The 108,239-nt window shown below is 39.8% G+C and overlaps 5 protein-coding genes across 9 annotated transcripts; 1 reads left to right on the top strand and 4 right to left on the bottom strand.

Moving 5' to 3' along the window:
- The first annotated feature begins 2,764 nt into the window (after positions 1-2,764).
- Positions 2,765-27,315, top strand: cdr2l (cerebellar degeneration-related protein 2-like). 3 transcript variants are annotated; one of them, XM_079833072.1, is made up of 6 exons: positions 2,765-2,962; positions 3,210-3,328; positions 14,220-14,332; positions 19,148-19,296; positions 20,504-20,668; positions 26,003-27,315. In XM_079833072.1, exons 2-6 carry the CDS (start codon positions 3,250-3,252, stop codon positions 26,922-26,924), a joined length of 1,428 nt encoding a protein of 475 aa, XP_079689198.1. In that variant the 5' UTR covers positions 2,765-2,962; positions 3,210-3,249; the 3' UTR covers positions 26,925-27,315. The 3 variants fall into 3 exon arrangements, with proteins under 3 accessions (XP_079689198.1, XP_079689199.1, XP_079689200.1); XM_079833073.1 differs by having other exon boundaries at positions 2,772-3,139; positions 26,003-27,314; XM_079833074.1 differs by having other exon boundaries at positions 2,774-3,106; positions 26,003-27,314.
- Positions 27,316-29,624: 2,309 nt separating this feature from the next.
- On the bottom strand, positions 29,625-66,103 carry arhgdia (Rho GDP dissociation inhibitor (GDI) alpha). Of its 3 annotated transcripts, none has more exons than XM_079833452.1 (6): positions 65,713-66,103; positions 44,574-44,769; positions 37,208-37,291; positions 34,382-34,458; positions 33,992-34,055; positions 29,625-31,391 (listed from the first exon to the last, which is right to left on the bottom strand). In XM_079833452.1, exons 2-6 carry the CDS (start codon positions 44,758-44,760, stop codon positions 31,192-31,194), a joined length of 612 nt encoding a protein of 203 aa, XP_079689578.1. In that variant the 5' UTR covers positions 44,761-44,769; positions 65,713-66,103; the 3' UTR covers positions 29,625-31,191. The 3 variants fall into 3 exon arrangements, with proteins under 3 accessions (XP_079689578.1, XP_079689580.1, XP_079689579.1); XM_079833454.1 differs by lacking the exon at positions 65,713-66,103 and adding an exon at positions 65,131-65,313; XM_079833453.1 differs by lacking the exon at positions 65,713-66,103 and adding an exon at positions 48,607-48,937.
- Positions 66,104-67,666: 1,563 nt separating this feature from the next.
- alyref (Aly/REF export factor) lies at positions 67,667-72,535 on the bottom strand. Its single transcript, XM_079833348.1, has 6 exons — positions 72,002-72,535; positions 70,044-70,205; positions 69,815-69,962; positions 68,358-68,424; positions 68,072-68,273; positions 67,667-67,978 (listed from the first exon to the last, which is right to left on the bottom strand). The coding sequence occupies exons 1-6, from the start codon at positions 72,248-72,250 to the stop codon at positions 67,964-67,966; spliced, it is 843 nt and encodes a 280-aa protein (XP_079689474.1). The 5' UTR covers positions 72,251-72,535; the 3' UTR covers positions 67,667-67,963.
- A 1,047-nt stretch (positions 72,536-73,582) lies between these two features.
- mcrip1 (MAPK regulated corepressor interacting protein 1) lies at positions 73,583-80,525 on the bottom strand. Its single transcript, XM_079833544.1, has 5 exons — positions 80,431-80,525; positions 79,913-79,995; positions 78,175-78,290; positions 76,039-76,143; positions 73,583-75,487 (listed from the first exon to the last, which is right to left on the bottom strand). Exons 2-5 carry the CDS (start codon positions 79,918-79,920, stop codon positions 75,423-75,425), a joined length of 294 nt encoding a protein of 97 aa, XP_079689670.1. The 5' UTR covers positions 79,921-79,995; positions 80,431-80,525; the 3' UTR covers positions 73,583-75,422.
- Positions 80,526-88,435: 7,910 nt separating this feature from the next.
- On the bottom strand, positions 88,436-107,976 carry LOC307136204 (tripartite motif-containing protein 16-like). The gene is made up of 6 exons (XM_079833003.1): positions 107,306-107,976; positions 104,340-104,435; positions 104,011-104,244; positions 93,365-93,524; positions 89,881-89,928; positions 88,436-89,724 (listed from the first exon to the last, which is right to left on the bottom strand). Exons 1-6 carry the CDS (start codon positions 107,876-107,878, stop codon positions 89,189-89,191), a joined length of 1,647 nt encoding a protein of 548 aa, XP_079689129.1. The 5' UTR covers positions 107,879-107,976; the 3' UTR covers positions 88,436-89,188.
- Between the last annotated feature and the right edge of the window lie 263 nt (positions 107,977-108,239).

Here is a 108,239-nt window from a genome sequence, read left to right as displayed (position 1 = left end):
ATGTTATGCAGCAGGTTTGAGCTTCAGCAAGAACCAATGAGGTTCATTCTCATGTTACGCAGCAGGTTTGAGCTTCAGCAAGAACCAATGAGGTTCATTCTTGTGTTACGCAGAACGTTTGCGCTTCCTCGAGAACCAATGAGGTTCATTCTCATGTTATGCAGCAGGTTTGAGCTTCAGCAAGAACCAATGAGGTTCATTCTTGTGTTACGCAGAACGTTTGCGCTTCCTCGAGAACCAATGAGGTTCATTCTCGTGTTACGCAGAACGTTTGAGCTTCCTCGAGAACCAATGAGGTTCATTCTCGTGTTACGCAGAACGTTTGAGCTTCCTCGAGAACCAATGAGGTTCATTCTCGTGTTATGCAGCAGGTTTGAGCTTCAGCAAGAACCAATGAGGTTCATTCTTGTGTTACGCAGAACGTTTGCGCTTCCTCGAGAACCAATGAGGTTCATTCTCATGTTATGCAGCAGGTTTGAGCTTCAGCAAGAACCAATGAGGTTCATTCTTGTGTTACGCAGAACGTTTGCGCTTCCTCGAGAACCAATGAGGTTCATTCTCATGTTATGCAGCAGGTTTGAGCTTCAGCAAGAACCAATGAGGTTCATTCTTGTGTTACGCAGAACGTTTGCGCTTCCTCGAGAACCAATGAGGTTCATTCTCATGTTATGCAGCAGGTTTGAGCTTCAGCAAGAACCAATGAGGTTCATTCTTGTGTTACGCAGAACGTTTGAGCTTCAGCAAGAACCAATGAGGTTCATTCTCATGTTACGCAGCAAATAAAGTCAAGAAAAAAAGCAATATCAAAGTACTTTTATATGAATTTAAAATAAAAATGACCCCATGATTTACTCTCCCTCAAGTCATCCTAGGTGTATATGACTTTCTTCTTTCAGATGACTACAATTAGAGTTATATAGAAAATGTCCTGACTCTTCCAAGCTTTATAATTGCTGTGACTTGTCGGTTAGTCCATAAAAGTGCATCTATCGATCATATAACTGCTCCACACGGCTCCGGGGGGTTAATAAAGGCCTTCTGAAGTGAAGTGGCACATTTGTGTAAGAAAAATATCCATATTTAAAACTTTATAGACTAAAATAACTAGCTTCCGACGGTCAGCGGTACACAGGTTGACTTATGGCGAAAGAGTAACCCCTGACCCTTGAACCCTTGACGCATGCATATTGACGAATGCAGAAGTGCAGAGGATAGAGCAAAACAAAACACCGGTCATGAATTAGAGTCTAAAACGAGAATTTTTAAAGAGAAATGGCGGAGGATTTCAAATAAGGGAAGAGGGGCTTGAGTTTGTTGCCCTGCCCAATCCACGAGAGGTGTCAAAGCGTGCAATGCTCCATCGCATCAGGGGTTACTCTTTCGCCGTAAGTCGACCTGCGTACCAAGCATATAACGTTATGATGTCAAAATACTGATTTATGTGGTTTTAAATTAAACCATTGTAATCCTGAAAGTATTCCCATGTTTTAAAAAAATGTAACTTATTTTGATTACTTTGTTTTTTGACTTAACTGTAACGAATTACAGTTACCAATTTTTTGTATCCTGATGATGTAACGCCATTACATGTATTCCGTTACTCCCCAACCCTGCTTATAACACTAACAAAGAATTTTTTAAAAATCTATGGGAAAAATGAATGAAAAAAAATAATACTGAAATACAGAATCAACACCGCTGAGAAAGTGGGCGGGCACTAATGCACTGGATTGTAATGGTGAGTTCTCTGATTGGTAGATCTCTCTTCAGGATTATGGTTAGTGTAGTTCTTTCACTTGGAATTTTAACTATTAATCACTTGTGAATGTGAAGTTCACACTGACTTCTTCAGAAGGATATATCATCGCTTAACCTCAGAGGTCTGTCTTGAAGTGTGTTATTGAAAATCAATTGGAGAACATTAATGGGATTTTTTTACTGGGAGTTAGGAACCCTATTGCTCAGCTCTAGCTGTTACATTTATGACTGCATTATGGGTCGACTAGGTCTCTCATCATTCGTATTCAGTTTTATTGCTGCAAATAAGAAAACAAGTCCATTTTCATTAAATCTGGCTTCGTGCTATTATTAGGCACTTCTAAAATTACACCTTAATCACGCCATTGTCTTCCTCTCTGCGGGAAACCTGCTCGAAATAAACGAGTTTATCGCTTCACTGAGCCCACAGTAACTGCTGAATGGAGACCCTAATTATCCCTCTTCAGAGTAAAAACAGCCTCGGATTCCCGGACAAACGGATTATTGTGTTTGCCAGTTTCTCCCAGTGGAAGAGGAGAAATTACGATTCCTACTATGATGAAGGATTTGCGCGGTAAGTTATGAATATTAATAAACTGTGGTGACGTGTCAGTTCATTTTTCAGTGGCATGGGTTTATTTTGCTATAGAAGGTGAAGATGTTTTCATGTTTGTCCAAAGGTTGGATCAATCTGTTTTAGAACTAGTGTCAGACATAACTAGAAAATATAAGGTACCTTTTTATGTAACTGACTTAAAAAAAAGTTACGACCAGAAGTTTATCCAACTGGCCACAAGTCATATTCCATTTTGAAATCAAAAGTTAAAAAATAAATCGTAAAATGTTAGTTTTTGGAGTAAAAAATGACGAGCAGTTTTGACAGGACTCACGCGTTGCTGAATATTATTGAGGAATGTTGACGTGGCGCTGCAGCCGTCCAATGGCGAAGACTTGCTTATGAATATTAAGAGCCTGACCTTCCCAATAGTAGGATTTCGGGTACTTCATCTCTCGGGCGAAACCAACGGGATGTAGTTGGGAACTCGGATGAGGAGAGATATCTGCGCTTAGCACGGCCGGCAGTGGGAGGGGTTGAATGTGACAGGGCTAAATGGCAGCAGCGTGACATTTTCTTTATTTCGTAGGAAATTTCTCCTGGCATGCCGGAAACATTTGACGCTCCGTTCGCGTGTGTTTGTTTGCAGTAAGTAGCGCGCGCTGTCATTGTTGCGTTGTCGCGGCGTTGAGCGGATCGCTCCACCTCGGATGCTGCCACAAAAACACATTTATTTAGCGTAAAAATAGCTGGTTAAAGTGTTTTAACGCCCTTTTCTGGACATCTAGGACAGTGTGTTTTTTTGTGTGTTTTTTTTCTTCATTTGTAAGTATTCTGCATGCACGCCTTGACAAGTCAAATGTTGCAAGCTCATGTATTTTTATCGCTTTGATAGATCACCGCATCTTTGATCTCCCGTTTACTGCGACACACTGATGCTCCGAGCCGGCAGAATGGACGAGTTTGTGACGGAAGAGGATGAGCCGTGGTACGACCAGAGAGACCTGGAGCAAGGTGAGAAGAAACACCACAAACCGCATCAGTTTGACAACAAAGGCTGGTGTGTGTGTGTGGTCGAATGACAACCCGTGGACAAAGAAAGTGCTCATTGTGTGTAGAAACAATGGTTCCCTCTGTCTTATAGAGTCTTTATCGTGTCATATTTGTAAATGCATTGAGAAATAAGAGTTGAGGTTGAAGGTTAGAGACCATCTGTGATCACTGTAAATTGATGACGTCTTCCTCTGGATCTGTGTCAGTCCAGATGCTCAACATTAGCTTAGACTGGTTTAATCTCCTCATCACTAACCGTGTCTGCAGAGTCGAAGCATAAATGTGTTGTTTTGATTGTGGTAAGTAGAGATGCATCAGCCAGACAGATTAATCACTTGATATTTGCTTTTCTTAAAGTCCCCATGAAATCAAAATGATAGGGATTTTTGGCTTTTAGTATGAATATGTTAGCCTTACTGTTATTTATAAGAAAGTGTGCTCCAAAACAATGACAATTTGCATTTAGTAGAAAAACGCATTCAAAACTTAGTCCCTCACTTCCGCCAATATGGATCAATCATTTTGATGACATCACTGCACTTCAGCTTCTCGTCAGATTTTCTGTCCAATCAAATGCTCTCTAGACTCTGAAGCCCCGTATTATAAATAGACACTGAAGCTGTGGCTGAAATCGGTCACTTGTTCACACATTTACTATTTTCTACATGGTGAATGGCACATAGTGCACTATATAGGGGCTAGGGAACGATTCAGACAGTGTAAATATGATTTCCATTGGGCCAAATAAAGTCTGGTTTCACGATAGCACAGAGCAGATCATATGCACGAATCGACGCAGACCAGAAAAAATATCGGACCCATTTGAATTCTGCACAGAATGCTGTATTTTACAGTGATGATGGAGGAGATTAGGAGGAAACTGCGGCTTTATCGAGCTCAACGGCTGTGATATAAACTATTTTAAAAAAGGGGAGGAGCTGTTCGATATGTCCCGCCCTGTCTTCCTGTTTCAGTTGAAATAAAGTCTACACATTGTGAAAAGTGCATTGCATTTATAAATCGCTTGTATTCCTCGTTTGCAAGTCGCCTTGGATAAAAGTATAAATGTGATTTTTAATTATTTGTTTTTGTCTGCTAGTAGAAAATAGTTATTTGAGTTCTTAGTCAAATTATTTCTGAAGCTCCTTCCTATCCAGTCAACAGGAAAAACCGGAAAAGTAATGGGAACTCAACTTGGGAGCCATTTGATTTCTGGACTGAACGATGCAACAGCTGTTTCACATGTCAGATTGGATTATTTTCCAATCTCGAGTTTTCCGCTCGGATCATCTGACTTTTATATTCAAAGTCCAGTTATTTCAATATCATCACGCTGCGTTTGAATGAGAGGAGCGCCTCTCTCTTCCCGTCTCTCTTGGTTTAGGATGATGCCATTGCCCTCTCTCTGCCCTCTGGATTGAATCACGCTGAAAACGCTGAGCTGTAGAACAGCCTGTGACCGATCTTTATGAATTTCAGGACACTTTGTTATGCTGTGCTCTAGAACTGATGATGAGCCAGTAACTGAATGCTTAAATTAGATCCGAGGCACATATAGCTAGTCTAATAGCTGTGCAGTGGGAAGGGGAAGGAAGGAAGGAAGGCGAATGAAAAATTCTGACTATTTGAGGAATTTGGTTTGAAATGGAATCGGGAACAATGATCCTTTGGCTGAGGATGACTGTGCAGAGGCGATTCGTTGGGAACCAACAGTCAAGTTATTCCTCTCTCAAAGAGAGTTCACAGTCATATGCTGTACATATTTTTGGGTTTGTCATTTCATTTGGTAACGTTTGGCAGTTTTGATTTACATGCTGTTGCATGTTTGGTGATCACGTTAGCTTTTGGATCTGGCAATTCTGTACTCTTTCAGAAGATGCATAACAGTGCCTCCTACCATATAACAGTGAAAACATGGATTGCCAGAAATTTTTTTTAGCTTAGGCCTTGTCCACACTAATTGGTTTTTGTTTGAAAATGCATCTTCTTTTTCTCTCCGTTTTGGCCTTCCGTCCACACTGCGACTGCGTTTTTATTAACAAAATTAACGCTTTTTGAAAACGCTCTCCAAAGTGGATACATTTGAAAATGGTGTTTTCGTGTTGTGAAATGGTATTTGAAACCATTATGGATATTTAGTCAAGTATATTCATGTTTATACTGCTAATTTTCCTGTTATGTGCTATTAACTTTCACACGGCCGCTAAAATATGTTACTGTTTATATCACTGTTCTGCAACTATGAGAGAAAGTCTACTTGCATTTGCTGTCCTGCGGCAAAATGTGAGAGCAGTTGCGTTTTAGGACCAAATATTAATGGTGAGTGAGATATTTTGTGAGAGAAAATGATCCTGCCTGAAGAATTGCGTGATAACTTTATTATGTCTTGTTCCGTCTGTATCAAGTGAGTTTTTATGAGGTTTTATGCTTGTGCGGAGATGTGAATTTTGTGTTTTCCGACATTTCAGTGTGGACGGAGATCGTTTTGGAAACGCTATCTGGATAATTTTCAAATCTATCTGGATTAGTGTAGACGTAGCCTTAAGGCCCATTCACACCAACAATGATAACTATAAAGATAACTATATTAGCGTCAACACCAGCGGACCATGGGTGTCGGAACCATGGGACAAGACCCACCCACCTTTACCATCTCTAATTCAGCGCATGTCCATTAACCTACCCATAACCGATAAATACTTTATTAGTAAACAAACGTTAGGCACTTTATTTCCACATTTCGAATATTTTCTTAATTTTTATTGAAAATAAATGCCTTTCTGGTCTGACATGTGATGGGAAAAGGGAGTAGAGTGAGTTCGAACCTTGGGTTTCTACCATGTGCTTTATCCCTACACTATCGCCACTGTAATGAATTGAGTGTCTTCTATAAATTTGTCTGGACCAACCAGATGTTTAGTAAACAATGCGGCCTATTTGTACATAATGTAAATGGCATCTACTCCAGTAAAAATATTCTGGGGGAGGACACACCCACATTTATTTTGCTTCCGACACCCATGCAGCGGACGATATTGTTTGTTTATTCTAAGCGCGCGCTTGTCTGCCACTTTAAATGCTCGAGTTCATTACAGCAGGACGGATTCTGTTTGGCTGTCAATGTTTTTATCGCTCATCAGCTGGATACAATCGTTCAGAAAGTGATTCCAATGATATCGTTTCTCTGTGCCATTATCGTTGGCATAGCTGTGTATCTTTATAGTTATCGTCCTTGGTGTGAACAGGCCTTTCGGTATTATTGGATGTAGAGCTGCACGATTACTTGTTAAAAGTTTATAGTTCGGATATAAACACTGATGTCTATGGCTGTGATCAAAATAGAGTAAATCAGCTTTTGTAAGTACTTCAAATAATGATTGTATTGATTACATCGTTACACCAGTAACTGGTGTAAAAGTGACTGTTAAAAATGTATTTGTCATTGAATCATTCATTCAAGAGATTCGTTCAGAAACGCTGATTCATCCAGTCATGAAACATGTGAAGTCTTCATGAGGGAGTCATTGAATCATTCATTCAACCCTATTGTTTTTAAATAATTCAAATTAATACAAAAAAATTATTATTTTATAATTTTGTCAGAACCTCTAGGAAATTGCATGTTGTTTTGTTTAGTTGTCTATTCAGAATCATGGGAAAATCATGACTCTGTTTGAAACAACAACAACAACAACAACAGAAAATCATGATTCTCAATTTATCCAGAAGGATAATTGGATGTCTTCTTATCAACGGCATTGGCTCACTTGCACCATTATCGCATTAAGGTTGGTTTGCATGTGAGACGTGCTCCAGAAATGCACCGTCAGCGACAGGAAGACCTCTAATGATGCCATGTTTAGAGGCATATTTCTCCACAATCAAATTAGCTAAGTAATATTCATGCACTTTGTGCTAATGGAGGCCTAACACACATTCTCTAGCAGAGACTCCATATTGATCCATTTCAGGATCTCTAAGCAATCCATCACGAGAGGAAATGGCGTTTTAGGAAGTGCCCGCTCAGATCTGAAAAGAGTGAAATATCACCCATGCTCAGTTAGTGGCGTTTTGATAAATAACATGGTGGCACGTTGGTTTTGAAATCTGGACTAGTTTGTGGTTTCAGGGCCACTTCACCCTAAAGAGTGATTTCCCCTGCTGACCCAAAAGCACACGACTTTAGTGCGGATTCACTCTGCCGTGGCCGATTTCAGTATATGAGTGAACAGCATTAAGGCTGGGATGATCTGATTAGGACTCCAGACACCACTGTCTCTTTTGTAGGGGATGATACAGCTGGGCAGAATGAGGGTGAAAGATGACATCACTTAGCCATGAGACACTTCAGTTGAAAACAGCACTAAGCACACAGTACATGGAGATAATCAGCTTTTATGACAGCTCAAATGTCTACAATATGAGTTTTATCTCGGCACATTTGCATTTTATCATGCATTGTGTCTATTTTAGTCTACTCGCATTTGGTTCCATAACACATAATTACGTGATGAGCTGGATATTTAAACAGTGATGTTTGCTAAGGCAAACACTGTTATTGCTAATTCTTAAGGGATTTTTTTGAACAAACCTCTAATCATAACCATTCAACTTTAACTCATAACTCATCCTGCACATTTCTGCTGCAAATGTGCTAATGGTTTTATTTTTCAATAATCAAAAAAGATGTGTAAAAATCAATTGAATTCATGAAACTTTAACCAAATAATAATTCAATACAATTGTAGCCATAATAGTGCCATATGAAATGTTTTAAATTTTTCAGATATTTGTTCTTTATTTTCTTTTCTTTTTTAATACTTTAATCCTCATCCTTCCCTCTGGTCATTTTGATCTGAAACTAATAAAAAAATGAAAAATTGAGAGTTAATCTGAGTGGTCCAAGAGCCTATGACTTTTGTCGCACTTGGACCACGAATGCACACAAAAAAAAGTTTTGTGGTTGAAATTTAAAAAAGTAACAAATCCTTCCATCGTGGGTCAATTTGACCCCCATAGGAATTAATGGAATGCGAGGAACACATTGAAAAACCTAGAAATTCTCAAAATTCAAACTAAAAATGCTAAAACTTGACCCAATTTTTTTTTTTTAAATAATGAATGCGTGTTTGAACCTGTGCTATTCATTCACACAGAGACACGCAGAGAACCTGCTGATTTCATATTTCAATAGCAGTTTTTTTTGCACTTTTATCACAATTTGGTTAAGTTTACACCCCTACTTTCTATCTTTCCAATACTATCACTCCATATTTTGCCAAATTCAATGACATTCAGGAAATTATATACAGTACATTTTTATGACTTGAGCATTTTGGTGGCAAGCTCTACTCATGATAAAGTGAGTAGTAAATCTGGTTAAACCTCTGATGTGTGCTGGTAGAGGATCTAATGATTCAGCTTGAGCAGTAGTTGTAAAGGGCTTTGTGTTTGTTCTTGGTTTGCTGTCGTGTCATGTGTTGATATGAAACCACACGTGCAGAAATCATCAGTGCACATGATGAGGCCTGTGTATGTCCTCATGGCCTCGGGCGAGCGAGTGTGTCTGTAACGTGCATGTTAGCTTGGAAATGCTCTTCAGAGGAGCACATCCTCACTGGGAAAGTTAATTAAGAAAAATCCTTAATTAGGATGTGGGTCCTCGGAGAGCACCCCTGACCTTGTTTCAAGGCTGTTACTAAAAATGTCTGACTGTACAGAATATCATATTCTACTGTTGTTCCGAGTGCCAAGAATTCGCAGCGAGAGCAGTATTAACCTTACAGTAATGTAGTAGGGGCAGCACAATATAACCATGTTACGCTTAATATCATAAATTCTTTGTTTTGTTGAACTGGAAGCCTCACACATTCAAGTTACAAATGGACGCGCAGTTCTTATGTTAAAAATAAGGTGGATACTTCAAGCAATATCGAAGAACGAACTGTGTGACGGAATTTTGAACAAAATCAGGCCAAAATTAAGTCAGTTTTGGGAGTTTGGAACGGCTTGTCAAAGGGAACATTCCGGAAACTACCATTGGTCATCGTGATGGTCAATCTTCTGGAAAAATGGAAATTTCAGTTAATTTCTTGTTCAGTATGACTCAAGGTTGGACATCCGTGAGTAAAAACCTGAACACACTGGGGCACTGATTAATAGTAGAATCTGAAGACGGCAACACTGACACAGTTTTTCATGTTTAATACTGTAAAGCTGCTTGCGTTTAAGCATTGTATTGTTTAAAGTGCTGTATAAATATATAAACTTGACATGACTGTCAAGGTAATATTGTTTTCATACCCACTTACAGCATGTGTGTTATGTACATTGTTATTCGTGTTTCGCCCCCTCAACTCTCATGGGATCCGTTTCCACACACAGACACAGGAGGAAAGCGCTTGTATGATTTATGCGTGTGGTGCTCTGTGCTTCCTCACTATAGCATGTTTGCCTTGTCGCTTGCACCGTCTCATCTCATGATAAATCTCTGCATTCATATCAGTGTAATGGAGGTCAACGATTCTGCTCTTAATACTTCAGCACCTCCCACGATGTCACTTCCTCACTGTGTGTGACACTGTCTCCGTTAGCATGTTCCCTGCGTCTGCTGGGTATTAAAACGCCATCTGAGGAGACTGGAGGACTGTGTTTGTGTCTCTGGATAGGGGGTTTGGTGTCAAATCACACTGCGCTCTCTATGGAGATACGGCTGTGTAGGAAAAACGAGGAATGGGAGACAGAAACAAATCTGCTATCATAAAAGAATCAGAAGGACAACAGCCTCAAAGGGCCCTATTTTAATGATCTGAGCGCATGGTCTGGAAGTGCACTTTGGTCCGAATCCACTTTTGCTTGTTTAATGATGGAAAAAATGGTTAGCGCACCAGGCGCATGGTCCAAAAGGATTGTACCTAGTCTCTTAATGAGTCATGGGTGTGTTTTTGGCGTAACGTGCAATAAACCAATCAGAGTCTCATCTCCCATTCCCTTTAAAAGCCAGTTGCGCTCGCACCATGGCGGATTCGCTATTTACATGGAGGAATTTGCGAGAGGAAAGACTGAACGCTTCCCCAGAGAGGAATCCTTTTATTTTGAATATTTAAAAATGTGTGTGTGCTGCTGCGCGTCCCTGTGTGTGTAATAAGCAGAGTGTACACGCGTTGTGCACCCGCCTATAGGCGCATATTACTAACACACCCTTTCAATATAACACAAAAAATACTGTCGTTTTCAGTTCCTCAAAATAGCAGCGCCAACAATGCGCCTAAACACACCGTGTTCTCAGACCAGCACGCCCATGGGCGAACAGAAGGTTGCTATTTAAACAACGTGGCGCTGGACGTGAAAATTATAACTGTGTTGGGCTGAAACTAGCAAAAAACACTTGTGCCGCGCCTGGCGTCGCATTGCACCAGGTGTATGATAGGGCCCAATACAACCAAAAACAGCACCGCGAGTCATTAGCTATGTTTTCATCCAAATTTCTGAATTTAACTTATGCGCAAAAGAAATTTCACATTAAGAAATTTACGAATAAAGCATCAAATGTGTTCAAGAGAACAAAATCACTTCCTGGGAAATTTACTAAAATATCAGTAATACAAATTTAAGCTGCTATAATCAGGGGAAGAATCTTTTCTCCTCCATCATAAATGACTTGCGCTTTGAAATGGTGGTGCTAGTGTTTGTGAACGCAATCGTGTGAGAGGGAAGGGAAATAAACCAAATCATTCTGATGACAGACTTTGGCTCAGGCATTTCAGAACGGCCAAATTAACATTTGAGATGCTGCGATGCAATTGGTCCGCTGGTTAGTCCAGTTATTCAATCACATCCACGTTGGTTTTGTGTTGTGCATCGAGGGATGTATTCGGTACATGTGTTTCCATTGTAGTTTATGCGCATGTATTCTTATCGGATAAAAACTATCCACCTCAATTGAGTGCATGTGTTTTTTTATGTGCATTTTTAGAATTGATCCGCATCCTGCCATTTCCAACCACACTTTGTTATGCAATAACCCAAAATTTGCATTGTCAGTTGATTTTAAAAGGTTTCATCCCAGTTAAACATGCTACTATAAGAAAACCATTCATTGGAGATTCTGGTCTTTATCCATTCAAGTAGACAGGATCTTGAAATGTAGTTGAAATCCAGCTTGTGACCTTTCTAATTGTCTATCGTATTCTTTCTACTGTTTAAAAAAAAAAGGTCACATAAGGCCATTTGACTGTACTGACTATTACACAGATCCTGCCGCTCTTTCTCCTCGTCTTGATTTCTTCAGTCGTATCTTGGCTGACGTCACTCTGGCTCATGTTCATCAGAAAACACGAAGGATTAAATAAAATCACCTCCTTTAGGCGGAATTAAACGGCAGGATTTTCTCTGCCCTCGTTTCGCTCCTTTCTCAGGTTTTCACACTCTGAAGCCACTAATTCCTACAGCAGAGAAACACGCTCTGCTTTATTGAGATAGAGCTGCTTGACAATAACAAGAGAGCAGCGTGAACCATCTCTACACACAGTAAATGTTTTATTCAAGCTCAAAGAACTGCACAATTCAATAAAAAGATGAAAGAGATGCGTGTGGAATCTCACATTTGCATCACACTTACCTCATTTACAGACTTTAAGTAGTAAATGCAGAACCTCAATCATTTCAACTTTGTCAGGTGTTTTTCCTCTGCTGCTATATTATCAGTGTAATTCTGTATTTTATCTGGTAATCAAAATCACTGATATTAATGGATTTTGCTTCAGTTCAGATACATACATTAAGCAGAACATCATATACTGGTGTGGGGAAAAACAGTCCCATCAGACTGAATTTACATCCTTCCCTCACTTGGTTTTAATTATTTGTATTTTTTAAAATCAAGTGTTCATCGGAATAGTCCAAGACCCTAGGACTTTTGTCGTACTTGATACACAAAAATAATTGACTGGATTTGAGGAGTTTGTGGTTGAAATTTTAAAAAGTAACAAATCGTTCCCTCTCGGGTCAATTTGACCGCCTCAGGAATGAATGTAATGTGAAGAACGCTTCAGTATACATAGAAAAACCTAAAAAATGCTCAACAATCTAACTAAAAATGCTAAAACTTTACTAAAAAATATTTTATAATGTCTGCATGTGTATCTGAATCATAGACTGTAAAACAATATGGACGTAGTGTCCGTGACGTCACCCATAGGATTCTGAAGAGCAGTTCTGAAGCGTAAAGTATGGACAAGCTGGCCGTTGCCATCTTGGCAGCATGTCACTCCCGGATAACAGAAAATGGGCAAAGAGGCGGGACGTGGGTGGAGCTGAGGTGACGCGATGACTAACAGACAGCAGACAAACGGCAATCCATCTGTCACTCGAAGTGGCAACACCCTTAATTATGCAGAACTTTAATGCTTTATATAATGTAAACAAATAAGTTATAAAAAAAATTCACCCCCCTCATTGTTGTCATGAAGGGGAAAATTAGCCGTATAGACCAAAACCACAATTTGTACCAGGCTGTACACATGTTTTTTACTGCTGTAAAGTTGGGCATTTTAACATGGGGCTCAATGAGATTCTGCTCCCTTCTGAAGCCTGTCTCTAGCGGCCAGTCGATGAATTGCAGTTTAAGTCACTTCCATATTGGCTTCAAGAGAAACTGGAGGTTGCTGCTTGATCTGATTGATCTGAATGCATACTGACTGACTTTAGGACCCAGCAGAACAGCTCATTTGCTCCATATAGAGCTATAAGGCCATCTAGTGGCAAGAGTCATGAAATATCATGTTATATTATTATTTTCCATAAGACACCCAATGTAAGATATTTTGAGCTGAACTAAAAGGGTTATGCATGAAACTGTATGTGCTTAAATTATTATTTATTGATAAAATCTAGTAATTTAAATGTAAATAAAATTACAAAAAATCTCTAAAAATAGTCTCTAGAAATATAAAAATTAAATGAGCTTTCTGGAGAAACAAAAAATTAAGTATAATTTAGGGCTGCAAGTCATTTTGACCTGTGAGTGAAGGATTTATTACAAAGTGTGAGGGAGATATGAGGGTTAATGTTTATTTTACCTGTAATAAAATATGCGTGTTCAGATAAACACTACTGTTCAAAATGTTGAAGTTGCTAAAAAAATTGTTTTTGAAAAAAGTCTCTCATGACGGCATCATTTATTTGATTAAGAATACAGTAAAACAGTAATATTGTGAAATATTACTACATTTTAGAACGGTTTTCTATTCTAATATATTTTAAAATGTAATTTATTCCTGTGATCAAAGCTGTGTTTTCAGCATCATTACTCCACAGTCTTCAGTGTCACATGATCCTTCAGAAATCACTCAGATATGTTGATCAAGAAACGTTTATGATTATTATCAATGTTGAAAACGGTTCTGATTAATGTGTTTGGGGAAACCATATTTTTTCAGGATTCTTTGATTCGAAAGTTCAAATAACAGCATTTATTTGAAATGGAAATCTTTGGTAACATTACACGTCTTTAGCAATTTAACGTGTCCTTGCTGAATAAAAGTTTTTTGTGTTTTTTTTTATTTTTTTATCCCCAACGGTATGATTTCATATTTCTCATCCTGTTGCTAAATTGCATGTTCTCACTGCTGTCTTCTTTTAGCTGCTTTTTAAATTGCAGCTGTATTTTAAGGAAAAATGTGGTGGGTTCTCTTTAATTGCCCTATAGAAATGAATGGGAAACTATGGTAACCAGAATGTTTTCCCCAATGCTAAAACACCTGCAGTACACAATGTGCAGTTTAATGGAGAAAAAAAGAAACCAATCAGCTCCTTGCAGATCCCTTGATGCTGTGTTGTGTTTTTGTCTCAGATCTGCACTTGGCAGCGGAGCTGGGTAAAACCCTTCTGGAGCGCAACAAGGAGCTGGAGGACTCGCTGCAGCAGATGTACATCAACAATGAAGAGCAGGTGCAGGAAATCGAGGTACAGACCAGCCCAACATCTGCTCAAAAAGGGCTTGTGAATGCATTCTCTCATGATCCAGAACTGACGTTCACATAATTGGGCTTCTTTATGTACCACATATTTGTAGTTAGACATATACTTTAAAACAACATCACTGTTAAAGTGTTATTTGCCAGTAAACCAGATTAAAGGGACACTCCACCGTTTTTAGAAATAGGGCTTATTCTACTTTCCTACATTTAGATATGTGGGCAAGTGCATTTTTGTCTCAGTGCATGCAAGGCAAGGCAAGTTTATTTGTTTAGCACATTTCATATACAGTGGCAATTCAAAGTGCTTTACACAGAAATGAAATAAAAATATTCGTAAGAGAATTAAAACAGTTATAATGGGAACGAAAATAAATAAAAATAAAGATGAAAACCCCTATCTGTGGTGGAAGAAAATGGAGAGTCAGGTTTACTTTGGGACTTTCCCATATTGGCTGTCTGCTTCCGTGGTTTTTAACCGGCTCACAGCACGGCCTCCTCGCCCACGTGATATCTCAAACAAAATTGCATTGTTTTAGTTTGGCAGGGTCGCCGCTAGCTTAGCTTAGCATAATGAACGGAATTCTATTTTGCCAGCTAGCATGTCCCGTGTAAAAGTGATCAAAAAAAAAAAAAAACCCCACCTAATTACTTCGTGTGGCCTGCGTATTCACAATGAATACAAATAGCGATGCAGATTTAAGGCCTTTGCACACTGAGTCCGAAATTTTCGCATGCGTTTTTTCGTATTAGTGATCCAAAAAATGTATCACGCACAGAGACCTTTCACACTGAGTCCGATGCGTATTAATGAATGCGTTACGGAAAAAAACGCAACACAATACAAAATGCCGTCTTCAAGTAGTGAGGATTATTTTGTGTCCTCTCTCTTCTTAAAAAGAGAAAAAGAAAGAGGAAATAATGGGTCCATCATCCACTCCTGCGATCGCGTATAGAGGAAGGAGAGTTCCACCTCCTTATCAAGTAGCTGCGGGATTATCCAGACCGATTCAAAGTTTACTTTAGAATGTCAGTGACTCAGTTTGATGCTTTGCTAGCGATACTGGAGCCACATATTAAAAAGAAGACCACCAATTTCCGTGAATCAATTAATCCTAGGGATCCGCACACACACACACACACACACACAGACACACACACAGACACACACCCGGTTTACAGGGACTTGGTGTGCTATAATTATAGCTGTGATATAATAATATTAGTAGTATTTTTGATACAATAATATTTGTAGGCTATAGATAATTGTAGTTATCTGAGCACTGGTGATTCATTCACCACCATTGCCAGCAGTTTTAGGTTGGGCATCAGCACTGTAGATGGGAAAAACGGATGCGAAAAATGCAGAAAATCGAACCTGTTCCGAATTTTTTTTTGACAGACGAAAGTTTCGGAGGCAGTGTGAAAGCGTTACTGACAACGTGTGGTCGAATTTAATTTTTTGACGTGCGAAAATTTCGCATGCAAATATTGGACTCAGTGTGCAAAGGCCTTAAGACTAGGCGATTTCCTAGGCAGATATTGACTTGGGACTATATATTAGGAAGAAGCACAGGCGAAGCACTGGGCGCAGAGATATCACACAACACATGAAATCCCCGAACTTCCGTCAACATACCAGCGTGCAACGCGACAAAAAATGGGGGAAAAAAGTATAACATACCGGCGTGACCTGCACAGAGTGTCTTATCTTTGACTGACGCGTTGAGCCTGGTCATCGATGGCAGTAACTTGTCCCACTCGCCACAGCACAGACACTCTATTTCAGTCGGCATAGAGTGACATTTTCCACCACACTCACACCACCAGTTCGTGTTGGCTCTCATCCTCACGTCCTCCGGCTGTTGAGCGATCGCAACCTCCTCCTCCTGTCGTTCTATTTCCAAAGCACACAGGCATAGCTCCTCTTCTGAATACTCTTGATTCATAGAGGTATGGTTCTGTATCCTGACTGTCTAAGAAGTAACCCTCTTCATCTCTCACAAAATCCGCCATGTTCATCGCCATTCATGTACTGTATGAAAAATAGCCAGCTACTATTCACGCCAGTGTGTTGACGGAAGTTGTGGGATTTCATGTGTTGTGTGATATTTCTGCGCCCAAGTAGCAGTGCTTCCCCATAATATAGTCCCAAGTCAATATCTGCCTAGGAAATCGGCTAGTCTTGATCTGCATCGCTATTTGTACTCGTGAATACGCAGGCCACAAGAAGTAATTAGGTGGGGGGGGGGGTTTTGGATCACTTTCACTCGGGACATGCTAGCTGGCAACATAGGATTCCATTCATTATGCTAAGCTAAGCTAGCGGCAACCCTGCCAAACTAAAACAATGCATGCACTGAGACAAAAATGCATTTGCCCACATATCTAAATGTAGGAAAGATGTTGAATAAGCCCTATTTCTAAAAACGGTGGAGTGTTCCTTTAAGGGTGCTTTCACACTAGCCATTTTGGTGCGCACCCGGTGTCGAACACATTCGGCCACATGAGCGTTTACACTACGAAAGCAATATAACTACCTCTGAAAGTGCTCAAAACGTTTAGTCCCTGTTTACACCTGTATTTAGCATCATCAACTTGTGATCCGATCAACCAAAACGCATCTTAATATCAGGTGTAAACAGGGCCTAGGTGTGTTACTGGTCCCCGTTTTAATCTACTCCTGTCAAATACAAAACACATTTTTATGGACGTATTAGATTTTTTTGAGTGATGCACATAAAATGTCTTCTTTCCGATGTTTTCGACCATCAATATACTGCATTATAGTTAAAGGATTAGTTCACTTCAAAATGAAAATCCTGATAATTTACTCACCCCCATCTCAACCAAGATGTCCATGTCTTTCTTTCTTTCTTTCTTCAGTTGAGAAGAAATTACATTTTTTGAGGAAAACATTCCAGGATATTGATATTGATTTCATGTTATTAAAAACGAACAGAAGTTATTTGAATTCTGCTTCCTTAAAAAAGACAATTGCAACTAGAATTCTGCTGTGTGCGAAATTAAGGAAATGAATTGAATTCAAAAGGATTATATTCTGAATGGCGCACAACCCTGTCCTGACCTCTGACCCGCATGTCCTAGCGAAGAATCATTTTTCTAGATTTCCTGCCGATGAGCCAATTACACATCAGCACGATGCTAATGGAGCGCATGAAGCGTGTTTGTAGATGCGAGCACATGCGGTGGGAGGCGCACGTCGCCTGTCTGTGTGCCAGATCCACTGAACAAAGACTCTGTTACATATCTGAGAACAATGAGCTGCTGTTTCTTAGATATATTTGGAGACTGGCCTCATTCCGTATGGATTGCACAACATTTAGGTATCTCAGACCAGTAATGCTGAGACTGTTATGTTTTGACTGCAGCCGTATGAATTCAAGCACAGGAAAAAGAAAAGAAATGTAAGGGGTTTATCGTCTTAAGCTTAGTGAAGGAAAGTTCAGTGCAATATTTAACACAAAAACACATTTCACCAGAGATTACCTCAAGAATATGCCATTTTATAATAGCTTGAACACAGGTGCCATTTTTATTGTAGTTGTGAACATTTACTCCATCAAATGAAGGAGAAAAGCACAAGATACTGTGATATTTCTTCACATTCACATTCTTTTTGGCAGTTTTATGAACAGTTTCTAATTAGGTTTACATAATATCAGCATATTGAATTGATTCACTGAAACAGACTGATTCATTTAATGAAGCTTGTACCTAAAGGTTTTTAAAACATTCAATACTCTCAATAAAATCAATACTCTCATACTGTAAATCATAAGAACAATCACAAAACTACTCTTATACACTAATTGCCAAATAAAAGGCACATTCACTAATAGCACTGTTTACAATGAAAAATATATTCTTAACCTCATCATCCTAATATATATATATATATATTTATATTTATATATTAGGATGATGAGGTTAAGAATATATTATTCATTTTTAATTGTTGTAATCATTTGTTACTCATTGTCATGAATCACAAGATGTTACAGGCCATAACAATATTTTCTTATATAGCTGAAAATCATGATTTCCTGTTGTCCGAATTGGTGTTAGTGTATTTTTCCATCATGTATCATTGTGTAATCAAAATATTTTATGTTATTTTACTTTTCTTTTGGTAATATTTCATTTATTGAATTTATAATATTTATAAAAGCCCTAAATAGTAATTTTCCTAAGTCTACAACATTAAATAGTTTAAAAATAACTTTTATCTTATAAAAATGTCTATAAATCTTGCATCAATTCTGTTACCGTACCATACTTAGCCTTTAAATTGGTGGAATTCTCTCCCACAACTATGTAAGATACAGGAAATTATGTCACTTTCCCTCACTGATAAGATCTGAAGCACTGAAATTTCTCTCGGAGAAGATATTTTAATCTTAAATGTTTGTACAGGAGTTATATATAAGTGGAGTTTTTGGCTAAAAAGTTTAAAATTGTCAACTCTGTTACTGTCAAACTCTGTTTGGTAGCAGTGTTGAGAATACTATAAATACTATCAGTTCTGAGTTGACAAACAATGCTATACTATAAAGAAATCAGTTTTTTTTTTCATCAACAGTAAAAAAGAAAAGAAAAGGGTATCTTGTGTTTGGCAAGCACTAAATAATTGAAATTGATGTTGAAAATTGTAAATTATGTTTTCAATAAGAATACTGGAATGAATTTCTGTTAGTGAACAGTTTTTTTTTTTTACTTTTTGAAATGCAAAATGTACCTCCAATTAGAGAATCACTCGTCTGCATGTGTCTCTTTGTGTCAGTACTTGACCAAGCAGATGGAGATGTTACGCGAGATGAACGAGCAGCACGCTAAAGTCTACGAGCAGTTGGATGTGACTGCCCGAGAGCTGGAGATAACCAATGAGAAACTGGTGCTGGAAAGCAAAGCTTCTCAGCAGAAGATTGACAGGTGAGCCACCCTTTATCAGAGCATCATGGGAAATGCACTACACACCGGGAATGACACAAGTACTGCTACTTCAAGGTCAAATATGCAACAATACCAGTTATTCCATTGTACCTCTCTCTAAAACGGCTATATTCCTAAAATTATACAAGTCTAAAGGCCCGTTCACACATAAAGAACGATAACAATATTAGTGTCCACACTAGCTCACCATATCGTTCTGTTTATCATAAGCATGTGCTGCAGTTTTATCATCTTTAAAGGGATAGTTCACCCAAAAATGAAAATGAACCCAAGATTTACTCACCCTCAAGTCATCCTAGGTGTATATGACATTTTTCTTTCAGACGAATACAATCAGAGTTATGTTAAATAATGTCCTGGCTAATCCAAGCTTTATAATGGCAGTGAATGGAAGCCCAAAAAGTGCATCCATCCATTATAAAAGTGCTCCACACGGCTCCAGGGGTTAATAAAGGCCTTATGAAGCAAAGTCATGGGTTTATGTAAGAAAAATATCCATATTTAACATGTTATAAAGTAAAATATCTAGCTTCTGCCAGACCACCTTCGGCATTCAACTTACAAAAAGAAGAATGCCATATACACTTAGGATGGCTTGAGGATGAGTAAATCATGGGGTCATTTTCATTTTGGGGTGAACTATCCCTTTAAAGGGCTCTATAAAGCAGGATGTTTTCTGATTGGTTGCCAATGTTTGTATTGTTTATCAGCTAGAAAAAATCGTTGTGAAAGTGATTCCAACCATGTGTCATTACCATTGTGGTGTGGACTATCATAATTTTAAAACTATATTTTTAGTTATCGCCCTTGGTGTGAACAGGCCTTTACTCTGGCAAAGGCTCAGCTCATAAATATTAATTTGGTCATGCTGATATTCCTGGAGCCTCAATCTATTAATATTCATGAGCTAAACCGTCAGATTCATTATCTGACTAGTTCCCGCTTACCATTGTTTGCCTTCCATCAAATCAGGATTACTGTATTGACATGATAGTGCAGCTCCAGGCTACAGTCTCGACGTTTTTCCCTTTTGTATTCCTTTACTGGAATTATATCAGGGCATTTACATTATTTAAAGGGTGATGGTACATTTCTGTATTATCTGACAATCCAATGGACAATACCAGAGAACAATACATTTCTGATATGGATTATGGTGATCATATGCAAACACGTATTCATACAGATTGACGAGCACAATGGAGATGCTGCAGGGGCAGGTCGACACGCTAACGGCTCGCGTGGAGGAGCTGCGCACTTTGGAAGAGCTCAGGGTTCGCAGAGAAAAGAAAGAGAGGAGAAAGACTGTGCACTCTTTCCCCTGCCTCAAAGAGCTCTGCACCGCTCCCAGGTACGTCACGATTTATTACGTCTGCAGTGGAGTCGAGTCGTGCCATTAAAAAAAAAATGTGTGCACAGGGAAACGTGACACGGGAAACAATATTTCACTATGAACAGTAATTTCCAAGAAAGAAAAGAACAGAACGAAATAGACCTTAGTCAGGGTAGCGACATATTTACTTTGTGACAGGAATTCAGTGTTTTACTTCCTAACTGTAATACATTTTAGATTACTTGTTACTGTTATTTAAAAGTAATTCTTTACCTTACAATCGTCTCAGAATTGTAATGCGTTACATTACTCCTGTATTACTTTTGAGTTACTTTCACCAACATAACTACAGAAGTAGAACTTAACATTCTAAAATTACTAAATGTAGGCTACTACAGAGCATTTTACATCCAGTAGAAGCGATATGATGTAGCATAATGACTGTGGGCTATCCAGGCTACCAACAATATAGAATATAATTGACAAAGTGAAGGCTCAAGACAATGTCAGAAAGGATGAATCACAAACGATCCGAGTCTGTTAAGTATAGAGGTAAAGTTATTATCTGGCAATATCTGGGAATAGCTTGGGTCTATTCATATTAGACACAACAGAACTGTATGTAAACTCTAATGCCAAGTCAAGATGCACATTTTGTTCTTTTCTTATTGTCTCTTTAAATTCGAGAGGTTCACAACACAATTCTGCTATGCGCAAAGTGCAAGAGATGTTTTTTTAATTGCTAGTGCTATTTTGCGACGTCGATAGTTCTTTCGGTTTTACACAAAGGTTGCATTTGACCATTATGTTCTTCTTGTCCTTATCTCTGACAAACTCGAAGTAATGCCCATACGTCCATCTCGCGAATGTACAGTCGTCTTCTGCCATCTTCATCCATTAAGCCTTGTTTACTTTAGTTTTACTGACTGCACGCTCGCCTCGTCTGTTTCCGGAGGTGTTTATACTCTGCGTGGTCGCCGTTGTGCTATTCTTACTATTTCTTACTATTATTACTGAACATGTACAGAGTAAAATATTACTGAAAATTGATTAGTAATGCCTTGCACTACTGCGTTACAGCAAAAAGTAATATGTTACTGTACTGCATTACTTTTGTAACGTGTTACTCCCAACACTGCAGGAATTATAAAACGAGGCTGTGAGGGACGAAAGTTCAATGACCTTTCCAAAATAAACTTTAACCCTCTGGTGCTCTTCGGTCATTTCTGACCGAAAAAAATTCTGTTTTGAAATTTAAAAAATCACTGCTTCATCAGAATGATATGAAACTAGGTGACTTTTCTAGCATTAGGTATGTAAACACACAAAAAAATTGGGGTCATGATTCGAGCATGCTAATTGGTCGTAAAAAAAAAGTAGCGTTCATTGTCTTCGGTCATAAATGAGCGACCATAGGAAATGAATGGGAAATTGACAAAAACACAAAAATTCTCTGAATATTTTCGTGTGCAATTTACAAATCGGCCACGATGCTGAAAAAAAGTACACAGCAGTAAAGGGGTGACACTCTAAAACATCAAGTGTGATATTGACACATCCACTCACACACACACGCACACTTATATATATACACACACACACACACACACACACACACACACACACACACACACACACACACACACACACACACACACACACACACACACACACACCTATGAAAAACGGAACCTATGAACCACATTTGGAATTTTTAAAAATCACAGCTTCATCAGAATGATATGAAACTGGTGACTTTTCTAGCATTAGGTATGTAAACACACAAAAAAATTCTCAGAAAAAAATCTAGATTTCTAACAAACAAAAAAAAATATCTAAAACTTTATAATAAATAGTCTGAGATTTTTTTTTAAATAAATATTCAAATCCATCAAAAAAAATCATTAAATGTGTTCAAAACAGAACTAGGGAATTCTCAAGCCTCTCCATAGAGACCTCTAGTGATTACATCCATGGTTGCATGATTTCTTAAATAATTCCAAAAGAGGGCGCTAATCTGCCTTCCAAAAAAATTATTTTGAAGGCCTAGGCTGCGTCCCAATTCGCATACTTATACTACGTCCTAAAAGTATGTACTCTTTTTGTGAAGAAAAAGTACATACTTTTGAGTGTGTAGCAGAAGAGTATGCAAGCTTTGGGACATACTACTTCGTCATCTTTAACGGACTCTGTTACGTGCCTCCCGTCACCGTTTAAACTGCCCTGTCAATCATCGTCACAGTTCAAATCCCCCACTTTCAATTTAATTTCCTACCGTATCGGAGAGCAATGTAGTCGCTCGTTGATCTGCCTTTCGTGGGTCTTTAATGCAGAGACTCCTCTCATGTGTTTGCAAAGTTAATGGCCAAACGTATCATTACAAAAGTTCTCAATGCTGCTGAAGGAGAAATATAATGTGGATAATATTGAATAAATATCTTTTCGTCAGGTTAAATACTAATAATTGATCACTCAAACCACTTTATCTAATCCTCTCCACTTAACCGCCAGACTCGCATAACCGTCATGTTTGTAGTTTTTTAACACTTTTTATCCGCGTTTGTAGTTCTAATCGAATCCTCGTCCATCTCGCAATGGGTTGTGGGCAATATCAGCCGTTAGAGTGCGCATCGATCTGCACTTCGGATTCTGACCGGAAATAGTAAACCATCCGGGAATCTTTGGAATACTTTTTTCAACATACTAAGATTTGGGACATACTAATTCTTTTTTCGAATACTATTTAGTACGGATAGTATGCGAATTGGGACACAGCAATAGTCTCTATTTTAACCTGAAATACTGCAATAATAATAATACATTTTAAAATAAAAAAAACTATTACAAAAGAAAAAGTATAATTTTTAATGGCATAAAAAGATCATAATTATTGCATAAATATTAAAAAATACCATCAAATCATCTCAAAATACAAAAGAAAAAATATTATTGAATAAAAATAAATAGCATTGGTTTTACCGGGGTGGAGGAAGTTACATTTTTAGATGTCCGGTCACTTATGACCGGTAAGACAACCAATGCAACCCCTAAACGAAGAGCACCAGAGGGTTAAGTAAGAGAGTGTTCACACATCAACAGTAAAATACCGGTAAATTCTGTGATGTCAGTCATCGGAAATTATCTTTAAAGGAACACTCCACTTTTTTTCAAAATAGGCTCATTTTACAAGTCCCCTAGAGTTAAATAGTTGAGTTTTACAGTTTTTGAATCCATTCAGCCGATCTTTGTATCTGGCGGTAGCACTTTTAGCATAGCTTAGCATACATCATTGATTCTGATCAGGCCATTAGCATCTCATTCAAAAAATGACCAAAGACACTTTCAATATTTTTCCTATTTAAAACTTGACTCTTCTACAGTTACATTGTGTGCCAAGACAAACTAAAACTGAAAATGTGCGATTTTCTACACCTATATGGCTAGGAACTACTTTCTCATTCCTGCGTAATAGTCGCGGATCTTCACGGCCGTACCATGGCTGCAGCGGCGCATATAGGTGTAGAATATCGCAACTTTTCTATTTCAGTTGGTCTTAGCCCACAATGTAACTGTAGAAGAGTCAAGTTTTAAATAGGAAAAATATTGAAAGTCAGAATCAGGACTATTGAAAGTCAGGACTGATCAGAATCAATGATGTATGCTAAGCTATGTTACAAGTGCTACCGCCAGATACAAAGATCGGCAGAATGGATTCAAAAACGGTAAAACTCAACTATTTAACTCTAGGGGACTTGAAATGAGCCTATTTTCAAAAAAAGTGGAGTGTTCCTTTAAAGGCTGCGCCGGTGTCTTTAGTTCCATTATCTGTTTACTTTGACAACATATTTTGACATCTGAGTGACAGGCATAACAGATGACAGAACATGTGTTTGCTCTTAAAAACACGAAACTTGCGTAATAGTATCAAACTGCAGAGCCGCAGCGACGATGAATTGAAAAGAAGGCTGGGTTTCGAGCGCGACACATTGAAAAAGACGTATCGCAACGATCAAAGATAAACATTTAGCCCATTTTTAAATAGAAAAACTATTAAAAAGCTTACTGTAAACAGCGGTGAGTAATCACGTCATCTCCATAAGAACTTTTTATTGGCCCAAAGCAGACTTACGGCAGTGCTTTCTGACTTCATACGTGAATATAGAGACAGAGCGTATTTAGGCCACGCCCACACCGGGGGGGGGGGGGACAATCCAACGCTCTCCATTGACTTTGCATTGCGTGAGGCGGCAATGTCTAAAAGCTGATATGTGACAAGGTGTACAGCAAACAAGCTAAAAAACACAGAAATACGTTTTTATAAGCTGTCGACCCCAAAAAAACGAGCATTTAAGGAGACAAATTGGATAAAGGCAATAAGACGTGAAGCATCAGCAGGAAGAATGGGTCCATTTTGGGATCCTGACACTCAGTATGTATATGTGTGCAGTAAACATTTTGTCACTGTTAAGTCAAATATCCAAATGTCAGTTTTATATATTATATTTCCTGTCGCCGATTACGTTCCCCTCCAGTGGGCGTAGTTCTCAGTGTAATATAACGTGTCGCGCTCTGTCTCAATGGCCTGTATCCACTTTTGTGTCCTTATAAGCTCGTTTTTTGGGTCAACAGCTTATTAAAACTTCTGGGTTTTTGGTTCTGGGTTTTGTTTAGCTTGTTTGCTGAACACTTTGTCACATATCCGCTTTTAGACATTGTTTTGTTTTTTGTTATAAGTCCGAAATGACAAGGAGGCAGCCTCACGCAATGCAAAGTCAATGGAGAGCGTTTGATTGCCGTAACCAATTTACTGGTATTTTTGAAAGGTCCCGTTCACGCATGATCTGTTACTGGTAATTTACCAGTAAAGACTGTATGTGTGAAAGGGGCTAATATGGCATCTATCCTTACTAAGGTCTATGGCTTCTTTATCAGCATCTGCCTCCCTTACGTTAAAAGGATGATACGACAAAGATTTTACTTTCCTTGGACACGGCAACCTTTTCACAAATATATGACTTGACAGACACGCACGCACGCAATCTTTCCCATTCACTGTCTGTTTATGTTTGTGCAAATCCACGGAGCCTCTGTTTACCATGGGGATTTGTACAGAGTCTTATTACCATTAACTTATTTAACATTCAGTACACATGCAGCGCTCCAGACTGTGACCAAATGGTCCAAGCCATTCCAAGTTTGCATTCATCTGCCTCCACTTTTGAAGGCCTCAACATCAACCTATCATGCCCTACTTTTTCTCTTTTCTCCATAGTACATTACACTCCCGGATGTACGTCATAATATGTAAGAAAATGTGTTCTCTGTGCCTATGGTTTGGTGTTTGTTTTTCAGGTACGAGGATAGCTTCATGGTGTCGTACCCGGGCAGCGGCGACCTAGAGGAATGTCAGCCCACTGACGAAGAGAACGAACATCTGCGCGTGATGGTGTCATCTTTGCGCGCCGCTGTGGCGGCTGAACGCGGTCGGCGCGAGGCCGCTGAGCGGGAATGTGGCGCAGTGCTTCAAGAGTTTGAGCGCTTGGAACAGCGCCTCATGGGTGCGGAGAGTTGCCAGCGGCGCGTGCACGAGCTGGAAGCGGAGCTCCAGGAGATGCAGCAGCTCCGCAAGTCCCGAGCCTGCCTGCTGAGCGGAGAGGAGGGCCTGGAGCAGACGCTGCTCAACTGCGCCCCCGAGACGGACACGCCGGATGACGCCGTTATGTCTGGAACTCAGAACGGGGATTCAAACGATGGTGGGGCACCCGTCCGGAAGAGTTGCAGCGACACGGCTCTAGACGCCATCTCTGCGCTCGACGCCTCAGGGAGACGCAAAGGCAGCTACGCGCTTCACGCTAATGGCGTCCGGAAGAGGGGCATGTCCATCCTACGGGAGGTGGATGAGCAGTATCACGCCCTTCTGGAAAAGTATGAGGAGCTGCTAGGGAAGTGCCGGCGCCACGAGGAGAGTCTATGCCACGCTGAGGTGCAGACCTCCCGGCCCGTGTCCAGGGACCCGTCCATGAAGGAATGCCGGGTCGCAGAACCCCAGCAGCCGCCCACTCCTCCGCAGACGCCCTCGACTCCAGAGGCCCTGGAGGGCATCAGCCGACAAGTGGAGGCTGTGGACAAGCGGCTGAGCCAAAACACTCCCGAGTACAAAGCCCTCTTCAAGGAGATCTTTTCCCGCTTGCAGAGAACGAAGAGCGACATAAACTCCACCAAAGGGAGGAAAAGTGACACACACTCCACCAAAGGGAGGAAAAGTGGAAAATAGCCCATTTAGCTCTTAATATTCGTGCCACTGATTTAGTTTCCTCAGTCGTTCATGTAACGTCTTACTTTTTTTTGTGTTGAAACTACAGTCAGAAACGTTTGTTGTTTAAAGATGGCTGTTATTTAGCACAACCCGTCCCTGAATCATTTGGTGCCACATATCAAGAGACAAATGGTGGTTTTTCTGTTAACAGGACGTTTGCCGTCTAATGTGCTTTTGCCGGGTTGGCCTTTTAGTGTAGACCATATTACTCACTATTGGTTGAACTGTAACCATATTCACCCTGAAGATGATCATTGCTGATTATTTCCTTTCTCGCATGTATTACGTTATGAATAACCACAGCGTTGTGTAACCACTTTTGTTCAATATTAAATCACACTTTGCTTTAGAAGGGTGTTTGATACATTTATTACTTTGAGCATATGGATGAACGAGTGAGTGAATGAGTGATCAGGATGAATCTGCTGTAGGGTTGTGTCTAGATGGAAACACTTGTTCTGTGAAAAATCTTGCATGCACAGTCTCAGCCCATGTGCCGCCCACAGACTGAGCATCTGACGCACATTCACACAAAACCCAGCACGCAATTGCAGAAAATCAAGTTCAAATCTTACATCTGGGAGTCTGGGTGAACCTGTCCACCAGGATCTAAAGATGCTCACAAAGTTATTAGATTGCTACGATGAGTCACTGGTTAGTTCCGTGAAGTCTTATTTAGATGATATTCAGTGTTTTTTGAGGCGCTTAGTAGTAAGCATAACTTTATATTTAGTGTCTACAAAAGTCTCCACCCATTGTTTTATACGTTGGCTCATTTCTGGTGTCAATCAACCATTTTGAATAACCCCTACACTCAAGTCAAAGTAAAATCAAAACACTTATGTCAGTCAGTCTCCTCTTTAGAATAAAGTCTGAAGTATACTTCCCTTATCTGCATTCTGCTCTGACTGTCTGCTCTGACAATTTTTGAACGCACGGTCTGCGTGCAGCCCAATTTTTGTTTCTGTGTGGACAACAGACCAAATGCACACTAGCTGTATTTACATGGACCCTAATAATCCGATTGTAATCGGATTAGTAGTACAGACGGAATAAAGTTGCATGTAACCATGTCAAATGGCATGAATTGGCCAAATCCGATTAAAAATTTAATTCAGATTCAAGAGGTGGTTTAAACCTTTCATAATTTAATCGACAGGACATGAAAACACTTGATTGTATGACGTGTGGAATGAGCTGTTGTTGAATAAAGTGTCATTTTAAAATCCTCCTTCCACTCATTGTCTGTGAAGTGGAGCAGGACAACGCCTGTGGATGAGTAGATTTGAACCGCAGGAAGGGCTTGTGCAATGGAACATGTGCTCGTCGTCTTTTAATTAGGATCTTAAATAGATCAATATTAAAGGGACAGTTCACCCACCACCAACCGCACGCACCGCTTGTGTAAACTATGCCAGATCGTGCACCTCACGCACTGGAAGTGATCGCGCGCAAGGCTGTTGGACATGTATTAGAGGTAAATTATATAAATACCGTTCGGTTTCTCACACAAACCGATCGTTTCGTGTCTTAAGACGTCGATGTGTCATCACGAGCCGCAGGGTTTCAATTGGATTTGTTTGTGCAGGTTTTTTGTTTAGTTTTTTGTGTTTTACTCTTATTGATTTTGTTTCCATTCACATGCATACGACTGACAGATGGCAACGGTTAAAGTTAAAAATCTGCATTTGTGTTCTACTGAAGAAACATGCCCTGGGGGTAAGCAGATAAACATTTTCATTTTTGGGTGAACTATCTCTTTAAAACAAAGAAAAGAAGCAATGTAGGAGAGTAGTTAGCCTGCACAAACAGCCGGAAACCGTATATTCATGCAGTGTGTGCAAGTTAAAGCTTAAAGCTTGTGACACAAACGCACACATCAGCCCACTTTATTTATCACTACGTTTGGATTTATCAATATGAATGAATTCATTCAGATTTAAACAAAAGGCGCCCATGTAAAATGTAGCTACTGTCAATGGAGTGATGGAATCGGACACAGAAAATGAAGTATACCATCCTGTAATGTAGACAAGGATAGTTCTCCCAAAAATGAAAATGACCCCATGGTTTACTCGCCCTCAAGGCATCCTAGGTGTATATGACTTTCTTCTTTCAGATGAATAGTGTAACGCCTCTCGCAGTTCAAAACACTATGCTAGTTGCGCTTTTTTCTTAAGTTGAATAGGGAAGGCGGTCCGCCGTAAGCTAGATATTTTTACTTTATAACATGTTAAATATGGATAATTTTTCTCAAACAAACCCATCACATCACTTCACAAGGCCTTTATTAACCCCCTGAAGCCGTGCGGCGCACTTTTATAATGGATGGATGCACTTTTTGGGCTTCAAGCCATTATAAAGCTTGGAAGAGCCAGGACATTTTTTAATATAACGCCGACTGTATTCATCTGAAAGAAGAAAGTCATATACACCTAGGATGACTTGAGGGTGAGTAAATCATAGGGTCATTTTCATTTTTGGGTGAACGATCCCTTTAATGCCTATAGTCAGGACTGGCTATACAAGACTACCCAACGCCTAAGTTCAAATAGTTTGGAGAACGAGGCTTACCATCTAGACATCACCCTGGTGAAGTAAAACAAAAAAACAATGGTACAGCATTCATGTCGGTGAATGGAAGACAAAAAGAAACCGTCTGTTCTGAACACTTTAATGTTGACACAGGTGAACAGTAATCTCCAGATAAGTACAAACAGGTGAAGACAGAAGCAGCATTCTGGACCAGCACAACAATCTACTACTTTGCAGGCAATGTCACCAAAGAAAAAAAAACAAAAAAAACAAAGCGTGTATAAAACAGTACAGTGATGCATGAGCACATTCTCTTGTTTGAACATTGAGGTCAGACTACACCTGGACTGGAACTGAGAGTTGAGATTTAGGTTCACTCCAGATCTGTCCCACTACAAATGCACCTCCTTTAGAGTCCTGACTTTCTTTCCCTTAGGTTTACGCACCGAGAGCAGCTCGTGGGCGTCAATACTGGAGGCACAATCTATGGTGTTGGTACTTATTTTCCGTAGAGTCGTTCAATACTTGAGATCTGTTTTTTTTTTTTTTTTTACGTCCTAACTGGCAACTCACATAAACCACAAGCAAACGGCACATTCTTTGGAAAGTTTGTGATAACAGAATTGGGGGGGGAAATGTTTGCTCAGCATCAAGGTTCACTAACTTCTACTGGCGTTCAAGGTTGGTCCATCCTGAATTGAGCCGATTAAACGAGGCAGATGATGTGACCGCCAGTCCCTTGAGGGAGCAAGAGTCGGAAAAGCACCTTGGCCTCTTAAGGACAAAAGACTTGAGTGGATTTAAACCTAGACGCTAAAAGGCAGCTCCTCAATGTCTTGCTACAGGAATCATTTTTAAGGCCACATGGCGATGAAATGGTTAAACGAAAAACCCTACGCCGTTAGAGCAGGGCAAGGCTGATTCTTAGTACGGCTCCCCTAGTGAACAGAATCGTCACATCCTGCAAACCCTACGTAGCTAAAACCATATCCGGACACGCACGCATTCATACCGAGAGACAAGTACAGACCTGCTCCGCTAACATTTCTACAGTTCCCCACGCTACACTAACCCTAGGCTCATCTCAAAGGCATCGGACACGTTCCCTCTGGGCAAAGGCAAACTTGAGTTGTGAGGGAATGCCAGTGGCGAAATATTAGCAAGTGGCACCTTCTCCCATTACACTCGTAAAGGCAGATCATGGTTAAAAAGAAAACAAGGAATGTTAAAGAAAGGAATGACGTGGGAAGGGGTCAGGACACAAGAGGAAGACGGGGGCAGTGAAGATTACTCATACCAACCATGTCAAAAGTATCCGTGAGGTTTTTTGTGAATATTTTTTTTTCTCCTCTGTTTTTACTTTTATATACAAACAAACCAAAACACAAAATATGGATTGTGCACGTTTTTGTTTGTTTTCACATATATATTTCATGAAAAGCCGCAATACTCATTGGGGGTTGGGGGAAGGGGTAGGAATACAGAGGGAGGGATGGAAGATGGGAAAGTGGACGGAGTGAGAAAGATCCTTTTCCTCTAAATCAGTTAATCCAGGACTATGATGTTGATGGTGGTGATGATTGATCATGATGATGAGGATGATGATGATGGAGGGAACTGGAGGAGGTTGGAGAGGAAGAAAGGGAAGGGGGGAATTAGGGAAGGAGGAAAACGGTGGTTTGGAAGCAACTCAATCTTTCCAGTCCTTCTTGATGTTGAGGTTCCATTCCCAGGACAGGTGGTCGTGCTTGTCGTCGTCAGTGAACTTGGATTTAATGTTGTAAGTGCCGCGGGCCAGCATGCCTTTGGGTGCCTCCTCTAAGGGCGTCAGGAACTCGTATTCATCCGGCCGGGGCCCATAGCTGCCCACCATGTAGTCAGACTTGTCAACTGAACATAAGAAACAGGTGAAGAGGTTTATATTAAACAGACTAGACTACTTGCTATATTAATTCATAGTCAGTGGTGGATGGCGCAGTCAAAGATTGCAAAAAACATTGATAGTGAGCACTTAGTAGAATGCAGTTCTAAAATTCAAGATATGGGGCAATGAGTATGAGTTTTTGTATTTTATATTTATAACATGATAACGTTAAGCAAGAGTGATGTTCTTCCCAAATTTTCGGAAACGGAAATAGTTCCGAGAAAAGTTAGCAGAATCATTGCGTGTCTCTAAGCAACACACAGGGGTGTTTTGTGTTCCACGTAAACAAAGACAAACTTGTTAACTAATCAGGTGAGTTTAAGGCAGGACGGTTAATCGAAAAGTAATTGAAACTAACTAGCCGAGGGAATTTTCCTATGTCGGTTATTCCGGTTTTTAATCCTGTTAATACTTTCCCTTCAAAAACATACTACCGCCGCCGTGCCTGTAGTCACGTGACTCCGCCCCATCCAGTCATGGAAGCAACACGGAGGCGAACTCAACACACGCAGACAGCATCCTCACAAAAGTTTTTCAATTGCATGTTTAAAGGCTTGCCAATTTGAACATTCAAATGATTTTAACAATATGGAAAACATGGCACTAAAGTTCTCGCAAGCTGTTTTCTGTGACCCCCCCCCAAAAACAAAAACGCATTAATCGTAATCGAGGTAAAGTGTTCAATTAATCAAGGATTTGATTTTCGGACATATCGTCCAGCCCTAAGGTGAGTCGATGATTCAATAATTCAATCATAAAGTCAGCCACTTGATTTGTTCCTGAATAAATCAGCCATTTGAATTAATTGGTCGAATGAATGATTCGCTCATTAAGACAGTGGGTCAATCAGTTCCCTGGATCCCGAGCTCATGAATTAGTATATCGTGTACACGAATCCGGGGCACTAGTAAGGACAGTAAAGGACATTGGCTCACTTCTCATTGGGACACTGATGACTATTTCCTGTGATGTGACACGTCCTCATTGTACAACAACAATACTGGTACTTATGAACAACAGCGAAGCTGATATCTTTCTGACATTACTTGTAATGTTATTTAAAACACATTATGATAAATACTTTGCTTGTTACATATACGTGCAACATTTCAGCCGTAAATAAATGATAAATGTTAGCTAGGTTGTGTTCATTACCTGTATAACAATGCATGTTTATGCTGAAATATAAAACACATTTAAAAACGCATATTGCATGTTATGTGTAATGTGGTTGACTCGTATGATTTCAGTTTCGTGCTTCAGAACTTCCTTTAAGGGATCATAGTGAGCATCGATGCACCCTGGGTTTTGCCGTGCATTGTGGGACTTTTTAGGGAGTGAACGTTTCAGTGCACTGGAAGGATTCTGCAATTGAGACAGCCCTTAAAATGGCCGACTCCCTCATCAGTGCCCTGACCACTGAACTAGGGAGCTGATTCAGACACACCCACTGACTTGTCGCCACAGGTTTTACTTTCCCATTTAAATAATTTATTTGAAAAATTCAATATTCATTTTGTATATTAATCTCATTGATACAATTGTAATTGCAGTGTAAATGCATTATGCCTCCTCTGAGCTTTCATTTCAAGTCAAGGTAACGGCTCAAAAGCACACTTGGCAAAATACTACTGTATTTTCCGGACTACAAGTCACACTTTTTTTCATAGTTTGGCTGGTCCTGCGACTTGTATATCAAAATTAATTAATACGGACTGACAAGAGAAAACATTTACGTCTACAGCCACGAGAGGGCGCTCTATGCTGCTCCTGTAGCCTACCCCTGAAAAAATTTACTGAAAACAACTGAAATATTAACTTAAAAGACAACTGAGAAAGACTGACTACAAACAAAATGCCCCCCCAAATAGAAAATCCTATTCTGCAAATTACAAACTGCAGGTAGTAAAATATGCAGCCGAAAACGGTAATCGAGCAGCAGAAAGAAAGTTTGGAGTGAGTGAGAAACTTGTGAGGGACTGGCGAAAAGTAGAGGTTACTTTAACTGTAATGAAGAAAACAAAGAAAGCTAATCGCGGACCGAAAGCAAGATGGCCAGAGCAGGAGGAACGAGTCCACAGATGGGTGCTTGAACAACGCTCTGCCTGGGAGAGGCTTGTTATGTTAATTTAGCCTATTCATTCTCCCAGGTATGTTCTTTATGCTATTGTGTAGCTGAATAACTGTTAATGTGTTACGTTAACATACCGGACACCTATTCAGCCTGTTGTTCTGTGTGCTGTTGTGTAGCTCAATAACTTGCCTTTCCAGATTAAATGTCTGTTCTTTGTCTTTGATTTTGTGAAATTAATTTATAAATAAATGCGACTTATATATGGGTTTTTCCTCTTCATGACGCTTTTTTTGACTGATGCGACTTATACTCCGGAGCGACTTATAGTCCTGAAAATACAGTAATTATCAATAAGCCTCTAATATCTATTCACCATAGTAGTATTTATTGAACTGCATTTTTTTTGCTGAATCCAAAAAACAAAAAACAAACAAATTGGAGGTGAAATGTGTCACAAACATGAATGTGATTGTCATTTTTAAGTACACTTACTCTTCACGCCTTTCCTAAAGGTCTGCTGTACGTACTTCAACCCAGAGACGATATCTCGGTTTACCTGTAAACAGATGTAAACACACATGTGGACCAGTGACGTCACATTATTTAGCTGATAAAAAGGAAGAGGTTCAGCGCAGCGTGTTTGCACATGCTGTTTACATGCAGTCATTACACAATGTGCCTCTGTTTACAGACTCTGAGCAATGAGGAAATACAGGGCATCCAACCTTCACATTAAATGACTGGATTATCCAATAACATGCACTAATGCATGGCTATAAAATTCAGCGAGGATTCAGTTAATGTGCCATGAAATTGTTATACCATGATACAAGTTGTGATACGGTTTATCCCTAGCAATGTTTCGTGCCGTGATCATCTAACCTTGAAGCTGATCTTTATCCTGTACTCCACTCCCTCCTTCAGCACAAACGACTGCTTCTTATAGGACTCCAGATCACCTGAGAGAGGAACAAACACAAGTTACTACAGCGAGCTGAACCAGTCAGAATACCAGAAAAACATTGTGACATTAATATTCCTCACAGTAGGCCAAAAACAAAATATGAGAAACAGAATCACTGTCATATCTTGTATATGATGTGGAGGGTGTAGTGGTCAACCATGAGAAAATAGTGATTCGATATATTCTATTTACACCATGTAAAAGTAGGCGTTCTTTGCAATATGAGTAAATAGTAATTAGATGCCATATATACACTTTGTTTTGACAGATACATACTATTTACACCTCAGTATTGTTGTACATTAACAGGATGCAATAATAACGGAGTGTAAATGATTATATTTATTACAATTTTAAATGGATGCCGCATTAATGGGACAATAAAAGCCCTCCCTACCCAATAAATACTTGTATTATTATTAACCCCTTAACTGTCACCCCATGCCCACAAAGCCATGTGTCTAATCATTTTGTGACAACTTCAAAATTTGGAACACAACAAGTGAAGATTTTGTTTAGGTGCTGCACCAAAAATAGCCACCGGCAGACATCCACATTCCATTGATTTTTTTAAAAATGCATTTTCCTGTAACAAATGACTGAATTTCTGTCCAAATGTCACTTCTTATCACAAAACAGTCACCAAATATGGAACCTTGAGACTCAGACCTTTCCGACGATATGCGTTTTGCCAAGATTAGAAAAGATTTTGTTTATAAAGTAGTTAAAATATTTTTTGTATTATGTAACATGACACCGCCCACTAGGGGAGGAGCCCGCCAGAAGGATTTGGAGTACTGATTCCATGGTAACGCAATGTCCGATTTCCAAATTTTGAGTTCGTAAGCTTTCAAATGGAGCGGCAAGCGTCGGTGACAGTTAAGGGGTACTTCGTTAGGCACTTTATTTCCACTTTTAGAACATTTTCTTCATTTTTATTGAAAGTAAATGCCTTTCCGATGTGATGTGTGATGGGAAAAGGGAGACGATCAAGCTCGGCAGAAGGTGAACTCGAACCTGGGTCGATCGCGCCAAAACCTAGTACCATGAGCCTTACGCTCTACTGACTACACCACTGAAGACACTGAAACACACATCTTTTTAATATTGAGTGGGGGTGGAGCTAGTGTGAATAGCGCTTGCCAACAAGGCGTGCACTTGTTGTAAATAGACAACGTTTTTTTAATTATCAGCATCAGCAAATACTTTTTTTCTCTTTGGTCGGTAAGTGTCGTGAGCAGGACTATTATTTTGAAAAGCGGCTAAATTTGTTGGCCAAATCCAGGAAACGAGTAATCATTAAAACACTTCCGTTGTTCTGAAATCAATGGGGTTTTGGTTAGTTTTATTCTATTACATAAAATGTTACATTTTACAGTAATTTCTTTACAGTTTTCACTCGAAAAATAGTTTGATAAGTGTCTAAATGGGACTACAGAGGTTGTCTAGGACAACCATTTATATCAGCAATCCTGTTATTTCAGCATTGGCCATAAAAAATAAACGGTATCCGTTGACCATTAATGATGACCGGCATGTGGACAAAAATATAAGAGATTTTTGAAGGTTGAGCTGCCATCGTCAGGTGTGGTATGAGGTTGATTGTGAACGGTGGTGTTGAACGACAGACTGCAGTTGAATCATGTTTCCAGCAGATGGCTGCAGGACACACACTCTGCGGCTGCTCATCTTCAGCTCTCTCTCGCTGGCTGCTGTGCTTTATTGGTCATGTGACCGTAGGATTACGTTGCACCACAGGTTTGGTTTGGCTTAGTCATAGCATAAATAACACTCACTAATAATGGTATTAATATATCCAAGAGAAAAGACCTCAGACTAATACATCATAACATACAGTATGCATTGTTGTGGTGTGATTATATAAAAGGGGTTTTGGAATATGCATACTATAAATTGTCAAAATTAAAGGACTCATGCTAAGTCTTATTTTCAAAACAATTTGTAATGTTCATTACTAAATAAAAGCTCAAACTGCGAGGTTTGTATTCGTGCACGCAAGCAAGCATGTTTGAGCTTCCACTTATCATATTTGATGAGCTTATGTATGTGCGCTAATTAAAGGCACAATATGTAATGTTTTGCTGCTAGAGGTCGCTTATTCAAAAGTGTAGCTTGATGAAGCATGGATTTCGTGCCACAGACTGGCTTCCGCTTCTTCCGCTCATGTGTATGTGGGGTAAAGTAGATCTGTTTAATCATATTAGACACATTTGAGAGTTCAAAGTTATAATGCTACTCTGTACGTTCGTTCAGCGGCAGACACTTGTTCACACTGCAGTGAGCTAGATCGATATTAGGCAAAGTAAAACATGGTACTCGCGATAAATCAAGAAAAACAGATTTAAACAATAATTTGGGATTATGTAAATACACAAGTCAACAAAATATATAACCTTGTTCTAGTGGTTTTTAGATATTATAATCAAAAAAATCTTACATATTGTGCCTTTAATGTTTACACATGAATAAATGTACGACTTTAGAAGACAAACAGCTCAATTCATATGGATTACTATTAAGACATCTTTATAAACTTGGAAGCTTGAAAATGTTTATTGCCTTTCCACGGATGGATAAAAATAATTTGCAAAGATCTTCATTTGTGCTCTGAGGATGAGTGAAAGTCTTATGGGTTTGGAACGACATGAGGGTGAGTAAATGATGACAGAATTTTCACTTTAGGGTGAACTGTCCCTTTAAGAACACAAGCTATCTCTACTCACCCTGCAGGTCAAGAGTCAGTGGGGCGGGAGCCGTCTCACACATAAGAGTTAGCCGTGTCACCTGAACGTTGGGAGCGGTGGGATCTGCAAAATGAACAAAACACACAAGAAAAGCACATAAGAAAAGCGGTAGATTGACATTTGTACATACAGGGCCTGAATTTAATTTAGGAAAATGTGGAGGGGGGAGGCCCGACTTTCCCCCTTTATTCATTTGAGGGGGATATGTGGGGTAATATTTAAGACATTGTTAAAAAGTTAATTATTTTACCTAAATGCTTGCTCACTCAATGCATGCGTGTTTTGCAATACATATTTTAAGCAAGGGTGTCTTAAAAACACCCCAATACACATGACTACACATTATGTTCCTTTTTATTATTGATACAATTATGTACCGAATCATATTTCGGTGGTTAGGAAGATTCTTACAGAAATAAGCGCACACCTGGGAGCAAGATGTTACTATTTGGTCCTTTTCATTGTGCAAAAGCCTACACAGCACAAGAGGGTTTGATTTCAAACTTTGAATCCTTTTTATTTCTTCTTTTAACCACAAATGACAATGAAACTGGAAAAACAGTGCAGTCAGATTAAATGTAGTGTTGTTGTCCAAACCTCAACCAACAGGCCAAACAGATTCTCTCTGTTTTTGGCAATCGAGCGCTCATTCTGACTCTTGACTTCTAAATGTGGCGAGTGTATTCACACTGTTTGGTTCATTGTATTAATATAGTTTACACAATTAAGATGAATGTTGTGCAACCGAGGGATTATCTGTCAGATAAAAGGCCCTCCTCAGCCAGTGTGAGTGTGTGTTTACTGTGTGAATTTGATGTGTTGATGAACTCCGGTCTCAGCCAGCAACTGTATAGTATTTAAGGCTATTCTATTCATTACACTGTTAATATAAGAACGGTTATCACTGACGCTTCATTCATAATGTGTCTCTTTTAGACCAGATTTTTCACCCCTTGTATAGCCAACAATTGATGGAGGCATCCATCTTTAGCGTCTCAGGACTGTTTGGTTCAATTAAAACAAACCCTGGTGTGATTGCTCTGTTAGTGCGGTTCAATTGAATAAGTGTGAACGCTGCCATCTGAACTCTGGTGTGCATCAAACAAGTGGACCGAGACCGCTGAAAAGATGTATCTCTACACACTTCCAAACGAACTCTGGTGAGATTCGACTGAAATATGAATGCAAGACGGACCAAAGACATGTAAATGAACCAGAAACAGGAAGATGAGACCCTAAAAAGGACAGAATGCTCACACACCTGTTTTTTCTCGTCATAGTCGTGATGTTTCCCATCACAGTTCAGTACAGGTGTCAGATCTTGGTTTGTGTGTGTGTGACGGAGGGATTCCTGACGCTGTTTTGACTCCTTTACACACTTCATAAGCTCTTCACGAGTTCTCAGCAGGTCAAAATACCATCATATGTAGGTACACACATACAGCTAGCACATTTAGCCCAGAGCACAGCATTGTTTTGGATGCTCGGTAAGTTCTGTGGCGAAATATTCGTAATAAAAGCCAACCAATCAGGTTGTGAACATATCCCTATGTCTTTAGGTTCGGTATCTTTAGGTTGGGTGTTAAAATGGCAATGTGAATGCTAAGTAGACCAGGCCTTAATGGGTTTTTTTTGGGTCCAGACCAAGTGAACTGAACTATGGACTACGAAGTGTGAACACACCCCAAGTCCTGGTTCGCTTAGCGTTCACACTGTCATTTTGAACATCGAATCTAAAGATACAAAACATAAGGAGCAAGGATAAAGTCACAACCTGATTGAACAGATGTTATGATGTATATTGAGCTGGAACCTACTGAACAGCCAAAACAATGCTGTGCTCTGGGCTAAATGCGCTTCTTGTATGTGCGCAGCTAGATATGATGGTATTTTGACCAGCTGAGAACTCGTGAAGAGCTAATAAAATGTGTGAAGGAGTCAAAACAGTACCACATTTACACACACAAATAAAGATATGCTGCAAGGAGACAGCATTTTAGACGTCTGTCAACATTGCGACTAAGATGAGGAAAAACACATCTTAACACCCCGTCCTGTTTTTGGTTTGTTTAGATGTCTCTGGTCTGAGCTGTGTTCATATTTCAGTCAAACCACACCAGAGTGTGTTAAGAAGTAAAAAATGGTGTCCACTTGCTTGGTGCACATGAGAGTTCGTTTTAATCCAACCAAACCTGCCAAGTGTGAACAACATCAACACACCCTAATTAACTCAACATACACTATATTGCCTAAAGTATTGGGACGCCCCTCCAAATCATTGAGTTCAGGTGTTCCAATCACTTCCATGGCCACAGGTGTATAAAATCAAGCACTAGGCAAGCAGACGCTTCTACAAACATTTGTGAAAGAATCGCTCAGTGAATTCAAGCGTGGCACCGTGATAGTTTGCCATCTGTGCAATAAGTCCATTCTTGAAATTTCCTCACTACTAAATATCCCACGGTCAACTGTCAGTGTTATTATAACAAAGTGGAAGCAATTGGGAACAACAGCAACTCCACGTAAAATGACAGAGCGGGGTCAGCGCATGCTGAGGCACTTTCAGCAGAGTCAATAGCTGCAGACCTCCAAACTTTGTGTGATCAGCTCAAGAACAGTGTGTAGAGAGCTTCAAGGAATGGGTTTCCATGGCCGAGCAGCTCATCCAAGCCTTACATCACCAAGTACAATGCAAAGCGTGGGATGCAGTGGGGTAAAGCACGCCGCCACTGGACTCTAGAGCAGTGAAGACGTGTCCTCTGGAGTGACTCTGTCTGGCAATCAGATGGACGAATCTGGGTTTGACGGTTGCCAGGTGAACGGTACTTGCCTGACTGCATTGTGTCAAGTGTGAAGTTTGGTGGAGGGGGGGGGGGGGGTTATGGTGTGGGGTTGTTTTTCAGTAAACAACCTACCCAACCCTCTCCAGCAACCACTCAAATCACTGGAATGTTAAGTCACTTGATGCATACGATTAACAACACCAACTAAAATTTTACATAAACAGCATTTTCTCATTACCTTCACCAGAATGAATGTCTTATTTGGAATAAAACTTGACTTGGAATGTTAAAATAATACATCCTATTCCAGCTTACAGAGACAATTATAGTGAGACACTGATAGCTTGACTTCCTGAGGAATGTCTGACGGTGATGACTTCCAGAAAACACTTTTGTTTGTTTGAGAAGCTCAACTTCTGGCTCCGCTAATGCCGTGAGATCAGGGCGGGTGTTTTGTCGACCCATTAAAAGACGAGGAGCGGGTGTATTTTGGGAAAACAAACTTTTGCAAATCCGTTTGCTGCCGCTTGTTCTATAAGCAACTTCACAATTTTGTTTAGAGTACGAGCAATAGCCCCACAACTGGCGTCTATGTAAACGCAGAAACTACAGGAACACAGCTAACGTTTATGGTTGGCCATCCATCATGATCTCTGATGTCTCTGTGGGAGCTGCTTTATTCACTCTACAGTAAGTAATGAGATGATTAAACGCCCGTCTCTTGACACCCGTTCAAAAAGCACTTTAGGTGACGGGATGAGCCGTGACGCATTGTAATGGTGGACTGCTGATGAAAGCAGAAAGGAGCAGGAACTCGAGAGACGTGACCTCGTTTTTGTGCGCAAGGACAGCAGCCAAAGGCGTGAGCCGTTAACCACAAGTCGACCGCTCCAGCCCAGAACAACATGATTTACCCAAAGAGGACACATTCCTGGACCAACATTATCTGATGGTCCTGGAACAACACACGTATCTGGATGAAAACACATGCTGAATATTGAACTCGAGCGAGATACAGGCCATACTTCAATACATCACGTACTGCAATAATATCAGAGTTGAATTGAGATTAAAACTTCAGGGAAAGGAGAACAATCCTTTAAAAACCAAGTTTAAAGCACTTGTGCTTTATGTAATCATGCTGGTTTCATATGATTTTGAAAAACTTTTATACCATTTTCAGAAAGATTTTCAATTCAGTCGCTCTTAAAATGTCATGTTGTGCAATCATCAAAGGAACGGTAATAACATTTTTCTGACATTGAATAAAACAGTATATACACACACTACCGTTCAAATGTTTTGGGGGTGGTATGAACTTTTTTTATGTTCTTGAAAGAAGTCATGCTCACAAAAGGCTGCATTTATTTGATCAGAAACACAGTAAAAACAGCAATATTGTGAAATATTACCATATATTTATAAGAATATTTGTTAACACTATTTTACAGTGCCCTTGTTACATTAAATGTAGTACTATTAACAATAAATTATGCATAGTTACTAATCCTAAACCAAACGCTATAGAAAGTACAGTTAGTTAATTAATTATTATTATTACTCAATTTAATATATTAATAATAATATATAATAATAATAATATATTACTTAAATGTATAATTAAATATATGTATGTATGTATGTATGTATGTATGTATGTATGTATGTATGTATGTATGTATGTATGTATGTATGTATGTATGTATGTATGTATGTATGTATGTATGTATGTATGTATGTATGTATGTATGTATGTATGTATGTATGTATGTATGTATGTATGTATGTATGTATGTATGTATGTATGTATGTATGTATGTATGTATGTATGTATGTATGTATATGTACAGTGAGGAAAATAAGTATTTGAATATGCTATTTTGCAAGTTCTCCCACTTAGAAATCATGGAGGGGTCTGAAATTGTCATCGTAGGTGCATGTCCACTGTGAGAGACATAATCTAAAAAAAAAAATCCAGAAATCACAATGTATGATTTTTTAACTATTTATCTGTATGATACAGCTGCAAATAAGTATTTGAACACCTGTCTATCAGCTAGAATTCTGACCCTCAAAGACCTGTTAGTCTGCCTTTAAAATGTCCACCTCCACTCCATTTATTATCCTAAATTAGATGCACCTGTTTGAGGTCGTTAGCTGCATAAAGACACCTGTCCACCCCATACAATCAGTAAGAATCCAACTACTAACATGGCCAAGACCAAAGAGCTGTCCAAAGACACTAGAGACAAAATTGTACACCTCCACAAGGCTGGAAAGGGCTACGGGGAAATTGCCAAGCAGCTTGGTGAAAAAAGGTCCACTGTTGGAGCAATCATTAGAAAATGGAAGAAGCTAAACATGACTGTCAATCTCCCTCGGACTGGGGCTCCATGCAAGATCTCACCTCGTGGGGTCTCAATGATCCTAAGAAAGGCGAGAAATCAGCCCAGAACTACACGGGAGGAGCTGGTCAATGACCTGAAAAGAGCTGGGACCACCGTTTCCAAGGTTACTGTTGGTAATACACTAAGACGTCATGGTGTGAAATCATGCATGGCACAGAAGGTTCCCCTGCTTAAACAAGCAAATGTCCAGGCCCGTCTTAAGTTTGCCAATGACCATTTGGATGATCCAGAGGAGTCATGGGAGGAAGTCATGTGAAAAAATAGACAAAAATATAACTTTTTGGTCATAATTCCACTAAACGTGTTTGGAGGTAGAAGAATGATGAGTACCATCCCAAGAACACCATCCCTACTGTGAAGCATGGGGGTGGTAGAATCATGCTTTGGGGGTGTTTTTCTGCACATGGGACAGGGCGACTGCACTGTATTAAGGAGAGGATGACCGGGGCCATGTATTGCAAGATTTTGGGGAACAACCTCCTTCCCTCAGTTAGAGCATTGAAGATGGGTCGAGGCTGGGTCTTCCAACATGACAATGACCCGAAGCACACAGCCAGGCACCTCCGATGAATATTTCAGACCCCTCCATGATTTCTAAGTGGGAGAACTTGCAAAATAGCAGGGTGTTCAAATACTTATTTTCCTCACTGTAATATACACAAAATATGAATAATTACATTTTTAAGGAGTCACACCACATGACATTTTAAACTGGAATAACCTTGCCCTGAAATAAAAAGGTTTTTATTTACCAAACTCCATCATAAGGGGCTGTTTTAGTTTTTTTGCCTGCATGTTGGTCGCACCATATTACTTTAAATTTTTTTATTAATTGAATGTGTTTTTTTTCTTATTATACCCAGACAGCTGCTTTACCTGACATTTTAAATGCATGCCCCAAAAATATATTAAAAATGCTCCTCATAACAGAGGCGTATTTCAGTCATTGCAGGCATGAAATGTAACTAATGTACTCTTTAGGGATGCACGATATATCGGCCACCATAACGGTATCGGCCGATATATGTTAATTTTTAATGTTATCGTCCCCATAAGAAATTTGGCCGATATATTAAAGGCGATAAATAATGGATTATTTCCTTCACATGAGACATGTCAGATGCGCACTGTTCAACCATGATGGGTTTGAATTGCTTGAAATATGATTGGAATCACTTCAAAAATTAAAATACAGGGACATGCAAGTCGGTCATATACGCTACATAAAATTATAACGACAACATTATAATTGTGTGCTTGGGACATGGCTTTAATGGTGAGACTTTTGTTTGTGTAATCAGTCTCTCAAATTATATAAAAATTTGGATTTAGATTTATCTGTCAAAATATCGGTTATCGGTATCGGCCAAAATGTTCATATTGGTGCATCCCTAGTATTTTTGAATACATTAAAACAACAAAAAATAAAAGAATAAACAAAAAGCAGCATCATGTGACATCCAAAACTAGACACACACACACGCGTTTAACATGTTTCCATGTTTTTAAAAATTGGATTTAGATTTATCGGTCAACATATCGGGTATCGGTAAGAATTTTCATATCGGTGCATCCCTAGCATTTTTGAACACATTAACAAAAAGAAAAAAAAGGGAGCATCATGTGATCTGCCAATGAGTCCGAGACTAGACACACACTTCACATGTTTTATGGGGACTTACCATAGAGATAATGATTTTTATACAGTACAAATTGTATATGCGATCCCCTAATCCGAACCATAACCCTAAACCTACCCATCACAGAAAACTTGTTGCATTTTTACATTTTCAAAAGACAGCAATATGATTTAAAAGCGGTTTTCCTCATGGGGACCAAAAAAATGTCCCCACAAGGTCAAGGATTTTGGATATTGCCATCATTGTGGGAACATTTTGTCCTCATAGCGTAGGGTTTACCAGGACCACACACACACGGCTTTAGTGCATGCCAAGACATACTAGTCAATAAGCTAAAAATCAAAGTGTGTTGAAAGAAGAACAGGTCCATGGGATGAATTCTGAGAAAGGGACTGCTGCACTACAACCTAATATGTGTGTGTGTGTATAGAAACATTTATCAAACTAGGCCATAGCACAGAGAGAGAGAGAGAGCGAGAGAGTGAGTGAGTGTGTACAAGAAAGCGACACACACCTGCAGCAACACTGCAGTTGCCCAGCAGCGCCTCCTTGTACTTGCGAAGGCTTTCGTCATCTTTGTCAAGTTCCTGGATCTCTTGAAGGCTCTTCTGTGCTGGTGGCTTGTAGTTGACAGCCTCGCTCTGTTCGTTCTCCGCTGCGATGGCGGCCAGCTGCTCTGGTGTGGGCTCCTGCTCGGCCATGATTGACAGCTGGAGGGAAACATCAACGAGGTTAGGGGAGAGGAAACAAACGTGCCACGAATATCGGTAGCAATGGAGATCTGACCCACATAATGTCATGTGATCAGTTCCTCCAGCGTGTTAATTTTTAATAATATTAATGGATTTGAAATGAATTCACCACACACACACAGCAACGGAAGCGGCCTAATGTGGCCATCTGTATTCAGCACTATTGCATTAGTGGTCAAAGCCAATTACGGCAGTGACTCAAACACACTACACAGCGCTGTGTGTGCAGCATATTTTTAGGTTGCTTCATGATCGAAAATTAATACAAATCCCCAATTTATTTCTAAATGTACACAAGTTATAAAGATTATGTAACATATACTAGCATTTTTTTAAAAGTTAATTTATGCTCACCAAGGCTGCATTTATTTCATGCAAAGTACAGTAAAAACAGAAATACATTATTTTAATTTAAACAAAACATATCTTAACATTTTATTTATTCCTGTGATCAAAGCTGAATTCCCAAACATAATGGCCAAAACGATGCCTTTACGGTCACTTTTGATCAATATATCGTGTCCTTGCTAAATTAAATTATTAACTTCTCCTATATATATATATATATAAATAAATAAATATACAAGCGACACACACGCATCCAGCCCTCCACGTGATTAAAAAAAAAACGTGATTCAGACCAGGACACCTTCTTCCATTGCTCCGTGGTCCAGTTCTGATGCTCACGTGCTTTCGGTGGTGGACAGGGGTCAGCATGGGCACCCTGACTGGTCTGCAGCGATGCAGCCCCATACACAACAAACTGTGATGCACTGTGTATTCTGACACCTTTCTATCAGAACCAGCATTAACTTCTTGAGCAATTTGAGCTACAGTAGCTCGTCTGTTTGATCAGACCACACGGGCCAGTCTTCGCTCCCCACTTGCATCAATGAGCCTTGGCCGTCCATGACCCTGTCACCGGTTCACCACTGTTCCTTCCTTGGAGCACTTTTGAAAGACACTGACCACTGCAGACCGGGAACACCCCACAAGAGCTGCAGTTTTGGAGATGCTCAGACCCAGTCTTCTAGCCATCACAATTTGGTCCTTGTACTCCCTCAAATCCTTACTCTTGCCCATTTGTCCTGCTTCTAACACACCAACTTTGAAGACAAAATGTTCACTTGCTGCCTAATATATCCCACCCACTAACATGTGCCGTGATGAAGAGATAATCCGTGTTATACACTTCACCAGTCATAATGTTATGCCTGATTGGTGTAATATATATATCTTATTTATAATCTTACCAACCTCGAATTTTCTTTGTGTATATCGTTTTAAACACTGTAATCTACTTTATTCCGTGAAAAACAAACCATTTGCAAACCGTTTCACAAACTAATGACTCATGACAAATTACTCTGACTGTCAGTTCCTGAATTAGCCTCTGATTGGCTCACTGACTGGATGTTTACATGCACATGTCATAAGAGACATCCTTATGTCTTCACCCAGTGAGGCCTTTCAAAGATTTACGCTAAATACAGAAAGTGAATGCAGAGGGGATGTCTGGGAAACTCTCGTGCTGCAATGCAGTAGGCTTGGAACAGAAAGTGCTTGTGTTCTCTCCGTCCTAGCGCAGTAAAGTCCGAATACGACTGCTTCACCTTCACAGCAGCTTCTGTAGTTTCCTGTTGTGCAGAGCTGCAGCACGGTTCGCTTATAGAGACACCTCACAGTGCCGTTTCCTTTCCTTACATGGTATTGGCGTGCTAAACACACAAAATCAGACTCATAACAGAACTGAATCACTTTCAACTTGCTTTGGCACATGGAGATGCATCTGCAAAAGAGCAATCGCGATTCGCTGTGATCTTTCGCACTTGTGATTTTGGCAAGTTGCTGACAAATACAGGGCCTACACATTTTGTAGAGCCATTTACATGATGCCAAATGTGAACTCAACCACAGAATCCATAAAAAAAATTGAATTTATGTACAAGGCGGAATTTCATGGAATTATTTGAATGAATAAATCAAAAGTAGGGCTGAAAACCTAAATAAATGGTGATATGGACAAGTGTCTATTAATATTAAACCGCAAAAAAATGTGTGTGTGAATGAATCAATGACACGGTTTTGTCAACCAAACATACTCAAGCATGCGTGACGTTCGTGAGGTTATTAAAACATTAGGGACCAGTTTCACAGACAGGGCTTAGACTAAGCCAGTATTAGGCCTTAGTTCAATTAGGACATTTAAGTAACTTTTATAAACTTGCGCAAGAAAAAAACATTACTGGTGTGCATCTTGAGACAAAACAATGCCACTGACATATTTTAAGATTTGTCAGTGCAAGATTCTTTCAGTTAAAATAGCTCAAACATGCATTTTAGTCTAGGATTAGCTTAAGCATTGTCTGTGAAACCGGGGGTAAGAATTTTAATTTCATCATTTGATGAGAAATACAGTAAAATCTGTAATATATTACAATAGAACAGTTTTTTTTAATAGTAATCGTTTTTCACAATATTTTAAAATGTAATTTATTTTCTTCATCATTACTCCAGTCTTCAGTGTCACATGATCCTTCAGATATGATGATTTGATGCTCATGTATGATTATTATCAATGTTGAAAATAGTGGTGCTCCTTAATAGTTTTGTTTAGTGTTGGCACAATACTGGAATTTCCAAATTCGATAAGATACCTTGAAAAGTATCGATATTCGATACCATTTTGATTACAACAGGGAAAAATGCAATAGTTTACACACAGCACAGGAAGGCTTTATTAATTGAACTAAGTTTACAAAAAAAAAAGTTAATTAGTAACAAAATAAGATATAAATTGCAAATAATTACAATAAAATAAAAAGACAAATTAAATAAACATGAATTTAAGTTTTACTACAGAAATTAAAATAGGCTACTGAAATGTAAAATAACACTGGAGTGGATAGTCTTTATAGTAAATATTTAAGATTGATGCTTACAATTAAAGATAAAAAAAGTTATTTAGTCAAGAGCAGCGACTGCGAGTGGTTTTCTTTGTCTTTTGTTCCTTTTATGAACATGACAGACGGCAGCTTTTATTAGGCTGCTGTTACTTTTAGTTTAAGCACAGATCCAATACACAACATGCATTTTCTCTCAACTATTTGCATTCCAAAACTGACTGCATTGACCTGAATATTCGCCAAGACTGGCATTTTGACAACTTAGTGTGTAATTTGACCGCTTAAGTGCAATACGCAATGAAAAAGAACTCAATTTGGTACTCGCGAGCCATTTGAGAGGACTCCACTATTGGTGTGAGCATGAAACCTGCAGGAATTACTCAAATGATGCAAGTTACCTGGTTGCCTTCAAATTTTGAGTTCATTGAAATAAAATATTTGAGTAAATTAGTGCTGCCAAATCGATCAATCAAATCCAAAATAAAAATTTGTGTTTACATAATAGATGTGTGTGTACTGTGTATAATTATTTTTAAATACACTCACATGCATGTACATATTCAATAAATATTTGCATGTATATACTGTATTTGCAAATATAATATATAATATAATAATCATAACAAATGTTTCTTAAATATATATATGCATGCGCGTGTATATATAAATAATTATACACAGTACACACATATATTATGTAAACAGAAACTTTTATTTTGGATGCGAATAAGCGCGATTAATCAGTGGAGTTAATACACTGGAGATTGGTTTAATAAATAGAAACTCAACATATGTTATCTGTACATAAGTTAATTTGACAAAAGAAAAAAAAAGTCGTTGAAAAATCATGAAAATATTTTTGTACAGTGTATATAAATACATGCGTTACCCTGAAAGGGCCCTTCAAGTCATCAAGAAGAGAAATTCCACTTGGCCACCAACAGCGCAACGGTTTCTATAAATCCGACAACTTCGTTCAAACAAAGTGCAAAGATCTGCCAGCTTAGCTGACAAACAGTTGTAATGAGGACCAAACGTGCGCGATATGAACCGAGAGAGCTAGGGAACAGAGAAAAAACATCCTCTTCTCAGCATATGGTGTACTAGTACGGTCTTGTAGGTCCTGCATATTGAAGACAGATGTTGTTTGCGCAACACTTCAGGAGACTCCCAAACTGACAAGCGGTCTGCATTACTCCTGCACACAATGAAGTGTGGTTAGCGGTTAATGTGCTTGTGCAGTGAAAACCAACAAAACTAGTTTCTGCTCATTAATATGGAAGGATAAAAACTAGAAAAGGGCTATAAAATAGAATATTAAAACAATGTAATCAATAAAAGCGTAACATTCTAGCAGAATCTTCAAAGTCATCTTTGCCTTGTGAAAAGAGTTTTGGCAGTGGATGGTTTTGGCCACGGTCAGACAGGAATTTAGATAACACTGCACGGCTTTTTCCATTCTGGGCCTCTTCACTCCCCTGACAGCGAAAGAGGCCGTTCTCCATCAGCAGGCTCTGGCACACTGATCCGGCGGCTAGGTTTTCAAGTTGAGGATCAGAAGCGAGAGACACATGATGGGTTGTCATGTTCCCATTGGCACTAAATCAGGCGTGTCCCAATCCTGCTCCTGGAGGGCCATCACCATGCAGAGTTTAGCTTCAACTGAACTGACTAGACATTTCTAGTGATCCTGGGGAAGCTTGATTATTTGCTTCAGGTGTGTATGAAGCTCTAAAAGTGGACATACAGAAAACCTGCTTTCCATGATTTCTGGAAATAAACGATTGAAGTAGGGGTGAACCGGTTTTGGTGGTGGAATAATCAGGAAAATGTATAGAAAAAAATTATCGTTTGTTCCAGCCCTAGTAGCACAGCTTAAAACAGTAATACATGGCATCCTCTTTTCTGGGTTATTCTGAGCAGTGATGTAACATACCAAAACATGATCAAAATGTTCTATTTTCTTCCAAATTTTTCTTCCCAATTTTTTTTTTATCAAATAAGACCACAGGAAATCTTTACCAGCTTGAAAGATCGGTGATCGGCTGATTATGATGACAAGAAAATCCATCCTAACTTTAAAGAGCTTGAGCATTTAAAGCGTTACACGACAATACTATAAGAATATAGCCTAATAAACAATGTTATCGTGTGTTGGTGTGGATGCAAATATAGTTAATGTCATAGTTAACTTTTAACATTTCTGTCAGAATTATTGCACTGAGCATTTTTTCTGTTGAACTCTGTCTGGTTAACATGGCATTTGGGGTCTCAAAAACACGGTGGGTGCATAACGTACATACACTCAATTACGCACAAATGCCAAATATTACAAATAAAAGGATTCCTCTCTGGAGAAGTGTTCAGTCTTTCCAAACGCAAATTCCACCATGTAAATAGCGAATCCGCCATGGCGCGAGCGCAACTGGCTTTTAAAGGGAATGAGTGCAACTGGCTTTTAAAGGGAATGGGAGATGAGACTCTGATTGGTTTATTGCATGTTACGCCTAAAACACACGCCTAAATGACTCATTAAGAGACTAGGTACAACCCTTTTGGACCATGCACCGACCATTTTTCCCGTCGTTAAACAAAAGTGTGGATTCGGCCGATATATGCAAATTTTTAACGTTATCTGTCCATAAGAAAATTTGGCTGATATATTAAAGCCGATAAATAATGGATTATTTCCTTCAGCTGAGACAATGTCAGATGTGCACAGCCCACCATGAGAACATTGTATTTGTGTGCTTGGACATGGCTTTAATGGTGAGAGTTTATATCAATTTATTTCAAAATTTGGATTTAGATTTAGCAGCCAACATAGCAGTTATCGGCTTTCAAATATAAAGAATTATGTCAGTTATTGGTATCAGCCTGAATTTATCAGCCAGATTCAGTGATAGTGTTTTAATGAAAACTGACCTCCCTGGCTGAGGGAAGTAGAACAGAAAAACACCCGTGCATAATAAAAAGCAGCTCATGTCCCTTCTGGAGCTGGTAAAAGTTAATTAAGACTGATGAAATACAATCTGTTTCTGCTGAAGAATCAGCAAAACATGAAAACAAGGTCCTGAGGCAAAACCAGTTCAGCTGAAAGCATTCATGCACAGATGACATCACTTGAGCTGCCAGCGTAAACCGGTACAAACACTGTTAGCCATTTGGCAGTCGCCTCAACGTTAATATACCCAGAAGGCAGCGCAGGGTAATTTAACACAGCTGAGCATGATGGCGGAGCCGTTTAACAAGGCTGTAACAGTTTTTTCCCCAAACATGGGGAGCAGGTACATAACCAAGGGAAACAACAGCAGGTTATTTTATAAAGCGTCTGGTCGAGGAAAACAGGGCAGAGTGACCTGTCACGGCCAGTTCACGCACTTCACAGTGGAGACGGCTTGGATTCGACACTGGCACCACCCACTTCTCCATTCCCGTTCTGTCCAGCTGAGTTGAATTCACTCTAATTAGGGATTATCCAGAACTATCACCACCAGGGAAGCCTGAGTAAGACTACCATGTTAGTCCAGGGGATAAAGCCCGAGATTAGGCTCGTCACTGAGCAACCATTAAACTTAACAAGATTATGAAGTCAAGATTAGTAGCACTAATTAAAGGGTGGAAGTGTCTGTAAGAGCGGAGGGATTTCAAACGGCGCCAGGTAAAGAGGATTTACCTGACAAACCCAATCAGCGTCCTCAGGAGACTCTGTTGTCCCATTGTCCCATTCTTCTCAAGTGCAGTAGCTTGGCTGGCATGTGACGTCCAGCAAGTAGGGCAAAATTTTGTGTTGACAGTGCGACCATTTCACTCGCATTTGCGACTAAAAATAGATGTGTGCGATATATACATACATCCATGCATACATAAAACATACACATATTATATATTTAAATGCAGAAATAGTTAGATGCGCCCCTAAAGTTTCTAAATGCGCTCCAAAAAAATTTAAACTTAGGAGCACAGGTTTTTGACCATTCAGCCTGTAGATACAACATGTCAGACATAGACTGTGTAAAAAAAAAAAGTAGGCCAAATTAAGATTATTGGAGCACACTGAATTCAATGTGTTAACTGTTGTTGTTTTTTTTGCAACTATTTAGTAAATTTACTAGAAATTTCTAAGTGTAAACCATTTCAAAGTAAATCTACATCTTTTTTGAACATACATGATAAAGTATTGTGGTGGTAACTTCATTCCTTACAAGTGAACTGTCAAAGTAAACTATTGTCATGCTAAAGCAGAAGCCTCCAGGTCTGGATAATAATATTGTTATGCAAGGCGATCTCACAGCCAGGAGACTGTAGCTATGGAGAGCACTCGTGTTAATTAAACAGTAGGTCTAATCCGATGGGAAAGGGAAAGTGAGACTCTCACTAGATGCTACTTTATTTTCCAGACTTACTATTTTTCATTCTGTTGACAGGGCTCCAGACTACAAAAGAGACTCTGGCTCTTCGTTTAACACATCTCTCCAACAAATGACAGGCTGGAGGTTGTTCTTTTCCAATGGAGAGTAGCACAGGAGCCACATATGCGCATGAACAAATGCATTAAAGTATTTAAACTTTTGCACCAGAAGAGATGTATTCTAATCGAAACTATGTTGGAAATGGTGAAAATGTGGCTTAGGTGTCAAATTGTTGTTTTGAATAGAGCCGGTTCTTATCCAACCATTCACTGACCGAGTCAGATTCAAACCGCAAACTCACAAGCAAGTTAATTAAATAAATAACTAACTAACATTAAGGTTTTAAAATATCAAATAAAATGATTTTCTGCATTGCAGAATTCCTTCATGGGCACTAGGGGCACAGAACGCAAGCAGTAAAATGGGGAAAAAGGTCTCGTTTTTTTCTAGGTCAAGGGCGCGTTTTTTTTGTTTTTTAATTTTAACTTTTAGAAGACGCACACAGTTATACGGGTCCGTCCGGAGAGTGTTTACATTGAAAAACAATAGAAAAGTAACGCAGTGGAATGGAAAAAACACTTTCTGTGTGAACTGGCGAGGGTGCCTCGATTCAAGGCACGGTCGGAAGGTCGGGCCCTCTGGAGGAAGGTTACGAGCAAAGACGGACTCAAAACGGGCCATCCAAGTTTTGTCGAGGAGAGGGCGACAACCCGACGGCGAAACACAGACAAGGCAGCCCCGCCACCGGGCCCTTTTGCGGGGTGCAGTCTTTTTTATTTTTCATCTGCTCGAATGGAACTTGAGATGCGCCAGGGGTAAATGGTAAATGGACTGCATTTATATAGCGCTTTTAACAGATCTACGGCCATCCAAAGCACTTTACATTTTGCCTCACATTCACACACCGACGGCGGTGTCAGCCATGCAAGGCCATCCAGCTCGTCGGGAGCAGCTGGGGTTAGGTGTCTTGCTCATGGACACCTCGACACTTGGTCAGCTGGAACCGGGGATCGAACCACCAACTTCCGGTTTGTAGACAACCTACATGAGCCACTGAGCCACTGCCGCCCTACCACTGCCGGGTAGGCCATTGCTCGGTCGACGAGACCGCTATGGGCAAAGTGTACCTCCCCGCTCAGCGCATCGAATATCGGGGACACCCGGGCGAGCGTCGACAACGGGAGACTCAGACGGTCCGTCAGAAACTAAGGTTCGGAGCTGTGTCGGCGTGCTCGTCGAGTATGGCTCGGACTCCGGGGGCTCTGCTTTTGCAACCCCTGGCGGAGAGCGGACCTCGGCCCGCTCCCCTGCAAAGAAAGCACCCTTTCCCGGTTACGGCCTCGATCCAGCGGCCAACCCACTCTCATCCCATCAGAGGAGGGTTCCGCACGCGCCCCTATGAGAAAAGTGAAGTGAAATCTCTGCAGCATGGTCAGATAGACAGGTGACAAGGCAATATTGAAAGAAAATGTGGGACAAGCACAAAGCAAAGTGGGGTAAAGTAAAAAGGAAACAGCCGTTTTACACCATCAGTCTTAAAGGAAGATGAATTGAGTCCAAACATACAGAGTGTGCAAGAACAACAATTACCCCCACCGTCAAGTCATGTGTAGCTCAGCACAATGGAGGAACTGTGGGTAACAGAGCACTACAAGTACTTGGCCCGAACCCAAGACTAAACTTAATTAGAGTGGATGAGTCAGTAAAGAAACGCTCTGAACACACACCGCAGGCCTCAGAGTGAATGGGGTGAATGACAATGTCCCTGCGCAGTTGAAACGATTTGACCGTCACATAAAAAAAATAAATGTCATAATAAAATGACAGCATGGTAAGTAAAGCTGCACAAAACCGATCAACTCGTAAATAAAACCCACTGAAAAGGCTCAACAAGTGCAATTTGGTTTCCTACAGCTGGGGAAGCTGGGGTGGGAGGCGTCTCGTTACAGCATTGAACCTTGTTACTGCTAGTCAGTGTCAAGTGGAATTACTATCAGATTCTCATTATAGGGAGAATTTGATTTGATACGGATACGCCCATGAGTCATCAATATCATCTCTATCCCAGAAGAGACAGCCGGTTTAATTTTACATGTGTCGATCTGTTAAAGGTTTTATTTATTATTAATTTTTAAGAAGCACTGAAAGCACTTACATTTTGATTTCATGGGGTCTAACGTGTGTTGAAAGTGACGCATTTTGAGGAAAGTCTGGAAAATTCCAATGTAAACAAGAGGAACTTTGTTCATATCCTTGCCTCACCCTGGAACTCAGGGAATACTTCTATGAACATTTTCATTCTTTTCCAGTTGGCCTTTGCTCTTTGCCTTTCTAACGGAAATGGACCCCCATAAGTGATCTAAAACAATATCTCACTTAAAGTAACCATGAAATCAAACTGGACAAGTCTCAAGCCTGGTTTCACAGACAGGGATTAGATTAAGCCAGGGTTATGCCTTACTGGATGTAAGGATCATGTTGTCAAATTCGATAGTGATGTCTTGATTATTTCATGTATGTTTAAATAAACCTGTCATGAAAATGACAGTCACTGTGTATAAATGATTATATTTCAACAACGAATTGGAGAAAAAACTATTTTATAATTAGATTTAGAAGTTATTACAAAAACTGCCTAATGTGAAGTTTACATGTTTGCGTACTGTGTTATTTGCAACTGAATTTAGGCTAATAGTTTGGGCTCTGTTGTTAACCTTTAATATTAATGTGCAAGTAAGGGCTGCCTATATAGTTTACTGCAATATCTTCAATAAAACTTTTAGTTATAATTTAATTAATTTATGGACAGACTTTTTTTTTTCAGTAAACCACTGTTTAATAAAAATAAATAAAAAGCAATTTTGTAAAACTGCTGTACCGAACCCGTACCGAACCGTCAGTTTTGTGTACTATTACGGTCATTGAATCATTCACTCAACTGAGCCGTTCAAATGGCTATTCATTCGAGAACAAAAGCAAGTGACTATCTTTAAGAATGGATTAATTGAATCATGTATTTGTTTAAAAAAATGCTGATTAATTCAGGACCAAAATACCACTGTTGCTCAGAGATGAGCAATGGTACTGTTGCGGCTTTATTTGGGGACAATAAGGGGTGGGACAATAAATTTGCCCATTGTAGACAGACGAGATTCAGTCCCTCCCCTCTATCAGCCAGTTACTCACATGAAATGATCACAGCAATTAATAACAACGAACCAACAACCTAATCAATTCCCAATTGACAACATTTCCAAATGACAAAATTGACAACACTCTCCCTAGCAACAGCCATGAACCTCGTACTTCACAATCAATAACAATCGCCTCCATCAGAGGCGGGTCAGCAGTGCTGTTGGGATTGGCTCTACTGAAAACAAACATGGAGCGAGAGACAGACATTAAAATGTATAATGGGGATGGTGAAAGTTGAGACCCCTAAGGGGCGTCTTTTGTTCAGGTGAAGGTCAGAAGTGTCAGGGGAAAGCGGTGCGATTGGGCTGTATTTGAGTCCTAATACTGGAAAAAGCCTGAGAAACGTCCAAGGTCCTTGAAAACAGAAAGAGAGACGAGGATAGAGGAGACAGGAATAGACCACACTTCAACACGCCCCTCCCAGCTTTGGCTCTTGTCATAAACATGCTAGGTCACACTGTAGTGGTGGAAACCCTGCTCAATATACAAAAATATAATAACTGCCACAACATATGAACTACGGCAAGTTTCTTCAACTTCCTGTGCTAGACCTCTACCAAATAACTTGGGTTTGCACTCATTATCTTCAATCAAAATTTTTAAAAAGATATAGCACTTCAAAGATATTTTATTGTACATGGGGCAGGTTTCCTCGCTGATGCTAACATGTGAATGGCTGAATACTACTCACTACGCTCAAATTAAGATATTTTGTTTAAATAAGGTTGATACAATACCAAATTTCTTGATATAAAATATCCACAATTCCGACATCTGGCTGTACGGCAATTTTTGTATGTGAATACTGTTTTATGTGAATATTACGTCACGAGTGACAGAATAATATTAGCCATTAAATGTTACATCGCAACCGACATTTCGCATCATTTACTGTGGTAAAGCAGAAAACGCTGTACGTCAAGGTATGTTTTTACTTGCATATCAATTCTATTTAACACAGTTTGTGCTTGTTAGACTTGGTGAGGAAACGTCAGGTTTATTTGTATAGCGCATTTCACATACACACCGGTAGTTTCAGGTTCCCGGGCAGCACATCATCAAATATTGCATAAATGTCTTTGTTTTGCAACTGCAGACTGAATTTTACGACAATCGCATGTACAAACCGGTGTGAACATTACATTAAAACTTGGTTTTTCCACTAAAACCCCTATATTGCCCACTCTTACATGCATACAGACATGCACAAGCATACAAACACGGATGTGAATGACAGATAAATGCATTGCAGTAGAGTTGTCCTCTTCCACATGCCTAACGTTTTTGTACAACTGGAACTAACTTTCTTTTTTATCCAAGATTTTCATCAAACTGTAAACTGACTGTAAATGTAAAAGAGCATTTCCTCTGATGCCCACAATACGAAGCCTTCTCACAGCAAAGCTGCCAGTGAAACCCATCCGTTTGCGTTATGAATTTCACTCGGACACGGTGAAATCGAGCTTGCATCATTTCATTTGAACTGTCCGTTTCAGCTTTTTATATACTAAGATGAAATATGTGGGAAAATATTCGAGTTTAGTCCTGTGCATTGTTATATTAATATGACTGAATATTTTTACTTGAGTTACTTGTGGAAAACTTTTTTAGGTCAAACGTAACAATGGCTATTTGGTTGAGATGGTGCAGGTTTCTTCTAATTGAAAAAATAAAATCACCCTTTTAAGTAGTTTCAGAGCAAATATATAGAAATATATTTAGTAGAGATGCCCGATTAATCATACAAAAATTGCTCTCTCGATTCAAACATCCTTACGATCTTAATCCTAAAAATTACAGCGATTTGTCTCTGTCTATTAAACCTTTGAACATTCAGGTCTCGTTATTACAATACTGAAAATAATTCATATGATCACAGATGTAGCGAGATAAAAGTTTATAGTTCAGATATAAACACTGATGTCTACAGCTGCGATCAAATAGAGTAAATCAGCTTTTAAAAGCAACTTGCAGCTTCAAATAATGATTGTATTGATCACTTCGTTACACCAGTAGGGGACAACAAGTGACTATTAAAAATGTATTTGTCATTGATTCATTCATTCAAGAGATTCGTTCAGAAACGCTGATTCATCCAGTCATGAAACATTATTTGTTTTTAATTATTAATTAAAATGAATTAAATATTTTAAATAGACGGCAGCAAATTAAAATGGTCAGAATCTCTAGTAAATTACAGAAACACGGAATAATTGTGATCTCTATTTATAAAAAAAAAAAAAAAAAAAAACTTGATTCTCCAGAAATGTGCAGCTCTAATATCTAGGCCTATCTCCAGGGGTTGGACAATGAAACTGAAAAAGTGGTGGAGGTTTAACGCTTATACATTTGCATCTCGCTGGCTCATCTGTGACCTGGACAGCGAGTCTTTGCGGTGTATGGAGAGCTGTGGTGTCCAGGGTAATGTCGGCATACCACCACGTATGCCGAACAACATCCAACAGGAGTAACTGTGGATGCAAGAGGAAGCTGTCTGAAAGAGATGTCTGGATACTAAGCCGGATTGAATCCAAAAAACATAAAAGCACAGCTGCCCAACTCCCTGGAGAATTAAATGCGCACCTCAACTCTCTGGTTTCCACCAAAGCGATTCTTCGGGAGCTCGACAGTGTCGGGCTGCAATAGCCAAACCGTTGGTCACTCGTGCCAATGCTAAATGTCAGTTTCATTGGAGCCAACAGTGCAAATTTTGGGCTGTGGACAATGTGGAACATGTATTGCTTTCTGATGAGTCCAGCTTCACTGTCCGTGATAGTTGCGGTGTGGAGAAGTCCCAAAGAGCTCGGCTAAAACCCAGATTGTTGCTGCCCAGAGCAAAGAATGTTGGTGGATCACTGATGGTTTGGGCTACAATATCATGGCATTCCCTAGTATGCTTGACGGCCACATCACTGCAAAAGGCCTACCGAACCATTCTGGAGGACCATGTGCACCTAATGGTTCAAACCATGTACCCTGAAGGTGGGGCCGTGTATCCAAACCCAGAAACATACGTAATTTGAACAGGAACATAAACAAAAACAAAATCAAGTTTAATTGTTCTGAACAGAAACACTTATTTTAAATTACCATTAACCAGTTAATAACATTATTTCGTAGTTCTGTTTAAGATTTTCATTTGGCGGTCAACCAATCATGAATTCAAATAGTACGGCCTATGTAAATGTGAAGTTGACGCATCCAACTTGAGTGAAATGCCTGCGATCATCAGCTGTCTCAAGGCAATGAGCTGGAATTAGCTGCTGGATCACAGGAGTTTATCCGAGGACATGTCACCATGACAGGTTACATCCAGCGTGGTGCGTTTGAAATCAGTGAAAACCGCAGGTTAGTGTAGAAAAGCTAATATTCAGGAAAAGTTCAAATATATATATTTTTTAATTATTAAACACCTGGTCTAAGTTAGTAATATTGTGCCTGTATATATGGTCAGACACTTGCATGTGTCATTATTAATTAAATTAGGTCAACTGGAGTTATGAGGTTTTTCACCAGCGAATGTCGGAGATTTGTGTTGTGTCCGAGACAGTGAGTGCATGGCATTACCAACTTCATTTTGATAAGTATAGTTTTTTTTAATGCCATGTCAGCATCTTCATGGCAACAAATGAATTACAAAAATACAAGAGTTACATATATTAATAGCAATTAGAATTATACAAGATTTTTTAACATTAATGTGATAGAAACTTAGTTACAAAGCTTATTGTGCTATGTGGGCGCTCAGTTTTTACCGTCGTTTAATATATTTGGCAAAAAGCTTGTGTTATAAACGACAATTTCGTATGCTATTGGCTATGACTAGACGGAAAATACCAGACTAAAGGTCCTTTGACACAGGACGAGAATAATTTGCGCAATGGTTTTACTTTATTATCAGCTGTTGGTGTAATGAGTGCTTCCACACCGAGTGCAAATGTAGCAAAAATTGGGGTTTTTTTTGTTTCGATGTTGATTTTTTTTAAACTCTCGCAGCGACAGAATAACTCTTCAACCAATCACAAACATGGAAATAAAGGTGACAAAATGTCCAGTTGATGTCACTAGCTATTCAATCAACATTAACCTTTGCCAGAAATTGCATTTTTCATGAGATTACAGCTGTAGTTGTAGTTACAGCTGTACAGATGCAGCTGTGTTTGCCCACTGTAGGCTACAGACAACGATAACATCACCTTTTGTAGATTTTTTTCTAAACCTAATTGTGTCCGCAACTATGGAAAGCGAATGTGTTTCCATCAGTATGACTGTGGCACTTAAATGTTTACATTGTGACTCAACTGGAAACATAGCTGCTCCGGATCGTGTGTTTGAAGTGTGTTTGTCTCGTCAGATGTGCTGCTACTGTCTCTGGAGGAGCTCCTCAAATTGTCCCACGGACATTTGAAAGTAAGTGCGGAACCGGCCATGATAAAGTTTTAGCTCTTGTACAAGATTAGCATACTCCCTTTCAGACTCTCTGTTCTTTAAGACTGGGTGCACCCAAAACCTTCTTTTCGGTCTTTTAAAGAAAATGAAAAGCTCGTCTTCACTGGATGATGAAGTGTCAGTGTTTTCTCAGCTGTGGCCGCGAATGTTTTGGAATGTTGGAGCTCTGAAACATCACAGATGTCGCAAATTAGTGTCGCGGCTGATGTGATTGGTTTTGGCGCAAACTATTCGCACACAAAATATTAGCTTTTTCGTTACACGTCCGGTGTGAAAGGGCCCTAAGGCCCCGTCCACATGGAGACGAGTTTATCTGTATACTTAAAAATGTTGTATCGTATCAGCGTTTCGTCCAAACGGATCCGCCGTTTTAGGAGCCTGAAACCGGGTTCCAGAGTGGATAAATCTGAAACCATCACTCTTGCGTTTTCATGTGTACAGCCAATCTGTATATTTTGTGAAAGGGTGATGTCATCTAGGCCTGTCGCGATTGGTCGATACAATCGACTGCGTCGACGCTGTTAATTAGTCGACGTCAATATTTTTAGTCGACTGGGTAAAGTTGGGTACGATATGAAATTGTATTAGTACCGGTTCTTTAAAAATGACAGCACTCTAATAGGAGCAGGATTTCTTAATTTGCGTCGATGTGTGACAGCAAGAGTGAGGACATGTGTGTGAGCTCTACTTCCACCATTCACTAAACAATGGCAGCAGAACAGTCAAATATATACGCGCAGATCAGGAAAAAGAAAGCGACAGAAAAGTGCGGCGTGGCAGGGACGTGCTCGCGCGCGCTGCCGGACTCTGACATGAAGCGCGCGCAGCCGCCTTTCACTCAGACAGATAGCGATGCCAGTTTCGCGGATTATTGGGTTTGAATGGTAAAAAATCATGTAAAAAATCATGTAAAAATGCACGTCCGGGCGAGGAAGGCCAACGTTGCAAGTTAAATTAAATGTTAAGTAAAGTTGTTGAAAAGTATTGTGATAAATTAGTCGATAGATTAATCGATAAATTAGTCGATAGATTAATCAATATAAAAATAGTCTTTAGTGGCAGCCCTAATGTCATCACACCACCTCCCGCAAGGTAAAAGGGATACAGCTACGGGCACTGGGCATGCGCACATCAATATTGCATCATTTAATTACTGTATTTGCATTATTGTAAGGGTATGTTTAGGGTTGGGGTAGGTGTAGGCGTTAATAAACACAATCTGGTAAGTAGAAAATGTTTTTATTGTTATTTTATTGTGAGATTTCGCCTCACTTCCTAATATTGACGTACCCCTTCTAGCCACAAGTCTTCTCTGTTTTTAGTGCATCTCTGTGTCAGAATTACAGCACCACATACTGGTCGGGTATGTATACTACATCGTTTTGAGTCGGGTTCAGTGGTTTCGTGTGTACGCAGATATTTCATGAGACGAGGAAAAAAAGATTGGATAGGGAAAGCTCTGGCTTCGTGTGGATGCGGCCTAAGACACTTCTCCGCATCTCAAATACATGAAACATTACCATTTACACATAATTTTGAATAAAGAAAATGCAGCTCTTATTCAAAAAAAAAAAAAAAAAAAAAACAGTTATTTACCCTTGCACTGAAAACAATCAGAGACGGTCTCCAAAATTCATGCAGGACATTATTCACAATTGAGGAGGGTGGAGCTTCTGTATGAGGTTTTGCCGACATTCTGAGGATCCACTCGCGTTATGAGGTTTATTTACAAGTATAAAGTTGAAGGGATAGTTCACCCAAAAGAAAAAAAAATCTGTTATCATATACTCACCCTTAAGCTGTTCCAAACCTGTATTTGTTTCTTTCTTCTGCTGAACACAAAAGAAGATATTATGAAGTATGTTTGGTAACCAAACAGTTGATTGGACCTCATTGACTTCCATAGTATTATTTTACAATTAGTATTTATATTACAGTTCATCAACTGTTTAGTTCCCCATATTCTTCATAATATATTCCTTTGTGTTCAAGAGAACAAAGAAACTCATACAGGTTAGGAACAACATGAGGGTGAGTAAATGATGACCGAATTTTCCTTTTTGGGTGAACTATCCCTTCAAATTCAAGCTCCGGTATAAAGTATAGGCAAAAGAATTTAACAATATTAACAGGTATTTTTTCTAATCAAACCGTTTACAGAATGATAATGTAACAGAAGGAACGCATGAACAAAAACATTAAAACACTGATTCTGCTCTGAGTGAAGCGACAGTTCTGACTCAAAATCCCTCTGGCCACTGTGAAGGACTTGTATCAATCATTCCCAAGACGAATCGATGCTGTATTATCCGCAAAAGGAGGCCCTACACCATACTAATAAATTGTGGTCTAAAGGTGTTTCAGTTTCATTGTCCAACCCCTGTATCTCCACTGAAAATAGGCAAAAGTCTGAGAAAGAAAAGAAGAAAAAAATCCAGGTATAACTTTTTATTGCCCAGCCGTAGCATCTAGCTTGAGTTGGGTCAATAAAAGGCCCACGGGAGCCCTTAGAGGTGGTCATATCAGCGATGGCCCATCAGGCCTGACCTTTATGTGGCTTCACACATCTCTCTGATGTCTGTCTCACTGCTGCTCTATCAGCCTGAAAGAGGCTTCATAAAAGAAACGTAAATCTATTATTCATTCAATCGGCTGAACTATACAAAATCAGACAATGACTAACAAAACACGCTAAGAGATCATGCTTGTTTGTTACTTATTCCTGTATATGTGGAAAAAAAAACTCATTCAGAACACACAGCGCTTATAAGATGGTAGACACATTTAGGACATAAACCATGAAGAAGGTAAATAAACAGAAGTTATCAAACAGTTAATTTGCAACCTACTTTCCCTTCTGTTCCCCCTAACAGAGCTGAAATATTGAATTGTGGTCACGTATATAGGACACTGACAACCTCCTCATTTCACTGCAATATTTCGCACTGAACCTATTTTTACGACAGTTAAAGTGCAAAATGCACAGGTGTACAGGATTACACATCTGCGGTGTCTTTAATCTGTCATTTAACCTTAAAGGCACAATATGCATCACTTATTATGCCACAGATGAACACTTCCGCTTGTGTATGTGGGGTAACGCAGCGCTGTTTAATCATATTAGACACATTATTTGAGTGTGTTAAAAGTTATGTTATAATGATACTCTGTGCGTTCACTCGGCGGCTAGTATAAGACACTTGTTCACACTGCAGTGAGCTAGATCGATATTAGGCAAGGTAAAACATGCTCACGGTAAATCAAGAACACCAGATTTAAACAATACTACTGTGTTGAGCTGTATAACAATGATTAGTTTCATGTTGATAATTGTCTCCAAACAGTTGCTCACCTGTCTAATAAAACCCATCATATATTAAAACGTCATACGTCCATGGTTTCTACAAAATAAAAATCAAGGGTAACGTGGGTATGACGAATCCGTGTAACATTCGTTCAGTCGATTTTTGATTTAATATTGAAAGTTGAAAAATTAGAAAATAGCTCGTTTTTCGGGGGGTTTTTTCAGAAAAAAGAAAAACGAGATTTCGACTTGATTTTTCGTTTTTTGTTCAGAGGTAGAAAAATGAATAAACAGTTTGAATATTCGATTTCTACACGTGGGCGGGAATTATACGCCCCTTTCTGCTGATTGGTCAGCCGAAGATCAAACTATTCCGTCATCGGTTCTTCCTCAGTTACGCTCAGCAGAATAAAAGTCATGCGCTTCTGCAGCTGTACGGATTCTTAACGCGTTTATTGCAGCTACATTTCATATTTTTCTCATCAAACAACTAACGAATGGCTCGACACAACCCGTCCCGGGGCAGAGCCTTGACAGGGCTTTCTTCTGTCCGTGAAATAATTTGCTATATCCTACCATATTTCCCATACTGTAAAGTCACATTTTTTTATCATGAAATTTTTTCTACCTCTGAACGAAAAATCAAATCGAAATCTCGTTTTTCTGAGAAAAAAGAAAAAAAGAAAAAGCTGTTTTCAACTTTCAATATTAAATCAAAAATCGACTGAACGAATGATTCACGGATTATGATGTAATTGATAGGTGACGCATGGACACGGTCCGTGTCCTGGTTAAAATGGCTGAATTCTCTGGATTTAAACATTCTTGGAAACATTTGGAATAATGTAAGTACACACACACACACACACACACACACACACACACACACACACACACACACACACACATATATATACACATATACATATATAACATTGTTCTAGTGGTTTTTGGATATTTTAATCCAAAAATCTTACAAATTGTGCCTTTAACTTTAACTGCATTTCAGACAAAACAAAAGAGGCAACAGTCCTTTCATTCTTAAAGATTGTATGTTGAACCAAGCTTTGAACAAACTACACATTTAACGAAGGCAACCTTCGAGACAAATACTGTATATTAACCCAAATGGCTGCTCAACACACTTAAGGACAAAGTTTAAACACAGAGACACCGCCCTGACAAACTCCCGATAGCCAAAATTACGGATACTATTGCGACGGTGGAGCTCATGAATATTAATTTAATCCTGCCGACGTTTCTTTGAAACGTAATGATGCGTTCGGTCACGTGACCTCATTAATATGTAAAGAACCAAGCCTTCATTATAGTAGAACTCGCTCATTCGTCGACCGTCTCTGCCTCTCAGGCAATCAGCTAGCCGAACGTCACCTTGCGTGTTTAATATTCATAAGCCAATTCTTCACCATAGTAGGAATCGCGTCAGAAAAAAAGAAGGAACTAGAAAACACATCGCGCCGTTCACACACTAGACAGGAAGAAAATTAGCCTTTGATTATATTCGGGGGGTTTCAGCATTGGGCTTCTTTTGTTAACAAGGAGTCTCTTTGAGAACATAAGAAAGGGTTGTGTAAAAATAACTCCTAACATTCAATCTGTGCTCGGGCAAAGATTGCGTTAATCTCCATCTCGCTCTCAGATTCAGGTAGATTTAACACCCGCTGCCAGGCGCGATTCAATTAACCGAGATTTACACAGGGGAAAAAAACTGAAATCACAATGATGCATCTTTTTAACCACCATTAATTCATCTCACAACCAACGGAATACATTTAGTTATGCCCAACGAAAAAAATATAGATAAAACAAATTAGCAAAAAACGATCTAATGTGTCAAACCCAACTTGCAGCTTTGATCCAGGAAGTTCCTCCTCATGCTAGCAAGCTAATGCTACCAATCGACCATCATTTCCAACAGCAGGAAGTTAAAGAAAAGTTAAATATCCTTTCAATCAGACTTCTAACATTCACAAATAACAAATTCATGCAATAAAACAGATAATCGTGTGATCAAGTTGTGAAAACTGCTTACCCCTCGGCCCTTTATTCTCAGGTCAACATCTAATGTCAGTTTTATACGCGTTTACATCATCTCATTGGTCATTACAGGGGCTTGTCTAGATTTTTGGATGATTTCAATAGACCAAATTGCAACTTTTCTCGTGCACGAGCTCAGAAAACATGCTATCAGAAATGTTGACTCTTTTAGGAAATCCAATCCCAGAGTTTAATGACTATTTTGTAGGGGGGGAAGCAAAATCTCGGACTTGGAGATGATCGTTAACTTTGATGTTCCGCCACGGGCTTTCAGACAACGCCTGAGGAGCAATTCAGACCAAACTGGGTGATCAAAATGAAACTGGAGACACGAAACCCTCCATACAATTAATTACACGCACGATCGTCTTTAATAAAGGGCTGTACATGCAGTTAATGGAGCAGGCAGGAAATGCATGTATCAACTTGCTGTCTGGTGTCAACCTGCCGTTGCTACCGAGCTACGAAAGATGCAAAACTACCGGGAAAAAACGTCAACGCAAGCGAAAACGCTGCTGTGTTTCTCTCTGTGAGTGCTATGTGAGATCTTCGTGGTGTTTCTGTTGTGAGAACTTACCGTGGACCTGCGGGTACTGCGAGTTAATAGGTTAGAGAAAGCTTCCCTGACTTCTCAATGGCGCGATGAGGGAGCGGCGGCGATGCCAGCCAGAGCGACACACTTCCGGGAATAGCGCCGAGCTAGCGCGTCACGCGCCTGACGCTTTCTGCGCATGCGCAACAACAGCTCTTTTCGAGCTCAACCGGAACAATAGTGGAGGTTAATATTATAGCAGCCTGTTTTCACGGTTTCACGCTGTAGTTTGTACATTTAAATGTTTGTCATGTCATACATCTACATGATTTAACGCTATTATTTAAAGATAATGTTAACATCACTTAATGGCGCTTTTGAATCACCGCTTGAAGCTTCGAGACCGTTGCGAATCATTTGTTTCGATCCAGTGATCCCGGAGCGCGCATCAAGTCACGTGATTTTAGTTAATAGATATTTGGCGTTTTTGTATATTTTTTATCATTACTATTATTTTGTTTTGTGGGGAGTATTGTTTTGAATGAATACTTCCTAATTTATTTATTTATTTTTATTTGTATTTCTCTGAATTCAATGTGATGTAATGTTTGTCCGCCCCTCTCTCTTCTGGCTCTTCACTTTTGTATTTTGTAAGTAGCGTAGATGTTTTATATAAAAAAATCGTTGAAGTTACTTGAAAAGTGACATTTCTTTAACATTATTGATTTATTTGTTAATTTTCTTTACTTCTATTTATATAAATAATGTTGTATATAATATACTTTATATGTAGTGTAAAACCAGTCCTTTTAGTTATCTTTTTGTTTAATTTTTTATAGTTAATATACTTATTAACTTAATCAGGGTTTCTGCAGGTCTTAATTCACCGTTACACAAATGAAGGCCTTAAATCAGGGCCAAAAAGTCTTAAATTCATAAAATTAGGACATTAAATATTAAAAAAATCTTCCTTTGTATTTTTGTATCTAAACCTCCATAAATCAGGACATTTACTTGAGATGCAAATGTAAAATATTGAGAGAAAAAAAACTGGAGTATGCTTAAAACAAGAACAAATGTCAAGTTATGAAAATTTCCCTTTGAATTAAGTTGATTTTTCTGAGCCCATTGGCAGATATTTCTTCTAATTTTAATCATAATAAACTCACTTAATTTTTACTTTATATTTTGTCATCAAGTAAATGTCTTGATTAAAAAAAAATTGTAAATGTATTAAAAGGTAATGGAAAGTTGTATTTTCAAACTCTGAAGTGTTGCTAAGAGCTCACATTTCCATTTAAAGAATATTTACGCATTGTATCCCTTTGGTTTATTTCTCAAATAGGACAATAAAATGTCTTTAAAAGTCTTAAATTTACCTTAATTAAACCTGCAAACTCTGTTAAATGTCGAAAAAAACAACCCCCTGAACACACAAGCCACTTTAGAAACAGCTGTAACTGCAAAAATAGCTTAAAGGCCAAAAATAAATTCTCATTCAAAATCCAAACCCATATGGATTTCTTTCTGCTGAACACAAGTTTATTTTAAAGAATATGGGCAGCGAAAAAGTTTAAGACATTGGCTTCCAAAGTATTGAGAGGTTAAAAAAACCTTTATGCGGACCATTAACTGTTTGATTACTGATGTTTAAAAGGTGTTCAGCAGAATAAATCCATACAGGTTTGAAAACTTTATCATGAGTAAATAACTATCCAGTTATCAAAGTTGTGTAGCAACTGATATTTTGACTTGAGGACCAAAACATTATAGCTTTTTTAAGGGGTTACAACACCCATTTAGACTCTCAAAAGCAGTTGCAACCCACAAATCATAAAGGCAATAGAGATGTAGACACCTAGTGGCTGGCATGAGTAGTGCGCACTCAATTCATTTATACACCTCAAATGCTGCATTGATAAGTGCTGGCAATTCTCCATTTAAATAGTCAAATGAAAGGAAAAACAATATTGTGTATGAGGAGAAAGCAGAGAAGTCATGTGGTTACTAAATACTGCAGGTTTTATTTCAATGATCTACACAAGGATGGTTAAAGAAGCACATCCCTTAAAATCCTACAGTCCAACCAGGTTCTCAGAAAAAAAAAAACAACAACAAAAATAAAAACAAAGTAGGTAAAAAACACGAGCATTTTAAAAGGAGAAAGTTTGTTACACAAATTTAAATCACTTTTGAAGACGTGAGTGTAAAACATCCGGCATGTTCAAAGCTATTACAACGATGACCACTCTTCCCATGTTGGAACAGCGGGGAATGCAGCTTGACGTGTTGGTATTTAGCTGGTATCCATCTGTTTGAAGAACAAAAGGCAAAGGGAGATTACTACAAGATTGTGACGTAAAAGGAGGGCACATTTAAAAAGCCTCTGAATGCGTTAACACACCCTGGCATTGTAGGCATCTAGCTGGGCGTCCAGCTCTTCAGCGGAGAGCTGCTGTTTGCTGCTGCCACCACGACCGCCCCGACCCCGACCTCTGGCTCCACCACCGCCGCCGCCACCACCACCACGTCCACCCCGACCTTTCTGTGTGCTGAAGCTTCCGATTCTGTTTCTGTTCATGCCACCACCTCCTCCACGATTTAGACTGCAAGGAAGGAAAGACCCAAGTCAGTCACACAACATTAGACAATACAAGGGAACAGAGTAAACCCACTTTTCCCATCCTTACCCCTGCATTGGAGTCCGCCTCTGTGCATCAATCTGTGATGTAACGAGCTGAATGTTCATTGGCCGACCTAAAAGAGAGTATACACAAGTGAACTTTAACAGGCTTTCCCCAAGACCCACAATTGGATAGGAATTTCCTTCTAAAGGCTCCAATACTTGAGCAAAATTGAACAACAAACTGGTGAGACAATGTGAACAAAATCAGGCCAAGATGAAGTCTGTTTGGGGTTTGTTTACAATTACTGTAAACTAGTGATTATAGTTTAAAGTTTTAAATATGGATATTTCTCACAAACCCATGGGTTGACTTCAGAAGGCCTTTATTTAACCCCTGGAGCACTTTTATAATGGATAGCTTCAAATTTTGGGCTGCCATTATAAAGCTTGGAAGAGCCAGGACATTTAATATAGCTCTGATTGTATTCGTCTGAAAGAAGAATGTCATACACCTCGGATGGCTTGAGGCCGAGTAATTCATGGGGTCAGTCTCATTTCTGGGTGAACTAACCCTTTAAGCCACCCGGAGCCGTATGGATTACTGAAGTATGCGTTCAGGGCTTCAAAATCTAACGTACCATTCACTGCCATAAGGCTTTGAGGAGCCAGGACAGTTTATAAAACTCTGTATTCGTCTGAAAGAATAATGTCATACACCTAGGATGACTTGAGGGGGAGTACATTTGGGTGAACCATCCCTTAACTGCCATTTCCTCACCGCTGTCATAGTGTTGCACTTTTGTCACTGAGAGGAAAGTGCACAGCACATTAGTCTCCGCCGTCACACCCACACACCCGTTCGGCTGAACGTCTGATGCACATGGCACACTTTTCTGGAAATACTTCATTCAGGAGTTGATGTCATCATCTGATTGGTTGAATGCAATACATTGTCTGCGAGGTGTGTGTTGCGTTCTTTAACGGCCCGCCTGGAAACAAAATGTTGTGATGCCAAACTCCCTCGTGGAAGAAAAACGCCATCGTGTTTACGACTGTGACTATGAGCGCTAGCCAGGATCAACTCGCTTACTGGGTATGTGATGTTTGCGGATGCATTGTTGCAGTAAATTTGCACATTGTTCCTGAATGAATAATTGATAGACGCACGCCAGTCTGTTATTGCAGGGACATCGATTTAACATTCAAACCCCTTTATGACGCGGAACATCATAACCCGTGACTGGTTGCGTTACATGTCAGCTAGATGGCGTCTGGGGCAGTCCTTAATCAATGAAAGCTGCGAAAAGGTCCAGACCTTCCGTCAGTCTGAAGGTCTGGCTCCACGAGACTACATATTAAACGTCACTCAGTGTAGATGGGGGTCGGGATGTTCACTAACAGTACATCACGGCAAAGGTTCTTCAAACTTTACCCCAAATTGAAGTTGATTGCGTTCTGTGTCGTGAGTCTATGGGGGCCTTTAAAAAAGGTACAGTGGGAGCTTGCAGGATGCACACATACCGTCAAGGGGAACACCGTTGTACTGCTTCATGGCTTTCAGGGCGTCTGCTTTCCTCTCAAAGTGCACATCCGCAGTGCCAAGGCTGCGCCCCGACCGATCGTAATGTACTGCTGCTTTCTTTAGAGTGCCAAATTCTGCAAAGAGCTCCTGTAGTAAAACAAACCATATTAGCAAAATAAAAAACCCAATTTGTCAGACTTTATTGTGCAGCTTAAAAGCAGCATCTACCTGAATGTCCGCATCAGAGACGCCGAAGTCAAGATTGGACACGAGGAGTTTTCCTCCTGTCTCCACGCCGGCTCCGCCACCACCACCGCCGCCGCCTCCCGCATTCGTACTGTAGCCGTTGTCAAACAGGTCATGCTGCCACTTGTCTGGGAGCTGCTTGGGCTGCAACAGATGAGAGAGAACGCACCTGCTGACTTCGGTCCCCAGTCTGTCACTGACAGTCCACTCGGCTGGGTGTTGGGGCAAGCAGGGGGCTCCGCTTCAACAAGGACAGGGGCACCCAGTGCGTTTACTGTGATTTCCAGCAATCCCTGCCCACCCCATCACTACAAACAAGTAAACCATGCCAGCTCCTGAACAGAGTTGGTTCGAATCATGTTCGAAATGCATTAGATCTCAGTGGAGGCAAGCTTAACCCTCTGGTGGTCTTTGGCTGTTTTAGACCCAAAACAATTGTTTAATTTGTGTAGTGCTAAGAAATTAAAGCCCTTTGTATACGGGGAAATCATTTGTGATAATCAAATAGGAAATTAATGGGAAACTAAAAAAATAAAAAGCAGCAATTTGAGAAGGTGAAGACCAACAAATAGCCAATGTAGTCTGACAATATTCTATAAATCCAATATAATACATAAAAACAACTAGGAAATAGAGCCATATACTTCTTGCACTTCTCTTTAAACACTTGTTTTCTAATATTAGCATTTTGTATCCCTCACAAATATTAACCATTTATTGAAGGGAGTAGAGAAACAATTTTCACAGATGAATTACCATTTGTATAACCACAGTTAAAGTTACACTACAAATAGCATGGTTAGTGTAAAACCAAGGGTTTTTTTCCATAAGGGATGAAAAACTGCTTCATAACGTAGGTGAATAGAGTAGTACCACGAAATCAAGATGACAATATTTTTTAAAATAGGTACAATTTCAATAAAATAGTTACGTTTGTTTTCAGCCTGTTTTAACCATTAAACATCAAAAGCAAGTAAAACCAGAGGGTTAATTCAAATAAATGTACATGCATTATAAAATAACCGGTTACACGAGGAGGCTAACAACAAATGAACCCATTGTAGCCTATTGTTGCAAACACAAATATTCCCCTCAGTACCTTCCCACCCCTTGGGTAGCAAAGCTAGCTACCAGCAACCCCAAGAGTATCTTGCCGTTCATACAAACGAATCCCAGCAGGCCTCCGTTAGGTGGATGTTGATGATCCACTGGTCTCCGGTGAGGAGCAGCACAGTAAAGTCCGAAAAAGACGGAGAAAACAAGGCGAACAAAAAGTGTCCATGTTGGAGCGTCCATTTTGAGGCCACGCCATTTTGACTTGCTTACATAAACACAGCCCTCACTAAAGCTCAACCTAATAATTTGAAGAGGGGAACCTCCATAAATTGTGGGACAAAGATGGTCAAAGTCCGTGAGGCTCCAAAACTATGTAACTATCTTTCTGCTTTAAAAGATATTGGACCATGAAACCCCTCCCAAAAACAAAGGACGAATTCCACCGTGGAGCAAAGGCCTTCTTTTAGAGATGGGCTTTAATGCACAAAAACATCGACATCTGAAGGCAGACCACATGAGGATGGACGTTGGGTTGGACGTCGTCGAAAACAAAGAGAGGTTAGGCTGAATGGAAGGGATCCGCCGTCCTCAAAATGGCGTCGACGTCCGCAGGACGAATTGGAGAGACACGAGCCTCCTCGGATACGCCGCTTCTTCTCGACCCACGGGGTTTGATTCTCACACGGATGGCAAGACAACGGGCTTAGGGAGAGAACACATTATGCACAATATATATCTAACGAGCTTCCCCGAAATACACTCCCAGAGAAGCTCCAGGGGCACGAGCTCGCCGCCATGTTTGCTGGCGGGCAGCCTAGAAAGATAAAAACGGGGCTTCACCCAGGGATGTGGATGCGCCCGTGATTTTCTCCGCTTTCTCCTACCCTGCTGTACGGCGTAGGTCTGCTTCTTCCGCGGCTCAGGTTCTGGCGGTTCCTCATGGGGCCCGATCCCCCGCCGCGGCCTCCAAAGCCTCCACCTGTGTTTCCGAGCCGTCCGCCGGCGCCGCCTCCTCGGCCGCCTGTGCCTCCGCGACCACCGCGGCCTCCTCTCCCGCCGCGCCCACCACCACCCCCGCGCTGCCTGTTTTGCTTGATGATATCATCTAAGGACATATCCATCTTGTCTGCCATCGTCTGGCCTTTGTTAACGCTAAACACTGTGGTCAACTAAAACAAAAAAACCAACACGTTTGAAGTACTACACTGCCCCTGCGATGTCGCTCGCTCACAAAAGAGGAAAGAATAACCGTCCCTCCGCCGGGTGACGCATTTATAGCAGGAACGCTGATGACGTACATATGCGAGACGAACGCTTCCGGTTTAAATTCCTCGCGGCTGGGAAGCGGTGTTTATTTATCATGGCGTGCGGCGGCTCAATCAGTTCCGTAGTTCAGTATTCAGGGCACTGATAAGGACATAAGTCAATGGGCTGACTCCCTGATCAGTGCCCTGAATACTGAACTAGGGAGCTGATTGAGACGCACCCCATGGTTTGCAACACGAGAGTCAACGTTGTAGTTTTTCGTCAAAAATATTACGTCATATAAGTGTTACGACCTTTCCAAACTCAGAAATATAAACATACTAATTTTAAGCCTCACTAAAATTAGTTTTCATGAATGACTACTATCTTATATTATGCAATTTCAATCAAGACATTGATATTTGCTCTATTTTCAAAGTATTTACTTATTGTTTTTAATCACTAGTACATTCCATAATAAGGCATACATTTAGTTATGATTTAATAGAAACGTGAGACTCAACATTTTAGATTTTCTTTAAAAATATTAGAAGTTCATATAAGTGTTATGATTTCCTCACTGACTTTTAGGCGTTTTGGTTTTCGACCTTTCCAAACTCAGAAACATACTAATTGAAAGCCACACTAACATTAGTTTTCTTGAATGAGAACATCAAATATATAGATGCAATTTTAATCAAGACCATTGACATTTACTCTACTTTCAAAGTATTCACTTTGATTTATAATGTTTGCCAATTTATTTGGATATAAATTGTGTTAATTCCGCTGTATTTATTATTATTTTTTGGACAAAAGCCGTAAAATCAGTGGATCATTTGAATAGCCTTTGTTCATTTTTCCTGAAATGATTTATCCTCATCATCATTCATGTCTGAAACACCCAAATAGTGAACTAATTTAATCTTATATATTAAAAATGCCAGCGTATTAAAGGACAACTCCGGTGATAAATGAACCTAGGGGTAATTAACACATGGTTACCAAGTAGATTGTTCTCTGGGATGCGTTTTCATGAAAATCGAATGTAAAGAGTTTTATCTCTAAAAACAGATTAGCTTATAACGCTAGTATATGGGACATATAAGTCAAATTAAATCGCTAGTTAATACCACTAACAAGGCTCAAAATAGCCTCACACTAACACGGTAGCATAATGAGGGTCCCTACATGCAAACCGAAGCATTGAGAACTTTGTTAGTTTACAAACAGTTTAATAAGAAGATACTTTATAAAGACAGTACATTACGCGTATACAGACAGGAGCAATTTTGGAAAACAGTCTCGACAATTTTATTATTACGTTTCCGCTTCTTCCGCTCATGTGTATGTGGGGTAACGCAGCACTGTTTTATCATATATATTAAACACATTTGAGTGTGTTGAAAGTTATGTTATAATGATACGCTGTGCGTTCGCTCGGTGGCTAATATAAGACACTTGTTCACACTGCAGTGAGCTAGATCGATATTAGGCAAGGTAAAACATGCTCACGGTAAATCAAGAAAACCCCATGGTAAATCAAGAAAACCAGATTTAAACATCAGACTAACTGTGTTGAGTAGTTGTTTGATCTTTCTGTCGATGAATGTCTCCAAACAGTTTCTCACCTGTCTAATAAAACTCATAATATATTAAAGCGTCTTTGGTGTTTCCATGGTTTCTACAAAATATAAAAATCGAGAGTAATGCGGGTATGATGTCATTGATAGGCGACGCATGGACACGGTTTGTGTCCTGGTTAAAATTGCTGAATTCTCTGGATTTAAACATTCTTGGAAACATTTGGGATAATGTACACAAGTAAACAAAATATATAACATTGTTCCAGTGGTTTTTAGACATCTTACATACTGTGCCTTTAAGGCATGATGATTTTAAATATGGAAAAAACGTTTTAGGGGATAGATAACATTATTGACTACAGGGGGACTTTAAATGCAGATGGCAGAAACTAACGTGGATTTTTGAATAGGGCAACTGAAACATTTTGTCAATAAAAGTTAATTTTAGACTTCCCAAGTCCTTCCTCATTGCACTCATCTTGAAATTATTTATCTATTTTTTTTTTAAAGAAAAATCAAAATATTTTAGTCAGAGACATGAACCATGATTTGTTACTTTCCCTTCTAAAGAGTGTTTGCATAGACACACATTTGTATACAGCCATGAGTTGAAGATGAGTCAAGAAGATTTTCAAATCATTTCCAGAAAAGAAAGCATATTTCAAACATTCTGTTACATTACAGAAAAGCATACAGACAACCACACAATCAACAGACAAAACTCCATGATATAAATACTAGAGGCTGAGATAACATAAAAGTAACCTTTATTTTCATTTTATTTTAAAGTCTGGGAACGAAAGATGTGAAAAAGTCTACTTAACGTTCTTGAAGGAATCAATTTAGTTAAAAATGGAGGTACATCTACTAAAAATATTTGCCGAGCCAAACTTACCTGTCCTATCAGACAAAGCTTTCTAATTCTTCTATTCAATCAATCGATCGATCTATGAATCTACTAACTCAACAGTCAGTCAGTCAGTCGCTCCTCTGCGGGTGGTTTGAGAAAGGAGTAAATTCCAGGACTGCATCCCATTTAGAGAAAGTTTGTGTAGAGTCGGTCCAACAGTTTAACTGTTCTGTGCCTTTCCCGTTTGTCATCTCAACGTCCAAAAAATGCATGTGAAGGAGAATCTAAAACCCAAAACCAATGGTGAAAGAAAAAAATCCTGAAACAGGTCTGTTATTTACCCAACTGCAAAAAAAAAGCCAGATCAGAGAGCCCGGATGAGCATGAAAAACAGGGAATGGCCACTCAAACGGCTCTTGAAACTGTAACTCATAAATAGACGTCAGCTTGTAAGTCCAGACCACGGGTCCATGAGGCAGAGAAGAGAGAAGCTTTCTGGACTAGGATGGCCAAATATCCCGGTTTGTGGCTCTTTGTTGGCCGACAGAAGACTGATAGAGTAAAAAGGTCCCGAATGTAAAAGGGAGGACAAAAAACTGCTGGATCAGAAGGAGAGTGAATGGTCTAAGACTTCTTGGAGTCTTGTGTGTTCCTCTTCTTCAGGTCACTCAGGTCCACTGGTATAAAAGCTGAGAGAAACAATGGACAAGAAATGAAGTTGACCCATTTAAAAACACCCCATGAACTTTGTCTGCATTGATGGTGACAATGAAAATGCTTAAAGGGTCATTTTCAACCAGAGGTCCTCGGCTAAAAAAATAGATTTTGATTTTTATTTGGTGAAAGAAATACATAAATTAAGAAGAAAGCCAAAATATTAAATGTCATGAATGTATAATGACCGAGTAATCCAATATTTTGTAGAGGGGGGTCAAAAAGATTTGGACCCAAATTACAGGTGGGTAAAAATGACTTTAGAAAGATGGCATCACTATCGTTTTATTTTTAAAAAGAGATTGGTAGGTCTATTAGTAAAATCTGTTGACTTTAGCAATCTTTGTTGGAACGGTGACTGTTCAAAAATGGGGGAAAACTTCTACTTTTTTAAAGTAGAAAGACAAACATATTAACAAAATGAAAAATTTGAGCTGGGGAAGTTTCGAAAGTTCACTTAATTTGACATGGAATGACCCAAATGTAATAGCGAATGTCTTGCCATTTTGCATGAAAATAAACTTACAATGTAGGTTGGGATTTGGGTTTTTCTCCACATACTCCTGTGGTCCACGATCATTACGTTCACTATTTTGTGGGGATTTAATGTCTCTCAAAACACAAAGCCATGCTGGAAAGAAAACACAAAAAATAAGTTTTACAACAACATTTATGCCTTGAAATCAAGAGCTCCTACACCAATGCGTTTCCAAGAGTTGCACATGACAATAAGGACTTTGTAAAGATTGATACATAAAGCATTGGTTCCCAAACTTTTTCAGCCTTGCCCCCCTTTTCTAGAGAAAAATATTTTACAGATTTTACAAATATTTTACACTCAGACATGACCTTATTTGCAAAATCCTATAGGTCTGATTTGAAACACAGTAACTAATACAGTACTACAACTTCTCAGCTTCAACTGGCTTCTTCTCTTTGTTTTCCTAATGTGAAGACCAGTTATTGAGAGGAAAGCGTGCAGCACATACATATTTACATATTCATCTAAACGTCACTCTCAACAGTGTGTGCAGCATTACGGATGATCATTACAAAGGTATTTCCAACTTCTTTTCCCCCCTAATTTAAGTAAAGAACAGAAAATAACTTTGCTGTGAGAATATCAGGGCCTTAACTACAACAAAAACGACATATGCCCATGCTTTTTAGTAGGGGTGTAACAGTACACGTATTCGTACCGAACCGTTTTGGTACAGGGCTTTCGGTTCGGTGCACGTGCGTTCCTAATGCAATCTTTAACAGCTAACAGTTCCCACACAAACATATTAAGTATTCTTTACATTTTATCATGAAATTCAAACGATAAATGCCGTTTTGACGCTCTTTAATGTGATGTGACTGATCACTGTATAGGCGCATCAGTTCAAGCGGCAGTGCGGCACGTGAGTGAACGCGATCATCAAACATGAATTAATATCTCTTAAAGGATTAGTTCACTTTCAAATAAACTTTTGCTTATAATTTACTCACCCCCTTGTCATCCAAGATATCCATGTCTTTCTGTCTTCAGTCGAAAAGAAATGAAGATTTTTGATGAAAAGATTTCAGGATATTTTTCCATATAATGGAAGTCAATAGACCCCATACGGTTCAAGGTCCAAATGAGAGTACATCTTCAAAAGGGCTTTAAACCACATCAAACGGTACCAGACGATCAATAAGGGTCTTATCTAGCGAAACGATCTGTCATTTTTTTTTTTATAAATAAAGTTTAAGTTTTATAAGCACAAATGCTCGCCGTGCTCTGTTCGTGACGTCACGTAATACACAATTACGTTGAAAAGGTCACGCTAGACGCAGGCGGAAGTACCGAGTCAGTGTTTACAAATGAGCGGAAGGAGGACCGTATCCACATATTCAAACGTCTTTGCGCCTGCGTCTAGCGTGACCTTTTCAACGTAATTGTGTATTACGTGATGTCACGAGCAGAGCACGGCGAGCATTTGTGCTTATAAAACTTAAACTTTATTTATTTTTAAAAAAAAATGACCGATCGTTTCGACCTTTAAGGCATGTTCAGGATACATTACAACATTACAACGACAATCATATGTCATGTAATCTCTCAATCTGTGTTTCAACCGCGGAAAGACAATAAAACAGCTTGTAAACGTAGCATCACATTTACCTCAGAAGTCATTCAGTGTCCACAGCTGTTAGTTCACTAGAGAAATAAACTCTTTCACTAAATATATGCACTATATTAGCCTATATATTCATTATATTCTACTTAACCTGTTAGTGATGTGTTGTTTATTTAATGTATGTTTAAATAAATATGCCATGAAAATGACAGCCACTGTGTATAAATGGTTATATAAATCATTTATATCTTTAATATTATAGTAATGTGCAAGTAAGGGCTCCCTATTTAAGAAACTTTTAGTTATAATTGAATTAATTTAAGGACAGACAAACATTTCAGGAAACCACTGTTGAATAAAAATAAATAAAAAACTATTTTGTAAAACTGCTGTACCGAACTCAAAGCCAAGGTACGTACCAAAGTGTACCATTTTGTGTACCGTTACACCCCTGCTTTTTAGTGATTTTTACTTCTTAGTTTCAGTGATGTTCTCAGGTTTTTAAGGTAAAAATGGTGCTCAGATATAAAGGTGTGTGTCATGTATAGCAGTCTTACTGTCATAGATGAAGCGCACATTTTCTTCATGTGCTGGTGTGAAAAGCTCTCCTGTATTCGTTGGTGATCGAGGGCTGGACGTCCTCTTGTATGTGTGCATCCTAGGGGTGGAGGAGCTGGAAAAGACACACAAATCAGCAAATAAGAGGTTAATTAAGACAAGATGCTTTATAAATATGAGAACATGTACTTGAGTACAACTTGTTAGTATCTAATCACACACACATGTGGATTTGTTCCCACTTTCAGTCATTTATTTTGTGTAGCTTTAAAAAGTATTTTTTCAAAGGTTTAGGGAGTGTTTGCACTGATTCTGTGAAGTAAATACTACAGAAAAAAAAAAATGTAATTTCTATGTGAAAAAGTTAGTTCAGGCAAGAATAAAAGCAACAACAAAGTAATTCTATATCAGTACTCAGTTCAAGATTGTAGAAATTAAAGCGTAAATATTCATTCATACACAAAAATTATCCATTGAATGTTACCGTCACTGTGTATTGTGTACTGTGTTCAGGTGTCGCGTTACTTCTATTATATAGTCTTGTTTTGATCTACATAATAAAATGATGCAAAATAATTAATCATATTTTTTAAGTAAATCAAGCAGAACAGTTTTATCAGTGTGCAACGGATCCGCAAAAATGACTAAAAACACTGTATTATTATAGAGTGGTGCAGGTGCGGTCACATTGTAGGCCAACCGGCTGTTAGCGTCGCACTGGTTCCCTCGAGAAAAACCCAATAGGATTTTCCCATAGGCTTTTGGATTATCGCTAAAAAAAAGCTCTGTGATCTTTTTCTGAACTTTTATTAATTTTGGAGCCTAAATGCAGTCGCCAGAAGTAAAAAATGAAGGCTATAAACAGACTACACCATGGGCCCGCGATTTCAACGTCACCATCGCCAAGCTTCCGACAACTCTTCCAGTTATTATCTGAATCTGTTACTATCTAGAATGTTTGAGTTAGACTGGTTTATAAGAGTACAATTATAAGCATAAGACTGTAAAAGTGGACTGGACCTTTTTGTAGTCCCATTAGTCACTTGATAGCAACGCCTTTTCAAGACACGCAACAGCTTAAAAAAATCACGAGTGGGGTAACACTGATGTATTTTATTTCATTGAATAAATGTGAAAGTGTCTTGAGCTTGTGTTCACCACAGACCTTATTTTCAGTCATTTAAACAAAACCCCATTCGAAAAACCCATTGACTTCAGGACGAGGGAACCGGAAGTGCTAAAATGCTAAATGTCATCCCTGCACTCTATAGACTTAACACATTATACAAATGAGCATGACGTCACCATTTTCACAAATTCACGTTTTTGTAGTTTACGTGGAGATAAGACATAAAAAAACACATTAAAAATGAACAGTGTTTTAAACAGTGTTGTGTAAACAGCCCCAGAGAAATGTAGAGTGTGTCAAGATGTGAAAAAGAATTGTGAAAAGTTAAATTCAGCAGAAGCTGCTTTTACAGTAGTTTGACATTTGAATATGAAGCCTTTGCACATTTTCAGGGTTCACAGAAGTCATGATAGAATCTTCCATAGAGATGAATGGGAAATGACAGATAATATGATGAATGCATTCCCATTTGCTCTAATACAGCAGAAAGAGAAATGTCTGTGCAAACACGTTACACTCTGTGAAAAGGTCCACTGTTTACCAATAGTGTTTGCTGTCAAGTCAACAAAGGCTATATCTTAATATCAAAAAGCATCCCTCTTTGTTACCTTGTCATTCTGTTATAGTTTCTCGCCTCACAATCTCAGTATGAGGCTCAACAGGGACGTTTGCCTGTTCTTCAGTGTGTTTTCTAAGGGGAAAGACACTTTAGTAAGATTAAAGTTAAAGACGAAACACATCACTTGTCACAAAAGCTCATTTGAGTAACAGACCCATACTAAACCAATGACACACAGAGTTTATGAACTGATATGATCACCATCAATGAATTACATATATCAGTAACATGTACACCTTGAGGTAACGTTACAATATCAAATATAAAAGAATGAGATGTGCAGACACTATATTTCTGGCACAAGCGAAAGTATCAGAAGGCACTTCAGTGCCTCAATGTTTGTTATTGTTTATGAGACACAGGCAGCTAGTGTGTTAGCATTGTTTTCGTGGCTGTAAACTGATGCTGACTTCACAAGCAATCTGAGCGAACACACAGCGAATACATCGCAAAACATTCCGACTAACGCTCACATGATGGAAAACGCATATATTGAGAGTTTCAAACCTGTCTGTTTGTTTCTCTTTCTTCTGCTATGTCTGTATTCAGGCCTGGCTTGGCCGAAACGTTGCTAATGCCAACCAATTATTTCCGGGTGAGCCGAAGAAACAGAGTGAGAAGCGCATGCGCGAACAGTTTTTTTTTTTTTTTTTTTTTTTTGCATTTGAACATTAATATAACAGGCAAACAAAAGTTAAAATATAAGACTACACAGACTGCTACATAAAATAAAATACAAAACCCAACCAAACCCTTAAAAACCCCTTTAACATAGGCTACTAATCATTGGAACACTTCTGATGACTTTACATATATTTCCTCACAATTAAAGTTGAATTTGGTGCAGAAATCACTATAACTAAAAAACAAAAACAAACAGCCATTTGCATCCATTCATTAGCACTGACCAAATCCCCTTTTTTTCTTAGATAATATACAACGTTTAATCCATAACAATATATTATGTGGACTGAAATTTTGTTTGACCAACATCTTCCAATACAAGAGGACTTGTTTATGAAAAACAGATAGTTTTAATGGAACTTTAGAAATCTCAAAGTCAAATTGTTAAAAAAAAGAGAAAAAAAGAAATCCAGCCTCCACATTTTTTAAAAGATAGAATTGCAATTCAAAGTGAATTCTCATTCTTGATTTATGATCTTAAATGATCAAAATATATTGCCTTTTGTCCACCTTCCTCGTATTCTTTTATTTTATACAACAGGGCTGGTTTCAGCCCCGACAAAACTTTGCAAAACGTTTTTTAAACGGAAACATCTTCAAGAAAAAGGTTGAAGAAAGGCTTACTCTTACCAAACGTTTGTGTATAAAATATTTGGCCAGGAACAAAATAAGATTTAATTAATAAATAAATAAAATCAGAATCTTCTCTTTCATAATGTGTTTAACCAAGAATAATATATTCATATTTCAACGAATATATCAGGAATTATACCATAAAATTACTCAAAATGGTTTTCCAGAAATTCTTAGTAAGCTCACAGTACCAAAATAGATGAGACAAATCTTCAGCTAGAAGACCACAGAAGAAGCAATTAACATCAAAGTCATCAGAAATAAAGCTTTGTAAAAAATATTTTGTAGGGTGGCACCGATGTATGATTTTATAAGACACTTCTTTTATTTTATTGTATAGGCCTATAAAATGTTTTGAGGCAGAGCCCACACTCTATCCCAGTTAATATTACCAACATGTCTGTTCCAATAAAAGATGGCATTCGGACACGAGACAACCTCACGCTGGAACTGAACACGAACACTCCTATTAGTTGACTTTATGGTAAGGGAAGATTTACCAACAAATGTTTCAAACACATTGAAATGTGGCACAATCTGAGAAAACTGGTTATTGAATCCCTTCATACATATAACAATCCCAGAAGGGATGGCTCCAAATACAATAGCATATTCCCTTGCTGTGATTGGGATTTTATAATGTGACAAAAATTCCTTATATTTAAAAGGGACTCCTTTGTCATTAAATAACCGACTAACCAAAATAATATAATTTTTTGCCCAATTATCAAAGTAGATTGATTTATTACAAGAGAAAACGTATCTCAAACCCTGTTGTACACCGTTTCCAGGAATCATGTCCTTACCTTGAAATTGGTTCTCGAAACTGATTGGCGGAGAGCCTTTTCCAGCAGTGTGATAGGCCCTGTTCCAAATGGCACCCTAAACCCTTGCGGTCTTCCTATGAGTCCGCACTTTCATGACGTAACGCCGGTTTGACTGTTGGGAAGAAGTCTTTTGCAGAGTTCATGGCTGCGTCCGAAACCTGGAAAATGCTGCCTTCGGAGGACACATTTCAAGGCAGGAAGGCATCAAGGCACGTCCGAATCTAATGTTAGCTTCACTTCCTGTCTCCTGAGATACCTTCATTTGATCGAGTTTTGAAGGCAGCATAGATGTATCCTTTGCTGCCTTTGTTAACCCACAATCTGGCGACTCGGAGTAATTGTTCTATAAACTATCAGGAAAAGCGTCGAGAAGAAGTGGGCTAATGTACACAGGTGACGAGATTTATTTTAGTACACTTTACCGAAAACCACACTACAAAAGAATCATGTAAAACAGATCAAAATAAACCTTGATATTACTTGTGACATGAGAACAAAATGTATGTAGAAATGTAACGTTAACTTATACAACTCAATTTATGATCTCTAAATGTTTCCTAATTTCACTAAACACTTTAGTGAGTTTTCACTTAGTTTCGTGAACTTTTCTTTATTAAATGGGCTTTTTTATGCTTTTGTAGGCTCGTTTTGTAAATATAAGCAACTAATTTGTATGTGCAAACTGGACCACCCTTACTTTGCATCGCCCGCCACAAGCTCTCTGTCTGCAACACAACAAGAGGCCATAACGGAGAAATTCATTTTGTTCATTTGTAAGGACATGAGAGCGATCAGTGTTGTGGATGGGGCACGCTGGAGTTCTGTCAAGCAATGGAACCGAGGTACTGACTGAATAGATATTGCATGAATAAAGGATAAATGCACTGCTTCCACTGGTTTGATTATTTACCGTTTCATGTCAAGGAAAAGTTCCATATTTACCACAGCACAGCTCGCTCGGAGCGTTCAATAATATGCTGTAAAATTTATATTAATATTTGTTTCAATCACTGAATGAAGCCTGCTATATTTGGGACAAGAGTCGCGACCTTAAATTGCTTGCACAAAACTCTTGATCAGCTCTCAAAATGTGTTTGTTCATTTAATCCGTTATGCGCAGAGAGTGTGAGGGTGAGAGAGAGTGAGGTCTGCGGTCTTTAGCCATTAGTTGATTTACTTGTTTCTGTGTAGGTAATACGTTGTCAAATATGTTTAAACTTAAATAGACTACCTATATAAGTAGTTATGTCTCTTTGTATTCATTTGTCCTGTTATTGACGTAATGCGCGTCATTGATAAAATGCGCAACCAGATGTTCGAATAGTTCGAATATTCATGCTTTTTTTAGAGGGAATATTCGAACGTCATTTTTGAGCAATTTTGACAGCCCTAATGTACACTAATGTTATAAAAATATTTAGCCAAAAGCAAAAGATTGATCTGATTAACAAAACAAAAAGTTACATTTTTACATTTTAAAGGAATATCTGGAGTCATAATTGAAAACACCCAGAATGTTCAAACCATAGACTGTAAAAAAATATGGACGTAGTGTCCGTGACGTCACCCATAGGATTCTGAAGAGCAGTTCTGAAGCGTAAAATAGGGTCGAGCTGGTCGTTGCCATCTTGGCAGCGCGCCACTCCCGGATAACAGAAAATGGGCAAAGAGGCGGGACGTGGGTGGAGCTGAGGTGACACGATGACTAACAGACAGCAGACAAACGGCAATCCATCTGTCACTCGAAGTGGCCACGCCCTTAATTATGCAAACCTTTAGGGATTTATATAATGTAAACAAATGAGTTATAAAACAAAATCACCCCCCTCACAGTTGTCATGAAGGGCAAAATTAGCCGTATAGACCAAAACCACAATTTGTATTCTGCTGTAAAGTTGGGCATTTTAACATGGGGCTCAATGAGATTCTGCTCCCTTCTGGAGCCTGTCCCTAGCGGCCAGTCGATGAATTGCAGTTTAAGTCACTTCCGTATTGGCTTCAAGAGAAACTGGAGGAGGTTGCTGCTTGGTTCAAACATAGGCCTTCATATATATATATATATATATATATATATATATATATATATATATATATATATATATATATATATATATATATATATATATATATATATATATATATATATATATATATATATATATATATATATATATATATTATATTATTAGGAACACCTGTTCAATTTCTCATTAATGCAATGATCTAATCAACCAATCACATGGCAGTTGCTTCAATGCATTTAGGGGTGTGGTCCTGGTCAAGACAATATCCTGAACTCCAAACTGAATGTCAGAATGGGAAAGAAAGGTGATTTAAGCAATTGTGAGCGTGGCATGGTTGTTGGTGCCAGACGGGCCGGTCTGAGTATTTCACAATCTGCTCAGTTACTGGGATTTTCACGTACAACCATTTCTAGGGTTTACAAAGAGTTGTGTGAAAAGGGAAAAACATCCAGTATGCAGCAGTCCTGTGTGCGAAAATGCCTTGTATAACCACTCATTACAACCGAGGAATGCAGCAAAGCATTTGTGAAGCCACAACACGCACAATCTTGAGGTGGATGGGCTACAACAGCAGAAGACTCTACCGGGTACCACTCATCTCCACTACAAATAGGAAAAAGAGGCTACAATTTGCACAAGCTCACCAAAATTGGACAGCTGAAGACTGGAAAAATGTTGCCTGGTCTGATGAGTCTCGATTTCTGTTGAGACATTCAGATGGTAGAGTCAGAATTTGGAACAGAATGAGAACAGAATGAGAACATGGATCCATCATGCCTTGTTACCACTGTGCAGGCTGGTGGTGGTGGTGTAATGGTGTGGGGGATGTTTTCTTGGCACACTTTAGGCCCCTTAGTGCCAATTGGGCATCATTTAAATGCCACGGCCTACCTGAGCATTGTTTCTGACCATGTCCATCCCTTTATGACCACCATGTACCCATCCTCTGATGGCTACTTCCAGCAGGATAATGCACCATGTCACAAAGCTCGAATCATTTCAAATTGGTTTCTTGAACATGACAATGAGTTCACTGTACTAAAATGGCCCCCACAGTCACCAGATCTCAACCCAATAGAGCATCTTTGGGATGTGGTGGAACGGGAGCTTCGTGCCCTGGATGTGCATCCCACAAATCTCCATCAACAGCAAGATGCTATCCTATCAATATGGGCCAACATTTCTAAAGAATGCTTTCAGCACCTTGTTGAATCAATGCCACGTAGAATTAAGGCAGTTCTGAAGGCGAAAGGGGGTCAAACACAGTATTAGTATGATGTTCCTAATAATCCTTTAGGTGAGTGTATACTGATAATATACAACAATGCCATGGTTCAATGTCACGTTCCACGTGGTTGAGTAAGCAGTCCGATGGTGGTGATTCTTCCACTGGTTGTGCTGGGTGACAGTGCAGTGGGAAAGGAGCTGGAATCCATTTCAACAGCCTTGAACACAAAGATCTGTGGGATGCTGATCTCCTGGAGCACCAAAGGGTCCTAAAATCTGGAACACACAGATGAGGCCCTGAAGTAGGTGCAGAAGTTCCTTAATCTGGAACACGCAGACGAAGGAACCTTGAAGTGAAGGTTTTGCTCTCCTGAGCTTAACCTGATTGCAAATGTCTCTGTATGTCTTCTGCCTCTCTGGGCCAGGCACTCAGGACTTGATCAATCCGCTTTGGTCTCTCTGGCATGAAGACTCGGGACGTGCTGTAGTCGTCTAGCTGGACTAAAACTCTGAACGGTTTGTTAATGTCTCTTTCCTCACAGGCTGGAGGCTCAGAACGTGGTCGTATCTGTTGCTGACTCACAAGCTGTAGATTCAGATCCTCAGATCTTTTGTTGTCTCTCTGGAATTACCAGAGGCTCAGAACTTGGTTGATCTGTCACAGTCTCATCCTTGCAGGACTCAGACTCAGAACTTGGTTAAATGTTTGTCTCTCTCGTGGGGAGACTCAGAACATTGTTGCTCTGTCACAGTCTCATCCTTGCAGGACTCAGACTCAGAACTTGGTGAACTGTTTGTCTCTCTCAAGGAGTGTCTGTTGAAAGGGTACCTTTATCCCTTTCCGATGAGGAGGAGATTGCAATTTGGCGCGTCTCCATTCCAGTGTTGCGATTGGCTGCTGGCATCAGAGGGGGCACACAGTGTGGCCCACCCTTCTTTCCCCTGTGGAACTCATTTTCATAAAGTCTTTAAAGTGTCTTTAAAGGGGTGATGAATTGAGAAATCAACTTTCTTTTGAGCCTTTGGTATATAAAAGTTAATCGTGATATAAGAATATCCTGCAAGTTTCAGAGCTGAAAACGTCCTTGTTAGTCAAAGAAAGCTTTTATAGACACCAGTCCCAGAAAACGAGAGATCTCATAATATGTCGACCATTGACGTATCGACACAGAAGCACCACCTCAAGCCCGCCCACCGACTCGTGGAGCTAAACGATGCGGAATCAATTGTAAACAAGATAAGAGGTCGAGACTAGATTTGCAGACATATTGAGATTAAAACACAATGCTGTGCCTTCTATATTGGATCCGTCAGGAACGGTGCAACACACTTATGTGAGTAAAACATCCCTTACGAAACAAAAATATATTGCAATATACTAGAATTTATATTGCAATAATATTAGAAAATATATTTCAATGTATCAGAAACTTCCTCATATATTTGAAAATATATAGCAATATATGGATGGACAACCTATTGCTATATATTGATTCATATATTAAAAAACATTGATATACAAACAAAACTGTATTACATTATTGCATGCATGTTTATTGAAACAAAGTTTTTTTTTTTATGAGTTAAGCAAGCTCATGCATAGGTTTACAGAGAGGTTGATTAAAAATAGTCCAAATCAAATTGTGCATGACATTCATTATATGTTACATTATATAGGCATATGGATGGACCATATATGGCTATGTATTGATTCATATATTGTAAAATGGAGATGAGAGTGATATAAATTAAATTATCATTAACAGCAGAAATTCCCCAAAAAATTTTTGGAGTCTTTTTAGTCCCCCACATGACATTTCATCCTCAACATTTTATTCCTCCACATGACATTTCATCATCAACATGACATTTCAGTTTTCCACACTGTTCTCAGGTCACTGTCCCTTCAGTGTCACGGTTCATGAATACATTGTCTCACCTTCTCTGTGTGTGGTTGTGTTGGAGGCGTGGTTTCTGATTGCTGAACACTTTGATCACTTCCACCTGCTGCACTCATCACCTGGGCTATTTAGACGTAACATTCAGCTGCTGCTTTTGAAATAAACCTCATTCAGTTACTGTGAACTATATTGATGTCTTATTCAATCTACAACCCCAAATCAGAAAAAGTTGGGACAGTATGGAAAACGCAAATAAAAAAAAAAAGAAGTGATTTCTAAATTTACTTTGACTTGTGTTTCATTGCAGACAATATGAACAAAAAATATTTCATGTTTTGTCTGGTCAACTTCATGTCATTTGTAAATATGCATCCTTTCCTGTCATTTAGACCTGCAACACATTTCAAAAAAAGTTTGGACAGGAGCAATTTAGGGCTAGTAATGAGGTAAAATGGTTAAATAATGATGTGATTTGAAACATGTGATGTCAACAGGTGATTGTAATTATGATTTGGTATAAAAGCAGCATCCAAGAAAGGTCTAATCCTTTAGGAGCAAAGATGGGCCGAGGATCGCCAGTTTGCCAACAAATACGTGAGAAAATTATTGAAATGTTTAAAAACAATGTTCCTCAAAGAAAGATAGGAAGAGATTTGGATTATTATATTTAAAAATATATGACAGACATTGTACATTAGATTATTTAATATTTACCATGTATACAATATATAATATGATAATTGTATATATTATGTAATATAAATCAATATATTTAAGACATATGTTCCCATATAAATTTGATTATATTATCTTGTACATTGAGGTATATTATCAAATATAATTTTACATATATATATATATATATATATATATATATATATATATATATATATATATATATATATATATATATATATATATATATATATATATATATATATATACACACACAATGGCTCTTCCAATATATAATTTCATATAATGAGGGATATATTTCAACATACATAACAATATATTAAATAGTATAATAATATGTATTTATTCAAAATATGAAAACGGCAATAATTGCAGTATTGTCCCATATATTGCAATATATAACTTACATATATAATATATTATATATATATTATATGATATATTACTATGTAAATCTCACAATATATGGAGACACATGAAATATATTGTCACGTAATATATTGAGATATATATTTTTGTTGCATAAGGGATGTTTTTATATGTTTTAGTATTGCATTGTTACAGATTGATACGTTTGATATCTATTTATTACATAGCACGCTGCCACAGGCTCGAGAAGGTGTTATTGGTTCATTCGTGATCAGACTCGGACTTGTAATGCCAGCTCGCAAAGCCCAAAGTCCCGGGGCTATGTGTTTTTCAGACGGGCTCGCGTGCGCGTCAAGGCAGAAAGCAGCCTATTACTTATTCGTTATGATGTTTTTGAATGTAAAAACCATGTGAACATCATTAGTTGACCTCAGACAACAGTTTAAAAAAATAAAAAAGCCAGTTCATGACACCTTTAATCTATCTTAGTCATTGAATCATTGATTCAACTGATGCGCTCAAAAAGCGAAAACCGGCAATATGGTGAGTAAGTCACTTAATATTAATGGGATAGTTCACCCAAAACCGAAAATTAGCCCATCATTTACTCACCCTCAAGTCATCCTAGTTGTATATGAAATTCTGATCAGTTATATTACACAAGTCTAGGCTAATCCAAGCATTAGAATTGGATTCATAGTTGCTCTGTTTTTGAAGTCCATAAAAAGTGCATCTGCCCATCAAATAACGTGCTCCATGCGGCTCTGGGGTGTTAATAAAGGCCTTCTGAAACAAATCGATGCTTTTGTGTAAGAAAAATATCCATATTTAAAACTTTATCAAGTAAACTTTCGGCCGGCCGCCGATTTTTGCTGCTCAAAGTTTTATGGGTAAAATCTAAAGTTTATTCTGAAGCATCAACACAGTTCAGTTTCAGTGATGATTCAGACCAAACCCTAAACCCAGGATAGAGCGTCTGAGTGAATGTGGTCTGGACTGTGTGGATGAGGCTCATTGTGTCAGAGATGCTGTAGAAGGACAGAGTTCCTGCACTGTGATCCACATACACTCCTATCCTACGACTGGACACTACAGGGAGATCAGTGTGTGTGTTATTGTGCCAGAATGAGTTACTGGAGGAAGAGCAGATCAAACTCCAGGACTGATCATTATATCCAAACAAACACTCATTACCCGATCCCTTCCTGCTGATGCTATTATATGACACTGATATATACACACAACTCCCACTCCACTCTATTTCCCAGTAACAGCGTCCACACACACTCTCTCTACACAACACCTGAGAATAAACATCAAATCTGTTTGGATGATCAGGATATGGCTGCTCTGTGTTAGTGTAAGTAATCACTCTGTTCCTCTCAGACAGACAGAGACGTTTATACACTGTGTTCAGATCCAGAGTCAGCAGATGGGAATCTGATGCGAGAAAACACATCATCAGTGTCTTATATGCTGTGCAAATCATTATTTGCATGATCAATTATGAAACGCTTATCATGATTTCTTTCACCTTCTACAGGAAGAACATGAACACATTCAGTGAGTTTTCTGCTTGTTTTCTTAGTGACTTACATTGTAGGAAGTCGTTCCTGGTCTTGGGATTCATGTTGGTGAACGTGACTGTGGAAATAAACAGACATGAACAGTGTGAAGAGAAATTACAAGATAAAATACATTCATTTCTGACACATTTCTAATGTGATGCTGTATGATATTAGATGATGAAGGACTCATTTCTAATAGAAGTGGAATCTCCAGGGCCTCATTTATAAAACACACGAATCAGATTGATCCTAAAATCCATGGATTTCATCCTACGTCATGTGTCATATATATATATATATATATATATATATATATATATATATATATATATATATATATATATATATATATATATATATATATATATATATATATATATATAAACTATATATATATATATATATATGAATGTAGTGGGGTGGGAAATCCCCCCTATATTTCCCCCTGGTGGAGAACTTGAATTAGCTGCCCAGTAGATGTAGCGGTGTCAGGTTGTTCACACTGTAAACAATGCACGCATAATCTGGGATCAAAAAGTCAAACCAAAAGGTCTCTTTGGCGGACATCTAAATATCCAAAGTTTAAAATCAAAAAGTGATCAAATTATCCACATGATGAATGAATCAAATCTGGATTATTTTTGCCTATCCGAAACTTGGCTGCATAAAAATTCCCCTACTGCTGCACTTATAATTCCGGGGTACGTCTCCTACAGGAGAGATAGAACGGATGCCAAAGGGGGAGGGGTAATGATCTATGTGAGAGACAACATACAGTGCAGTGAAATACAGTGGAAAACCCCAATTGATCTGGAATGTGTTGGATTAAATTTATCTCTTGCACCTCAGATGTCTCTGTCCTATACCGACCACCATCTGCTAACAAAGACTTTTATGATAAGTTAAAGGAAATGTTAAAACAGTGTGATTTTAAAAAGGAGGTTATAGTGATGGGCGATCTTAATCTACACTGGGATGATAACAGTACAAGGAAAAAACTGCAGCAAATTATGGATGGATTTAATCTTGTCCAGATGGTTAAAGGACCAACACGGATCACAAACAATTGTAGCACCTTAATTGACTTAATCTTCACCAATCATCCGGAACGTATCACAAAATCGTACAATATGTTAACTGGCCTTTCAGATCACAACATGGTGCTGATAATAAGGAAATTAACCAGAAAGCGATTTGCAGCTTATTCCGGAAAAAATGAGTTCATCGGCATTCCAAGGAGCAAACAGGAAGAATTTCATACAGCAGTAAGAAATATGAACTGGGACACTCTATTATTGGACAATGATTTGGAAATAATTAGTCAGAAATTCACTGAATGCCTACAAACAAAAATTAATGAATTTGCAGTGACAATTAAACTCAAAAATAGAAAGTGTTCTCTTCCCTGGATCAGTGATGATATCAGAAAATTAATGAAAGACAGAGACAATGCCCTTAAAAAAGCCATAAAATCCAAATTACCTTGTGAGAGACAAAAATTTGCTTTGTTACGGAATAAAGTGACAAGACAAATACGAAAAGCAAAGGCAGACTTTTTTATTACAATCATTAAAAACTGCATGTCATGGAAACTCAAAAGTGATTTGGGAACAGATCAATAAACTAACAGGTAAAACTTCTTCTAGTAACAATTCAATAAAGTTAAAGAATAATGGCATGCTTTTACAGGATCCATCTGCCGTGGCACAGACATTTAATGAGTATTTTGTTGATTCTGTTGATACCATAGCCAAAAGTTTCCCTGTGGAATGTAACAACTTACCTGTCATGAGTTCAGATTTGTTAATTGAGCCTCCACTATATCCAAAATCTGTTTCTATATCCGATATGGAAAAGGCAATTACACAGCTTAAGTCTTCAAGAGCAAAAGACGTGTATAGGATGGACACACTCATGCTAAAACAAATAGGTCAGCCAATTATGGGTCCACTAACACATATTATTAATGTGTCATTAGATCAAGGGAAATTTTCAATGCAGTTTGGCTTTAGGGCTAATCATTCTACGGAGACAGCAACATGTTATTTTCTGGAAAAGGTTAAATCAAATATGGACAAAGGAAGGTTAGTGGGAGCTATTTTTTTGGATTTTCGCAAAGCTTTTGATACAGTTAACCATTCAGTTTTACTGCACAAACTTCATGCATTTAATTTCTCGTCCAAATTCATTAGCCTCATTAATTCATACCTTTTATCTCGTTCACAAAGCGTAAGAATTAACCAATATAACTCTACACCCTTACTATTATCTACTGGTGTTCCACAGGGTTCAATTATCGGTCCAATCCTTTTTAGTTTATATATTAACGATTTACCATCTTTGTGTAAGAACTGTGACACTTTGATGTATGCAGACGATACAGTTATTTTGGCCTATGGAAAATCTACTAAGGAAGTTGCCTCAAAACTAACAGAGGCCATGTCATTGATCTCAATTTGGCTTGAACAATCCTGTCTGCAATTGAACATATCTAAAACAGTTTCCATGTTCATGTTCGACGTGCAGAACAGGCTTGCTTCCAGCTCTGAGCGGTGTAAGCTTATCTTTAATGACAAGACACACGGCCCCCGGATCACGCTGCTGTTTTGTTTCTATTGTTGGATGTTGTTTTATTTTCATTAATGTTTTTGTTTTGTGGTATTTGATTTTATTAATAATTGTTATAATCGGTGTGATTAGATTTTTTTTCTTTGTTTACACAATTTGTATTTTGTAGACGAAGTGCTTCCCATTGGGGAAGTTTACTGAAGAACAAGCAACTGTTGATTTATAAAGTTTTCTTATTTTTGGTATTTGTAATTAATACAAGCGGTCTCTTGTGGCCAATGGTATAAAAAAGGGGGTACTTTGCCCACCTCTCTTGTTGGGGTGTAGTGTTTAAAGGGTTAGTTCACCCAAAAATGAAAATTCTGTCATTAATTACTCACCCTCATGTCGTTCGACACCCGTAAGACCTCCGTTCATATTCGTAACACAAATGAAGATATTTTTGTTGAAAGCTGATGTCTTAGAAAGGCTTCAGATAGGCCTCCATTGGCATTCAGTACATTTACACTCCCAAGACCCATAAAAGGCACTTAAAACGTCGTTACAAAGTCCATCTCACCACAGTGACTCTACAATAATTTTACGATGCGACGACTAGTTTTTGTGCGCAAAAAAAAATTAAAATAACACCTTTATCCAACTTGTTCTTGTCTTCCGTGTGTGCCTCCACGACGCATGCGCGAGAATATGACGCAGATCCGGCGTTCGGACCCAGAAGCGATTTGTTTACAAGCAGAGGAAGACGCGCGTATCTCAGCTGTTGAATTCTACATTGATCGTGCTTTAGGTCTCGGCGTAGTTCTCAAAATGGGGTTAAAGTGTGCATTTCATGGATTCCCGAACCCCGACGCTACGTCATATTCTCGCGTCCAGGTCTCTCTAGGTCCAATTAAGGGCTGTAATATGAAGGTCCCTTGAGGGATAAAGGAGGCGCAGGACTTTACCTCTGTCAGAGATCTTCTTGATCTCCTCTTTGCAGAAATCCTCCAATTTGTCTCTCAGCTGACAGACAGATTCTCTCATGCCATCAAAAGAGGAGAGAGGACTGAAGGGAACGTCGGGTTCGTCTGTAGATTCAGGAGGTGCTGAGAGAGACTGGAAACTCTACAGAAAACAGAAATCAAAACTCATCAGCTCCACACTGACCAGCCAATAACCTCCTCCACTATATCAGATCTGAGCGGCTCTTGTTGACTTGACTTATCTTCAGTGACTTGCCTCAATCCAGCACTTTCACACAATCAGCTTCATTCTTGTACAAATTATAACTTCTAATTTGACATAATTACAAAGTGTCTACTTAAGTGTATTAAGAAACATAGTCATGAAAGTGTATCTCTTTAAGTGCACTTAAGCTGTCTTTTATTTCATTAAAATTATATTATCTGCAAGTCCAGTTATTTAAAAAATATATACTTTTAAGATTTGGAGTAATTAATAACAAGTGCACATTAAGCACACTTCTTTTTCATAAGGGACACATAAAACATAAAACATCATGTTAAAAAGATTTGAGGAAAAGCAGTTCAAAGGCTGTGAGGATTGACCCTTGTTTGTAACTTTTGACTGGTTAGTGGCACTGAAACTTCACACTTAAGGCACAATCCCAAGATCAGGTTTTAATAAGCATTGTTAATATACAGCCTCACCAAAAGGAAAAATTTGTTAACAGGGTTCCCTTTCAGTCGGTCACTACGACGTACGTCGGTAATACCGACGAATTGGAATCACTTCAGAGAGCCCCTATCAGCTTCGAGAACTTAAGAACAGGCCAATGAACAATTGGCGTGCGAGATTTGCATCTCGCGCCCCGCCCTGCGGGTATAAACAGGAAGCGAGAGCACCGCACTGACGTCATTCACTTCGGAGCCGAACCGGCGTTTTGAAGTACGGACTGCTTTCCTGATTAACTCAGCGAAGAGACAGAGAACAGAGAAGAGGATCGTGTGTTGGTGTGACGGCACTTTCCAGCGGGACCGCGAACTCAAGCTGCAAGGAACAACTGCTGTTATCACAGCACCTGTTGGTATCGGTGGGCGTTCCATTGAGAGCAAACACAGGCTGCACTATCCCCTGTGTGTTGCCGCGGTTTCCCTGGGTGCTTCAGCACTCTCTAAAAGAGCGTTTCCTCACAAAAAGAGCAACACGGGTGTGACTGCATCTTTTTCAAGATGTCATTCCACCCGTGCGTTTCTGGATGCGGTCGTTCCCTCTCGCCCGCTGACGGCCACACTCACTGCATCACGTGCCTGGGCTTACAGCACGCTGAAGCGGCGTTTGTGAATAGTTCGTGTTCTCACTGCGGGAACATGACTATTGCGGTGCTTAGATCTAGACTCACCTACCTCCGGGAAGGCGGAGTCCCCCTCCCCATACCTCGATCTAGAGCTATCCCTAACCAGGATAGACCTACTTCGACGGATGACCGGGGTGATCTGAGGATAACGTTCAGGACAAACCCGCCTAGTGTCCCTACGCAGGTCCCTGAACCCTCACAAGTACCGCTGCCGGTGGCGCCACCGGAAGAGATCGCTGGTCCCGCCCACGGGCGCCCAGTCATCTCTTTCTGAGCGCCCGCGGACGAGCAGATGTCGATCGCAGCATCAGAGGGGGAGTTCCAGTCCTCGGAGGATGAGGACTCAGCTGTACTGCCTCCCTCTTGGAGAGTGGCAACGGTTGAGTCCGACCCCGAGTTGACGGCTATGCTTTCCCGGGCCGCCGAAAAGGTCGGGCTTGTGTGGAACCCTCCACCACGTCCCGAACCTTCTAGGTTGGATGATTTTTTTCCTGGGGGGGGGGGGTCGCGCTGGTTCTCAGCGTCCCGCCCCAGTGCCATTCTTCCCGGAGGTGCATGAGGAGCTTTCCAGGTCGTGGACGACACCCTTCAGTGCCAGAAACAGACCTGGAGGCTCCTCCCTCCTCACTACCCTTGACGGTGGACAGGCCAAGGGTTACGAGAGGATCCCGCCAGTCGAACGCGTCGTCGCGATGCAGCTGCGTCCGGCGACCGCCTCCGAGTGGCGTGGTGATCCTCGTCTCCCGTCCAAAGCCTGTAGACTTTTGTCCAGTCTGACTGCGAAGGCCTACAGGTCCTGCGGACAGGCCGCGTCTGCCTTGCATGCCATGGCATTGCTCCAGGTGCACCAGGCCCAGGCACTCATGGACATGCACGAGGGTAGGTCTGACCCAGAGCTCCTCCGGGAGCTCCGGGCGGTGACGGACCTCGCCCTCCGGGCGACGAAAGTTACCGCCCGTTCCGTGGGTCAGGCGATGTCCATCTTAGTGGTCCAGGAACGGCATCTCTGGCTCAACCTGGCCGACATGAGGGAGACTGACAAGAACCGGTTCCTGGACTCCCCCATATCGTCGGCCGGGTTGTTCGGCGACGCGGTCGAGAATTTTGCCCAGCAATTCTCGGCCGCCCAGAAGCAGACGGAGGCCATAAAACACATCCTGCACCGGCGGCCCGCTGCTGCCTCCACCCAGCCGCCGGCTGCAGCACCTCCGCCTGCCCGTCGCCGAGGACGTCCTCCTGCGGCCGCCCCCGCTCCCGCCCCAGCCCAGCAGCAGCCTTCCACCGGCCGTGGGCGTGGAGCCGGTCGCGGGAAGAACGTCCAGCCCGCTCAGGCCGCTGCCAAGCCAGGTGGCAAGCGTCGTCGGAAGAGACCCTGAGACGGGCCGCCCAGAGATGGAGGAAACTGCTCTTCAGGAGATGGCTGCAGCACCACTCCAACACCAGTAACAGCTCTTCGTCTGTTACGGAGGACAGCAGAAGGGAAAGGCTGTCTCCAAGCAGAGGATGGCCCACTGGATAGTGGATGCCATCGTCTTGGCGTATGAATCCCAAGACGTGCCCTGCCCGCTCAGGGTTAGAGCTCACTCCACCAGGGGTGTAGCTTCTTCCTGGGCGCTGGCTCGTGGCGCCTCGCTGACAGACATTTGTAGAGCTGCGGGCTGGGCGACACCTAACACGTTCGCTAGGTTTTATAGCCTGCGTGTAGAGCCGGTGGCTTCTCGTGTGCTCGCTTCCCATAGTCAGCTTCACTGAAGTGCCCGTTCTAGTGTCGGCTTGCTGCGCCATTCCCTTCCCCTGGAACGGATACGTGCGCTTATTTTCTCCAGTCGAGTTCCCCAGGATTGGCGAACCCTGTTGAGTCCTCCGCACCCCTCGGCAGTCGGATGTTGCGGAGCGTCCGACGCCAGGTCTGGCACTCGTATGCATTGGTGGAACTTGTGTCAGGCTGGGTTCCGTATGTCGTGACCCCTACGGCGGTCCCATACGTGTATTTTCCACGGTACAGCTCCCTACGGCGAGCTTGTGTCTTTCCCTTGGCAGAGTTCCTCTGCCGTCTCAGTACGGTGTCGTCCCCCGCCTGCATTAGGCCGGGGCCACCCCTGGGACTTTCGTATGTTGAGCTGCCCACGGCCAGCCCATACGTTTCTTCCACATGGTAACGTCCCTCTGGGCATGATGTGGCTCCCGCAGCGTCCTTCGGGCACGCTTTCCCAGCGTTATCCAATCAGTCTGCTGAATGGGTCTTGCGGAACAGCAGTATGACTCATCTGGCGTGAATCTCCCCGCCCGCTTCAGAACGGGGTCTGAGGGGCTCTCGCTGGGCGCTGGTAGTGGTAGTAACTGTGGCGCTTTCCATAGGGATCCCAATTCGTCGGTATTACCGACATACGTCGTAGTGACCGACTGAAAGGGAACGTCTCGGTTACGTATGGTAACCCTCGTTCCCTGAAGGAGGGAACGGAGACGTACGTCCCGTCGCCACAGTTCCTTCCATCACTGCATGGCCGAGTCACTGGTTCGGCTCCTCAGTGAAAAACGTCAGTGCGGTGCTCTCGCTTCCTGTTTATACCCGCGGCGCGGGGCGGGGCGCGAGATGCAAATCTCGCACGGCAATTGTTCATTGGCCTGTTCTTAAGTTCTCGAAGCTGATAGGGGCTCTCTGAAGTGATCCCAATTCGTCGGTATTACCGACGTACGTCTCCGTTCCCTCCTTCAGGGAACGAGGGTTACCATACGTAACCGAGACGTTTTCCACCTAATAATTTATTCCAGAAAAATGTTTCCTGTGGGATTTCAGGGCTTTGTAAGTGTTGTCTCTTTAAACAGAAGATGATCAGATGAGAGTCTGACTGATGATTATATGATAACACAACACTTGACTGAATCTGACTCAATACCTGACAACATCTCAGTCAACGGCTCAATCTGCTCTCATGAGATGTTTCTCTGTCATAGCAGATCTTGCTCAAGTCCACGATGATCCTGTTCTTCTAGATCTCTGTTACCTGCAGGAGCGGTTCTAGGATTTCACCCTTATAGGGGGGCTTAGCCCTCCCTGCTGATAACACTACTGAGTGTTATGGCTGTGTATTGCAGAATGTCGATAGCACAAATATAAAGGATAGCACAAATGTGCTCATAGCTGAATTGCAGTAGTTTAAATAAACCTAAAATTACAAATTGTACAGTCTTTGTTTTATTGCTTATGATGTGTTACTTTTAATCTTTTCACTCATATTTACTTTTTTTTTAGACAATGCCATTATTTGTATAATTAATTAATTAATTAATTAATTAATTAATTTTTCATTCATATTTTTTTTCTGTAGTACCAAAATTGGTTTTGAGAAGCATTTGGTTTTGAGAATTTCATTAGCATTGGTATGACGTGTTGAATTGTAGTATTGTGAGAAAACAGTATATACAAACCAACACAACCACACTCTTCATTAATGTCAACTCGGTGGCATTAATCAGTGTTAATGCCTCAGTGAGTAGTGAACACACACACTGCAAACCTTGAAAAAGATAAGCCCTACATCTCAATGTGCATAGCTATACTATCTGCCCTAAATAGTATTGAAAATTACTAATGTCACATACTATTTAGGATGGATAGGACACAGGCAAGCACTAAGGGAGCATTGCAATATAACCACATATTTATAATAAAATAAATTCGAACCATGCCTACTGTTATTATTAATATACTTGTTTTTTATAATTGCCTGTAATTTTAAATAGCCTACATTACAAATACATCTTTTTTAATTAAATTAGGTGCCTCTCCTCCCTGTTTCCTCTCCATCTCTGTACATCTCTGCTGGTGCCATTGTTTGTAAAAATGTATACGTCTATTCAAGTCTACTATCATTACGAGCATTTATAACGTCACATGCCTGCACGTTGCACTTGTATCGTTGCACTGAATGGCTATTAGCTGTGAGAAGAAGGTGTCAGTCAATGTATTGGACAAAACAGCGACCATTAATGTAAAAGAAACGAAGTTGCTTATTATATTTTCCTAACAAGCAACCACATTTTTACGTCTGAGTACTGAGTTCTTAAAGAGGTCATGAATTGAGAAATCAACTTTCCCTTGAGCTTTTGGGCAACAAACTGCAATGAAGCATCACACTAATGTGAGTAAAAAATGTTTTATATATATATATATATTTATATATATATATATTTATATATATATATATATATATATATATATATATATATATATATATATATATATATATATATATATATATGTGATAGTATTGCATTGTTACAGATTGTTTGATATCTGTGTACGTGTCTAACAGAACACACCTTAGCACGCTGTCACAGGCTGGAGATTTCTTTATTTGTGGTGTTCTTGGTTCATTACTGTCTTGATGTGCGTTGTTCACTCTCTTGACTCGATATTTAAAGGGTGCGTGCGCGCGTGTGTGTGTACGGTTCACGGTTATATTCATTGAATGGGCGGGCCAAGTAACGTTAATAAAAAAATATATAATTCCAATCAATCGTGAGTGGATGAGAGAATCATTGTGTTTTTTTGATAAGACCATTTTGCAAGCCCTGGCTGTGGCCTGGGTGATTTATTCCGGTTGTTTGCTACATGCTGTCACTGAAAGGGCAGAATGAGAATGAGCAGAAGCTCATTAAATATGCAAATCTTATCCAATCCTAGCCGTGGGCATTTACTTCCAAGTCGTCAATGCAGCACGCCCATCAAAACTGAGCATGTTTTGAGAGAGCCTCAAAACCAGATCAGAAAATAGCCTATTACTTATTCATTATGATGTTTTTGAATGTAAAAACGACGCAAACGCAATAAGTTGACCTCAGACAACAGTATAAAATTTTTTAAAAAGCCAGTTCATGACCCCTTTAAAGGAGAAGTTCACTTTCAAATTAAAACCAGCCCATGACTTACTCACCCTCAAGCCATCCTAGATGAAGGAAGTCATATACACCTAGGATGGCTTGAGGGTAAGTCATGGGCTGGTTAATTTGAAAGTGAACTTCTCCTTTAAGATTATCTTAAAGGGGTCATAGAATGGTACATGCACTTTTACAAGTTGATTATACGGAAATGTGTGTTGGCAGTGCCTGTACACAACCATCCTATAATGATAAAAATACATCCAGTGTTTTTTTTTAATCTCCTTATATATTTTCCCCTGTCTCAAATCGAGCCGTCTGATCGTGTGACGTTACACGGTGTACGCCCCTGCTAAGATTGTTGATTGACAGCAGCGTTTCAACACAGACCCGCCCTGAGCGAGCTGTCATCAGTCCGCCATTGTTGATACTCTGGAGCAGAATGGCGTCTAAGCGATTGTGGTGTTGTGTTGTTGGGTGTAATAACGAACACAGCAGTCATTTTGATGTTCCTAAATCCGAACCGCTGAAGACCCAGTGGCTGCTGAGTTTTGTTTTAGAAGGGAGTATTCCCCCCGATCAACGTCAATGTTTGCACGAATCATTTCTCAGCAGACTGCTTTATAAACGAGCGTCAGTATAAAGAAGGTTTTGCTAATAAGCTGCTCTTGAAAAAAGGATCGTGTTCCTGCTGCACCTCAGGAAGATGTGAGTGTAACGTTTTATTAACCTTTATATTAATCTTTGCAAATCGCTTGCACGCTTCACGATGAATGAGGCTAAAGTTTACAGGGTAAGTTACATTACGGCATGCTTTCTGTGTATGACGTTCTCAATATAATTCATAATCCCACAACGTGTTATGTTTGTTATTACAAACTGTACTCGGGTGATAAAGTTAACGTGGTAACACTACACTAAGCTTACTTTTGTACATGGTTTATAACGGTGTCTGTTACTGATTAAGAAGTAATGTAAAAAAAAAAATCTTATAACATAACATCAATCTGTCAATGAACTAACACATCAGTAAACACATAGCAACTACACTACTCTGTCGGTACAAAGATAGATCAAAGTGACATGACGTTAACCAACCATTCAGAAACGTTCGTCATCTGTTCCTGGTCTGACTCCGGTTCAAATTGATAAGGTTGCTCAGATGTGTCCTCAGAGACTCCCGTTGCCATTATTTCACGAAAATATACCCTCAAATGTTGTCAAGGCAACACTCCACGTGTGTTGTGGTGTTGTGTCGGGTCGAACCGAACGCCCCACAGAGCAGAGGGGGCGGGGTGAGCAAAGCTCATTATCATTTAAAGTCACATACACTGAAATGACTTGCTGAAAACTGAGCTGGTTTTGACCAGGTAAAATGAGTGTTTTCTTACAATACTAATGATAATTTTTAATTAAAGTATATTACAAACTTTTCATTTAGACACTAAAGAATCATATTAACTTGTACAAAAATGTCATTCTATGACCCCTTTAAGACGTACTAAAGAATTTTAGTATATAAAATAGCCTACAAAAATAGTGCTCAAAAATTGAGCACTTTAAATACATTATCGAAGTGTTGTGTACTTTTTTTTTACCCGCGATCTCATTACACGATTGCTTTGGTTTGAATAGTGTGACCAAGCAATGCTGAAATAAACTGGATGATGATGATTAACTAGAGTAGGCCTACGAACTGAGAATTCATTCTCACCATTTATTACCTCGCTTCAGTAAATCACATCCACGATTTAACTGAATGAAAACAATACAAATTCTTAACTAGTGGCTAGTTTGCCTATAGCAAACTTATATTTTGTCCGCATATGTGCTGGGCTCCATACTGTGGAAAGCTAATTTGGGATGGCGCATTACCATAGACATTGTATACATTTCATGCATTAATGCACGCTAATCAATTTTAAAAATCACAGAAAATACCTTCTATAACATCCTATGGCGAGACGTCATGAAAGTCATTTAGGCTTGTTTGCGATGCACTTCGCCTCACCCTGAAATTCAGCCGAGACTAGGCGGCTGCATGCAGTGAGGGGAGGAGGGAAAAAAGTGCAGGCTCTGTTGCTGATAAACTGGATGTAATTTAAGTTCTGTTGCTTTTATATAAAAAATAAATATGATGCGCATGACACCCAAAGTTTTTGTTATTTATTTCCATTCGAAAGAATGTTTGTCAATAATTTTTACTTGAATTACATGTTTTTATATATATTTTTTATAAATATGACAACTATCACATAACCCACAGAGAGATCGCACTTGTTAGAGAGTTTGGGAATATTCACACATAATTTATATACACATAAAAACATGATATCAGAGTTTTAAAATCAAACATTTTGAAAGAGAACCATACATCACGGTTGTTTGAACCAATAAGCATTAAACTGTGTCATCAGCAGTGTTGCCACAGTTACTTTGAAAAAGTAACTTAGTTACTTTACAGATTACTTGATTTTAAAAGTAACTAAGTTACTTTACAGATTACTTGATTTTAAAAGTAACTAAGTTAGATTACAAGTTACTTTATTAGTTACATTCATCAGTTGCCGACAACACCTCTGCAGCCTCAACATAAAAATGACAACCGTTTTTGCCTACACTTTATTGGAAGTGCATTTTTAATAGTAACGTCAACAATGTATCTCCTGAAATTGTATCTCCAAAAAAAATATTTTGACTAATTTTATAAAATCTAAACAGGTTAATGAAAAGGTACAAATTACTTTGTGTTCTTATTAAATACATTTATGAAAAACAATTTATATTTAATTTTTTAATTTATATTTATATTTGAATGTAAATAATTATATGGGCCTACACAAATAATATAAAATTACAAGATTTATAGTTTATTGTAAACCTGATGTGCAGCTCTGTAAAGGGACAACAATTATATGATCGATACGTGAGAACAATATATTTTTTAATAATCTTTAAGTGCACAAAACTATGAAAATATATGAAACGCTTCAAAACAGAGCGGCAACAAAGCGCTTATGCGCATCCCGGGTGCAGAATGATGCGCTTAAAGCAACATGGAATCAGAGGGCGCAGTGCAGCGCGAGTGCACATTGAAAAGTTCACGGCATAAAGAGAAGATGAGTGTTGAGCCCACAAATCCTAGTCTACTATGTAGCCTATATCGGTCCAAACATTCACTGATTATTTGTTTCTTCACAGTTTTAAATTCCGGTTATTGTGCGTGTGATGCTAATTAATAGTCCTTGTGTTGTCACCTGGGTAGCTCGAGCACAACATCTTTTAGAAACCGCTAGATAAACTCCAGCAAGATAAATTATTTTATCAACATATCAAGTATTATAACGGGAATATATCATATGGAGTGAACTTTACCGTGCTGCTGCTGCTGACTGTAACCGAACGCGACGCGCAGTTTTGCTGAACGGAGAATGACAGAGCAGCGGAGGAAAGACATTCAGCTATGGAATGGCTTTAGATGACTTTGTAAGCTGCTAGCAAATAATAATATGCGAATAATGATTGCTGAAGGATAATGTGACAATATATATTTCTGATGATTATTTAATTATCACGACATGCCTAATCTGAGCAAGTGACTGCCTGTCTTGAGTTTTGTCGACAGACGGAGCGGCCGCCTCGTAATTCTCCTCTATGCAGGAAAACCCCTGCTGAGACTCAACAAGAAAGCAAAAATATATATTTTTAGTAAGGAAAATGACAAAAATAGTAACGCACAGTGACTTGGATAAGTTACTTTAATCTGATTACTGGTTTGGAAATAGTAACGCGTTAGATTACTCGTTACTGGAAAAAAGTAGTCAGATTAGAGTAACGCGTTACTAAGTAACGCGTTACTGGCATCACTGGTCATCAGCAAGTCGTTTCCCATCATGCTTTTGATCAGCGCAGTCGTTGGAGAGCAACTGCGCCCAACTACAGATTCCGACAAGTCCGCCTTGCCATCGGAGAGTTTTTTGACACACGTCAGCATGACATCAGAGCAATCGGACCACACTTGGACACATTTTTAACTGGCATGCATCTCGCGGTGATCACCGGTGATCGGTTCTGCGCAGATTTTGCTAATCTCAAACGAGCCTATTTATTTTACATCGTCTCCCGCCTCTGGCTGACATGCAGCACAAGCGTTGCACTTCTGACGAAGAGCTATCACGACATGCATGCGCAGAAAAGCAAAGAGAATACATTTTTTTTTTATAAAAAAAACTTGAAGTCTTTATTTAATCAACATGTCCTGCATTTCTTATTGTCATTTTTATTTTAAAAAGTAAAAATTACACTTTCAATAAATTTTGATAACATGATAGTTGATAGTTTTAGGGGGGCTGGCATGAAAGACAGGGGGGCTAAAGCCCCCCCTAAAAAGGGTCTAGAACCGCCCCTGGTTACCTGCAGGAAATGGATGTGGTGGTGTGTGTGTGAAAGCTGCTCCAGCTCAGCATCTCTCCTCCTCAGATCATTGATCTCCTGCTCCAGTCGCTCCAGTTGTCCTTCAGCTCGACTCACTTCAGTCTTTTCCTGATCTCTGATCTGCTGTGTGACCTCAGAGCAGCTTCTCTCAATGGAGCGGATGAGCTCAGTAAAGATCCTCTCACTGGCCTCCACTGCTGTCTGTGCAGAGCGCTGTCAGGACACACATCACAATCACACAGTGGCTTCAGTGGGACTGACAGAGACACACTGAGACGTCTCAAACTTCTCTTCTTCTCCAGACTCACCTTATGAGACTCCACAGCCTCTCTCAGCTGCTGAAAGTCTTTCTGTCTCTGCTGGATTCTCTGACGGATCTTCATCTGCGTCTCCTTCAGCTGTTTCTGGAGGACAAACCAACAACAGGAAATGACACATTTAACTTCTGTCACACAAAAATTAAAGCTACATGAATCTAGAATTGGTGAAGTGGTTAAAGACCTAGTATGGGAACACGTTATACTCGCAGCTCAACAGCGGAGACTGCCAGCCACCAGCCCACATGATCTGTCAGTGGTGGCTCCTGCCAGCCAGTTGAAGATTGAACCCCTACTGCTGAAATGTTAGCAGTATTTCATCAGTGCCTAGTTTGATATGAATACTTCAACCTAAAGTTTTAATTCTGTCATCATTTACTCGTCCTCATGTCGTTCCAAACCTGTATGACTTTCTGTCTATTGTGGGTGTCACACATCTGTCTGTTTGTAAGGACTTTTCTGTTGGTTTTGATTTGTCACATGTTCCTTTTTCCCTGCCATTTCTGTGTTTCCTTGGTTACCATCATTAGTCAAGTTTAGTTCAGCTGTGTCTAGTTAATTATCATGTTTCTGTTCGCTATTTAAGTTCCTCTCTTTTCCTTGATTCTTTGTCTTGTAACTGTTATGTTAGAGTGTGTTCCTGAGAGTTTAAATTAAAGTTTGTTCAATTCGCAATCTTCAGTTTGTTCCTGCACGACGACACACTGTGACCGAATACCAGACTGAACAAACTGCAGCAGGATGGATTTATCAGAACTGCCAAGGACAGTGGTCTCAGTGCCTCCTAGTTCAACTGCTGCAGATATTCAGAACTGGACGGAAGACTATCTGCTCGACATTCAGCAGGGTGGTAGGCCTTTGTAGGAGTATGTGGAGGAGTTTCTGCATCTTTCCCATCTGGTGAGCTGGGGTGATACTATGATTAATGCCTGCTTCCAGATGGGACTGGATGATGATCGTTTTTGATTCCTGTCTCCTGGTGATTGTTATAGGTCTGTAGCGGACTTTAACTATGTCCTCAATTTATGTGGTTCTGATTTCCTTGTTGAAGTAGCTAAGGAAAATCATCATTCAGTTCCTATCCGGAAGCATGTGATCGCTCCAGCTCACCCCAAGCCAGTACCCTCCACATGCCTCTCCAAGGGTCTTCCCTCCTGGCCACCCGTGTTTCCAAGGGCCCGGAAACATGTCTCCAACAGCCAGGACCTAGGTTGCAAAATTAATGGATCCTGCATTTACATCCGTCCGGGCAGCTTTGAAATCCGCTTTCCTTCCCTGGTCCTCAGCCCCAAGACCCAATGTAACCTTCAGCCCAGAGAAAGTGACGTCCCCCGTCTCCATCCAGAGCCAAGCGACATCTCCAGCCCCAGACCAGCGTCCAGAGAGGGCTCCAGCCCCAGACCAGCGTCCAGAGAGGGCTCCAGCCCCAGACCAGCATCCAGCGAGGGCTCCAGCACCAGACCAGCGTCCAGCGAGGGCTCCAGCCCCAGACCAGCGACCAGCATCCAGCGAGGGCTCCAGCCCCAGACCAGCATCCTGCGAGGACTTCAGCCCCAGACCAGCGTCCAGAGAGGGCTCCAGCCCCAGACCAGCGTCCAGAGAGGGCTCCAGCCCCAGACCAGCGTCCAGCGAGGGCTCCAGCACCAGACCAGCGTCCAGCGAGGGCTCCAGCCCCAGACCAGCGACCAGCATCCAGCGAGGGCTCCAGCCCCAGACCAGCATCCTGCGAGGACTTCAGCCCCAGACCAGCGTCCAGAGAGGGCTCCAGCCCCAAACCAGCATCCAGCGAGGGCTCCAGTCCCAGACCAGAGTCCAGAGGTTTCAGCGCTGCCAATTCAAATGATCACAGTGCCTCCTTTCTCCGGTGCCTCCGTGGTCTCCTGAGCCAGAGTCCTGCACAGGTCCGATTTTGAAAACCCGCACCCGCCTGTACCCGCAGTGCTTAAACCCGCATCCGACCCGTTTTCCGATAACAGCATTAAATAAAATCCGCACCCCACCCGACCCGCTTAAAATAGAACCGACACCCGACCCGCATTCATGTCTGTTTGTTAGGTCTTTCAGTTGTGTTTTGATTCTGTCACGTGTTCCTTTGTCTTAGTTTCCCGCCACTTGTCTGTTTCCTAGGTTACCCTCGCTAGTTAAGTTCTGTTCAGCTGTGTTTAATTATCTTGTTTCTGTCTCCTATTTAAGTTCCTCTTGTTCCCTCAGTCTTTGTCTCGTCACTGTTATGTTACCTGGATATGTTGGAGTATTTTTCCCTGCCTTTTGTTTGTTCCTGAGCATTATTAAAGTTTAAGTTTGCATTCTGAGCTTCTGAATCTTCAGCCTGTTCCTGTGCACACCCAGACTGTTACAGTGGGAAACAACTGAAGATATTTTTTAATAATGTCTCGGCTGTTTAGAGGCCAAATAAAATATTATGACATGTTAATAACATCAAACCTCATTGGTTCTTGCATTTCAGTCATCATCATGTCATAACACAAGTATCAGTGATTATGTAATTTCATAATTCTATAGAGTTAAATTGAAATATTAAATGTTAATAAAATCTTTTAAGTAAAACGTAATTTGACATTATTACAAAGTACTTTATTATATAATATAAAGTCAAAGTTTACTCCCTTAAAGTGCACTTAAGTGGCCTTTTATTTAATTAACATTATTATCTGCAAGTATAGTTTATTTTATTATACCTTTAATTTGAAATACACGTCAATACAATTAAGCGCACTTATTTTTAACCTAGTTAAGAGTTTTTTTTTCTCCTTTTTGGAGCTTGAAACTTTTCTACCCCATTGACTTTCAATGTATAAAGTAAAATAGATGAGACATTCTTCAAAATATCATCTTTTACTGAAGAAAGTCAGTCAAACCAGTTTGAATTGGCATGACGGTAAGTAAATGAAGACAGCACTTTCATTTCTGCGTGATCAGTCGATCTCAGTTCATACCTGTTTCTCTGTCCTCTGTGCCTCAGTCGATTCAGTGTTGTGGTTTTTATGTTCACTCTCCATACACCACACACAGATGCACTGTTGATCAGTGATACAGTACATCTCTAGCTCTTTATCATGTTTACGGCAGATCATGTCCTGCAGTCGTCCAGTGGCATCAATCACTTTGTGTGGCTTACGAGAGTGAAATTCCTCATGGCGGTCAAAATGAGTTTGACAGAAAGATTCCTGACACACCAGACAGGACTTGATGGCTTTGTATTTTCTTTCAGTACAGACGTCACACTCCACATCTCCAGCTCCAGCATAACATTCAGCAGGAAGTTTAGTCTTCTTCAGTTTCTCCACCAGTTCAGCCAGAATGGTGTTCTTACCTAAAGCAGGTCTTGGACTGAAGGTCTCTCTGCACTGAGGGCAGCTGTAGATTCTCTTCTCATTCTCCTGATCCCAGCAGTCTGTAATACAGATCTTACAGTAACTGTGTCCACAGTGGATGGTCACTGGATCCTTCAGGAGATCCAGACACACTGGACACATGAACTCATCCTGAGAAAATCTGGCTTCTGCCATTTTACTGCATGAATACAGAGAGACACAAACAAACAACAGCTCAACAGTACTTCAGTCTTTGTTTCCCTGAACTGAGGAGTTGAAGTAGTTCCTGCTTCTGTGTTTGAGTGACGTGTGTAAAACAGGTGTGTCTGTAAAGCAGCTTCCTCATTCCTGGTCACAGAGAGTCACTTTCCTGCTGTGTTTATGTGTCAAAAATATTGTAATTACAAGTTCTGAGCACATGTTTTATTTACTTCATTCTAGACTCTAGATGATGATCTTCTTCAGACTGGAAATTGGGGCAAAAATCTGAAGTCATGTAGTGCATTTTTTGTATAGCACTTTTCACAATGCTTATTGATTCAAAGCAGCTTTATAG

The sequence above is a fragment of the Gobio gobio genome (assembly GCF_949357685.1).
Source record: "Gobio gobio genome assembly, chromosome: 1".
Classification (NCBI taxonomy): Eukaryota; Metazoa; Chordata; class Actinopteri; order Cypriniformes; family Gobionidae; genus Gobio; species Gobio gobio.
The sequence above is the reverse complement of the archived record's forward strand: the minus strand, read 5'-3'. Positions and strand labels throughout refer to the sequence as shown.

What these genes read in the sequence shown, in the direction of transcription:
- LOC307136204 (XM_079833003.1), bottom strand. Translation starts at nt 107,878, where the DNA reads ATGGCAGAAGCCAGATTTTCTCAGGATGAGTTCATGTGTCCAGTGTGT. An exon ending in AGGCTGTGGAGTCTCATAAG is followed by an intron (nt 104,245 to 104,339) that starts GTGAGTCTGGAG and finishes GTGTCCTGACAG; the next exon opens with CGCTCTGCACAGACAGCAGT. An exon ending in CAGGAACGACTTCCTACAAT is followed by an intron (nt 89,725 to 89,880) that starts GTAAGTCACTAA and finishes TTCTCGCATCAG; the next exon opens with ATTCCCATCTGCTGACTCTG.
- mcrip1 (XM_079833544.1), bottom strand. An exon ending in TGTGCGCTTCATCTATGACA is followed by an intron (nt 76,144 to 78,174) that starts GTAAGACTGCTA and finishes TTTTCTTTCCAG; the next exon opens with CATGGCTTTGTGTTTTGAGA. An exon ending in CCCAAATCCCAACCTACATT is followed by an intron (nt 75,488 to 76,038) that starts GTAAGTTTATTT and finishes TGTTTCTCTCAG; the next exon opens with CTTTTATACCAGTGGACCTG.
- alyref (XM_079833348.1), bottom strand. Translation starts at nt 72,250, where the DNA reads ATGGCAGACAAGATGGATATGTCCTTAGATGATATCATCAAGCAAAAC. An exon ending in TCTCTGATGCGGACATTCAG is followed by an intron (nt 69,963 to 70,043) that starts GTAGATGCTGCT and finishes GTTTTACTACAG; the next exon opens with GAGCTCTTTGCAGAATTTGG. An exon ending in AGGCGGACTCCAATGCAGGG is followed by an intron (nt 68,274 to 68,357) that starts GTAAGGATGGGA and finishes CCTTCCTTGCAG; the next exon opens with TCTAAATCGTGGAGGAGGTG.
- cdr2l (XM_079833072.1), top strand. Translation starts at nt 3,250, where the DNA reads ATGCTCCGAGCCGGCAGAATGGACGAGTTTGTGACGGAAGAGGATGAG. An exon ending in TCTCAGCAGAAGATTGACAG is followed by an intron (nt 19,297 to 20,503) that starts GTGAGCCACCCT and finishes GTATTCATACAG; the next exon opens with ATTGACGAGCACAATGGAGA. An exon ending in GAGCTCTGCACCGCTCCCAG is followed by an intron (nt 20,669 to 26,002) that starts GTACGTCACGAT and finishes TTTGTTTTTCAG; the next exon opens with GTACGAGGATAGCTTCATGG.
- arhgdia (XM_079833452.1), bottom strand. Translation starts at nt 44,760, where the DNA reads ATGGCCGAGCAGGAGCCCACACCAGAGCAGCTGGCCGCCATCGCAGCG. An exon ending in ACTGACTCTTGACCTGCAGG is followed by an intron (nt 34,459 to 37,207) that starts GTGAGTAGAGAT and finishes TTCCTCTCTCAG; the next exon opens with GTGATCTGGAGTCCTATAAG. An exon ending in CTTTAGGAAAGGCGTGAAGA is followed by an intron (nt 31,392 to 33,991) that starts GTAAGTGTACTT and finishes TCTTATGTTCAG; the next exon opens with TTGACAAGTCTGACTACATG.